Raw genomic sequence first — 144,179 nt, 5'->3', positions numbered from 1 at the left:
ATAGAAGATATCCTGTTGGTTGGAAAGAGAAGCCTTGGTGTCAATGGCCCTGAAGGCAGAATTATAGCACCTCCATCAGAAGGGATGGACTGATAAACCCTGAAAAAATTCAGGAGCCTGCCTGCTAAGTGTTTTGGAACTATGTGGCACATTAACAATGCTCAGTCTTCCTGGAAGTGAAGGAAGAGCTGTTGTCTCTTTAGCATCCCACCACAGAAACACAGGCCTAGCACCTTATTGGTCTCTGTGGAGTCTAATATTAGAGACAGTATATGCCTTACTTGAGCATTACACTTTGTCCTTTATATAGACTGTCCCACAAACCCGTTATTATAAGTGGTTCTGTGCATTATAAGTGGTTCTGTGATTGCTGTGAAGCCATCTGTGGCAACCTCTCTACCTAAAGACCCCCAAATCCTAATGACATTTTTGAACAATAAGTCTCAATGACTGAAGATTTTGCCAGTTGGAGTTTCTTGCAATGGGAGGCTGCCCCCGAGGTTTTGAACTTGTCATCTCCTGTTGTGGGGAACACCTCTTTTGAAAAGCCGCTATTAGTTTGCTACCAGGGAATGACTGACCTATGGAGGCCTTGTGACTCTTTTGCCTGTACCAAATTATTCCTATTTAGAGACTCAATGACCTAGCAAGGTGGGAAGGGTCCAACATGCTCATTTGTCAAGTAGTAACGGTATATTTCAGATGTACTTCCCACCTCCATTCTCACAATGGTCGTTCAGTCATTCCGTGGGGTGAATGGATATCATCCAGTTGGTGGCTTACACAAACAGGATAAATTGGATTCACTACCCAAAGGCAGCTCCTCCAAAATAAGGAGTAGACTTACTTATCTAAACTGATCTGGGACTCTTTCATTGCATAAGCCAGCCAAGAAGCCACATTGGAGGCACTGTCAATCTGTGCCCCTCAACTGATATGTAAGTGCAACTTGGACAATTAACTTGCCTTCTTCCTGAAAACAATGTGACTTGCACTTTAGGGGTGGTAATGAGAGACCTGCAAATGTTTACAGAAACATCACCAGTAGATCATGTATCCCTCAAGTGATTGCAATTATCTCTTCAAAGTGCAAATATTGGATATTCAAGAGAACTTCCTGATGGGATGACTGACTTATTACATATGTGCAGCTGATGCAGGCAGTTATCCCCAATTAGAGTTATTCAATTAGAAAAGGTAATATTTCTTCTTGAATTTAGCTTACACTTTCAATGATATCACCTTGACCCTGGAGATATCCAGGTCAGCTTTAACTCAATGGCCAGGGTTATTATGGGTGATAGAATTGTCCTAGACTTCCACTTTGCAGGCCAGAGCAGTGTGGGCAATTGCTAATACAACTTGCTCTACCCATATTAATGTCTCAAGCCAAGTGAAAAGGTCAGCAGGATCTTAAGAGGAAAATCACCTGGCTTTCAAAGGTAAATCCTAGCAGTTTATGGGATTTGTTTAGCTGGTTGGGTCTAGCTTAGGGGGCATGATTGAGTTTACTGTTACGTTATTGGTGTCATCCTATTGTTTGGAGTCTTCATTATCTTTCTTATCAAAGTGTTACTTTTAAGATATAAGAATCTGATTCAGATTCTTTGTTCCTTTATATGTAACAGATATTTCTGTAAGCTTTTAGAATTACTTATTTACATTTCATGTAATTAAAAATTTTTATTTGATTGAATTCAGTCTTTCTCTAATATGACTAGGAATGGGGTTTTTCTTTTTTATCTTGTGCTTTTAAAAATTTGTGCATTTTCAATCTGAATTCCTTTTATTTTTTGAAATTGGGCCTCCCTCCGTTTCCCAGAGCGAGTGTAGTGGCATGAACATGGCTCACTGCAGTCTCTACTTCCTGGGCTCCAGTGATCGTCCAGCCTCAGCTTCCCAAGTAGCTGGGACTACAGGTGCATGCCACCATGCCCAGCTAATTTTTTCTTTTTTTGGTAGAGAGAGAGTCTCACCAGGTTGCTGAGCCTGCTCTTTAACTCCTGGGCTCAAGCAATCCTCCTACCTCAGCCTCCCAAAGTGCTGGATTACAGGTGTAAGCCACTGCACCTGACCCTGATTTCTCATTTTTAATTTTAGAAAATTCTGTCATTTTTCTTCCAATACTTGAAATTGTTCAAATACATCTAAGTGTCAGTAATCACATAATTGAGAAAGGTTTAATTCATCTCTTACCTTGGGTCTTTAAATATCCAAATATATCTTATAAGTGATACATGTTTAAAACAGCACAAGAAGATTGAAAATTAAAAGATGTCAAAAGATATACCTGGTAAATGTTGAATAAAAAAGTTTTATATTAATGTTAGTAGTACACCAAATAGAGTTCAAATATGAAGCTTAAAAAAATACAGAGAGAGTTCTTACTGATAAAAGGCTTATATAGTAATAGAGCATAACTAGAGAACCACTTTTTTTTTTTTTTTTTTTTGAGATGAAATTTCACTCTGTCCTGCTCAGGCTGGAGTGCAGTGGTGGGATCTCGGCTCACTGCAGCCTCCCCCTCCCAGGTTCAAGTGATTCTCCTGTCTCAGCCTTCTGAGTAGCTGGGACTACAGATGTGCGCCACCACACCCGGCTAATTTTGTATTTTTAGTAGAGACGGGGTTTCACCATGTTGGACAGGCTAGTCTCAAACTCCTGACCTCAGGTGATCCACCGCCTTGGCCTCCCAAAGTGCTGGGATTACAGGTGTGAGCCACCGCACGTGGCCGAGAACCACTTTAGATTTAGTGGCCAGGGAATGTTTCTCAGAGGAGGTGACATTTAAGTTGGGATCTAAGTTACAAGGAAGAATCAGTCTTGTGAGAATCAAGGGAAAGAGCATTTCAAACTGAGAGAAGAGTTAGTACAAAGGCCAGAAGCAAGTACAAGGGAAAGGAAGCAAACTGAGATTGGAGACATAAGAAGAGGCCAATCGGGTAGGGATTTGTAATTCAAATAAAAGAATCAATAGACTTTAGTAAAAAAGGACTATAGTTCAACTTCTATAAATCTGTATGTGGAAATTCTTATCCAACAGCCCAATATAGCTAAAGCTATAATGTAGATATCCATAAACAATAGAGATTGTATTACAGCATTGTTTATAATAGTGAAGCTGAATCAATCAATTGATTGTATGAATTTAAATTACACATACACTATGAAAAGTATAACAATGATTTTAATTTTTTTTTTTTTGAGATGGAGTTTCACTCTTGTTGCCCAGGCTGGAGTGCAATGGCACAATCTCAGCTCACTGCAACCCCCGAGGGCCTCCCAGGTTCAGGTGATTCTCCTGTCTCAGCCTCCCGAGTAGCTGGGATTACAGGTGCATGCCACCATTTCCAGCTAATGTTTGTATTTCTAATAGTGACAGGGTTTCATCATATTGGTCAGGCTGGTCTCGAACTCCTGACCTCAGGTGATCTGCCTGCCTCAGCCTCCCAAAGTGCTGGGATTACAAGCATGAGCCACCACACCTGGCCAGTGATTTTAAATTTTAAAAAAACTTGGGAAGAGAGGAAAATAAAGAGATTTGGAAAGATGCATTGTTCATATTTCTCAGGAAATACTTGAGGGGGAAAGGTGTGATGGGGCACTATCAGATTTGCTCTTTATATCTCTGTATTATTTAGATTTTAAAGTAAATATCACAATCATGGAGCTAGTAATATTTAATCAGAGTCTTAGTGAGAATTACAAAAGATAATGCATTATTAAAATGTTCATTTTTGGCTGGGCATGGTGGTCCACACTTGTAATTCTAACACTTTGGGAAGCCAAGGTGGGATGATCACTTGAGCCCAGGAGTTCAAGACCAGCATGGGCAACATAGTGCATCCTCGTCTCTATAAAAAAAAAAAAAAAAAAAGAAAATTTTATTTTTTTAGTTTCCTTGGGCCTCAGATTCTTTTATCCTGTAATTATAAAAATCTTGTACTTCTTATCATGTAGTTATAAAAATTTTATAATTAGTTATCATATAATTATAAAAATCCTATAGTTCCTTTTATAAGAAATAACAAAAATAGAAGAATAATTTGACAAATTTGTTATCATAGTAAGAGACTTTAATATGCTTCTCTCAGAAATAGACCTGTCAAAGAGACAAAATATAAGCATTTCAATAGCACAGTTTACAAGTTTGATCCTTAAAAACACCACATACATGTGTATGTATTATCTATCGAGAGAGAAGAGGAGGTGGATATTATACCCAATGAAACTGAAGAACATTAATTGATTTCAAATATGGAATATTTACCACAAAAAATGACCCTATAGTAAAACACAAAATAACTTTCAATTTAGAAAGCATACACAACATGCAGTAAAATTAGAAACAGGCAAGAAAAAATAAAAGAATCCATCTATCTAGACATTCTCAAACACCTTTGTAAATAGCTGTCTGCAATATAATAAAGTGGTTAAGTTTATAAGTTCTGAAATCATACACTTTGTGAATTCAAATAAAATTATTTTTTAGTTCTGTGGTCTAGAATAAGACATGTAGAGATTACATGACTTATACTTTCCTCATCTTTAATGTAGGGATAGTAATAGACTCTGCCTCATAAAATTGCTTTGAGGATTAAATTAAATAATGCATGACTAAGGTTTTGGCCTGATTTCTGACTCAATAACTATTAGTTCCTGTTGTTGTTGTTGAAATAAAAATTTAATTAGAAAAAAATTTTAGGCCAGGCACGGTGGCTCATGCCTGTAATCCCAACACTTTGGGAGGCCAAGGTGAGTAGATTGCCTGAGGTCAGGAGTTCAAGACCAGCCTGGCTAACATGGTGAAACCCCGTCTCTACTAAAAATACAACAACTAGCTGGACATGGTGGTGCATGCTTGTAGTCCCAGCTACTTGGGAGGCTGAGGCAGAAGAATCACTGGAACCCGGGAGGCAGAGGCTGTAGCGAGCCAAGATCGAGCCACTGCACTCCAGCCTGCGTGACAGAGCAAGACTCTATCTCAAAAAAAAAAAAAAGAAAAGAAAAAAATTTTAAGTGACTTATACTGAGAGTGCTTCAGATCAAAACCCATGTAAAAAGAGACCCAAAGGAAAATTAATAGCTTTAAATGAATTTCTAAGAAAACAATATAAGTTAGAAAAAAATATAATTTTAACTTGTGAAGTTTTATAAAGATTAAATAAGCACAATGAAGGGATTATTAAAGGTAAAATCAGAAATTATTAAAACAGGAAAAATATCCAGTAGAATTAGTCAATGATAAAGAATAAAAATTGGTTTCTAACAGACCATAAAGTAAGCAAACTTACACCAACCATGATCAAGTGAAGTAGATGGGGGAAGGAGAAGAAATATGTTTGAAATGACAAATAGCACAGAACTGTGTACTATGTAGCTCTTTATAGTACTAAATTTGAAACAAACAGCATAATTTCTAAAAAAAAAAAAAAATACTAATTACCAAAATTACCTCAGAAAGAAGAAGAAATCCTAAAAGACTATAAAAGAAATTGAAAACAGAGTCAGATATTTAGCCTTTAAAAAAAAAGAGACCAGGTCCAGTTGATTTAATGGGTGGTTTTACTGAAATTTCAAAAATTTAATAATTCTAAGAAGCAGATTATTCCCAAATTATATAAATAATCCCAAATCCCAAAACACATAAAAGAATGGAAGACTACTTGGTTTGTTTTGCCTAGCTAAAATAACACTGGTTCTCAAATTTAACTATAATAACAAAAAAGAAAATAACTCAATCTCAGTAGTATACGCACCTGAAACACCCTAAATATAAGATGACAAATTGAATGCAATAGTGTCATAGGCAGAATAATGACCACCCCCTAAAGATGTGCATGTTCTAATCTGCTGAAATTTTGAATATGTTAGGTTACACACCCAAGAGGAATTAAGGTTGCAGACATAATTAAGGTTGCTAATCAGATGACTTTAAGATATGGAGATTTTCATGGACTATTGGGGTAAGCCCAGTGTAATAAAAAGGGTCATTAATAAGTGGAAGAAGGAGGCAGAAGAGATAATCAAAGAGATGTTGGCATGAGAAGGATTTGAGTCAACTTCAAGATAGAGGAGTGGGTCATGAATCAAAGGATGTGTGTGGCCTCTAGAAGCTGGAAAAAGCAAGGAAATAGATTCGCCTATAAAGCCTCCAGGAGAAATGCAACCCTGCCAATACCATAATTTTAGCCCAGTGAGACCTGTGCTAGACTTTTGACCAAGGTAAGATACTAAACTTAAGTTGTTTTAAGCCATTAAATTTGTGGCAATTTGTTATTAGCAGCAATAGAAAACTAATAAAGATTATGGTACCAGTAGTGGAGTGTTTGGCCAGCTACCTGGTGACAGGTTGATTGTAATGGACTACTTTCCATTGTGGAAGGGGAAGTACTGTATTCTTGCTGGAATAAACCCTCTGGATATGGATTTATCTCCCCTATGCACAATGCTTCTACCAAAGCTGCTATGTGTGAACTTACAGAATGCCTTGTCCACTTTCACGATACTCCATACAGCATTGCTTTTAATCAAGGAAGTAAATTCACAGCAAATGAATTGCAACAATGGTCCCAGACTCATGGAATTCATTGGTGTTAGCATATATCTCCATCATGCAGAAGAAGAAAGAGAAAAAGGGGGCAGATAACTTATTTGAAGAAATAAAGGCCAAAACCTACCCACATCTGAAGAGCAGGATAGATATACAAATTCAGGAGCTCAGATAACTCCAACTAAGATAAATCTAAAGAGACGTACACTGAGACATGTCATAATCAAAAGTCACAGACAAAGAGAAAATCTTGAAAGTAGCAACTATTAGTATATCAGCAGATTTCTCAACAGAAACCTTACAGGTTAGAAGGGAGTGGGGTGATATATTTAAAATAGTGGGGGAAAAAAAAGCTGCCATCCAAAAATACCATATCTGGCAAAACTATTCTTCAAAAAATAAAGGAGAAATTAAGATTTTTCCTAGATAAACAAAACCTGAAGTAGTTTATCACCACTTAACCTATCCTATAAGAAATGCTGAAGGGAGTTCTTCAAGGTGAATCAAAAAGATAATAAACAGCAACACAAAACCATATGAAAATATTGAACTCCCTGGTAAAGGTAAATATATAGATAAATATAGAATCCTACAGTATTATAATGTAGGCATGTAAATCACTTTTAAATGTGGTAAAGAATTTAAAAACCCAAAGCATAAAAAGTAATTATAAAATTATGTTCGTGAATATGCAATACAAAAAGGTAATTTGTATCATTAACAACGTTAAGTGGGGAGGGTAGAGATGTAAAAAAGTAGAGTTTTAATACATGGCTGAAGTTAAGCTGTTTTTAGTTTCAAATAGATTGTTAGAACTTTAAGATGTTTTATGTAATTGCAATGGTAACCACGAAGAAAACATTTATAGAATAATACACAAAGGGAAATGAGAAGGGAGTGAAAACATGTCAGTACAAAAAAAAAATTAATGAAACACAAAAGAAAGCAGCAAGGGAAGAAAGGTGGGACAAAAAAAGCTGCAAGACACACAGAAAACAGTTTACAAAATGGCAATAGTAAGTTCTTCCCTATCAGTAATTACTTTAAATGTAAACGGATTAAACACATTAATTAAAAGACATAAATCGGCTGAATGGATATTAAAAAAACAAGATCCAACTATATGCTATCTACAAGAGACTCGTTTTAAATCTATGGGCACATACAGGCTAAAAGTGAAAGGGTAAAAAAAGATACGCCGTGTAAACAGGAACCTAATGAGAACCATACTTAAACCTTAAGAATTCAAATAGACTTTAAGATAAAAACTGTCAAAAGAGACAAAGAAGAACATTATATAATGATAAAAGTGTTAATTCACTAGAAACAATTATAAATGACTAGTTATAATTTTATTATAACTTTATTATATTATTGATTATAAATTATTTATACTTATTATTATAAACATCTGCATCTAAGATTAGAGCTCCCAAATATATGAAGCAAACATTGACAGAAATTAGGGGAGAGGGAGAGGAAGGATCATGGCAGACGGGAGGCAGAACTAGATTGCAGCTCCGGACAGAACAGCACGCGGAGGCTTGCACTGTGAATTTTAGCTCCAGATTGACTGCAAGAATAAACCAGGAACCCCAAGAGGATCCACAGACCCTCTGAAGGAAGCAGACTGCTCCTGCAGGACATGGGAGACACCACAAATGCTGTGAGTGTCCCAACCACGGAAGTGGGGAGACCCTCCTCTCCCAAACACACCCCCCAGCTGGAGAAGCTGTACGTCTGTTTGTGGGAGAAGTTCCCAATTTTACCTGGAGTGGAGTAAAGTTAGAGGGCTGAGCCAAGTGAAATACAGGGTTGGAGGAGGCAGCAGGGAGGCCCTGAGAGCTTGCTGTATCCCCAAGCAGCTCATTCCTGCCTGGCACCGCAAGGATCCATCAGGAGGGAGGCCAGAAGAGCAGGGGGTAAAACTCCATGGGGAGAAGGACTTCCCTAGCTGAACTTTGTAACAATTTGAACTGGGCGAGAAGCCTCCTGGCCAGAACTCAGGGGAGGACCTGAATCCAGCTTGCAGACTTCACCTGGGGTGGGTGGGAGGGGAAAGAATTAAAGCCCTTTTCTTTTGCAGCTGGGAGGCGGAAAGCCTCAGGCAAGTTTTCAAGCCTGACTCACCCTCTATGTGGAAACAGACTTGGAGCTGTTGCTGGGGGCAAGGTGGGAGTGAGATTCGCCCTTCAGTTTGTGTGGGAGCTGGGTGAGGCCTATGATTGCCAGCTTTCCTCCACTTCCCTGACAACCTGCATGACTCTGCAGAGGCAGCCATCATCCTCCTAGTTACACAACTCCAGTGACCTGGGAATCTCATCCTCATCCCCCCACAGCAGCTGCAGCAAGACCCACCCAAGGAGAGCCTGAGCTCAGACATGCCTAGCCCCACCCCCACCTGATGGTCCTTCCCTACCCACCCTGGTAGTGGAAGACAAAGGACATATAATCTTTGGTGTTCTAGGGCCCCACCCACGACTGGTCCCTCTCCACACTACTATGGCTGATGCTTTCTGGAAAGCACCACCTCCTGTCAGGAGGCCAACCAGCACAAAAATAGAGCATTAAACCATAGAGCTAAGGACCCTCATGGAGTCCATTGCATCCTCTGCCACCTCCACTGGAACAGGCGCTGGTATCCATGGCTGAGAGACCCACAGATGGTTCACATCACAGGACTCTGTGCAGACAACCCCCAGTACCAGCCTGGAGCCAGGTAGACTCGCTGGGTGGCTAGACCCAGAGACAGACAACAATCACTGCAGTTTGGCTCACAGGAAGCCACATCCACAGGAAAAGGGGGAGAGTACTACATCAAGGGAACACCCTGGGGGACAAATTAACCTGAACAACAGCCTTCAGCCCTAGACCTTCCCTCTGACAAAGCCTACCCAAATGAGGAGGAACCAGAAGACCAACTCTGCTAATATGACAAAACAAGGCTCAACACCCCCCAAAAATTACACTAGTTTAAGCAGCAATGGATCCAAACCAAGAAGAAATCCCTGATTTACCTGAAAAAGAATTCAGGAGGTTAATTATTAAGCTATTCAGGGAGGGGCCAGAGAATGGCAAAGCCCAATGCAAGGAAATCCAAAAAATGATGCAAGAAGTGAAGGGAGAGGCTGGGTGCAGTGGCTCACACCTGTAATCCCAGCACTTTGGGAGGCCAAGGCGGGCAGGTCATGAGGTGAGGAGACTGAGACCATTTTGGCCAACATGGTGAAACCCCGCCTCTACTAAAATAAAAAAAAATTAGCTGGGCATGGTGGTGTGTGCCAGCTACTCGGGAGGCTGAGGCAGGGGAATCACTTGAACCCGCAAGGTGGAGATTGCAGTGAGCCGAGATCATGCCACTGCACTCCAGCCTGGTGACAGAGCGAGATTCCGTCAAAAAAAAAAAAAAAAAAAAAAAAAAAAGAAGTGAAAGGAAAAATATTTAACAAAATAGATAGGTTAAAGGAAAAACAATAAAAAATTCAGGAAACTTTGGACAGACTTTTAGAAATGCGAAATGCTCTGGAAAGTCTCAGCAATAGAATTGAACAAGTACAAATAGAAGAAAGAAATTCAGAGCTCGAAGACAAGGTCTTTGAATCAACCCAATCCAACAAAGACAAAGAAAGGAGAATAAGAAAATATGAACAAAGCCTCCAACAAGTCTGGGATTATGTTAATCCAAGAAGTCTGGGATAATATTAAGAATAATCGGTGTTACTGAGGAAGAAGACAATTCTAAAAGCTTGGAAAACATCTTTGGGGGAATAATCGAGGAAAACTTCCCTGGCCTTGTTAGAGACCTAGACATACAAATACAAGAAGCACAAAGAATACCTGGGAAATTCATCGCAAAAAGATCTTCACCTAAACACATTGTCATCAGGTTATCCAAAGTTAAGACAAAGGAAAAAAGTCTTAAGAGCTGTGAAACAGAAGCACCAGGTAATCTATAAAGGAAAATCTGTCAGATTAACAGCAGATTTATCACCAGAAACCCTACAAGCTAGAAGGGATTCGGGCCCTATCTTCAGCCTCCTCAAACAAAATAATTATCAGCCAAGAATTTTGTATTTAGCAAAACTAAGCATCATATATGAAGGAAAGATACACTCGTTTACAGACAAATGCTGAGAGAATTCGCCATTACCAAGCCACCACTACAAGAACTGCTAAAAGGAGCTCTAAATCTTGAAACGAATCCTGGAAATACATCAAAACAGAATCTCCTTAAAGCATAAATCACACAGGACCTATAAAACAAAAATACAAGTTAAAAAACAAAAAACAAAACCAAAGTAAACGGCATGATGAATGCAATGGCATTTCATGCAAATGGACACCAAAAACAAGCAGGATTAGCTATTCTTGTATCAGATAAAACAGACTTAAAAGCAACAGCAGGTAAAAGAGACAAAGGACATAATATACTGGGAAAAGGCCTTGTCCAACAGGAAAATATCATAATCCTAAACATATGTGCACTAACACTCCCAAATTTATAAAACAATTACTAATAGACATAAGAAATGAGATAGACAGCAACACCATAATAGTGGGGGCTTCAATACTCCACAGACAACACTAGACAGACAATCAAAACAGAAAGTCAGCGAACAATGGATTTAAACTATACCCTCGAACAAATGGACTTAACAGATATATACAGAACATTTCATCTGACAACCACAGAATATACATTCTATTCAACAGTGCATGGAACTCTCTCCAAGATAGACCATAAGATAGGCCATAAAACGAGCCTCAATAAATTTAAGAAAATTGAAATTATATCAAGCACTAACCACAGTGGAATAAAACTGGAAATCAACTCCAAAAGGAACCTTCAAAACCATGCAAATACATGGAAATTAAATAACCTGCTCTTGAATGAGCATTGGCTCAAAAACAAAATCAAGATGGAAATTTAAAAATTATTTGAACTCAATAACAATAATGACACAACCTATCAAAACCTCTGGGATACAGCTAAGGCAGTGCTAAGAGGAAAGTTTATAGCCCTAAATGCCTGCATCAAAAAGTCTGAAAGAGCACAAACAGACAATCTAAGGTCACACCTCAAGGAACTAGAGAAACAAGAACAAACCAAACCCAAACTCCGCAGAAGAAAGGGAGTAACCAAGATCAGAGCAGAACTAAATGAAATTGAAACAGAGAAACAAAAAAATACAAAAGATAAATGAAACAAAAAGCTGGTTCTTTGAAAAGATACATAAAATTGATAGACCAGCACTTTGGGAGGCCGAGGTGGGTGGATCACGAGGTCAGGAGATTGAGACCATCCTGGGTAACATGGTGAAACCCCATCTCTACTAAAAACACAAAAAAATTGCTGGGCATGGTGGTGGTGGGTGCCTGTAGTCCCAGCTACTCGGGAGACTGAGGCAGGAGAATGGTGTGAACCCAGGAGGCGGAGCTTGCAGTGAGCCAAGATTGTGACACTGCACTCCAGCCTGGGCAACAGAGTGAGACTCTGTCTAAAAAAAAAAAAAAATTGATAGACCATTAGCAGCAAGATTAACCAAGAAAAGAAGAGAGAAAATCCAAATAACCTCACTGAGAAACAAAACAGGAGATATTACAACTGACATCACTGAAATACAAAAGATCATTCAAGGCTACTATGAACACCTTTATGCACATAAACTAGAAAACCTAGAAGTGATGGATAAATTCCTGGAAAAATACAACCCTCCTACATTAAATCAGGAAGAATTAGATACCCTGAACAGACCAATAACAAGCAGTGAGATTGAAATGGTAATTTAAAAATTACCAACAAAAAAAAGTCCAGGACCAGATGGATTCACACCAGATATTCAAAGAATTAGTACCAATCATTTTAACACTATTCCACAAGATAGAGAAAGAAGGAACCCTCCCTAATTCATTCTTTGAAGCCATTATCACCCTAACACCAAAACAAGAAAGAAAAGAAAGAAAGAGAAAGAAAACAGACCAGAAAGAAAGAAAACAGACCAAAAAGAAAGAAAGAAAGAAAACAGACCAGAAAGAAAGAAAGAGAAAGAAAGAAAGAAAACAGACCTCAAATCAGCAACTTCATCTTACACCTTAAGAACTAGAAAAAGAATAAACTAAACCCAATGTTAGCAGAAGGAAAGAAATAATAAAGATTAGAACAGAGATAAACAAAATAGAGAACAGAAAAAAACAAATTAAGAGTTGATTTTTAAAACATCAACAAAATTGACAAACTCTTAGCTAAACTAAGTAAGGAAAAAAGACTCAAATAGTTGAAATTGGTAATGAAAGAGGGATTATTACAACTGATATCACAGAAACAAAAAGGGTTATGAGACTACCATGAAAGAATTATATGCCAGCAGATGAGATATTCTAGAAGAAATGGATAAATTCCTAGAAATAAACAACTGTCTAAGACTAATCATGAAGAAATAAAAATATGAACAGATCTGTAACTAGTAAGGAAATTAAATTAGTAATCAAAAATTTCCCAAGAGAGGAGAGCCAAGGATCACTTGGTTTCACTAGAGAATTCCACCAAGCATTTAAGGAAGAATTATACCACTCTCCTTCAAACTCTTCCAAAGAATTGAAGAGTAAGAAATACTTCCAAAGACAGTCTATGAGACCAACATTACCCTAATACCAAAACCAGACAAAAACAAAGAAAACACACACCAATATCCTTGGTGCAAAAATCCTAAACAAATACTAACAAGCCAAATTCAACAGCACATTAAAAGGATTATACACCATGAAAAAGTGGTATTTATATCTGGAATTCAAGGATGGTTCAACATATGAAAATAAATCAGGGCCGGGCATGGTGGCTCACGCCTGTAATCCCAGCACTTTGGGAGGCTGAGGTGGGTGGATCACAGGTCAGGAGTTCGAGACCAGCCTGGCCAACATGGTAAAACCCCATCTGTTTGGGGTTTTTTTTGGGTAAAACCCATAAAATTAGCCAGGCATGGTGGCATGTGCCTGTAGTCCCAGCTAGTCGGGAGGCTGAGACAGGAGAATTGCTTGAACCCAGGAAGTGGAGGTTGCAAGGAGGTGAGCCAAGATTGTGCCATTGCACTCCAGCTTGGGTGACAAGAGTGAAACTCCGTCTAAAAAAAGAAAAAAAGGCTTCTGTTCCAAGATGGCCAAATAGGAGCATCTCCGGTCTGCAGCTCCCAGCGTGATCGACGCAGAAGACAGGTGATTTCTGCATTTCCAACTGAGGTACCTGTTTCATCTCATTGGAACTGGTCGGAAAGTGGGTGCAGCCCATGGAGGGTGAGCCGAAGCAGGGTAGGGCATCACCTCACCAAGGAAGAGCAAGGGGTCGGGGGATTTCCCTTTCCTAGTTAAGGGAAGCTGTGACAGACTGTACCGGGAAAATCAGGACACTGCCACCTAAACACTGCACTTTTCCAAAGGTCTTAGCAAACGGCACACCAGGAGATTATATTCCACGCCTGGCTCAGCAGGTGCCACACCCACTGAGTCTTGCTCACTGCTAATCCAAGATCAAACTGTGAGGCGGCAACCCTGGCTGGGGGAGGGGCATCTGCCATTGCTGAGGCTTGAGGAGGTAAACAAAGCAGCCGGGAAGTTCGAACTGGGTGGAGCCCACTGCAGCTCAACGAGGCCCACCTGCCTGTGTAGACTCCACCTCTGGGGGCAGGGCATAGCTGAACAAAAGGCAGCAGACAACTTCTGCAGACTTAAACGTCCCTGTCTGACAGCTCTGAAGAGAGCAGTGGTTCTCCCAGCATGGTGTTTGAGCTCTGAGAATGGATAGACTGCCCCCTCAAGTGGGTCCCTGACCCCTGTGTAGCCTAACTTGGAGACACCTCCCAGTAGGGGTCAACTGACACCTCATACAACCAGGTGCCCCTCTGAGACGAAGCTTCCAGAGGAAGGATCAGGCAGCAATATTTGCTGTTCTGCAGCCTCCGCTGGTGATACCCAGGCAAACAGGGTCTGGAGTGGACCTCCAGCAAACTCCAACAGACCTGCAGCTGAGGGACCTGACTGTTGGAAGGAAAACTAACAAACACAAAGGAATAGCATCAACATCAACAAAAAGGACATCCACACCAAAACCCCATCTGTAGGTCACCATCATCAAAGACCAAAGGTAGATAAAACCACAAAGTTGGGGAGAAACCAGAGCAGAAAAGCGGAAAATTCTAAAAACCAGAGTGCCCCTTCTCCTCCAAAGGATTGCAGCTCCATGCTAGCAATGGAACAAAGCAAGATGGAGAATGACTTTGATGAGTTAACAGAAGAAGGCTTCAGAAAGTCAGTAATACCAAACTTCTCTGAGCTAAAGGAGGATGTTCGAACCCATAGCAAGGAAGCTAAAAACATTGAAAAAAAGATTAGACGAATGGCTAACTAGAATAAACAGTGTAGAGAAGACCTTAAATGACCTGATGGAGCTGAAAACCTTGGCACAAGAACTATGTGACGCATGCACAAGCTTCAGTAGCCGATTTGATCAAGTGGAAAAAAGGATATCACTGATTGAAGATCAAATTAATGAAATGAAGTGAGAAGAGAAGTTTAGAGAAAAAGGAGTAAAAAGAAATGAACAAAGCCTCCAAGAAATATGGGACTATGTGAAAAGACCAAATCTACATTTGATTGGTGTACCTGAAAGTGACGGGGAGAATGGAACCAAGCTGGAAAACACTCTGCAGGATATTATCCAGGAGAACTTCCCCAACCTAGCAAGGCAGGCCAACATTCAAATTCAGGAAATACAGAGAACACCACAAACATACTGCTCAAGAAGAGCAGCTCCAAGACACATAATTGTCAGATTCACCAAGGTTGAAATGAAGGAAAAAATGCTAAGGGCAGCCAGAGAGAAAGGTTGGGTTGCCCACAAAGGGAAGCCCATCAGACTAACAGTGGGTCACTCGGCAGAAACCTTACAAGCCAGAAGAGAGAGGGGCCAGTATTCAACATTCTTAAAGAAAAGAATTTTCAAACCAGAATTTCATATCCAGCCAAACTAAGCTTCATAAGTGAAGGAGAAATAAAATCCTTTACAGACAAGCAAATGCTGAGAGATTTTGTCACCACCAGGCCTGCCTTACAAGAGTAACTGAAGGAGGCACTAAACATGGAGAGGAACAACCAGTACCAGCCACTGCAAAAACATGCCAAATTGTAAAGACCATCAAGGCTAGGAAGAAACTGCATCAACTAACAGGCAAAAAAACCAGCTAACATAATAATGACAGGATCAAATTCACACATAACAATATTAACTTTAAATGTAAATGGGCTAAATGCCCCAATTAAAAGACACAGACTGGCAAATTGGATAAAGAGTCAAGACCCTTCAGTGTGCTGTATGCAGGAGACCGATCTCACATGCAGAGACACACATAGGCTCAAAATAAATGGCTGGAGGAAGATCTACCAAGCAAATGGAAGGCAAAAAAAAGCAGGAGTTGCAATCCTAGTCTCTGATAAAATAGACTTTAAACCAACAAAAATCAAAAGAGACAAGACCATTACATAATGGTAAAGCAATCAATTCAACAAGAAGAGCTAACTATCCTAAATATATATGCACCCAATACAGGAGCACCCAGATTCTTAAAGCAAGTCCGAAAGACCTAAAAAGAGACTCAGACTCCTACACAATAATAATGGGAGACTTTAACACCCCACTGTCAACATTAGACAGATCAACAAGACAGAAAGTTAACAAGGATATCCAGGACTTGAACTCAGCTCTGCACCAAGCAGACCTAATAGACATCTACAGAACTCTCCACCCCAAATCAACAGAATATACATTCTTCTCAGCACCGCATTGCATTTATTCCAAAATTGACCACATATTTGGAAGTAAAGCACTCCTCAGCAAATGTAAAAGAACAGAAATCATAACAAACTGTCTCTCAGATCACAGTGCAATCAAACTAGAACTCAGGATTCAGAAACTCACTCAAAACCGCACAACTACATGGAAACTGAACAACCTGCTTCTGAATGAACTGGGTAAATAATGAAATGAAGGCAGAAAAAAAATATATGTTATTTGAAACCAATGAGAACAAAGATACAATGTACCCGTATCTCTGGGACACATTTAAAGCAGTGTGTAGAGTGAAATTTGTAGCACTAAATGCCCACAAGAGAAAGCAGGAAAGATCTAAAATAGACACCCTAACATCACAATTAAAAGAACTAGAGAAGCAAGAGTAAACAAATTCAAAAGCTAGCAGAAGACAAGAAATAAATAAGATAAGAGCAGAACTGAAGGAGATAGAGACACACACACACAAAAAAAACCCTTCAAAAAATCAATGAATCCAGGAGCTGGTTTTTTGAAAAGATCAACAAAATTGGTAGACCACTAACAAGACTAACAAAGAAGAAAAGAGAAGAATCAAATAGATGCAATAAAAAATGATAAAGGGAATATCACCACCGATCCCACAGAAATACAAACTACCATCAGAGAACACTATAAACACCTCTATGTAAATAAACTAGAAAATCTAGAAGAAATGGATAAATTCCTGGACACATACACCCTCCCAAGACTAAACCAGGAAGAAGCTGAATTGCTGAATAGACCAATAACAGGCTCTGAAATTGAGGCAATAATTAATAGCCTACCAACCGAAAAAAGTCCAGGACCAGACGGATTCACAGCCGAATTCTACCAGAGGTACAAAGAGGAGCTGGTACCATTCCTTCTGAAACTATTCCAATCAATAGAAAAAGAGGGAATCCTCCCTAACTCATTTTATGAGGCCAGCATCATCCTGATACCAAAGCCAGGCAGAGACACAACCAAAAAAGAGAATTTTAGACCAATATCCCTGATGAACATCGATGCAAAAATCCTCAATAAAATACTGGCAAACTGAATCCAGCAACACATCAAAAAGCTTATCCACCAAGATCAAGTTGGCTTCATCCCTGGAATGCAAGGCTGGTTCAACATATGCAAATCAATAAACGTAATCCATCACATAAACAGAAACAAAGACAAAAACCACATGATTATCTCAATAGATGGAGGAAAGGCCTTCAACAAAATTCAACAGCCCTTCATGCTAAAAACTCTCAATAAACTAGGTATTGATGGAACATATCTCAAAAGAATAAGAGCTATTTTTGACAAACCCACAGCCAATATCATACTGAATGGGCAAAAACTGGAAGCATTCCCTTTGAAAACTGGCAGAAGACAGGGATGCCCTCTCTCACCACTCCTATTCAACATAGTGTTGGAAGTTCTGGCCAGGGTAATCAGGCAAGAGAAAGAAATAAAGGGTATTCAATTAGGAAAAGAGGAAGTAAAATTGTCCCTATTTGCAGATGACATGACTGTATATTTAGAAAACCCCATCTTCTCAGCCCAAAATCTCCTTAAGCTGATAAGCAACTTCAGCAAAGTCTCAGGATACAAAATCAATGTGCAAAAATCACAAGCATTGTTATACACCAATAACAGACAGAGAGCCAAATCATGAGTGAACTCCCATTCACAATTGCTACAAAGAGAATAACATATCTAGGAATCCAACTTACAAGGGATGTGAAGGACCTCTTCAAGGAGAACGACAAACCACTGCTCAATGAAATAAAAGAGGATACAAACAAATGGAAGAACATTCCATGCTCACAGATAGGAAGAATCCTATGGCCATACTGCCCAAGGTAATTTATAGATTCGATGCCATCCCCATCAAGCTACCAATGACTTTCTCTACAGAATTGGAAAAAACTAATTTGAAGTTCATATGGAACCATATGAGCCCACATTGCCAAGACAATCCTAAGCCAAAAGAAGAAAGCTGGAGGCATCACGCTACCTGACTTCAAGCTATACTACAAGGTGGCGGTAACCAAAACAGCATGGTACTGTTACCAAAACAGAGATATAGACCAATGGAACAGAACAGAGGCCTCAGAAATAACACCACATATCTACAACCATCTGATCTTTGACAAACCTGACAAAAACAAGAAACGGGGAAAGGATTCCCTATTTAATAAATGGTGCTGGGAAAACTGGCTAGCCATATGTAGAAAGCTGAAACTGGATCCCTTCCTTACACCTTATACAAAAAGTAATTCAAGATGGATTAAAGACTTAAATGTTAGACCTAAAACCATAAAAACCCTAGAAGAAAACCTAGGCAATACCATTCAGGACATAGGCATGGGCAAAGACTTCATGACTAAAACACCAAAAGCAATGGCAACAAAGGCCAAAATAGCCAAATGGGATCTAATTAAACTAAAGAGCTTCTGCACAGCAAAATAAACTACCATCAGAGTGAACAGGCAACCTACAGAATGGGAGAAAATTTTTACAATCTACCCATCTGACAAAGGGCTAATATCCAGAATCTACAATGAACTTAAACAAATTTATAAGAAAAAATCAACCCCATCAAAAAGTGGGCAAAGGATATGAACAGACACTTTTCAAAAGAAGACATTTATGCAGCCAACAGACACAGCCAACAACAACAGATGAAAAAACGTTCATCATCACTGGTCATCAGAGAAATGCAAATCAAAACCACAATGAGATACCATCTCACACCAGTTAGAATGGCAATCATTAAAAAGTCAGGAAACAACAGGTGCTGGAGAGAATGTGGAGAAATAGGAACACTTTTACACTGTTGGTGGGAGTGTAAACTAGTTCAACCATTGTGGAAGACAGTGTGGCGATTCCTCAAGGATCTAGAACTAGAAATACCATTTGACCCAGCCATCCCATTACTGGGTATATAACCAAAGGATTATAAATCATGCTACTACAAAGACACATGAACATGTATGTTTATTGCGGCACTATTCACAATACCAAAGACTTGGAACCAACCGAAATCCCCATCAATGATAGACTGGATTAAGAAAATGTGGCACATATATATGATGGAATACTATGCAGCCATAAAAAAGGATGAGTTCATGTCCTTTGTAGTGACATGGATGAAGCTGGAAACCCATCATTCTGAGCAAACTATCACAAGGACAGAAAACCAAACACCTCATATTCTCACTCATAAGTGGGAATTGAACAATGAGAACATTTGGACACAGGGTGGGGGACATCACACACTGGGGCCTGTCGTGGGGTGGGGGCATGGGGGAGGGATAGTATTAGGAGAAATACCTAATGTAAATGACGAGCTAATGGGTGCAGCATACCAACACGGCACACGTATATGTATGTAACAAACCTGCACGTTGTGCACATGTACCCTAGAACTTAAAGTATAATAAAAAAAAAGAAAAAAAGAAAATAATATACCACCTTAATGATATTAAAAACAAAAACCACATGATTATTGTAATCAATGCAGAAAAAGCATTTGACATCCTTTCATGATAAAAACACTTAATAACTAAGAACTGAAGGAAACCACCTCAATATAATAAAAGCCATATATGAAAATCCCATAGCTAACATCATACTCAACTGTAAAAGACTGAAAGCTTTTCCTCTAAGATCAGGAACAAGGCAAGAATAACCACTCTTGCCACTACTATTCAACATATAACTGGAAGTTCTAGCCAAAGCAATCAGACAAAAAAAAAAAAAAAATCCAACTTGGAAAAGAAGTAAAATTCCCTCTGTTAGCAGATGACATAATCTTAGGTGTAAAATATCCTAATGATTACACAGACATCTGTGTGCACGCACACACACACACAAGCTGTTGCCACTACTAAACAGTTTCAGCAAAGTTGCAGTTTACAAAATCAACACATATAAATCAGTTGCATTTTTATCCACTAGCAATGAACAATCTGAAAAGGTAATTAAGAAAACAGTACTATGTATTATAGCATCATAAACAATAAAATACTTAGAAATAAACTTGGCCAATGTGGAGAAAGACTTGTACACTGAAAAGGACAAAACATTGCCTAAAAAAAAAGGAAAAAAAGATACAAATGGAAAGACATCTCTTCTCATGGTTTGGAAGACTTAATATTAAATGTCCACACTGCCCAAGGGATCTACAGCTTCAATACAATCCCTATCAAAATCTCAGTGACATTTATTTGTAGAAATGGAACAAACCATCCTAAATTTTATATGCAATCTTAAGGGAACTTAAATAACCAAAACAGTCTTAAAGAAGAACAAAATTGCAGGACTCACACTTCCTGATTTCAAAAGATAACTACAAAGCAAGAATAAATAAGATGTGGGGTTGCTGAAGATAAAAATAAACCAATAAAGATAGATACATAGACTAATAGAACAGAATAGAGAGCCCAGAAATAAGCCATTCCATATTTGGTCAAATGATTTTTTACAAGAGTGCCAATACTGCACAACAGAAAATGGACATTCTCTTCAACAAATGTGTTGGGAAAACTGAATATCCACATGCAAAATAATGAAGTTGCACCATTTCCTTACACCATCTACAAAAGTTAAAATGAATTAAAGGCTTACACTCTAGTAGTCCTAGAAAAAAACATAGGGGAAAAGCTTCAAGACATTGGATTTGGCAATGATTTCTTGGATATGACACCAAAAGCCCAGGCAACAAGGTCAACAATAGACAAATATGGCTGGGCATAGTGACTCACTATGTAATCCCAGCAGTTTTGGAGGCTGAGGCAGGAGCATCATTTGAGCTCAGGAGTTTGAGACCAGCCTACCAGCCTAGGCAACATGGTAAGACACCCATCTCTTAAAAAAAAAATTACATCAACTTAAAAACTTCTGTGTTCAAAGGGAATAATCAATAAAATGGGCAACTTATGGGACAGGAGAAAATAATTACAAATCATATATCTGATAAGGGGTTAATATACATAATATATAAGGAACTTCTATAACTCAACAACATTATGACAAATAACCAATTAGGCCAGGCGCAGTGCCTCACACCTGTAATCCCAGCACTTTGTGAGGCCAAGGCAGGAGGATTGCTGAAGACCAGCCTGGGCAACATAGAAAGACCCCGTCTCTACAAAAAAAAAAAAAAATGTATAAGTAGCAGGGCATGGTCATGTATGCCTACATTTCCAGCTCCTTCAGAGGCTGAGGTGGGAGGATTGCTTGAGTCCAGGCATTCAAGGCTGCAGTGAGCTATAATACCATGCACTCCAGCCTGGGCGATAGAATGAGACCTTGACTCTTAAAAAAGAAAAAAATCAAATAACCCAATTAAAAATGGGCAAAGAACTTGAATAGATATTTCTCCAAAGAATATATAGAAGTGAAAATAAATACATGAAAATATGCTCAACATCAATCATTGGGGAAATGCAAATGTAAACCATAATGAGGTACTACCCCACACCCATCTGGATGGCCACTATCAAAAGAACAGAAAATAACAAGTGTTGGGGAGGATGCAGAGAAGTTGGGACCCTGGTGTACTGTTGGTAGGAATGTAAAAATTACCATATGATCCAGCAATCCCACTTCTTGATATATATCCAAAGGAATTCAAAGCGGGATCTCTAAGAAATATTTGCACATCAATATTCATCACAGCATTATTCACAATAGCTAAGAGATGGAAGCAACCCAAATGTGTCCATGGACAGATAAATGAATAAATGAAATGTGGTATGTACATACAATGGAATATTAGTCAGCCTTAAAATATAAGGAAATCCTGGAACATGTTACAACATGGATGAACCTTGAAGACATCATGCTAAGTGAAATAAGACAGTCACAAAAGGATAAATACTGTATGATTCCAGTCATTTTAAGTATCTAAAGTAGTCAAAATAATAGAAACATGAAGTTGAAAAGTGTTACCAGGGCCTGGGGGGTGGGGGTGGAAGGGGAATTAGTTTTGAGTGGATTTAGAGTTTCAGTGTTGCAAGATGAAAAAGTTCTAGAGATTTGTGGCACAACAACAACGAGAATGTACTTAGCACTAGTAAATGTACACTTAAAAATGGTTACGGCAATAAATTTAATGTTACGTGTTTTTTTGCCACTATTTTTTTTAAGAAAGAAAGTCAAACCTAAAGGCAGAACCTTATATTTATTACTATTGACTTTCACTTTGTAAGCTGGAGTTTATCATTCCCGTCTATTGATACCTTTCTAAATTCTTATTCTGCAAGTTGAGAAAGTTGCTATTCTAACTTTTTGCAATCCACAAATATGGTATATATGCCTTCTATTTTTCATCTGGGTCACTAGAAAGTGCATTGAATTTTGTCCTTCATTCTATCCCTCGTTCATTCCAAAGGGATAAAGACACTCATAGGCCCTTCATTTTAACAAGAGCCTTACAGTAGATCTGATCTCATTATCTCTATGATGTAGACCCTGTTTGGATGGCAGATTCAAGTGGGATTTAGTTACATTTCAGAGGAAATCATAGGTTGACATTACTCTCAATGCCCTCTCTCCTGACACCCACATACCCATTTCTGCAGAGAAAGTCTACTTCTGTTTCCAGTTACTCCTTCTTCTGTATTCTTTTTCATTTAGTGTCCTTGTGAGCAGACATAGATTACCTAATTGTCTCCTCCCGAACTGTCTTGGATTCCAGATCTACCCTTTAGCTAGTACTGGCTGTGTGAACTTAGGCAAGTTCTTGAATGTTTCGGTGCCTCATTTCCCCATATATGAAATAGGGATAGTAATAGTACCTAGTTGATTGGATACTGGATGATAGTAATCATTCAACAAGTTACAAAAAAAAAGGAAGAAAAATTCCCCTTTCATGATACATTTTTTTTTTTTTTTGAGAGAGAGTCTTGCTCTGTGGCCCAGGCTGGAGTGCAATGGCACAATCTTGGCTCACTGCAACCTCCGCCTCCTGGGTTCAAGTGATTCTCCTGTCTCAACCTCCTAAGTAGCTGGGATTACAGGTGTCCGCCACCACACCCAGCTAATTTCTGTATTTTTAGTAGAGATGAGGTTTCTCCATGTTGGTCAGTCTGGTCTCAAACTGCTGACCTCGTGATCCGCCCACCTCAGCCTCCCAAAGTGCTGGGATTATAGGCGTGAGCCATCGCGCCTGGCCTCATGATACATTTTTACAGCTAGTACCACAGAGGAGAGAATAATAAAATGGAAAAAGCTACAGAAGCTAGAGAGAGAGAGAGAGCACGTAAGACAGAAAGAATGACTGAGTCCAGGTCTTCTCTGAAAGAAAGAGTTGAAATAAGAGAGATGTTCTCCTGTTGACCTTGAAGAAGCAAACAGCCATCTTGTGAACCGCTTGTGGAGAGGGACAGTCTCTAGGAGCTGAGGGCCTTAGCTGTACAACTGCAAGGAAGTGAATTATGCAAACAACCTGAATGAACTTGGAAGAGGACCTCAAACTCCAGATGAGAATGTGGCCCAGCCAATATCTTGACTGCAGCAGGTGGGACCTTGAGCAGTCTAGCCATGCCTAGACTTCTGACCCACAGAAACTGTGAGATTATATGTGTGTGTTGATGCTAAATTTATAGTCATAGTAATAGAAAATGAATACGACTAGCCATGGTTCAGTATCTACTTCCATTCCCCTTGACTCCTCCAAAACTACCCAACAGGGATAGTGCAGAGCCTAACTGAAAGCCTGAAACCCTGAACTTGGCTTTGTGCCTAGAACCACATTTCCAAAATCCCTCCTCCAGACCCCATTTTACTCCCTCAGATTAGACACCCTTGACTAACATAGACTCTGATAGATTTGGTAGCTAGAAGAGCACCTCCTTCCCTTCCATCAGACCTAACATCATCCAGAATGCCATCTGGAAAGGGTGTGTTACAAGGAGGACCATTGCTGTCATGCAGAGTTTTATTCTGAGGATAACAGTGGGTGGCAGAAATGATCCGAGTTATAGAAAGATTGATCTACTCTATGTAAATCAATTGGTGTGGCAGTGGCCGGAGTACAAAGCTTAGAGTTAGTGACATAGTTAGAATACTGTTGTTAACAACCCAGTATAGAAATGATATTGGCTCCAGCTAAGGTACTGGTAATGAGAGTTGAGAGAAGGGGATCTCTTCCTAGGTAAGGCATACCTAGAAAGTGTCAGGCAAATAAAATTCAGATAGAGTTGAAGATGACTTAGGGGTGACTTCCAAGGTTGTGTCTGGAGTCGAGGTGGTGGTGCTAATTGAAATCAAGAATAATGAATTCTGTGTTGCTCTTGCTTAATTTGGAGCATTTAGAAATGCCCACCTGGCACTCAGGAGAAAGGAGTGGGATAGAGAGAAAGATTTGGAGGCCCTCAGTTTATTGTTGTCATGATGATAACTGGATATGAAAAGATAGTCCTCATCATGCCATTTCTGAACTTTGAACTTTCCCATTCCTTGTTATTTAAAATTAACAACTTATTTATTCTCATACTGTCATGTATGTTAGTTTCCTTTCAAGAACTATGGGAAACTCTTGATGGAAGAGTCTTTTATATCCACTCTGGTGACTTAAGTATATAATAGGTAGTCAGCACTGTGAAAAGGACTGTTTGTATTTCTGCAATGGTTTTTTTTTTTTTTTTTAAGATGGAGTCTCACTCTGTCACCCAGGCTGGAGTGCAGTGTGCAGTGGTGCAATCTCAGCTTACTGCAACTTCCGCCTACTTGGTTCAAGCAATTCTCCTGCTTCAGCCTCCTGAGTAGCTGGGACTATAGGCACACACAACCACGCCTGGCTAATTTTTGTATTTTTAGTAGAGATGTGGTTTTGCCATGTTGGGCAGGTTGGTCTTGAACTCCTGACCTCAGGTGATCCGTCCGCTCGGCCTCCCAAAGTGCTGGGATTTCAGGCATGAGCCACCACGCCTAGCTTGCAGTGGAATTTTACATCTCACCTTCCTACCCCATACACACACATAGAGAGAAAAGAGGTCATGGTGTCAGATATATAAGGGAAGTTTGTTTGTGTAGGGTCTCTTAGGCCACTATAAGGGCAACTTTGGCTTTTACTCTGCAAGAGAGAGTATAAAAAGTGATAAAGGCCCTAAAGAGGTGTGCAGGAGGAAGAGCTATGGCATTCATAGGAAGCCTCATGCTGACTTGCAGCATAATCAACTTTGAAAACAGAAGATGTGGTATGTATATATTAAAACACTTGGCTGGGCACAGTGGCTCACGCCTCTAATCCCAGCACTTTGGGAGGCCAAGGCGGGCAGATCGAGGTCAAGAGGGATCATGAGGTCAAGAGATCGAGACCATCCTGGCCAACATGGTGAAACCCCATCTCTACTAAAAATACAAAAATTAGGAGGGCATAGTGGTGTGCGCCTGTAGTCCCAGCTACTTGGCAGGCTGAGACAGGAGAATCACTTGAACCCGGGAGGCAGAGGTTGCAGTGGGCCGAGATCACGCCACTGCACTCCGGCCTGGTGACAGAGCAAGACTCTGTCTCAAAAAATACAAATAAAAAAATTAAATAAAGTACTCAGCACTGGAGTTCAATAGATATTTGTGGATCAATGAATAAATTATGCGTGTGCTGTTCAGATTGTGATATACTGTCAGACAAAACAGCAGCGTTCTATGTTAGCAATATTTCTAGGCATGAACGTACATTCGCTGGAAAACTGACAAAGCAGACTGTCAAGAGTGAATCCTAAATTGGCTGCTTGGCCCCATAGGAGGTTATAGAGGGGCTGCTCTTGGCTTTAGGAAAAAGTAGTTAAGATATCTTCTGACTGGCAAATCCTGGACAGCACTTCTTTAATGGACTGAGGTATTAGCAGCACTGTTTGCCAGAGCATTAGCCAGTTCCTGCTGCCAGCAGTCACGCTTGCCTAATGTTTGCCAAAAATCCCATCTGCTGTCTATCCTCAGTTTCTTCACAAGTCAATGGCATGTTCATTATCTTTAGGAACAAAGGCAAGAACATGTCTACTTTAATTATGCTATTTATGGTTTTTAAATGAACTGGATTTAACTGGTTAAGTTTTTCAAGTATTATTAATATTTATTGATACACCAGGCAACTGTATACATATGCTAGGGTATAGAACAGCAGCTTTTTTACCTAAATATTTGTGAAAACCTTCTTGTTACTGTGCTGAGAAAAGGTATACAGTTGTACATAATCTTTTCATTTTAAAGGAAACCTACCAATAAGCTAAAAGTTTTTATTTATAAAGCATTTATTATAAAATATATTGCTAAAATAAATTTTATATATATAGGTAAAATATATAGAATAAATTGGTAAACGCCAGCTTGTGTTGAAACGTTTAAAAAGAGGGAAGAATTCCACTGGTTTGCTATAATAGGAAAAATCAAATGTTCATTTATTTGTAATTAATAGTCTCTGGGCATCTTTTATTTTGGTCAGCAACAAAAATCTACTAAATTTTCCCATCACCCTGAAAATCTAGAAATAGAAGCGTTCTGTAACAGTAAAATATAATTTAGATATTTAATTCTAAACAGTTTTTAAAAGTCTATATTGTCTAGTTTGTTTTAAATTCTGCTAAATATAAAAGAGGGCACGCATTAGAATATTGATTTTTTAACTCATTGTCATCAGACAAAAATAGGATTCTTAGTGTTACTGAGTCTTAGAAAGTTTTTTGGTGTTTGTGGTGATACTATATATAAAAGCAAAGAACTGATAACAATGTAAATAGGCAATAATACGAGAATAGTTAATTAAAGGAACCCAGTACAGTACTTTGTCTATTGTATACATTGTAAAAGTGATAACTAGGAAGGTAGGAAGGCAACATTAAAAAATGCTTATGATAAACATCAAGTAAATGGAAAAGACAATTTATTAAAATATATATACTCTGACTGCCACCACAGAAAAGTTATGTGAAGACTGGAGTAATAGGTTATGGAAAGTTCTTCCCTCATTATCAAAACTTTTTGTAACTCTTGTCTTTCTAGATTTTAAGGGAAAGAAGTGACCTTGAGTCAGCCATTTTCAAATATAATAGCAAATATTTGGCCACCAGCAACTAGCGGAGAAGTCTGAAAGCGGGAATTGTGTATAATTCAAAACCAAATATGATTTCTGAAGTAGTTATTTTGAAAAGGATTGAAATATTTCAATAAATATGTCTTTGAATGTACTGTGCATGAAAGACAGTTATTTTTTATACTAAATGATTTCCTTTATCCAATATCTTTACATGTTTAGTCTGTAAGTTAATATATCCATTCTGAAATTCAACTTGATCATCCTGAATGCTTGCACCAACACCTTCTGTGACACATAAGGTGACCTTTGGTTTCTTATGGTCTAACTGTAAGCCTGAGTGGGTTTTGCCATAAGTCACTGGAAAGTTTTTCCCTTGACTTCACTAGATTCTAGGTCCTATCTGACCCAATTGTTTATAGGATAAATGTTGCTAAGGCAGTTTCTAAACTAAAAGAAATGTAATTTAGTTTGATTTAATTGTACTTCCCACAGCTTAATACTAAACTGTTTGATTCTAAGAAGACTCAGATTAGGAACCTGTGTGTTTGATGGGAACATGGCCCTACTCTATATCTAACACGGTGATCAGCATGTGTGCACAACCTTCACAAGTGTCTAGGGTATTTGGAGTCTATTTTCATTTTTTAAGTTGTTTATTTGATAATCCAATAATGAGAGAGACAGTGACAACCACTTCCTGAGGTATCATTGCTAAGACATTTTATGAGATTTTCTAACTTTTGTAGATGATTTCTCAAATGTAATAAACTTTCCGTAGCAAAATATTTTTAAACAAATTTAGTGAAGTAATAAATGGGGAGTTCCTTAATATCAGAGAGTTAACTTTGTTTTTTGTTTCTTGCCAATACCAAATGTGGTATCTACTTATGCAAAAGGATTAAGAATATTGTTAATTAATATTGTTAAATTGAATTATGTCTTTGATTGTCTCCTCAAATGTTTACTATCTAGACTAGCACCATCCAATAGGACTTATTGAAATGATGGGTATGTTCTCTGTGCCATGCAGTGCAGTAATAGCTGCATGTGGCTATTGAACATTGAAATATAGCCGATGCAACTGAGGAACTGAATTTTTAATTATATTTCATGTTAATGAGTTTGAATTTAAATAGCCTTACGTGGCAACTATATTGGAAGATAAAGATCTAGACCTGCAAGATTTTATTTGTGTTGAAGAACAGCAGGATTCTCTCAAATGCTGAGCCTGATTAAACAAGTTCCCTGTACTCTTCTCTCTTTTTTGAAACAAATTCTTGGGAGTTAGCTTGTGTTTTTTTTTCTATATTTAAATTGGCCTATACCCAAATCTACAAATATTTATTCATCATTAATTATGTGCTGTGCAGTCTGCTGGATGCTAGGGATACAAAAATAAGCAAACAGGCCCTTTCCCACAAGCAATTTATACCCTAATAGGGAAGAAAGGTGAGTGTGTAAATAAATGCAATGGAGGCCACACGGCCCAGTGTGGCCACAGAGGAAGGAATCATTGGTGATTTCTGGGAGATCTCAGAGGGTGCCATGAACCATGAAAAATGAACAGGCATTTCCCTTTTTTTTTTCCTTTCCTAACTACTAGACAACCAGGGAGATCAGGAATCACTAGGTGAACAAATGAAGGAAGACATTTGTTGTGGGTTGAAGTATGCCCCCACCCACATTCACATTTGAAGTACTAACCTCTAGTAACTCAAGATGGCTACCATATTTGGAAATAGGGTCATTGTAGGTATACTTAGTTAAGATGAGGTCATACTGGAGTTAGGTTGGTCCCATATCCAATATGACTGGTGTCCTTATGAAAAGGGAAACTTTGGATACAAACACAGCCACACACACACACACACACAGACACACACAGAGAGAGAGAGAGAGAGAGAGAGAGACAACACTATCTGAAGATTTGAAGATCTTGTGGATCCTGTCACAAGCCAAGGAACTACCAGAAGCTAGGAGTGAGGCCTGGAACAGATCCTTTCTTCGTGCCTTCAGAGGGAGTACTGCCCTGCTAATACCTTGCTCTCAGGCTTCTAGCCTCCAGAACTGTGAGATCATAAGTTTCTATTGTTTAAGCTGCTTAGTTTGTGGTACTTTATTACAGCAGCCATAGCAAACTAATATAGCATCCAGATTAAGGAAACAGTATTGTAAAAACAAGGCAAAAACAGCTATGGAAGTTATTTATTAAAGTTCTGTTTTGTGATTACCTAACCCAGGAATTTTAGAAGGAAAAAATAAAGCAAGCATTAGCCTGAATGTGAAAATTTCTTTTTTTTTCTTTTTTTTTTTTTTTTTGAGACAGAGTCTTGCTCTGTCGCCCCAGGCTGGAGTGCAATGGCGTGATCTCAGCTCACTGCAACCTCTGCCTCCAGGATTCAAGTGATTCTCCTGCCTCAGCCTCCTGAGTAGCTGGGATTACAGGCACGTGCCACCATGCCCAGCTAATTTTTGAATTTTTAGTAGGGACGGAGTTTCGCCATGTTGTCGTCAGGCTGGTATCGAAACTCCTGACCTCAGCTGATCCACCTGCCTCAGCCTCCCAAAGTGCTGGGATTACAGGCATGAGCCACTACACCCGGTGAAAATCTCTTTATAAATATTTTTCTACTCTTAAAAGTTAAGGCTATAATAATGTTTGGGGGTAAAATTACATTTCTGCCAAATATGTATCATGAATCAAAATATAAATGTTTCCTGGTAATCATAAGCCAGTTAGAAGAAAGTTTTTGCTTACTAAGCTTGTCTCCCTACATAAAGTAGTTAAATCAATGAGTAATAAGACCCCTCATTTCCCTACATGTTATATGAGGAAATATATGTATGAGAGGTACTACTCTATTTCTTATACATCACCTTTGGGGGAGAGGGGTCATGAGCAGAAACTGGGGTAGGAGTCACATACTGGGTGGTTGCAGCTAGAACTATGTTCATCTTGGTAGGCTGGTGCCCTAAGGTCCAACCTCATTCCTCCAGTTATTGCTGAGATGGGAAAGATTAGGCCGAGGGGCCAAGTTAGAGTCCAGAAGACACCAATAACATTGTAACTCCTGAAAGCCACATCCCTTGCAAAAGAATTGTCAGACCCCACACAGCCTTCTAGCCAGGATTCAGGAGTGAAAGAATAGGGGCCATCAATCTTTTCCTTTTGTGTGTAGCAGTAAGTGCCAACTGTTGATTGACTCATAGGAATGAGTCAGGGACAATGAACTGTGGATGACATTTATTCATTTATGTAGTTTAAAAAATCATTCTGCAACAAATGTAATAATGGTATGGCACCTCGGAGGAACTAAATGCAGCCTAACAAGGCTAGAGCATAGCAAGCATGGCAAGTGAGGGTTTGAGGGATGCATATAACTGAAGAGGCTGGCAAGGGCAAAAGAGCAGGAGGTTTGATATAGGGATCATAAATAATTAAGGATCACCTTTGGACATTTTGAGTTTGAACATCTTATGAGACATTCAAGGGGAGATGACCAGGAGGCAGTTAGACATACTTAGGGCAGGGGTCTGGATTGAAGATACTGATTGGAAGATCTCAGTATAAATGTCAAAATTAAAGACAGATAAGGGTAGGTAAAATGAAAAGAGTGTCAACATTACGTAGGTAAGAGAGGGAGATAGCCCCCCCAACACCCCCCCAAAAAAAAGGAAGAAAAAGAAAAGTGAGATACAAGAATTATGTAAGAGTGGTTTCTCTGACTTCATGAGAGGAGAAAATTTCAAAAAAAAAGAATAATTACCTTGTTAAATCCTGCAGTATGGCCATGTCTGATAACATTTGAAAAAGAGCTATCAGAGTGGGAAATTGGGAGCTCATTTTTTGTATTGTGAGAGCTGAAGTTCAACGGTAATGAGCGGTAAGTGAATGGGGTCCAATTCTAGAAAGATTGCAAACTAAGTCAAAGTTGAAAACCTCCTGTTACAAGCACTTAGAAATTCTATATAAAAAAAACTTTAAGCCAGGCGCGGTGGCTCACGCCTGTAATCCCAGCACTTTGGGAGGCCGAGGCAGGTGGATCACGAGGTCAGGAGTTAAAGATCAGCCTGGCCAAGATGGTGAAACCCCATCTCTACTAGAAATACAAAAATTAACCGGGCGTGGTGGCGGGCGCCTGTAAATCTCAGCTACTTGGGAGGCTGAGGTGGAGAATTGCTTGAATCCTGGAGGCAGAGGTGACAGCGAGCCGAGATTGTACCACTGCACTCCAGCCTGGGTGACCGAGTAAGACTCTGCCTTTTTAAAAAACAAACAAACAAACAACAACAACAAAAACTTTAAAATGATAAGTACATAGTCGACCTCAAAAAAGGCAGTAGTAATCAACAGGTATCAGAAACAAAAGAACGAACAGAAAACCAGTAAGAAAATAATGCATGTACACTATTTGAGTAGATAATGGCTGGGAGTTTTCAAAACAAAAGTAAGACTCCAATATCCAGATTCAGGAAACCAACAAATTCCAGGGAGGATAGGTAAAAAGAAATCCACAGCTGAACACATTATAGTGAAGCCGCAGAAAACTGAAAATGGAGATAAAAAAAATCTCAAAATCAGCTAGGAAAAAGTTACCTTCATAGGATCTATAGTTCAATATACAGCCAATGTGTCAACCAAAACAATGAAAGCTATGATGGTTGAACAATAGTTTCAGTGAGCTGTAAGAAAATTGTTGTCAATACAGGATCATATAGTCGGTAGAAATAGCTTGAAGAAAGATTTTCAAACAAACAAAAATTTAAAAAGACTCAGTATTAGGAGACCAAAAATAAAATTCTAAAAATGATTTTTTCAAACAGAAAGAAAATGATCCCAAATGAATAGTCAAAGATGAAGAAAGGAATGAGGAACACAAATCTTACAGAAATGAAGACAGAAAGAGGAATCTGGTATGGGTAGCCAGACACCATGGCTTTCCATGGTGGTGAGTAATTGTAGGATCCTGAGAATGACAAGTGGGGGATTCCAACAGCCTCACGAGGCGTGAGATGTGGCCCTAGCCATGGGATTCGAGGGAACTAGAACCATACCCTGGTAGAAAGCCTGGTGCTTCAAAATGCTTGTCTTCCTGGACTAGAAAAACTTGGCCCACAGGACCAGAGAAACTAAGAAGAAATATTTCTGTCTTGAGTATTAAGTGGAATAAAAAAATCACACAAGGCTAGGTGTGGTGGCTCACACCTGTAATCCCAGCACTTTGAGAGGCCTGAGGTCAGGAGTTTGAGACAGCCTGACCAACATGGTGAAACCCCCGTCTCTACCAAAAATACAAAAAGTAGCTGGCCTGGTGGCGCACGCCTGTATTATCAGCTACTTGGGAGGCTGAGGCAGGAGAATCACTTGAACCCAGGAGGCAGAGGTTGCAGTCAGCCGAGGCAGAGGTTGCAGTGAAGAGGTTGTACTCCAGCCTGGGTGACAGAGCAAGACTCCGTCTCAAAAAAAAATCACATGAATGATTACTTAGATGGAGTAAGCTGTTTACAGACTATCTGTATCGCAGATTACAACTAAAAACTGAACAAAACACAAAAAGCATCTAAGGTCGGAGTCTGGGTTGAAGATACTGATTGGAAGATCTCAGTATAAATATCAAAATTAAAGACAGATAAGGACAGGTAAAATGAAGAGTGCTGACATTAGGTAGGTAAGAGAGGGAGATAACTAACAGCCCCCCTCAAAAAAAAAAAAAAAAAAAAAGAAGAAGAAGAAAAGTGAGAGAAATACACGAAGAAGCTCTGTGGAAAGTTAGCAACAGCAGGCAGTACAAGAGGGCAGCCAAAATTTGAAGAATGGCCTGTACAGAAGTGAGTCCCACATTTCCTGCCTCCCCGACTCTTCATCTTCCAGCTTTAACCTGAGGGCAGATATGATGTGAAACAAGCATAAGCAGCAAGAACTCTGAGGGAAACCCTGTTATTCTGTCCAGAGGAAGGAAAATAGGGCCCCTGCAAGCTGGAGAGAATGTGGCAATTGCTGTTTTTTTTCCTATTCTCTCAGTTTTGTGCCAAGGGTGGCCCCAGTCACAGAGCTGCACTGAGGTGGTGAAGGTGCAGGGGCTTAAAACTCCAAGAGAAAACCCATCTTTATGACCAGAGAAACTGGTAAACCTGAGAAAGGGGATCCTGAGTCCAAAAAGTGTGAAGGGAATCATTTTTTCTCTCTCTCTACTCTGAGGATGGCTCTAGTCATGTAGATCTGCGTGGCAGTGTAGACAGCTACAACTCCAGTAGAAACCCATCTTTCTAGCCAGAGGACCAGAAAAGTGGGGCTCTGGGGACTAGAGAGTGTGGGGTAAAACATGAAGAGGAGACAGCTGGAGAAGGGGACCCTTTAATTCTGTGACTGTGAAATCACAAGTCTCAGGCCCCACTCCTGAGTTATGCATAAGCAAGACGGATGCAAAGTGGGATAGCAAAGGCTTTAAAACCTGAACTGTGATTTAAAAACAATAGCAGCAGCAACAACAAAAGAACACCTGAGTCCCAGCCTAACCCCTGAGAGGGACAAGCATGGGACAAATCCAATGCAGCAGAGCAAATGCTCTGAAAACTGAACTCATTGGAGCCACAACTCACAGAAAGTGAGACATAACTTGCAGTCCAAACTTCACACACACACCCCAGAGATTTTTTAACACTTTCATAAATCACAACATAATGTTCAAAATACCCAGGATGTAATCTAAAATTATTTGACATACAAAGAACCAGATAAACGTTCCCAATTCTTAAGGAAAAAATTCAGCAATATATAAAAAGGATTATACAAGATGGTCAAGTGAAAGTTATGTCAGAAATGCAAGACTATTTCAGCATTTGAAAATCAATCAGTGTAAGCTGGGTGCAGTGGCTCACATCTGTAATCCTAGCATTTTGGGAGGCCAAAGCAGCAGGATTGCTTGAGGCTAGGAGTTCAAGACCAGCCTGGGCAATAGTGAGATCCCTCTACAGAAAAAATAAAAATTATCTGGGCATAGTGGCACTTGTCTGTAGTCCTAGCTACTTGGGAGGCTGAGATGGGAGGGTCACTGGAGGCCAGGAGGTTGAGGCTGCAGTGAGCCATGATTGCACCATTGTACTCCAACCTGGGTGACAGAGCAAGAGCCCATCATTAAAAAATTAAAATTAAAAAAGAAAATCAATGTAAGAGAACTGAAAACTTACATTCACACAAAACCCTGTATGCAAACATTTATAGTGGCTTTACTCATAGCAGTATAGGAAACAACTCAAATAGTCTTGAACTGTTGGATAAACAAAGACTAGTACATTCATACAAAGGAATACTCAGAAATTAAAAACTTAAAAATTTTTTTTTTTTTTACTTTTTTGAGACAGAGTCTCACTCCATCACCCAGGCTGGAGTGCGGTGGCGTGCTCTCAGCTCACTGCAACCTCTGCCTCCCGGGTTCAAGCAATTCTTGTGCTTCAGCCTCCCAAGTAGCTGGAATTACATGAGCGTGCCATCACACCCGGCTAATTTTTATATTTTTAGTAAAGATGGGGTTTCACCATGTTGACCAGGCTGGTCTGGAACTCCTGACCTCAAGTGATCGCCTGCCTTGGGCTCTCAAAGTGCTGGGATTACAGGCGTGAGCCACCCCGCCCAGCCACAAAAGAAACTCTTGTTACACACAATAATATAGGTGAATCTTGAAAGCATTATACCAGATTTAAAAAGCCAGTCTCAAATGCTACCTACTGGATAATTTCATTTATATGATATTCTGGAGAAGGTGAAACTATAGAGATGGAAAACAGATTAATGCATGCCAAGAACTGGGGAGTGGGGAGGTCTTGATTACAAAGGGGCAGTATGAGAGGATTTTTTGGGTCACGGAACTGGTTTGGTTTGTGTGTTGGTTGGGGTAGGGTTACATGACTCCGTTTTCTTCATTTGTCAAAACTCATAGATCTGTACACAAAAAGTGATTTTCATCTTATGTAAAATAAAAATAAATTACAATTTTAGAAAAGTCACAAGTTGAGTGCTGGATAGGAAAATGAATGGAGAGATAGCTGAAACAAGAATAGCAATATGTAGATAATAGTTGAAGCTGGGTAATGAGTACATGGAGGATAATTATACTATTCTGTTTACTTTGTATAGGTGTGAAATTTTCCACTATAAAATTTTTTTAAAAGAACATCTATAAAAGACCTACACCTAACATCATACTTAATCATGAGAAATTTGATGCCTTTCTGCTAAGATCAAGAGCAAGGTAAAAGGCCAGGAGCAGTGGCTCAAGCCTGTAATCCCAGCACATTGGGAGGCCGAAGCGGGCGGATCACTTGAGGTCAGGAGTTCCAGACCAGCCTGGCCAACATGGTGAAACCTTTTCTCTACTAAAAATACAAAAACTAGCAGGGCGTGGTGGTACACACCTGTAATCCCAGCTACTCGGGTGGCTGAGATAGGAGAATCGCTTGAACCCAGGAGGCGGAGATTGCAGTGAGCCGAGATTGCACCACAGCACTCCTGCCTGGGTGACAGAGTGAGACATTGTCTCAAAAAAAAAAAAAAAAAACAAGGCAAAGATGTTCCTCCCTCTCACCATTGTTATTCAGTGTCATTCTAGAAGTCATACGAATGCAATAATACAAGAAAAAGAACAGGTACACAGATTGGAAAGGAAGAAAGCAAGAATCTATGTCTTTGTTCATAGATTACATGATTGTCTATATGGAAAATCCCAAAGAATCAACAGAAAAGCTCCTGATACTAATAAGTGATTACATAATGCAAGGTTGCAGATACAAAGTTAACACAAAAAAGTCACTAGAAAATCTTGACTTATGACAAATGAAGATTGAATCAGTAATCAAAAAATGTGCAAGAAAAATAGCCTAGGACCAGATAGCTTCACTGATGAATCCTATCAAATGATTAAAGAAGAGTTAACACTAATCCTTCTCAAACTCTTTCAAAAATAGAGAACAGAACAGTTAGATAAGAAAACTATAGACCCATATCATTATAAATGTAGATGCAAAAATCCTAAACAAAATATTAGCAAATTGAGTCCAGCAGCATAATAAAAAGATTTGACACCATGAACCCAGTGACATTTACCCCAGGAACACAAGGGTGAATCTCAAAAGCATTATATCAGATTTAAAATGCCAGTCTCAAAATGCTACATACTGGATGATTTCATTTATACAATATTCCAGAGAAGGCGAAGCTATAGAGATGGAAAACAGATTAATGCATGCCAACATACACAAATTAATCAATGGAATACACTGAATTAATAGAATAAAGGGAAAGATCCACATGATTACCTTGATTGATTCAGAAAAAAAGCATTTGACAAAATCCAATGCTCTTTCATGATACAAACAAAGGAAGCTGCTGTCTTCCCTCCTCCCTGAGCTTGCCTTAGGACACCGCCATTACTGTTTTATAGTTGTACTGCCCCAGTCAAACTTCCCATCTGGCACTGTCTATGTAACTGGTCATGTCCAGCTGCTGCAGCCAGGCACTTAGTATCAGGAATGAGAGTCCTTCAGGACTCAACTCCCTGCCTCATCTGGTCAGTGAAAATACTATTGTTTCACCTAGGCGGGATTTTGACCTGGAGGCGCTCAGTTATAATCTCACAGATGGCAGCTTCACTCCATTGGTTCCTTAGCCATGCACACACACCAAACGTTTGAGCCTGGAGTACTGAGCAGGATTACCATGGCAACAACACATTATCGGACCATCTCATCATGGTCCAAATTAACTGAATGTCTCTACTTGAATAATTGATCTCACCCCCCTTCCCTTCTTGGGCCGCAAGTGCCAGTAGCCCCGTATTTATTCTAGGCATAAAGGTTTTTTTCATTCTGGCATTCAGCCTGATGGTTGGCTCACGGCTTTTTCACAGTAGTGAAACTTACAGGGTGACACTTTCTGTAGGTAAACAACTCCAAGTCGACTTTCTAAGCTAGGCAAAGAGTCATGAAGAAACAGGCCTACTTACATAGCACACGAGGAAAATCACAATAGTCATTAGTCTTTCATTCATATATACACATTGACAACAAAGAATTACAAGATATATGCTAGCACCCTGAAAGAAAAGATAAAAAAGAGAACAATAAAAGGAAAATAAATTAACAATTCTAAGTTATATCTGAAAGATTTTGAAGATGTGCATCTATAAAAGAATGATATGTGGCCGGGCGTGGTGGCTCACACCCGTCATCCCAGAACTTTGGGAGGCGGAGGCGGGTGGATCACGAGATCAAGAGATTGAGACCATCCTGGCCAACATGATGAAACCCCATCTGTACTAAAAATACAAAAATTAGCTGAGTGTGTTGGCACGTGCCTGTAGTCCCAGCTACTCAGGAGGCTGAGGCAGGAGAATGGCGTGAACCCGGGAGGCGGAGCTTGCAGTGAGCCGAGATCGCGCCACTGCACTCCAGCCTGGGCGACAGAGCGAGACTCCGTCTCAAAAAAAAAAAAAAAAATTAAAAAAAAAATTTAAATGCATCTATGAATTGGCAAAGAAGGACTTAACTCCCAGGCCGAAACCAAAGTAAGGATGGGTACTCAGGGAAGTAAACTCTATGGACACAAATCTACAGATTCAGAAACCAAATGACATGCAAGCAGGAAAAATAATAATAAAATTTTAGAACACAAAAATAAAAGGGAAGATATTAAAAGCAGCCAGAAAAAACTCACAACATGTTATCATTAAGCAAGTAATAAGCAGACTGACAGCTGACTTTCAGCAGCAAAAAATGGAAGCCAAAAAGTAACAGAATGAACAGAATTCTATACTTCAGGGAAGTATCTTAAAGAACGAGGTCTGCTGGCTACAATTTCTTCAGCTTTCATTTCTATAAAAATGTCTGATTTTACCTTCATTTTATAATCATTTTTATAGGATATGAGATTCTAGGTTGTCATTTATTCTTCTTTCAATACTATAATATCCCCCATTCTCTCTGATTTGCATTAATTTTGATGAGAAATCAGCCATTATTCTTATTAGTGTTCCTCTGTGTGTAAGATGTCTTCTGTCTCTGACTGCTTTTACTTTTTTATCATTCTTTTTCAGTAATTTGACTACAATGTGAGTAGCTATCATTTCATTTTACTTGGTTTTTTTTTAAGTTATTGGATTTGGTGAGATTGATTATGGAAAAAAGAGAGAAGGCAAAATATTAGAAATGAAAGATGGAACATCATTACAGATCTTAGAAATACCTAAGGCATTATAAAGAGATAAACAACTTTGGGCCAGGTGCGGTGGTTCATGCCTGTAATCCCAGCACTGTGAGAGGCTGCCTGTAATCCCAGCACTTTGAGAGGCCGAGGCAGGTGGATCACCTGAGGTCAGGAGTTTGAGACCAGCGTGGTCAACATGGTGAAACCCCCCGTCTCTACTAAAAATAACAAAAATTAGCTGGACGTAATGACAGGCGCCTATAATCCCAGCGGCTCGGGAGGCTGAGGCAGGAGAATTGCTTGAACCCAGGAGGCAGAGGTTGCAGTGAGCTGAGATCGCACCATTGCACTCCAGCCTGGGCAACAAAAGCAAAACTCCATCTCAAAATAAAATAATAATAATAAAGATATAAACAACTTCATGCCAACAAACTTAGAACTGTATGTGAACAAAACAATTCACTAAACAAGCCTACTAACAAATGTAGCTACCTACAACAAATCTACGTAACTCCAAGGGCAGGTCAGTAGTTCTTGGAAAATACTTCTTGACACAAACCTCTGAATATTACAGGAAAGCTCTCAGTGCTTTTGTTTGTTTTTTTTGTAAAATCATTTAGAAACTCAAATTTTGCATGCCAAATAAAGCACAACTTAAAATTTGTGGTAAACACACCTGAGGTTGGGAGTTCGAGACCAGCCTGACCAACATGGAAAAACCCCATCTCTACTAAAAATACAAAATTAGCCAGGTGTGGTGGCACATGCCTGTAATCCCAGCTACTTGGGAGGCTGAGGCAGGAGAATTGCTTGAACCCGGGAGGTAGAGGTTGCAGTGAGCTGAGATCGCGCCATTGCACTCCAGCCTGAGCAACAAGAGCAAAACTCCATCTCAAAAAAAAAATTATAGTAAACAGAATTTAATATATTTTAACATTAATTGTTTATTTTCTATTCAAAGATTGAGGGCAAACCCAGTGCTTCAGATTTTCAAAGTATTTGGGCCAACAACTTCTCCACTAAAAGAATCTCATTGGGTGCCAATTAAACTTGTGGCTTGTAATTTCCATTTTAATTGTGAACAAGTCTGATTTTATATATTTGAGGTATATAATTCTATTTCATTGTTATTGCTTCTTGGTCTGCATTCAGCCTTAACCAATACAAAGATCATGACCTCTGCTTTTCTTTAGCCAACCGTTATTATTTTTAGACATTTTACGTCACTTTATTTATGTTCAGTATATAGTTAATATATCTATCATATACTAGAAACTGTTGTAGTTATTTCAACAGAAAGGAATTCAGTACAGGGACCTTGGCACTTATAAATCTCTGTAAGGGCTGGAGGATCAGGCTCTAAGGTGCACCTCCCTGGAATGACTCTCAAAACAATCTAACAAAACTAGCCTACTTGGGGAAGTGCTGTCTCTAACACAACTGGTAATGAGCTATTGCATCTGAAAGCTGCCCCTGCCGCTCTTGGCTCTAGAAATTCACCACCTTATCTGTATTCCAGGCATTGGAACTGCCACAAAACCCATCACATCCAGGAACAAACTATAATACCATAACTACAATCCAGCGACCAGGAATCTGCTGCCAGAACCTTTATGGAGCCATGCTACACCTGCTCCATCTACACTGATAAATATGAATACCCTGTGTCCCTCTTCTCAACACCTTTGGAGCATGGTCCTTGGGGTCTTTTATGCAGCTATAAAAACAAACAATGGGCAGGGAGCAGTGGCTCACACTTGTAATCCCAGCACTTTGGGAGGCTGAGGCAGGAGGACTGCTTGAGGCAAGGGGTTCAAGAGTGGTCTGGGCAACATAGCATGACCCCCGTCTCTATTAAAGAAAAAGAAAAAAGAAAAAAAGAAAAGAAAAGAAAGAAAGAAAGAAAGAAAAGGAAAACAACAAACAACCCCGTGCCTCCATAACCATGCTTATTAATAGAAGCAGCAGAGAGATTCAGAAACATGGCCACATTCACATGTCCACCTTCCAAATTTGACTCTTATAAAATTAAAGAATTAACCATGTGATCCAGAAATTCTACTCCTAGGCATTTACCCAAGAAAAATAAAAACTTTTCCATCTAGGACTTTCTTTTTTGCCCGTGAATGTTCTCAAATACTGCTTGTTGGATATGACATGGTACAACCAATTGGAAAATTCTTTGATAGTTTCTTCCAAAGTTAAGTGTATATCTGTCCTATAACACAACAAAATGCATTGATCTCAAAAACACAATATTAAGCGTAAAAGAGCATGACTTCCTTTATATGAATAGCTAGAACAGGCCAAACTAATCTATGGTGATAGAGGTAAAAATAATGGTTACCTTTGGGGAATTATTAAGTAGAAGAGACATGAGGTAGCTTTTTGGGATGCTGAACATATTTTATATCTTGTTCTGAGAGGTTGTTCTAAGAATTCATGGCTGGGTGCAGTGGCTCATGCCTGTAATCCCAGAACTTTGGGAGGCCGAGGTGGGTGGATCACCTGAGGTCAGAAGTTCGAGACCAGCCTGACCAACATGGTGAAACCCCATCTCCACTAAAAATACAGAAATTAGCTGGGCGTGGTGGTGAGCACCTGTAATACCAGCTACTTGGGAGGCTGAGGCAGGAGAATCACTTGAACCTGGGAGGTGGAGGTTGCAGTGAGCTGAGATTGTGCCACTGCACTCTAGCCTGGGTGACAAGAGTGAAACTCCGTCTAAACAAACAAAAAAGAATTCACAAAATCAAGGTTGGGTGTGGTGGGTCACGCCTGTAATCCCAGCACTTTGGGAGGCCAGCTGAGACAATTAGATCACCTGAGGTCAGGAGTTCGAGACCAGCCTGGCCAACATGGTGAAACCCCATTTCTACTAAAATATATATGTACATATATACATATATATGTGTATGTGTATACACGTGTATGTGTGTGTATACACGTATATGTGTATGTGTATATACATATATGTGTATGTGTATATACATATGTGTATGTGTACATATATGTGTATGTATATACATATATGTGTATGTGTATATACATATGTGTATGTGTATGTGTGTGTATATACATATATATGTGTATGTGTGTATATATGTATATATACACATATATACACATATATACACATATATATACATATATACACACACATATGTATATATACACACCTGAGGCCAAGAGAGACTTGACAAGCTCTCCACACTACACATCTCTGGCTGACTGTAGACTGCATGCATGTACAGGGAGACCTGAGAGGGCCTAGTAAGAAGTAAGACCTGGGACAGACTTCAAAACTACCTGAGTTGGAATGTACTCATAAACTCACATATAAACCCATTGACAGGGGTTGGAAATCCTATTGGCTTTAGGAATTTTGGTACAGCCTCAGACTGATCAGTGGCTGACCGCCAGGCTATGCAGGGGACAACACCTAGGAAGCAAGTTAAAACATAAGAAGAAATATATTTTTTTTTAATGTAGCAGGGACATTAATGCCCACACCACAGGGGAGGCAGGTTCAGTTATCGGTCTACTGCCTCTTGGCTCCAAATTCACCCTGTGAAAATGAATCTGAGTACTTTAAATATTTTTCCTTTGCCAGATGGCACAATGTCAAAATTTGTCAGTAGAAGGTGCTGGAGAATCATTACAACAGGAAAGGATTTTCCTTCCTGGTTGTGGTGTCTTTCACTGGGCAGCTCCGGTAGAATGCATGGTTTCACCAGAATACAGCCCCTATAGTGTACACGCTTGCCTAACACCATGCTTCTGTAGCATGGGCAGCTTCTCTAGTGCTAGGATACTGCACAGCATGTCATACAAAGATATAAAAGTCTTGAGCAACATTGTCAACCTGAGGGACATTTAAAAACACTCCACCCAACAGCATAATACACATTCTTTTCTAGTGCACACAGAACAGTCTTCAGAATAGAGCATGTGCTAGGCTGTAAAACAAGTCTCAATGAATTTAAAAGAACTGAAATTATACATAGTATGTTTTCTAACCAACACAAATTATAAATCAATAACAAAAAGAAATTTGGACCTATATCATAGGTGAGACATCTACTTCTAAGCAGCCTTGCCCAACACTATGAGAAATAAATGAAGTGTTTCTCACAGTGGTTAGAGGAAAATATGTACATTAAGTGACAATATCAGAAAACAAAAAGTCTCAGCAATGTAAATTCTACCTTAAACTAGAAGAAAAGAGCAAATTAAATCCAAAGCAAGCAGAACAAAAGAAATAATAAAATCAGGCCAGGATCAGTGGCTCACGCCTGTAATCCCACCACTTTGGGAGGACAAGGCAGGCAGATCACCTGAGGTGAGGAGTTTGAGACCAGCCTGGCCAACATGGCGAAATAATATATTTACTAAAAATACAAAAATTAGCTGGGCATGGTGGCAGGCGCCTGTAATCTCAGCTACTCGGGAGGCTGAGGTAGGAGAATCGCTTGAACATGGGAGGCAGAGGTTGCAGTGAGCCGAGATCATGCCACTGCACTCCAGCCTGGGCGACAGAGCAAGACTCCATCTCAAAAAATAAATAAATAAAACCAGAGTTAAAATCAATAAAATAGAAACAAAAAATAGAGAAAAATAAATGACATTTAAAGTTACTTATTTGAAAAGATCAACACATTTGATAAATCTTTATCTAGATCAACCAAAGAAAAAAGGAGGCACAAATTACCAATATTGAGATTGAAAGAAGCTTTGGGAGGCCACGGTGGGAAGATCATTTGAAGCCAAGAGTTCAAGACCAGCCTGGGCAGCATAGTGAGACCCTGTTTCTACAAACAATTTAAAAAATTCATTGGGCATGGTGGAATATCCCTGTAGTCCCAGCTACTCAGGAGGCTGAGGTGGGAAGATATCTTGAGCTCAGGAGTTCAAGGCTGCAGTGAGCTATGATCATGCCACTGTTCTCCAGCCTAGGTGACAGCAAGACCCTGTCTCAAAAAAATTAAAAAAAAAAATTGAAAGAGGGAACATCACTACTGACATTACAGAAATTGAAAGGACAATAAGGCATTTTAACACTTTTTTGCCAACAAATTATAAATTACATATTTACATATGAATTATATACTTGCAACATATAAAGATTACACACCATAATCATGTGGACTTTATCCTAGAAATATCACATAATCACATCATTTCAAAGCATTTGGAAAATCCAGCATTAATTTATGATGAAAACTCTCAATAATCTAAGAATATAAGGGCATTTCCTTACCTATTAAAGGGTGTCTTAAAAACTACAATATCAGCAAAATGCAGAGCTAGACTCATACTTAATGGTGAATCACTGATTGTTTTCCCCAAGGATCGGAAACAAGACAAGGATGTCTGTTCTTATCACTTCTATTCAACATTGTACTGAAGGTTCTAGTCAATGCAATGAGAAAAGAAAAAATAAAGGCATACAGATTAGAAGGAAAGAAAGAAAACTGCTCCTGTCGATAGACCATGTGATCCTATATGTAGAAAATCCAAAAGAATCAACATACAAGCTACCAGAACTAGTTTAGCAAGGTCTCAGAACAAAAGGATGGGGTACCGCTATAAAGATGCCCAAAAATGTGGAAGCAACTTTGGAACTGGGTAACAGGCAGAGGTTGGAACAGTTTGGGGTGCTCAGAAGACAGGAAAGATGTGGGAAAGTTTAGAATTTCCTAGAGACTTGTTGAATGGTTTTGACCAAAATGCTGCCAGTCTCTTTGCTAAATCTTTCCAATAACTTCCTCATCTTCATCTGAGATCACCTCAGCCTGGACTTCATTGTTCACATCACTATCCGCATTTTGGTCAAAACCATTCAACAAGTCTCTAGGACGTTCCAAACTTTCCCACACCTTCCTATCTTCTTCTGAGGCCTCCAAACTGTTCCAACCTCTGCCTATTACCCAGTTCCAAAGTTGCTTCCACAGTTTTGGACATCTCTATAGCAGTACCACCCTCTCAGTGGCACCAATTTACTGTATTAGTCCGTTCTCACACTGCTATAAAGAACTGCCCAAGACTAGGTAATTTATTTAAAAAAAAAAAAAAGAGGTTTAATTGACTCACAGTTCTGCATGACTGGGGAGGCCTCAAGAAATTTACAATCATGGCAGAAGGGGAAGCAGGCACTTTCTTCACAAGGTGACAGGATAGAGTGTGCGCAAGAACGAGGATGTGCCGCACTTTAAAACCATCAGCTCTCGTGAGAACTCACTATCAAGACACTAGCATGTGGGAAACCACCTCCATGATCCAGTTATCTCTCACCTGGTCCCTCCCCTGACATGTGGGGATTATAATTTGAGATGAGATTTGGGTGGGGACACAAAGCCAAACCATATCAAAGATCAGTATACAAAAATAATTGTAGGTTTCTACATACAAATAAGCAGTCCAAAAATAAAATTAAAAAACAATTCCTTTCCCAATAGCATCAAAAAGAATACTTTTGGAATAAATTTAACAAAGAAGTGCAAAACCAGTAGAACACAATACTGAAAGAAGACCTAACTAAATAGACATTCCATATTCACAGACAGGAAGCCTCAGTATTGTCAAAAGACAATTCTTCCTAAATTGACCTATGAATTCAATGCAATCCCTATCACAATCCTGGTGGAGTTTCTTAAGAAATGGATAAGCAGATCCAGAAAGTGAAAAGAACCCAATAGTTAAAACAATTGGAAAAGTAGAATAAATCTGCATGGCTTATACTACCCAATTTTAAAACTAACAAAACTACAGTAAGTAAGACAGTGTATCAAAGAGAGTCCAGAAATAAATCTTTCAACATATGGTCATTTGAATTTTGACAAAGGTGCTAAACAATTTAATGGGGGAATGTATAGTCTTTTCAATGAGTGGTGCTAGAACAATTTGATACCATATGAAGGAAAAAAATATATAGACCCATACATAAAATACACAACGTATAATTAAGGAGGGATCAAATACCTAAATATAAGATCTAAAACTATGAAATTTCTGGAAGAAAACACAGGATAAAATCTTTGTGATCTTGGATTAAACAAAGATTGCTTAGTTGTGACACTAAAAACATAATACACAAAATAAAACATTGATAATTCGAACTTCATCAAAATAAAAACCTTTTACTCTTTAAAAGATATCATTAAAAAATGAAAATAAAAGTTACAGATTGGGCAGAAATATTTGCAAGTCATATGTCCAGATTTGCAACTAGAATTACAAAGATTAGAATTACAACTAGAATTGCAAAAATTACAGATTTGCAACTAGAATTACAGAGTTCTTACAACTGTATAACAAAAGATAAAAGTCTTAATTTGAAATGACAAAAGATTTGAATATTTGAATAGACATTTCATCAGAGAAGAAATATGAATGGCCAATAAGCATATTAAAAGTTGCTGAACATTATTAGCCATTAGGGAAATGCAAATGAAAACCACAATGAGATACCATTACATACCCACTGGGATGGCTATAATCAAAAAGGATAATACTGAGTGTTGGTAAGGATATGGAGCAAATATAATGCTCTCACATCACTGGTGGGAATGTAAAATGGTACAGCCTCATTGGAAAACAGTTTGGCAGTTTCCTAAAAAGTTAAACCTAGGCCAGGGGTGGTGGCATGTGTCTGTGGTCCCAGCTACTAGGGAGGCTGAGGTGGGAGGACCAGTTAAGCCTGGGAGGTTAAGGCTGCAGTGAGCCATGATCGAGCCACTGCACTCTATCTAGCCTGGGTGACAGAGGGAGACCCTGTCTCAAAAAAAAAAAAAAAAAAAAAAGAAGTTAAACTTACCATATGACTCAGAAATTCCCCTCATAAATATCTACCCAAGAGAAACAAGGCTTGTATGTGAATGTTTGCAAGGGTATTATTCATATAGCTCAAACTGGAAACAATCCAAATGTCCATCAACTGATGAATAAAAACCAAAATGTTGAATATTCAACAATGGATTGCTATTCAGCAACAAAAATTAATAAACTACTGATACATGCTCCAACATGAATGAACCTCAGAAACATGCTCAATGATAGAAGCCAGACACTAAAGACTATATGTTGTATAATTCCATTTATATATACTTTCCAGCAGAGGTAAATGTATAGACAGAGACAAAAAGCATATCAGTGCTTGTAGGAGCTGGGTGTTACTGGAGTTGATTTACCTTATCAACAGCACACTTGAGGTGGTCTATGAATGTCTGCTGCTAAAGTTCTTAGAGGTTCCCTGGTCACCTCCTTTCCTAACATTTGTGCAATTCTTCCTGCAAATCTGTTAGGTACCTTAGTCTTGTAATATATTTTGTTTTCTTTTGTGTAGTCAAAGACTGTTAAGGTTTCTAAACATGCCTTAGTCACATCCCAAATCAAGATTTGGTTGTACAATTATTTCTTCCACTCCATGAAATACCCTGGCCATCATTGTGTACACTTTTTTTCAGTTTAAGTTAGAGTCATTTCTTTAGTAGTAAAAAGTAATGCCAATGATAAGGTTCCAGAGCTAGCCCACTAGAGACATCATGAATTGAGAGTTCTGGATCCTGAAAGGCAAAGTTCACGTGGTTTAGCACAGGAGAAGACTAAGAGTTTCTGCTTCAGTTTTGGAAGAGTACTACTCCAAAACACATTACACATGTGCATGCACACACACACACGCACACTTATGTATGCACAGTTCTCACTCTTTTTCTGATTATTTCTAGGACAACCTATTTAGCTTTCTTCTTAAGAATATAATCAGCACTCCTCTTTCAAACATAAGACTGCTTACAGATCTTTCCTTACCTGAAATTACTCCTAAATTATTCCCTACTGTCAAAATTTCCTTTCAGATTCCATAGAGTAGATTCATAGCAGATCCCACTCATTCAAAACCAAAACAAGAAGACTAACAGTCATCAAAGCCTCTTCTTGTAAGTACATCCCACACTTATTTTATATACTTTCCCAGCTCTAGCATTCTCTTCCTGTCCCTGTACACCCCAGAACTGCTCTCTCCAAAGTCACCTCCTGGTTCTCAGTCTAGTAAGTACCTAAAATCTATCATGTACATCTTTCTCTTGGTTTTTTCTGTTGCTTTATTTACTGGGGTTTAGTTTTTTGAATTTTTGGTTTCTGGTTGGCTCTTATGGGCCTGAGCCTCCTTGTGAGGAGCTCTTTTTATTTTTTTCACTGAAACTTTGCCATTACTATTCCTATGATGTTGTATTTGAAGGTGTTGTGTTAGCATGCAGATGAAATCAAGAGGCCTGGAGATAAAGAAATAGCTGAAAATTGGAGCCATGAGAATGATTACAGAGTTTGGAAGCAGAACATGGCATGGAGGTTGGAATTTTAAAATGTATCTCAGACGTCCATGGTAGAACAGTCACATTGGCCAGAGTGGCAGGGCTGGAATAGGCCCAGGTTTGGTAAGTTTCCCTGAGAGATTTATAGAGGGATACTGTTACCTCTTCTCCACACGAAAGAGTTTGAAACCAGCCTGGGCAGCATAGTGAGACCTCATCCTCTATAACAACAACAACAAAAACAACAATACCCCCCAGAGCCAAAAGCTTTTTCTTCCTTTAAATTTTGTGACTATCCTCCCTCCCAGTTTTCCTTGGGGCTTGATTTTTTTTTTTTTTTTTTGGCTATTTGTTGTATTTGTCTGTTTAATGTTGTCCACAGCACTTTTCCTGCTACAAACATTCCTGGTGTATCTATATCTCCTCCCAATCTTAAGTCAAGTGCTATATCTTAGTTCTAGACATTTTTCCTAAATTTCATTTCAGAATGTTGTCCATAAGGGATCTCAATATCTTCTGCTCTTTCCTCCCAAAGCTGCTCTTCCTTCATATTTTTGGACCTAAATTATGACACTGTTTACTTAATTCTCCAAGACATAAATCTAAACTCCTCCTTCTGCTTTACTATTAAGAGTAGATTAAGTCCATTAAGAATACTGCTTTTACAACCTTCTAAACCAGTGGTTCTCAACATGGGGTTTGCAGACCACAAGAAGGAGCTCACCTGGGAACTTGTTAGAAATTAAAATTTCAGGCCCCACTCCAGACTTATTGAACTAGAAACTCTGGGGATGGGACCAGCAATTTGTTGTAACATGCCCACGGGCTGATTCTGATGCACACTAAAGTCTGAGAATTGTTCAAAACTAGTTGTTAATCCGAGAGATCTATGGTTGGACTTCAGGAGGACCAGAAAGCATCAGTAATTGTAGCTAAAAGTGAGTTTATGTCCATATATATTTTTCTGAGTGGACAGCTTTTATTCCTTTTATCTTCAAATGAGTTCAGTGATTCTCAAATTTGGGGCTGTTCCTTGCTTTCCATTACTACCACCTCTTACCTTTGTTCATGACCTCATTATAGCTTATTCAGATTATTGCAATAACCTACCCAGTTTCTTTGCCTCTAGTCTGAACCCTTTCCAATGTATCTCCAGGTTGCAGTGACAGTTATCACTTTCTTTCTTTCCTTCCTTCCTTCCTTTCTTTTTTGAGACAGGGTCTTACTCTGTCACTCAGGCTGGAGTGCAGTGGCACAATCACAACTCATTTTCACTGTAGCCTCAAACCCCCAGGCTCAAGCAGTCCTCCCGTCTCAGCCTCCCCAGTAGCTGGGACTACAAGCATGCACCACCAGGCCTGGCTACTTTTTTGTTGTTATTGTTTGGTAGAAACGGGGTCTCTCCATGTTGCCCAGGCTGGTCTCAAACTTCTGGGCTCAAGCAATCCTCCTGCCCTACTCTCCCCAAATCCTGGGATTACAGGCATATGCCACTGCACATAGCCAGTCATTTTAGAACATGAATCTGATCAGGGTCACTCTTCAGCTCCGAGGTCTTCAGTGGCTCCCAGCTTATGATAAAGTAACCTCTACCGTGACAAATAATACCCTTCATAAAGGCTTATTCCTTTGCATGCATCTCTAGTCATTTTCAGCCCAGCAATAATAGACTTTGAATCTTCTGTACCTCACTCGAGCTCTCTTTTACCTTAACCCTGCCTTTGCACATTCTACATGCTCAGTCTGGAATGCCCTTCACTGCTCCTCCTTCCCTCCTTGCCTGGGTAATTCCTATTTGTTCAATATTCAGCTTAAGCAATATTTCTTCTGGGAAGTATGCCATTAGAACTAAGTTTAAGAGGCCCTCCTGTGTGCTCTGAATTCCCCCATGCTTATCCCTATGGTAATAATAATTCTCAAACATTTTGGTCTTGAGTCCCTTTACATTCTTAAAGATTATTAAGGACTGTAAAATGCTTTTATTACTATCCACATTATAAATTAAACCTGAGAAATTTGGTATTTTGAGATTCATTTAAAAATAATTATAAGCCCATTATGTTAATATAAATGACGCATTTTTTTCTTAGAAACCGAGATTGAAGGCAAAATGATGCATTTTTATGATAAAATATTTTTCCAAAAAATTGGTGAGAAGAGTGGCATTGTCTTACATTTTTCAAACCTTTTTAATGTCTGCTTTAATAGAAGACAGCTGAATTCTCCTATCTATGTATTCTTTATTTTTTTCCAACTTTTATTGTAGGTCCAGGGGTACATGTGAAGGTTTGTTACATAGATAAATTCATGTCATGGGGGTTTGTTGTACAGATTATTTCATCATCCAGGTATTAAGCCCAGTGCTCAATAATTTTTTCTGCTCCTCTCCCTCCTTCCACCCTCCACCCTCAAGTAGACCACAGTGACTGACGTTTCCTTCTTTGTGATCATGAGTTTTCTGTGTATTCGATCTGTTGTGATATGTTTTGGTTGAAATATATGAGGGAAATCTGATCTCATAAAGATAAGGTGTTGGAAAAGGGAAAACTACTTTATAGCCTTTCCAGATAGTTCTAGATATTATTCTTTGATACTGTACCAAACTTACGTGTGGTAGTTTCTTAGCCTTCATTGCAGTGTGGACTGAATCTGAAACCACATCAATTAAGCACTGAAATCCATCAATCTATCTTGCACATACCAGAGGCTTTTTGCCTTTGTAATGGCACCCACTGGCCATTTGGAAAATAGGTGTCCACTAAGTTGTAAAGATCACAAAAATGTTGACATATTTCATTATATAGTCAAAAATAAATTGTTAATATAATGCTTCTTTTACTAGAAAAGTCTTTAAGTACTGGCAAGCTGTCAAGCTCAAGTTGGTGGATACAAGTGTAATAAAATTTGTATTTTTAGGTGAAAATTCAAAGAATTACACTAGTGCTTTTTCCGGAGACAACCATTTCACTTGGGCATGTAGCGGCAGTAGTTCCCATTTTTTCACACATATTCTTTAAAAGACGTGTAAGCAAGGATGGATTTGAAAAAAAAATACAATTTTTAGTTACTTGTGAAGAACATTTTTAAAGTGAAACTAGCATATTTTAAGACCTTAAATGTTGTATGATGTGAAGAATACAAAATGCCACTACCAGTACAAGACTGGCGCCACTGCCTTGATTGCTGCTAAGGTGTCAGCAGTTTAATCTTTTACGTTACCAGTGCAAATGGCAACAAAGTGAAAAAGGTCAAGAAACTCTTAATATTATTATGAAAATCGTTTTGACCTTGCCAACTTTACTGAAAAGGTCTCGGTACCCTTAGGGATCTGCGGAGGGCATTTTGGGAGCAGCTGCCATGGACTCAACTACTGTTGTCTCTCATTAGGTTGCAAGTTCTATGTGAACTGTCTTTAACTGTCTGTTACGTGCCCTTGCCTAATAGTGCCTGGGACATAGCACTCAATAAACATCAACACCTGTGGAACGAGGGAATAAAAACAGGTTATAAACAACCCCTGCACAGCCTTCATCTTACTGGCTCTTTCCTTAATTCAACCTGAACCTACGCATTTTGTAAAATTTTGTTTTTTTCACAATTAGGACGCCTGCCAACTTTTAAAAATAGTTGGAGTTGGGGTGCTGCCTGTATGTGATAAGGCTGCACTATAGTTGGGTCAAGTGTTCTTCCGTGTTGTCCAAGAGTCATTCCTCCTTTACAGTCCCGCACCAGTAGGCCAGGCCGCTTGGTTTCCCAATCCGAGACCGGAAGGAACCGGGTAGACAGGAGCACAAGACTCTCATCGACTTTTGGGGAAAACAAAAACACCGAAAAAAATCCAGGCGGTGATACGAGCAGCAACAGCCCCAGTGACCCGGGAGCTGGAGGCCGCAGCCGCGCGAGAACCACCGGGTTGCCGGGGCGACGCTTCCGGCTGGCGCGCGCAGCCCCGGGAGCAGGGGAGTTGTGAAATGGGCGGCTAGATCTGCCCGGCGCTGTGAATTCGCCAGCGGGAGCGCGCTCGCGGACGCGCGTTCTCCGCTTTCCCGGCTCCGTCGCTGACGCGTCGTAGACGTTGGGGAGCGGGAAGGCAACGGCAGCGGGATCGGGATGAACAGCGGCGGCGGCTTCGGTTTGGGCTTAGGCTTCGGCCTCACCCCCACGTCGGTGATTCAGGTGACGAATCTGTCGTCGGCGGTGACCAGCGAGCAGATGCGGACGCTTTTTTCCTTCCTAGGAGAAATCGAGGAGCTGCGGCTCTACCCCCCGGAGTAAGTGCTGGAGCTCGGCTGGGGGAGGGGCGCGGGCGCCATAGAGACCTCGGGAGCCGAGGCGTGGAGGAGAGCGCGGACGCGGGCGCGCGGTGCATGTCACGTGATCTCCCGGGCTTACCTTGGTGCCCATATTTGATTAGGGCACCCGGGTTCCGCCGTCCTGCTCTCCTTAGTCGGATTTGGGGGTTTAACTACTGCACGGAGCCCTTACCAAGGATTTAGAATGGTTGCCCTTTCCGTGCCTCCGGGACTTGTGTTCGCTGCTGGGTCTTCGAATTCCGTGCACCCACCCTCTTATTTCCCCCCGAACTTAAGATGGCCGCAGGTGGGCCCGGAACAGCCCTCATGGCAAACGTCTCAGAGCGTTTTTCCACTCTGAAAATCGCGGAGACCGCGCCTGAGCCACAGTCCAGTTTTTTAAGGCCTTGGTGTCAGGCCGTTTTGCTGACGAGAAAGCCTGCTGCTGGTGACAAGATGGAACTGGGGCTGTGTTTGTTTCCCAGGACGGTCGCACAAACTTAGCATCTTGGTTTATCTAACCGAGCGCATCCATGTTCCCAAAGATCATGTCTGTTAGCCCTTTTGACAGCAGATTAAATTTTCCTCCTGAAAGGTCACACTGTCCCAAAGCTTTCAGAAAAAGTGTAAGTCGGTGCAGGGTTATCCCTCCCGTATACATTTAAAGTCCAGATCTTGGCTGGCATTCACAGCTCGCGGCCACTTCCCAGATAGTGTATTTTGGAATGGTAAAATTTCCCTCGTACGATATTATTTAGAAAACTCGCAAGGGGTTTGTAGGTTGTTCACATTCTTGCACACAAACTTTTTTTTTTTTTAATGGTAGATCTTACAATATTAAGATCCTCCGTTTTTTGTTCATTATATCAAAATCCTTTGAGGGAAGGGGTAATTGTTACCCAAGATTTATTTCTTTAAAAAAATTTTGATTTATTTCGTAGTGATGCATTTAGACCTATTTTTCTTTAGTTTTCTATCTTAGGTTATAACAGTGCTGTTGCATAACTATATAAAAGTTGTGTGGATATTTAAAATTTACTTTTTAAGTTTTTCTTCTCTGCTTTTTGTTTTGGAATATTTCATGCATACAGAAAAGTTGAAAGAGTAATACATTGAACATCCATGTTCCTTTTACGAGCATTTTGTCTATTTTTGGCTACAGTTGATTATTAAAGTTTCCCCAGTTATTTTAATAATGCTTTTTTGTCTGCTTTTGATCTAGTATGTAATTAGATACACTGTCTCCCTTGAATATGCCAAGTAATCCATGTATTAATAGTTATCTCCTTTAATCTAGGACAGTCCCGTCCCCTTTTAAAGATTCTAAAGTCGTGACATTGATATTTTGTTTTGTAGTTCATTTTGTCTTGTAAAATGACTCATAATCTGAGTTTATATAGATGAGATATATAGATGAGGTATATAGAGATATGTGTATATATATATCTTTATATTCGTGACGAGATTCAGGTAATACATTTTTGACAAGAATACTGCATAAGTGCACGCACGTACATTTTGATTGATTAACCGTGGCATTATTGCTTTAATTATCTTAACTTTTGGAAATGCTTTCAGCCATCTCAATTTAAGTTCTCAGAACATTTCTTAATAGTTGAGAATAATTGAGAATTGTTTGGGGGAGTGCCGTATCCTGCAGGCATTGGAATCAATCAGTAAAATACTTTGTACATGAACCTTTGTAAATCTTGCTTTCAAGGCTGTGGTAATAAGGTATCTCATAGGTAGAAGAAATATATTGGAGAATGTTCTTCATTACCAACATAATATTTATTTGGTTGAAACCTGGGTTTGGGTGACAACACATTGCCATAACTGACAGTAATGGGCCACTTTTTTGAAATCAGATGTTATTGGAGTTTAAAAGTCAAAGAGAATTAAAAGTTCTTCACTTAAACATATGGAAGATTACGGTAGTGTATTTCACAAACTGTAACACATTAAGCAAAATTGTTGCATACGTGTAATATATATAGGCCAGGCAAAATCCTTAACTAGTTTTTCCCTAAGTGCAATACTAGATCCCTCATTCATGTTTTGCAGCAATACTGACATGCTTTATTCACAGGTTTTCTGCTTCGTAATGAAGTTGTCATTGCCTGGTCCTTATATTAGAAGATGTGTTTGCAAATTTGGACTGAAATGGATACAAAATGCAATAGTAGTAGTTGTATTGAAAATATATTGTTTTGCAGTGTCACATAAATTATTTTATGACATCTTTAGAGCTGAGTAGAAACTTAAATTGTTTTAAAATTGGAAATATATTTATTTTCAAATACATATTTCCAGGTATATTGGAAATACATTAATAGAATGTGAAAATAGTTTCTCATTAAAATTTTATGATTGAGCCAGGTGTGGTGGTGTGCACCTATAGTCCTAGCTACTCAGGAGGCTGAGGTGGGAGAACAGCTTGAGCCCAGGAGTTTGATTCCAACCTGAGTAACATATTGAGACCCCTATCTCTTAAAAAAAAAAAAATGACTTAAATGACTTAAGTTGCTAATATGAAAATTCAGATTTTAAATTTAATTCTTTTGGCATGATGCAGTGGTTGAATTTCATCTTTATTTTTTAAACGTTAAGAATTTTTTAAGGCTAGGGAATTCTTGTGAACATTCACTGTAAGCATTAAGAATTCTTATTTGTAGTTTGTCATCCTTTTTTTGTGCTGCCAGTTGGTAAATATGTAGAATTACTATTAACCTTTTGCACAATAAATCAATCTCACAGCTTGTGAAACTTTCTTACACAAGTAAGAAATCCTTGTTGTTTTTTCAGTAAATTTTTCATTGAGGTTTAATGTACCTACAGAGAAGTGCACAGGTCGTAAGCGCAGGTTGGTGAATCTTTACAAAGTAAACATACCTATATAACCAGCACACAGTCAGGATTATCTGCACCCTGTAAGTTCCCCGTGACCCCCTTCAAGTAACTAAACCCTGAAGGGTAAGCCTACCCTGATTTGTAACGCTAGACGTTTTTCCTGTGTTGATTTTTTTTGCTTGTTGATTTCCTTCACTTCTCTGGTCTTCTAAAGTTCTAAGAAAGAATGGAAAAATCTGTCAACTACTTAAGTTTATTTAGTTAAAAAAAATATAACCACTAAAGCCACTTTATAGAAAATAGAGAAAAGGAAACAGCACTTGTGATCCCACCACTCTATCAAAGCTTCTCTCCATTTCCCTGCAGTCCTTTTCACATGCGTTAATAAATATTGGACATATTACCTCATTGGTTTTAAAAATAATTGTATAGTGCTATCATTATGTAATATATGTAATATAGCGTAATCAAAGGAATCACACTGTTATTTTACTTTTTTCACTTTGTCATAAGCATTTTCCATATTGCTGTCTTATTTATAGTAATATTTAGAGATTAGTAATTTCTGAGTGTATTGTGTGTTTTTGAAATTCTATTGTTGGATATTTTGATTGCTTTTTTTGGTATTACAAATTAGTGGATTTTAGCTAGAAATTGGGAGGTGTGTCTTTTTGATTGTCAACAATGATTAGAGGGCCTGTTGGCATTTAGTGGGTAAATGTTAGCAATTTATAAGTAGTCTTAAACAGGATGAATTGTGCTAATCCATAGGGCCACTGAAGCCCAGTGGAGAAACCCTTTTATAAATAATGCACCAACTAATATTTTTGTACATGATACTGTATGCTTCGCTCATGTTTTGGCATATCTTTTTTGGTAGGTCCTCTGTCCGCTAAAGGATGTGTATTAATATACTGATAAAATATTGGACATATTATTACCTCATTGGTTTTAAAAATATTGTATAGTGCTATCATTATGTTTAATAAAAGACAAAATAACCAGTTAGGGCCAAGAAATTTAATTGATGCCCAAAAAGTTGGTTCTTTGGTTTCTGCGTTTACTACCCACTGAAAAGTTTTAATTTTTTTTGAAAAATTGATAAGATTTTGTATTTTAAAACACCAAAACTTAAGTCAACGAATGAGGTCAAACTAAAATCTGCTAAATTTGGGTACTGCTATTTTCTTCTTAAAATTTATTTCTAAAATTTTATTTATTTATTTAGTTAAGTAGAGACAGGATTTCACCATGTTGCGCAGGCTGGACTCAAACTCCTGGGCTTAAGCAGTCCGCCTGCTTTGGCATCCTAAAGTGCTGGGGTGACAGATATGAGCCACTGTGCCTGGCCTGCTGGTTTCTATAGATGCATACATTTAGACCAAATGGAATATGTCATCCCTTTTTATGTGTTTTTTTTTTCCCCCAAAGTCTTCCTCTGTTGCCCAGGCTGGTCTTGAACGCTTGGGCACAAGCAAGTACACATTTGTTTGATGAGCTATCTGTTTGTTGGCTTGCCACTCTAATAATTTTAGTTTATGATGGTCAAAATAAAATAGTGTTACCTTGCCTGAAAATTTCAAATATTTGCATTTTTATAAAGTAAATGTAAGTTGGTCTTTATTTTAAGGAAGGTAATTGGTAATGAAGATTAAGAAAATTGGCCGGGTGCAGTGGCCCACGCCTGTAATCCCAGCGCTTTGGGAAGCCGAGGCAGGCGGATCACGAGGTCAGGAGTTCGAGACCTGTCTGGCCAACATAGTGAAATCTTGTTTCTACTAAAAATACAAAAAATTAGCTGGGTGTGGTGGTGTGCACCTGTAATCCCAGCTACTCGGGAGGCGGCAGGAGAATCGCATGAACCCGGGAGGCGGAGGTTGCAGTGAGCCGGGATCCCACCATTGCACTCCAGCTCGGGTGACAGTGTGAAACTCTGTCTCAAAAAAAAAAAAAAGGAAAAGAAAAGAAAAGAAAATTGCTTAAATCAGTGGAGTAGCCATACCTAGTATCCATACTTCCATGATAATGCTGTTCAGAACAGACCAACATTTTTTTAACCAGTTCCCAGGCTTCTGAAATGTTGGTGGCATGTCTTCACATGTAGTTGCGTTACAAACCAGACTCAGAATTCCTATTCCTGTGGATGTTTTAAGTTTGAAATGAAGTAGATTTCAACTAGGGGTATTTGGAAATGTGGTTTTAGTTTTCAGTAGTGCTTACTTAACGTTTACATTCCTTCACAAAAGGATCCGTCAGTTTAGGAAATGTTGCTTCAGAGATGACTGTCAGGCTCTTGAAGATTTCAGAGGCAAAAGAGTTATTCCTGTTGGAATTGCTAGGGCTTTAGTAGGTTATTATAATCACAGATTGTTTTTGGTTAAAAAGGACAGAAACAGTGTTACCCAAGGTACATCGAGAAGAGACATTATTATTAAAAAGAAAGATTTCACTGCGTTGAAAAATAAAGATTGTAGTACAGCCAGGCCTCATGGAAACTAGGACTGGGAACCAGAAGCGTATCAGCAATCAAGATGACTATCTGCTTCTTTCTCTGCAGTGGTTATTATCAGTTCAGTTTGTTTCTATCTACTCCATTTCTTTGCATACCTATTATGTACTCATCATCTGGCTTACAGCTTACTGTAAGTCACCTTCCAGCCCAATAGAGAGAACCTGATTGATTGATCTAGCTCATTTGGTTGAGCCTGACTTCCAAAATTAGAGGTTGCTGGTCAGCCAGGGAAATGGGCCCTTGAGACTGGTGACTAATCATTTATGGCTAGAGAAGCTTATAGGATCTTTTGAGGGTTTCACATAAGGAAACCGTGCTAAGGCCTGTGCCAAAGCAATATAGAATGTCTTGGTAGCACATGTAGGAGGCTGTACCTAATGATTGCGGTATCTTAAGATGATTTACCAGAAGACTTGGAAATTTGAGCCTTGAAGAAGAGTGGAATTAGCATTCAAAATGGGAGTTAGCGAGGACATCGTAACCAAATGGAACAGCATATATGAAGACCCATATGTTTGTGATGTGTTGCTGGAACCACAGGTATAATTTTTGGGTGCATTTCCATGACGAGGCAAGAACAGAATAGTACCTTTAAGGAAATTTGATATGTGGAGTGACACAATGAAATTTAGTGTTTAGAAAGATCACTGTGGGAGCTTTGGTGGAAGACCATTAATAAGGATTTGAGGTTGGGTGCTGTGTGATTTCTTAAAAGCTGTTAAGTAATCCACATGAGAAATGATGAGGGTCTGAATTAAGGCATTGGTAATGAGAATGATGAAAAAATTAATGTGACAGATATTTACAAGGTACTCGAAGCAGGATATATTGACCAATATGAGGACAGAAAGGTCAAGGATAATTTATCAGTTAGAATAAGTAGAGTTTTGGAAATAACTTCAGATCTTTGTAGTTTGACAATTTTTTTTTTCTTTTTTGAGACACAGTCTCACTCTCTTGCCCAAGCTGGAGTGCAGTGGTGTGATCTCGGCTCACTGCAAACTCTGCCTCCCGGGTTCAAGCAATTCTTGTGCCTCAGCCTCCCAAGTAGCTGGGATTACAGGTGTGTGGCACCACACCCAGCTAATTTTTGTATTTTTAGTAGAGATGGGGTTTCATCATGTTGGCTAGACTGGTCTCAAACTCCTGACATCAGGTGATCTGCCCGCCTCTGCCTCCCATAGTGCTAGGATTACAGGCATGACCCACCCTGCCTGGCTGACAAAATATTTTTTAGACTAAATTCGTGGGGTTGGGAACTTTACTCGTTGTGGTTATTCACTCTGGGATGAAGTTGATGAGTCCCAGCCATCTTTTGAATGTTGCCAGTCGTTGTGGCAGAGGAAAAGAGTCAAACAGTGGTTCTCAGAGCTTCTTCAGAATAGTGACACGTCAGTTCTGCTCATATTTAACTGACCAAAGCAGGTTACATGGCCACACCTAACTTAAAGGAACAGAAAAATGGAATTTTATTGTGTACCTAGAAAGAGCTTTGGAAGTAGTTGGTGGGCAGTGCTTAGGATGGTCACACTAGTGACTCCTAGGTTTCAGACTTGGGTAGTATGATATCTTTTACTGAAATATGGAATGCAGGGGACAGAGGGCAGCACTGGTAAGGAACGAGGTTGATGAGTGTATTTTCAACTTACTTAGTGACCATCAAGGTGTAATATTCCAGCAGGCACTTGTACCTGGGAGTCTAGAGCTCACAAGAGGCCTGAATTGGTGATTTGGTCATGTTAAGGTGGTGAGTTAAGTCTGGATGTGCATATAGTTACCTCAGTGTCAGTACACAAGTTGCTTTGACTTAGGTGTTGGGTTGGGTAAGGAGGGATTTTTGTTGAGGGCTGATGTGAATCCTGAATTGGATGCCCTTAGGCAGAAGTGAGTTGGATGCTAAGAGGTACATCCTTTTTTTTTTTTTTTTTTGAGAAGGAGTCTCGCTCTGTCGCCCAGGCTGGAGTGCAGTGGCACGATCTCGGCTCACTGCAAGCTCCGCCTCCCGGGTTCACGCCACTCTCCTGCCTCAGCCTCCTGAGTAGCTGGGACTACAGGCGCCCGCCACCATGCCCGGGTAATTTTTTGTATTTTTAGTAGAGACGGGGTTTCACCGTGTTAGCCAGGATGGTCTCGATCTCCTGACCTCATGATCCGCCCGCCTTCCGCCTTGGCCTCCCAGAGTGCTGGGATTACAGGCGTGAGCCACTGCGCCCGGCGGTACATCTTTTATTTTCAACTTTAATTAGCCTTACTAATTGTGTTAATGTAAATAGTTTTAAGTTCTAAATGCAGATACATTTTATTATCACATTGTTTGGTTAATAGCATAAATATATATAAATTTAACCCTTATTAATGTGGTTATTCTACATTGTTTAAAGATGGTTTTGTTCCTGGACGTGAAGAATTACAAAGAAATCTGGATTTTTGGATTTTAAAAACGGCTAATGTTTGTGGAATTGCTAATTTAATAGTATGTCAGAATGGTTTAAAGATTCTTGATTAGTTGAATGATTACAGTTGCATGAAGTTTGGAATTAGATGATTAGACATTAGATGTTAACTTTGCGATTTACTAGTTCTGGAATTGTAGTCAGTTTTCTTTCCTGTTTTGTAAACAAAAGTAAATGACTATTAAGTCATATATTTTTCAAGTGATCTCTCTTTTTTTAGTGTGAAAAATCTTAAATGTTTCAAATAGATTTTAATATAAAATCTATGTTACAGATTACGTATATACTTAGTTTCGGTCTTTTTTTTCCTGCTAAAGACAATTACAGATTTTAATGAAAAGTAATTATGGATAGGCTGACAAAATGATTATCCATGAGGATAGTATATTTTCGAATCTAACAGGATGTATTCATTTTAGGAAAAGTTCCTTTCATTTGTGCTTTGTCTGGTTCATTTTTAGTATCGGCCTGCCTGGATTAAACTGAATCAAGTAGGACCAGTTAGAGTCTTTGTTGCCTATAAAATATGTAAGATTTTGTTTGTAAAATCTTTTGTCTGGAAAATCATCACTGTCCAGCTCTGGTGTATGCAAAAGACCTCAATTTAAATTCCATACTACCTGACTCTTTCTAAGACTGTTGTGAAGTTTTTTAGTGATGTAAATGCTTGGGAAACACATTTAGGAAGAGTTGGAATGATGATAAAATTTGAAATCTTGAGGATTGGAGCTTTTATAAAGGGATTTTTGCTTACATATGATACACTTTTTGAGTTAATTTTTGGGTTAAATTAGCTTTTTTTACATTCACTTGGATTAAGGATTAATTTGAGTTCCAAGTTTTACAAGTAAGGCAGTAGGCCTGCCTGGATTGCCTTCTGTCGTGGTAGACAAATCACCATTAAATGACTAAGTTTCACTGTTTTATGTGTTAATGATCCTTAATAACAAAAAGTTTTAAAGTCTTAATTTCGTAAGATTATGTAAAGGTTAGGAAAGAAATTTTAAGTGAAAATGATAAAACCAAGCAAATGTTTATTAGTTCAATTGTTTTTCTTTTTATCTTGCAGCAACGCACCTCTTGCTTTTTCCTCCAAAGTATGTTATGTTAAGTTTCGTGATCCATCAAGTGTTGGCGTGGCCCAGCATCTAACTAACACGGTTTTTATTGACAGAGCTCTGATAGTTGTTCCTTGTGCAGAAGGTTGGTATCTCGCTTTTTTTCCTCTTATTTGAATTTCTGTCCTGTCTGTTATTGCCTTTAGCTTTCCTAGAGATTGGCAAGTAGACAGTACTCTTGATGTGTGTGTGAAAGTAAGAATGAAATTTGGAGGAGGTAAACCTTTTTACCTAATAGTAATATTAAAATGGTTAATTTATGACATGTACATTTGAGGTTTTACAATTTAACATTCATTGGCTTCTGGTTTGCTTTGGCTTTCTGTAGTCAATTTGCAGATTGCAAAGAAAGCTTTCTGAAATTAAAAAAATAATTGATATGGGAAATTATTTTAAATGCATAAACAAGCATTTACCTTGTGTGTTCAGTATTAATACTATTACAAATGAAAACAGTGTACACATTTTGGCAAATTGGGGTTAAGTGATATTTATAAGAAAATATTTGTAATTTATACTTTCAAGTACACTCTTAAGGTAATTTACCTTAATTGTTACTATGAGATCATTATTTTATATTCAATGTAATTGTTTGCTTTGCAACTGGAATTTAATTTTTTCTTTTATTGGCCCCAAAAAGGGGCAGGAGGAGTGTTGGAAAAAAAGGAAAGCAATTTTCCAAAGCCTCCATGAAGGAAGTAGTTGTTGAAGATAGGAACAAAGGCCTTAAAGTATCCATTAAATTTTATGACCTAAACTGCTTTAAGAACTAATTATTACTAATATTTTTTAGTAACTTCTATTTACAGAGCCACTCACGTATAATAGACTGTGCTGAATTTTGACACTTCTGGTGTGTAATTAACTTTTATTCAGAGCACTGACTAGCATGTGTACAGGATTTTAGAATTGGGTTATTATAAATTAAAATGTCTTAAAGTAGATTTTCTCTGGTGGATGATTGTAACTGAAACTGTTTTAAACATAAAGGTTTGTGGAAAACAGTTTGATGGGCTTTCATATGTAATTTTTAAAACCTCTTTTAGTGGCCAGGCTGACATTAAAATAATATGTAATAAGCAGTTTGCTGCACTTTCAAGGTTTTATGCTTATTTCAGAATGCCTGTTCTGGGATGTCAAAAACATTACAGTCTAATACAGTGAGTACCAGGCTCGTATCTTTTAAGTCCCAGAATAGGACATTCTCAGTATTTTTCAGATAAATTTGGAAGTGTCTTTCCCATGCTTGGGGGTTAGAGTGGGTAGGGAAGATAAAAATGGATTAAAGTTAATTATTGGCCAAATGTATCTTTATCTGCTGATCGGTAAGGCTACAGTAAGCCCCAAATTGGTGAGGTGGGAAAGGAGCTGGTGAATGGTTTCGTTCTACAAACTTTGTAGTGAAATTTCATACTGAGAAACTGCATGGGAAAAAAGAAATCAGGTAAAAGGTTTATTAAACTGGAATATTAATTATATCAGAAAATTAATACCACCAGTAACACTGGATCTTTTATTGTGTTAGCTTATTACTGAATTGGAAGGAAGAATTTTATCAGTGTTGCTTGGTTGGAACCTGCTTTATTCCCATAGAATCTTTCATATATCTGAGAAGCCCTACTGTATCTTGTTATAAATGTTCAAGATGATGGGCATGTAGATGTCCCTTTTATTGTTTATTTTACTTGATAGAGATGAATAAATGCACAGTCAGATGTACCTTTTTAGTGTTTTTAATATTACAACTTGGACAGTTTTACTGTTTTTGAACAGAAAAATTTAAGCATACTTTTATTGCAATTTAGTTATAAGTAAGTAAATATTTTGAAACACTAACCTACAGTTGGTATTGGTGAAACATTCAGATATACGTTTTTCATTAGTTGTATTAAATACGGCAGAGATGAATTTATGGAACCTCGAGAATTTCACAGTGAGCTGTTAAAATACTGATTATGCACTACAAGCAAAGAAATAGTGCATTATTGTACTAAAAAAGATAGCAGAGTGAGTGTGAAATAACCAAAGAAAAGTATTCCAGTGGAGTAAGTTCTGTAAGAGGAGATGTGCTGTGGTGCTGTAAGCAAGCAGTGTTCTGTTGACCTCACTGAATGCATCCTTTCCTTGATGTTGAACAAACAGCATCATGACATAAGTGAGAAAAACCATAGAAAAAAATTTAAGAAGTTTTTTCAGTTTCTTTGAATTGCTGTTTTTTAGTGTAGACAGTAATGTGAGAAGATCCTAAGTTGTAAAAGTAACATTTGATGTGTAAGTTTCATGCATATTAAGCCTTAGCCTTTGTTAATAAAACATGCCATTTCAAAATAAAATATGCTTTCATTATACTTGTCCAAATATGACCTCTTTTTGTTGTTGCGTGCATTTCAGATTTCTTTTATAAATGTTAACACGTAGAAAAAGATACGGTCAAACATAACAAGGGTGTCAGCCTAATCATCAGTCATAACTTTATGTCCACATTTTCTGGTAGATGGATTTTGACTATTAATTTGGTTTTGTATGTTTTCTCTATGTGATATTTGTGCATTATTAGATGACTAGACTGGCCAAGGCAGACCTGTTACACTTGCCTGAGTTAGGCATTGTTTGCCATGCCACTAAACCTGCCGTCAAGTGAAACCTTCATTGGGGAAATGAGATCGGAGTCTGAACCGCAGAAGATGGACGCCCTGTCTCTGTTTTTTATTGTTTTACTTTAATTTCATTTCTTTTTCTTTATTTTGTCCCTTTTTTTGTTTTTGTTTTTGTTTTTGTTTTGTTAAATCTCTTTCACTTTAACTTGTGAGCTGGTTTTCCCAGTTCTTTGTAAATGGTATTTCATTAAGGGTTCATAACGTGTTGCAAATTATATTGGGAGATGATTAGTAGAGCTCAACCTTAAGATAAAGCAAATTTTCATGTGGTAAATTAGGATACAGTGTTGTGAAGCTCATTGTGAGTCTTAATTTGTGTGTATGGACTCATAAGGTACATTTTATTCTTGAAACATTAAAACACTGATAAGTATCTCAGGAACACTTTCTGATCTCAGCACAACATTTTTCTAGTTTTTTTCCCCCCTAGTCTACATCTCTCATAAAAACTGATAGCTTCTAATTTTTGTCCTTCCCCCTGGAATTTTAGGCATACAAAATCATCAAGGAAAATAAGTAAATATAACAATCTGGGAGTAAAGAAGAGCCTTTCATTTTTATGATGGTTATTTATCATATAACTTATTTCCTTGACTTACGAAGACTTTTTGTTGCCTATGTGGGGAATGGATATTTGAGAAACTTAAGTATTTGTATGTAGGTTTTTGTTAGCTTGAATTTTTTGTTGAATATTTTTCAGAGGTTACTAGCTTCTAAATGGATTCTGAGATTAGGACTATTACTTTAATACTGTGAGAGATGTTTTCCTCAGTTGACTTTGAGGAGTATAGTTTGGGAAAAATGCAAAGTGCCTATTTGTTTTATACTTTTATAAGCTCTGTTATTTGGAGGGTAAATTTGGTAGAATTCTATCTTGGAAATTAAGCAATGGAGCTTTTTCTTAAAGTACTTTTGCCATTACCTTTAGGTAATTAGAATAAGTATATAGAGTAATTAGAATGGTAATTGGAAGTTAATTTATTAAAAAATGTGCTTATAGTGGATTTATACATTTATAGTAGTATACTATATTTATAGTAGTATACTCTTTTGAAAGGCAGTGAGAGAGTTTGACAACCTACTGATATTTAAGCTGAAAGTGAAAGACTTCATAATACTAAGTAGTCAACTTTTGGCCAGTGTTGAATACCCTTTTTGTTTGTATAGTCTTTCTACAATGTCTTCAATAGGTAGTTTTGCTTATTAAAGGACAAGTAATATTAAATTTGGGACATTACTAGATTAGAACTCTTAGTTTCCTTAGGTGCATACATTAAGGTAGTGACGATGGAGTTTCTGCCTCAAAACCTCAATTTATCAAGAATGTTCGGGTTTTACAAACCTTTTAAGATAATACCAATTTATAACAGATAAAACAGGTGAAATCAATATAAATAGTATAGTGTATATGTGGGTATATATAAATACATGTGTTAATACCAATAACTAATACATATAAAGCAGATTATTGTTATTTGATGTTTTCAATAAGGCCTACCTGCCTTTTGTTGATGCATGTTAAGAAATCTGTTCTCCAGAATTTTTACTGAAATAATAAAGATAACTTTGTTTTTGAAAGTAATAAAGTAATATAAACTTAGATGCTGCAAAGGTAGAAAATAGTAGGTTTTATTTGCTTCCTATAAATAAGGCATAGCCATTATTTAAATCAAGTTTTAAATTCCGACTTGAGTTCCATCCATGTTTAAAGATATATTCAGATAATATTGTTTAGGGATTTATCTCTGCACATGTGGTTGTTTTAAATATTTTTACAACTGAAACCAGGCATGGTGCTTGTGGAAATTTACTGCATATGCTATATTTCAGTTTAGCATGATTTTGTGCATTGTCTTTTAAAACACTTTTGGAGAATTAATAATAGAAATTCTTTACCAGCTACCACATGAGTGTTCTTCTAAATATATCCACATGTAGTCAACTATTTAAGAATTTTTTTTTTTTTTTTTTTTTTTGCCTAAGGGGATAAGGAAAAATAACGTGAAAGTTGCAGTCCTTATCAGAAGTAATTGATTAGAATTCAGCAATGAATATGACAAATCGTACTTATTTCAGAGTAAGTTTTTCATTGTTTTAGGTTGTAGGGAGTTTTTTTCCTACTGAGTGTTATTAGATTATTTTAATGTTACTATTGTTATTAGGCAATTAAAATGTTTTTAAGCAAGCTTTAAGGCATTAACCTCCCCCTTCAGATAAGTATACATAAATTGGTTCTAAAAGTTAATAAGAAGTTTTCTGAAACCAGGGAACTTTTTTTTTCCTGAAACATTTTTAGTAGTTTCCCAAGGCATATTTTTTGGAACTGAATTCTTTTAGGCATCTCTGATGTTGGTGAGATGCTTTATTAACTGAATGGATGTAGGCTTCCTTTTACGTTGAAGTTCATTACATGGAGTAAGTTTTTGTTTTCTATTTGAAATTAAATGGAATCTGTTGGAGGGTTATCAAAATTGTTTGCATCACAAATAGGTAGTTTCAGTAACAGGATAGGGGCACTCATTAAGAAATTTCAATTCGCACATATTTGTTTTTTCTTTTTCTTTTTTTTGACTAATTTGGTTATTTGCCATTTCTGGGGATTAAACTTTAAAAAATGTTCTTCTTTTCTGTATCTGATGTTCTGTGTGCTATTAGTGATGCAGCCAACACGAACGGTTGTCATGTGTAACACAACTTTCGATCACCGCGAAAACACCGTCCTGGGAAAGCGTCCATGCTTGATATCGTTTGGTTCATGAACATTAAGTTTCCAGTACAGGTGACCCATAGCTCAAAGTGTTAAATAATTGTCTACATTATTCAATTTTTAAAATAATATTCCATTAATGAGATTGTTAATATTTGAAGTTTTGCTCACTTTTATTTTTCCTAGTAGAGCAGGATAAAAGGAAAGACTTAAGTTCTTATTTATTTCTTTATACAGATCTGATAGATAGATTCATTTATTATTATTATTTTTTAACTGCAAGGGTAATTGTAAAATCATAGTGTAAAGTTTGTGTGGTGTTTCTGCTTTTTGTAATGTTTGGAACTTGCCTCTGCAGGTAAAATCCCAGAGGAATCCAAAGCCCTCTCTTTATTGGCTCCTGCTCCAACCATGACAAGTCTGATGCCTGGTGCAGGATTGCTTCCAATACCGACCCCAAATCCTTTGACTACTGTAAGTACTATAAGCTGGCTTACGAAAGAGGTGAATGTTCAACTGTGTGACCAGTTGAATAGAGAGCTTCAGATTATTTGCATTTGGATCTTCTTCTTCTTCTTTTTTTTAATAGAGAGGATTCAAAATCACTGCTTAAACTTTTTTTTTCACTTTATCAGTGACTTACGCTGCGTTTTGGATTTACTCCTGAAGTAACAGGGGATTCATTTAAATTTGAGAACCCCAATAGATTATTCACTAGAAAATCAGTTATTAAAACTCAATATTTTAGATAGCATAGAGGATCTAGGTAACTGTATTTCTCAGTTAATGAGGATTAAATCCATTTAAAATACGTGAAATGATCCACAACTTTGGTAATGGGAAAAAACAGGTCTTTGTCTGATATTGAGAAAATGTAATAAGGTGAAAACATGGCAAAATATTTTTCCATTAACTATGCAGAATTAAATCATAATTTAGTAATGCTTCCTTTGTGATTTCCAAGTGGGATTAAAAAAGGATATTACGGCCGGGTGCGGTGGCTCATGCCTGTAATCCCAGCACTTTGGGAGGCCGAGGTGGGTGGATCATGAGGTCGGGAGATCGAGACCATCCTGGCTAACACGGTGAAACCCCGTCTCCACTAAAAATACAAAAAATTCTCCGGGCGTGGTGGTGGGTGCCTGTAGTCCCAGCTACTCGGGAGGCCGAGGCGGGAGAATGGCGTGAGCCTGGGAGGCGGAGCTTGCAGTGAGCGAAGATTGCGCCACTGCACTCCAGCCTGGGCGACAGAGGGAGAGTCTCAAAAAAAAAAAAAAAAAAAAAGGGGATATTACTATTACTGGCTCTTGGTTTTTGCTTAAAAAACTCTGGCCATATTTATTTTAAAAGAAGTGGCATTTTTCTTCAAAAGACAACGTAGAACAAAATACAAAGCTTGCCTTAATTGGAAGTTGAATCTAGCTTTGTGGTGTTGGATAGGAATTGAACTAAGAAATGAACTATGTGATTGTAGTTAATTTATCTAGATTGTAAGAGTGGTTTCTGAAATTTTGAAGTGCAAAATTTTAGATTTGTAGTTTTTACATAACATTGCTATGCTAAAGACCTGCATTCTGATTCTTGGGGGGAAATGTTTTTTAATTGAACTTATGTGTTCAAGGAACAGAATGGTGGTCAGTATGGTTGAAGCATAGTGAGTGAGGGTCATGAGTGTTTGAGATTGGAGGGGATAGATAGGACACAGATTATGGTAGGGCTTTTTAGACCATGGAAAGAGGGGTTCGAGTTTTATTCTTAAGGTAATTAGAAACCATTGATGGGTTTTAAGCAGGGATATGACATGATTTGACATGTTTTAAAAAGATCAGACTGGCTGCTGTGATAAGTGACATTGATTTCATAAACTTCTGTTTTCACCATTAGCAAGTGCCATTACTTAACAGTTGTTAAAATCTTAGTTCTGTATCATATTTGTATATATAGTCATTAATGGTCAAAATGTTCTCTAATAGTATAAGTGGAAATGAAGAGTTGTCTTTTTTTCCTTGAAAGCTCTTTTCGTTCTGAAAAATTTTTTCTGTTTTCAAATTCTGAGATCTTATATTTCTTCTAGTTTACATTCATATTAAAAATAATACATTCCTTAATGCTGAAAGTAAAAACTGAATTTAGTGATGCTATAGAAAGATCATTCAAAGTTTTTTTGAAGGTTTTTGTCCTTTTCGTACCATGGCATAAGTAAGGGCTCAATATTTTAGATATATTTTCTTAGGTAAACTTTCAGCATGATAATAATAACCCATTTCTTAGGGTTGATATGAGGATTAAGTTACTACCTCAGTTGAATTCGATGCTATGATAATTGTTGACTGTTAGGAACTCATACTCATACTCATCTGTGTTTTTCAATGACCAAGGTACAGTTGATTCTCATTCTTTGTGAATTCTGTATTTTTGAATTCACTTAGTAAGTAAAATTTTTTTGAAATCCCCACATCAACAGTTGGAGCACTTTTGTGGTCGTTCGTGGACATACACAGAGTGGTGAAAAATTGGGGTTTGTCTATTTGCACGGAGGTCGAAATCTTCTTGTTTTGGCACTCAGGTGGTAAACAAGCACGCAGTCTGTTTAGTGCTATGTTCTTTGAATTGTGCTTTTTGTTGGTGATTTCACTGTTAAGATGGGCCCACAAGTGTAGTGCCAAACTGCTGTGTAGTGTTCCTAAGTACAGGGAGATTGTGAAGTGCCTCATGGAGAAAATATTAAATACATGTATTAGATAAGCTTCATTCAGGCCTGAATTGTAGCGCTGCTGGCTGTAAGTTCAGTGTTAATGAATCGACAATATATAACAGCTAAGGTGTCTTTAAACAGAAGCACATATAAAATAAGATTAAATATTTTATTAGTTAATGTAAATGTGACCAGAGGCTTGTAGGAACTTCACCCTGTATTTTCCCTAGGAATAATGGTTCAATATTCAATAATTCATTGTTCACGGAAACTATAGAACGTAGCTATGTCAGGTAATGAGAAACAGCCTGTCTTTTAGGGTCAAGTTTAAAAGTGGCTAAAATATCCAGACAGTAAAATATATTTCAAATTACATTTAAAACTAATGTGACCTTACTTTAATAACTCAGACATATATATGACTGAAAGTTTGGAGTCCCTAGTCTCCTTTCATTCTTGTTGAGTTAGTTCATTCTTTTCAAGATTAGAGAATGGTAGCTTTGGATACTAATAGAAAATATGTGTTCTGTGTGTTTTTTTTCTTCTTTCGATAGCTTGGTGTTTCACTTAGCAGTTTGGGAGCTATACCAGCAGCAGCACTAGACCCCAACATTGCAACACTTGGAGAGATACCACAGCCACCACTTATGGGAAACGTGGATCCTTCCAAAATAGATGAAATTAGGAGAACGGTTTATGTTGGAAATCTGAATTCCCAGGTAACCAATTAAAGAAGAAACAAAGCAGCAGTAGCCCTTATTCTTTTTCTCTTCTTAAAAATCATATCAGTGGATACAGTAATATTTACCTGATTTTTTAAATGGATATATTTTATCAAAGTGTCACTTTGTTCCCTTAGACAACGACAGCTGATCAACTACTTGAATTTTTTAAACAAGTTGGAGAAGTGAAGTTTGTGCGGATGGCAGGTGATGAGACTCAGCCAACTCGGTTTGCTTTTGTGGAATTTGCAGACCAAAATTCTGTACCAAGGGCCCTTGCTTTTAATGGAGTTATGTTTGGAGACAGGCCACTGAAGTAAGAAATCCTAAACAAAGAAATTTTAATGATTTTGAAACATTTAAAGTATTTTTGATGTAATTAAGGCTTTTTTTTTCTTTTTAATAGTAATTGGCAATTTGTGGAAAGGAAGACTTTGTGTTAAGTATAAATGAAATACATGAGATACTTACCATTTTAGTCTTTAAATTCCTTTATTTAGAGACATTTATTTTCTCATTTTCTATTTTCTAGGGTCTAATTCAGTGTTAACATTATTTATATACCCTGCATAACGGTTGTAGATCTTTTTCCATAAACTTTAATAGTCAGGTTGGTTTTACATTATGACACTAGACTAATTGAGCAACTTAACAGGTGGGTTGAACTACAGTACTTCCAGTAACAACTGTGGTAAATTCAAAATCTACAGAAGGAAATTATAAGTGCCCAGAAATGTTTTAAACCAGAAATTTTGACTTTTAAGGTTTGCTTACATCCTTGTTTGTAAAACGTTGATAATGGCCTTCGAGATACTCCAGACCAGAAATTCTATTTCATGCAGATTGTTGAGGCAAATACAGTTTTGCTTGAATTTCATAGATTGCTTTAGTTATACAATTTGATCAGGATTTTTCTGTTAAGGATAAGTTTTTAGTGGGTACTTGTCTTCTCAGTGTGGAAGGGGTAAAGCAAGACACATAATATCCATTCATGTGCATCAGAGAAGTCACTCTTACCTAGTAGAGGAAGAGTTTTATCAGATGCCTTGCACATGCAAAGCTATGTCTAACTCAGCCATGGTTCAGCGTTGGTTAAAATGGTGTACATAATATGATGATATACAGGTAGCTTACCCTTCTTCTAGAGTGTACAGGATATCAGTAAGATCTTTTGATTTGAAAATAGAAATGATTCATTTTCATATTGGTATCAACATTTTAATTTATTTTAATTCTAAGCTATGGAAAAGCACTTAATCTAGTCTGTTTGAATTAAGTTAGCTAGGGTTCAATTTTTCTTTTCTCCCTGCTTTTGGTTGTATTAGCAAGGAATGATAGGAAGTGGGGATGAGAGATTAATCATGGTTTTGAGGTTGCTTTTGGTTATTCTGTATATCATTCTTACGTGCTTCTGAGATGTCCTCACGTTTATAAATATGTGTATCATATAAATGTGTGTTTCATGTTTTATAAAATGTGGTGTGTATTTGTGATATGCTAATATTTTTAATTTAGAATAAATCACTCCAACAATGCAATAGTAAAACCCCCTGAGATGACACCTCAGGCTGCAGCTAAGGAGTTAGAAGAAGTAATGAAGCGAGTACGAGAAGCTCAGTCATTTATCTCAGCAGCTATTGAACCAGGTAAGTACATAACGTTGTTACATAGGTCATAGTTTAAAGATCATAGAATCTTAGAACTGGAAGGAATTTTAGAAATCATCTTGTTCAGTCACTTCATTTTACAAACAAGAAGACTGAAACTCAAGAAATAGTAAGTAGCATACTCATGTCAAAGAACAACTTAGCCCATATTTTATCTTTTTCTGTGATACTGAATTGAGGCACTTTAGTCTGAGCTAATCAGCTCTGTATTTTCATAGCAAAATCAGTGCTCAAAAGTGATTTGCTGAAAGTAAAAATGTTATTGCAAGGCTAAAAAGAGTACATATATTTAAAACGTTACGACTCAGCAGGTTTACTTTTCCTCAACATTTTAATTTTAGAAGTAGAGAAGAGAACCCGTGATTTAGAAAAAAATACAGATACTGTATTTTAGTAAGGTAAAGGAACATCTATTCAAACTTTTGTGTTGCTAATGAAAATAATTAAAAAACCCATTCTAAAAACATCTAGGTGGTTTACATATGAGCAGATTTTCTAAATCAACACTTAGAATTTAAGCTTCAATTCTAGCAGAATAAGTGGAGAAAGGACTTAAAATCACTGTCACAGGAATTACAGACATGTTGTAATCGTACGTTACGGCAGCAACAAAATATTACGAACAGCTGTTTATAATCATCTGGTTTATATGTACTGCTGCAGGGTGGCTGCACTCAACGAGTTTATGCAATGACTTTCTTGGATGTTTCTGAAGGAGGAGGATGTACAGAGAGTAGGCCCCTTGCACTATATGTGGTACATTCCACTTGTGCCTGATTATTAACTGGGATCTTTAATTGTTCTGAGCTTACACTGCAAAGTGATTTTTTCCTCCCAGAGTCTGGAAAGAGCAATGAAAGAAAAGGCGGTCGATCTCGTTCCCATACTCGCTCAAAATCCAGGTCTAGCTCAAAATCCCATTCTAGAAGGAAAAGATCACAATCAAAACACAGGTGAGAATTTCTGCTGTCATATTTAAATTTTATTTTAGTTTTGTATTTAAAATATTAAGATTTTATGAGTTTTCGTCAAAATATCAGAAGTTAGAAATTTTAGTAGTGTACACCTGAAGTGTGGTTACCATTAAATATTGTTCTAATTGTAATACTGTAGTTGAGAATGAAATTTTGTCTAATGATACTTAATTTTTAAATATTTGAACTTATCTTTATTTTTTGAAGTTAGTTTTGTGTCTAAAGATACTCTATTCCAGATTTTTCTAAGAGTAAACTAGTCTTTATATAGAAGTGACAAAAGCTGTTTTCATTCTTCATATTGAGAAAAGGGAACATCCTTAGTGACCATGCTGAAAATAATTGCTCAAGTTGCAGCTTTTTTGTTTTGTTTTCCCAGTCTATTCCAAGTTTGGGGAGCACCACCCCAGATCTTTCACGCAATTCCCTATTTTCAGTACCACGTATCCAAAGGAACACTTTGAGTCCTTGGTATTGCTGGTGATAAGAGCCTCCTCTGCCCACTTTTGGACCTGAAACACAGGAGTAACTTGCAGTTTCAGCTTCTGTTTTAGTACTTTGCTTAAGCTCTGTTTATCTTATTTTTGATCATAGCTTTGTCCTTTTGATTTTCTTTATCTGTCATTTCTTTGTCTTTGGTATAAAGGGGACCTTAAAATGCAAACTTGGCAATACCATCCTAATTGGAAGTACCCTAAAGATCATTACTAAAGTTACAAATTTTGTTGTCTATTTTAAGGTACGGAGGGGGCTGTTGTTGAAATGTGAAAGTATGTATAGTGGATCCTAATTGCATGTTATGTGTACATACGTACTCCTATGTATGTCTTGAGAGAGCAGGGAGGGAAGAGTGTATCTGTGTATGTTGGGATTTTAAAGAAGAGGAAAGGATTTGGGGGAGGGAAAAGGAACCAGTTTGTTGTACATTGTTTTACCAGCAGGCTCAGTTTACTTTGTTTTTGTGTGTATGTGTGTGTTGATCAAGGAGATTCAAAGAATGAGGAAAAATAGGATGTTTCTTTCTTAGATTCTAGTAAACAAGTATACACCAGATATACTAGTGTATACTTGTCTATTCTTAGTTTGCAAAATCTCCTTTGGAATATGGTTTTACTGCGTTTATCCAAGGACTTACAGTAAGACACTTTCAGAACCAAGTGAAGGAGGTTGTTTCACATACAAGAATAAGGCAGTGCAGCAGAGGCCAGAGTCAGGAAAGGATAGTGGAACAGAAGCTGCAGTGATACTAGACTGTGGATATTTCCATATGTTGACAGGATGTGGTGAGGGTAAAGGAGATCAAGGAAATAATAGAATTGGGCTGAAGAGTAATATTACAACTTCTTTTCTGAGGAAGACTGATGACCTGGATCTCATATTGTGTTGATTGTAAGAGAGAGCTAATGTCCAAGACTGGAACAAGCCAAAACTTGATGATGAATAAAATTGTTGTTTCTTTGATGATCTAAGTGAAGTTTTATGTGCTTTATGTAGATATGTCTATACAGATGTACACACAATGTCTGTGTAGCATTAGAAATAATGTATATATATTCCTTTTTTTTTTTTTCCCCCAAGATGCAGTTTCAGTCCGTTGCCGAGGCTGGAGCGCAGTAGCTTGATCTCGGCTCACTGCAACCTCCACCTCCCAGGCACAAGTGATCCTCCCACCTCAGCTTCTTGAGTAGCTAAGCCACAGACACGCACCACCACGCCTGGCTAATTTTGTATTTTTTGTAGAAACGGGGTTTTATCATACTGCCCAGGTTGGTCTTGAACTCCTGAGCTCAAGCGATCCTCCCGCCTTGGCCTCCAAAAGTGCTGGGATTATAGGCGTGGTATACATGTTCTTAACTGACATATATACATACATACATACTTTTGTCAGCATATTCTGTTTTTGTGCATGCATGTGGAAACATGTAGCCTTAAGTTCAAGAACAAATACAAAAGAGAGAATGAGTTATCTTTAAATGAGAAAAAAAAAATTCCTTACCTAAAAACATTTAACTTACAGATTCTGACCTGGAAGGATCCCACTATCCCCCAGAAATCAGGAAGGGAATGATAGGCCTTTCTTGACATTTCCTCCTCTGCTAGTGGGAGTTGTTGTCCTTGAATCTCACCCTGACCTATTAGACTTAGCATGAGCGTGGGTTGCAGGAACCCTTTAACTTAAAGGCCCACCTTCTACTTTTTCACCATTTTCAAATGCTTCTAGAGCCATGCTTCCTACCTCCCAACCCTCCCCCACAGCCTTTCCCTGTTCCTTCCGCTTCTTATGGTTAGAGAGAGGAAGGGGTTTCTTGTCACTGTGACCTTGGCTAGGACTAGGGAGGTATGTTTCCATTTTATCCAAGTTTTGATGCCTGTTTTATTTATTGAGACATAGAAAAGATGGATAGTACTATAATTGTTATAATTTTAAGTAACCTTTATAGATTAGCACAGGAACTGTAAGACATTTTATAATATTTTAATGGAAAACAACTGATTTACAAATGAACTTTGATGCAGCATAATGGTAAGTTGCTGGTTTTTTACAGTTTAATTTAAAAATAAGATTTTGCATTATTCAGAATAATACAATTTCTCGTTAAAAATGAGAGTTAATGATAAATCTTTAGTTAGATTAGATCTGCTCTTGACTACTTTTAGCATTCTTAATCAGAAAACTACTAGCGGGTAAGATTGACGTGAAAATATTTAACGTCACAGTTAAAATGTAATAATTACTCTTAGTCACTGTCTTTTGACATCTCAGTTGCAGGGTAAGGTTGGAAGCCAAGTGATCAGTGCTTTTTATTATTAACTTATTTATGAGAGTTATACTTAATTTTTAAAAATAAGTTTTGCTTAAGGTTGGAAAGCATTGCTTTGAGGAAAACAAAAGAATTATATTTTTAGCAAGGACAACTTAAAACAGAAATCTTATAAGTAAGACTTTTTATTAAGTATGTAGAAGCAAAGGCACTTTAAAAGATTACCCTATGTGGATATCTGTAAATGGACTAATAATGTTCTCAGTTTTGCAGTTTTGCCTTAACATCTACTCCTTAACTTTCATGGCTCTTAAGTACTAGTGATAAAGATTTCAGCAAGCTATGAATTATCTTCTTGTATTAAAAACATGGTATGTGATTTCTTATCTAGGGTCTTTGGAAAAAAATAAAATAAAAAATAATGTGGTATGTTGAACCAAGTGAGGCTAAAAAAAAAATATGGAATGAAGACAATTGTATATTATTTTTAAAGCCAAATAGTAGATGAGTAGTTTAAATGGAAATTAGCTATTGAAATTTTGATTTGTAATGTTGATGAGTATTTTAATCAGCATTTTGACTAACTGAAAAATGTGTTTAAAAACAAAAGATTTTGTTATTAATGAGGATTATTTGGAGGTTTTTCTGGTTTCAAAGCATACCACAAAACATGGTCTTTTTCTTTTTTCTTTTATTTTTTTGAGATGGAATCTTGCTGTGTTGCCCAGGCTGGAGTGCAGTGGAGCGATCTCAGCTCATTGCAACCTCTGCCCCCCGGGTTCAATTGATTCTCCCACCTCAGCTTCCTCAGTAACTGGGAATACAGGTGCATGCCACCATACCCAGCTAATTTTTGTATTTTTAGTAGAGATGGGTTTCACTATGTTTGGCAAGGCTGATCTTGAAATCCTGACCTTAAGGTAGGTGGACCTCAAGTACCACCTGCCTCGGCCTCCCAGAGTGCTGGGATTACAGGTGTGAGCCACTGTGCCCAGCCCAACTATATTTCTTTTACTGATAATTGTTCTAAATTTATTAAAACATGACTATCAAGATGAGTTTTAGCTGTATAAAGGATACTTATAGAAGTTCATTCAGCTTCCTTGGAATACGTACATAAGGATATAAAGTTTACATTTATGTTAACTTTTAATGATGATGACATTGAGAATTAAGATTTTTAAACATTTACTTTGTGCTAGAGAATACTATGCAGTTTTACATACATCATCAGTTGTAATCCTCATGACAGCCCTAAGAGATGCAGGTATGATTCCTACTCCACTTTATAGAGGAAGAAACTCAGGCTTGGAGAGGTTAAGTGACTAGCCAGAGTTCTCACAGGTAGTGTGTGGCAGAGCTGACTTTCAGAGCCAGATTGTCAGACTCCAAAGCTGTTGAGTCTAATCACTTTGCTATTTAAGTTGTGTACATCTGTTTTGTTACAATTTAATAAGTAGTTAGGATACCTCGTTATGCAAAAAATCACATTCTCAAAAAACTTTTTCAGTGAGAAAGGGGGCCTAGTCCAAATTGGAATAACAGTTACTTTTCCTGCAATTAAACGTTTCCTGCAGTTAAAGGTTTCTTTTCATACAGGTTGAGACTCACAAATTTGAAAATCTGAAATTCAAAAGGCTTCAAAACTTTTTGAGCGCTTTCATGATGCTCAAAGGAAATGCTCACTGGAGCATTTTGGATTTTTCAGTTGTGTGTTTGGGATGCTCAACCAGTTTTATACGTGTGTATATATAGAATGCAAATATTCCAAAATCTCCAAAAATGTGAAATTCAAAACACTTTTGGTTCCAAGCATTTCACATAAGGGATACTCAACTGGTAGCTATGATTATAGTTACAGCTATAAAATCAAGGCATTGCAAATCCAATATTTGATTATATCTAGTTTTAACTTATGAGTAATGATTTTTATTTTCCTGTCACAGTGGTGCTGTCATTAGGACTGTGCTTCCTTTTATATATTCTTTTTGTTTGTTATGACAGACAGCACACATTCACAGGAACTACTCAACCACGTAACCACTACTCCCTGTCATGATGTGTTATGACCAGATTACATGCAAGTCAACAGGGAAAAATCTTCTATACTGATTTGAGGCATAAAATGACTAGCAAAAGCCACATCTGAAAATATACGAAATAACTGTTAAATTCTTTGTTTCTGTCTCTGTTCTAGACAATGAAATATCCGGTAAAGTTTCCAGTAAATGTATTTCAGATTATGTAACTAAAGTATTATTTAAGAGAAAATTTTAAAATATTGTTAAATACTGTTAGGATAGATTTTAAATTTTCTTGTTTGAAAGATCGTAAATTAAGTTTTGATATTCTAACAATTTTTTTTCTTTAGGAGTAGATCCCATAATAGATCACGTTCAAGACAGAAAGACAGACGTAGATCTAAGAGCCCACATAAAAAACGCTCTAAATCAAGGGAGAGACGGAAGTCAAGGAGTCGTTCGCGTTCACGGTGAGTTTTAGAGAAATTAACAATAATTTTTTTTTTCCTCAGAGTTCTGTTAGTGCTAAGGGATAATATTTTAATTGGCTTCATTTGTTAAAAATCTGTTGTGGTTTAGGTTTTTAATGAGAGAAATTAAACCTTTTTTATTGTTTTAGTAATCTAGGATTAATATTGATTGCCAGTGATCTGAATCTGATGTCAGTGTGACTCATGAGGTTTCCAAACTACTCAGTTCAGCTTGTGTAGTATGAATAGCTTTGTTTAGCAGCTCCTTGTACACCTGAGCTATATAAAAATGTATATGTAAATGCCTGTAGGTACTATAAATTGTCTTCTGTTGGTAATTGTTGAAGAGAGAGAGGTCTTTTTGGAGGAGGTAGAACTATTTTAGTTATGAATTTATTTATTTTTGTTTTTAAAGGGACAAGAGAAAAGACACTCGAGAAAAGATCAAGGAAAAGGAAAGAGTGAAAGAGAAAGACAGGGAAAAGGAGAGAGAGAGGGAAAAGGAACGTGAAAAAGAAAAGGAACGGGGTAAAAACAAAGATAAAGACCGGGACAAGGAACGGGAAAAGGACCGGGAAAAAGACAAGGAAAAGGACAGAGAGAGAGAACGGGAAAAAGAGCATGAAAAGGATCGAGACAAAGAGAAGGAAAAGGAACAGGACAAAGAAAAGGAACGAGAAAAAGACAGATCCAAAGAGATAGATGAAAAAAGAAAGAAGGATAAAAAATCCAGAACACCACCCAGGAGTTACAATGCATCGCGAAGATCTCGTAGTTCCAGCAGGTTTGATAATGCTTAAAATTTTTACAAAGGGATTTGCTGATGACAATTGGAAACAAAATTTTTTACGGAGGGAGAAAAGGTTACTGTACGCAAGTGGAACCTGTAAAGTAATATAAGAACATTTTCTCCTAATTTCAGAGTAAACATTTCTCTAGCAGAGTGGGGAAAGAGATGATACTGGGCAACATTATTTGAAGAGTTTTAGCGATTCTTTGTAACTACTATTTTAATAGAATAATAATAATTGTTATTTTCTTAGAGGGTGGGATGGCAGGGAAAGGTACTTTTTTAAAAAAGCACATTAAGAATTTGCGTCTTAGGCTTTTTCCTGAACTTTTTTTGAATGGTGTGATTAATTTTAATATGTAAAATGATTGCTGAAGTTGCGGTGTTAGCCCTCTTTGTCACCTAAGTTAATTTTTATCCTTATTTTGTTAAGTGCATAACATTTAAATTTTTGTTGTGTTTTATTTTGTCAGTTTTAAGGGTTAGAGTTTTTCCTTAGGACTGTGATTTGAGTTTATTAATAGGTTTACTACCACCAGGTGGCAGCAAGTTGCCATAGTAACAGCTGTACAATGAGAACAACTTTTGAGATTTAAGATTATCTAAACCCACATCCTTTACTTCAGATGATACCATGACTGTAAATGGAAGTTCCTAACTTGTACTACACTGTCTTAAAAATACTAAATATATATATTAGCAAATTTTTGAAGATTTTTAAAGATGGTTTTTTAATAGAAAATAATTTGAGATAAAGGAATATATGTTTCCCATTTTTAAAACTTGTGCTTTAGTAGTTTATTTTTAATACCAGCCTTTGACTAGATAATAAAAGATAATCATAGACATTTATTGTGCACTTTACTGTATGCCAGACATGATGTCAGTAGACTTTTTCATGTCTCACCTTATTTAATCCTCACAACAGGCCTGGGAGAAGATTATTATCATCACTGTTTTAAAACATGAGGAAGCTGACGCTCTGTATGAGAAGTATAGTAGCCCTTTTCCTTTATTTTAGAGATTAAGTTTGAGAATTCTCTAGTACTTGTACTTACTTTTAAAAACTACCTCAGAAGCATAAAGTTGAAAGCAGTAGTATATGTTAAAACAAGGCTCAAAATAAACAGATCACTGCTGGATTTCAGCACATTGAACCACAAATTGAAGAATTAATGTAACCTCCTTTGCTGTGGGTACTGGTTTGAGCCTTGTAACCACACCTTTACTGCAAAGTGATTTTATTGATTCTGTGTCACACATGCCTTTGTGTTTCTGTGATTGTTTAGACATTACCTTTCACAGCACCAAATACTATTTTCATTCCTTTTTAATAACAAATTTACTTTTTTTGATGACATGGGAATGTTTAACTTTTTCTCGGGCCATTTTAAGTTGTTTGGTGTAGAGGAAAGTTCAAGTGTTCACATTCATTCCTAAATATATATGTATATAATTTTTGAAACAGAGTCTTGCTCATCGCCCAGGCTGGAGTGCAGTGTCATGATCTTGACTCACTGCAACCTCCCCCTCCTCGGTTCACGTGATTCTTGTACCTCAGCCTCCCAAGTAGCTGGGATTACAGGTGTGCACCACCATGCCTGGCTAATTTTTGTATTTTTAGTAGAGATGGAGTTTCACCATATTGGCCAGGTTGATCTTGAACTCCTGGCCTCAAGTAATCTGCCCTCCTTGGCCTCCCAAAGTGCTGGGATTACAGGCATGAGTCACTGCACCTGGCTCAAATACATTCTTCAGTAACAACTGGGGCCTTGAGAATAAAAGATGACTGACATTAGTTTATAAAGGCAGCAATTTGGAATGTTTCATGCTTTCAGAAGAGCTTGGTAAAGAGTTACAATTTCTTTGAATTTTTTTTTTTTTTTTTTTTTTTAGACTGTCACTTTGTCACCCAGGCTAGAATGCAGTGGCACAGTATCTGCTCACTGCATCCTCTGCCTCCTGGGTTCAGCGATTCTCCTGCCTTAGCTTCCTGAGTAGCTGGAATTACAGGCGTGTGCCACCACACTCAACTAATTTTTGTATTTTATTTAATAGAGATGGGGTTTCACCATGTTGGCCAGGCTGGTCTCAAACTCCTGACCTCAGGTGATCCACCCGCCTCAGCCTCCCAAAGTGCTGGAATTACAGACGTGAGCCACCGCCCCCAGCCAAGAGTTAAAATTTCTTGTCTTTTAGCATTTTTCTGCTTTTCAAATGTTCTGATTTGTTTACTAAATGGAGAATATTTTAACTGTTCAAAAAATAGTTAATATTTTTATTTCTAACATTGTCTCCTAATTTATACTTTTAAAGAAAATGATATTAAATAATTTTTTAATGCTTAAATTTACTGTCATTAAAGGTGATACCAAGAAAGGGAAGGAAAAAACAATATTTATTGAGCACCTACTCTGTGTCACACTCTGTGCTTTGCACATTACAGCTTTTATCCTAAATCCTCAACAACCTCATAAGACTTGAATTATTGTCTTTATTTTTCAGTTGAAAAAACAGATTAGGTTAAGTAATATGATCCTGGTTGTATAGCTGGGTAAAGTGTATAACTCAAATTTAAGTCTAAGTCTCACCAACTTTAGTTAATACAATTTCTTTCTCAAGTAATTGTCTAGATTGCTGTCTATGGAGACTTTCCTCTCATTATCGTCAGCTAGTAGGTATTAGACATCCACTTGTACATAGTGCTTTCTGAACAAATAAGTAAAAGAATTACACTGATCAAGGCAGAGCGATTTTGTGTAATCTTAAAGTCTGGAATACGCTGACATTCACATGCTTTGAAAAAAGTATTTTTGGTTCTTAGGCTGAGCTGTTAAGAGAATGTCATTGATGTAATCAAATAATGTATCTAATTTCCACATTAGAAGTGTAATTGTGGAGTGTCTTGGGAATAAAAGTGGGTAATGGAGGAGAGAGTCTTAGGTAGAGGTAGAATTGAGTTGTGTTCTCAGAGTTCTTGAGCTTTGTATTTTAATACATATTATATATACCGTGTGAGCATTTTTTATTTTAGAAATGAAAAACTTAAAATATTTTATTAGTCTCTTAGAATCAGTTTCCTGAGATGGTAAGGATAACATGAATTCCAGAGGATTTGGTTTTTTAGCTATGTGGTCACTGATTATCAGAACTTGTGAGATAGATCATTGGGTATGTCCTCGTACCATATCCCTTAAATTATAGACCTAGTGAAGTTCATTGTTTCTGAGTTGAAGTAGTTTAGAATATGTATCATTTGCTAATCTGATAAGCAAAATGGTTTTTAATAATAATAACGTAATCTATTTTATAATTATTCCTGTCATATTTACATTTCAGATTGTAACTGTTTTGCTTAAATCTAAGCAACTTGTACACTAAATTTTAAATTAATAGAACAACAGTAATGAAATGATAGGAGGTTGGAGGGAAAGGCAGTTTCTCTCTAAAATGATAGTAATGTAAATGCTTTTTAAGTAGACGTTGTTAATAATTGGGTATAGAAAGTTCACATTTTACAAGCCAATTTATGTTTCAGTTCTTGAAAAGGGCCTGTTACTTTGTTATAATCCACAGTGGGGCAGCAAGGAGCTAGATACATGACAAAGGATTTGATAAGCAAAACATGTTTTAGCTGCTGAGAAAATATACTTGAGAGAAGCAGAAACGCCATTAATATTTTTTCTACTGAAGAAATTGTTCAAATAAACGAGGTGAAAAGGAGGAGGTCTTCTACTCTTCCTAATATGAAGTCTTAGATGATGTTTTCATCAGTCTGTAAAATTTATGGTTCATAATTTGACCCACTCTAAAGTTAGGTAATTGAACATGCTCATAAAGGACATAAGTTTAAACTGGCCTCTAAAGAATACTGTTCATATGAGAATATCGAGGACCCTTTTGCTTTTGTATATTTGAATTGCCGTTTATTTCAATTGCTGTTTTTAAAAATGATGTGTTTTTGATTTTCAGGGAAAGGCGTAGGAGGAGGAGCAGGAGTTCTTCCAGATCGCCAAGAACATCAAAAACCATAAAAAGGAAATCTTCTAGATCTCCGTCCCCCAGGAGGTAGGTTGGAAGCTTGTGCTAAAACTAAACAGGAGAAAGCAATAAATATTTTTTGAAATTTTAAATTTCTCTCTTTATTTTTTAAACTTTATATTTTGAATGAATAATACATATGCATTATTCAGAAATTAAAGATAAAAGTTATGTATCAGGAAGTCTTAATTTCCACTCTTGCCCATCTACACTGTTCCCAGAAGTAATGACTTCATGAGGTTTTTTTGTATATGCTTCCAGTTTCATATACAGATAACAAGATGAGAATGTATCATTTTTTTCTAATACAAAAAGCAACACAAAATACACACTGTTGTGCACTTGGTTTTGTCATTTAACTACCAGGAAGTCTTTTTGTCACTTAACTTACCAGGTCAGAGAGAGCTTCTTCAATTCCTTTTTATAATTGCATAGGCTTCCATTGTATGGCCATACCTTAGTTTTTTAACTAGGCTACAGTAGAAGGGGTTTTTTGAATTTTTTTACCATAAATTATGTAATGCTGTAATGAATAGCTTTGGACTTAAGTTGTTTTTAGTGTGCATGTGTGTAGGAAAAATCTCAAGAAATGGCATTGTTAAGTTAGATAATAAGCATGTTTGTAATTTTTGAGAAATATTTCCTAATTATCCTCTATAAGAGTTGGCAGCAGTTTGCACTCTTAATTATGAGAGAAGTGACCACTTCATAGATTTGAAAGCCATTTGTATTTCTTTTTCTGCGAATTGCCTGTATACTCTGCCCATTTTCCTGTTGGCCTTTTTGTTTCCTTTTCTATTTCCAAGAACTCTTTTATATTAGGGAGCTTATTGTTTAGTGATGTGATTATAAATATCATTCTCAGTTTGCTGTTTCTTTTAAAAAATTGTTTGTGAGACTTGATTACAAAGGTTTTTCATTTTTAAAATAACTTTCTCTTTTTCTTTTATGACTTCTTTTGTGAGTCAAAAACTGATAAAAGGCTTTTCCTATTCCAAGATTATGATAGAACTTTCCCATTGTTCCTTCTTGTACTTTTGTGGTTTTATATTTTGCAGTTAAATCTCTGGTTAGAGTCTTAATTCTTGTGTACAATATGGCAGATGGGTTCAGTTTTATTTTACAAATGCTTCCGTGTTGTTGCAGTACCATTTGTTAAAAACTCAATTTTTCTAACATTAATTTGATATGTTGCCTTTGTCATGTGCTGTGTTTTTCTGTGTGTTTGGGTCTATTTCTGGGTCTTCTGTGCCCTTGGATTGGTTTGACTGGCCGTTCATGTGCCAGTGTCCCACCCTTGTAATTATTGAGATTATACAGTATTTTTTAAGTATTTGGCAAGGCCTGTTCTCTATACCCCTCATTGCTTTTTTGAGTATAGTTAGCTTTCCTTTCAGTGGTTATTTTTCCGCTTGAACATGAGTCAGTTGTCTGCATTCCAGAAATAAAACCTATTGATGATTTGTGTTACAGTTGCATTCGATTTATAAATTAACTTAGGGAAAATTGATAAACAGGTTTATTAATAAAGATTCATGATGACAAGTCATCTGTCCAGGAATATGGTGTATCTAATGAGATCGGGCACACTCAGGGTGATATGGCTGTAGACAAGGAATGTGGTATATCTTATTAGGCCATCGTTAGTGTTTTCAGAAATATTTCATCGTTTGTTTCATACAGGCTTTATGCATTTCTTAATTCCTAGAAATTTTTGTTGTTGTTGCTGTTGGAAATGAGGTATTTTCTTTCATTATGTTTAATTGGGGGTTAGATTTGTACATAAGAAAGTTATTGATTTCTGTATATTTATTTTTTTAATCCCACTGCCTTACTAATTGGTTATGGTTTTTTAGGTGATTTTCTGTGATTTTCCAGCAGAGGGGTCTTTTGTTTATTTGCTTATAGGTTTTTGGCTTTTGTGAGAATAACGGAAGGCTTAGGATACTATAGATGCAGGCCATGTTTGTATTTTTGAAACAAATACTTTACCCAGGAAAGTCAAAACTTTTCTCTTATGAACTGAAATTAGACAAAAAGATACATTCAGAAAATGTCACTCCTGTCTCCATTCCATCTGCCTTGTTCCCATTCACCCTGTGTAATTGACCAGTCATTTGATTGTCTTTCCTTTGTTTCTCTTTGCGAAATGAGGCAGATACATATTCATTTGGTTTTATTTTCTCCTTATTGCAGTAATAAACAAATATTGAATATTCGAAAACTATTAAATAGGCTATGCCAAATAGTGTTTTATGAGAACATATGGTGGCCTCTGCCAAAATGACTTGTGTATCCTTAAGAAACTAACTGGGGTAAGGGTGGGGTAGGTCAGGTTGTAGGGCTCATTTATGTTACTTTGCAAACCAGCTTACTGTTGATGCTTATTAACAATGCATTATTTTAGATATCCAGTGTTAGAAAAGGATATTTTGTCAAGAATATAATAGATCTTACAATTTCTTAGAATTTAACTGACATATCAATATTCTTATAGCAGAAATAAGAAGGATAAAAAGAGAGAAAAAGAAAGGGACCACATCAGTGAAAGAAGAGAGAGAGAACGTTCAACGTCTATGAGAAAGAGTTCTAATGATAGAGATGGGAAGGAGAAGTTGGAGAAGAACAGTACTTCACTTAAAGTAAGCAGCAGTCATTCGGTGTCTGGCACTTGAAATGGTTCTTTATTGCATACAAATGGTTTTAGACTGAAAGCTCTTTGGGGAACAGTGTCTTGTACATTGTTGGCATTTTATGGCATTTTAAAATATTTAAAATATTGGTAATTAAAAAAAACTAAATGTTGAAGAGATAAGAGCCAATTAAAACTAAAAAAACTAAGTTAAATCCTAACATGGCATGCAATAAGAAAAATTTAAGAAATCAACAGTAACAAATGTATTTGATTTTATATAGATAGGATTTCTGCCTGATGCCATTTTCCTCAATTTATGTTTCAGCAAGTTTGAAAAGACTTTGTGTAGTTAACATTAGGTTTGTTGGGTTAGAATACCTAATGGAAAACCACATTCCACCAAGTGAGCTTTTTTGTCACTTGGATAAATACTTCAAGTAGTTGTGAATTAAGTTACTTACACTGGTAAAGTATATTTGTATTTGGAAATTATGAATTTTGGAACATCTATCTTATAGTTTTATGTACTGTAATACTGATAGACGATTATCATCATCATCAATAACATTGATAAAATTTATTAAGCATTTACGATGTGCCGGGCACTGTTTGTTCTCATTTAACTCTTTTAAATTGAGGGTAGAAATTGGAGTGCTCTTGAACAGCCTTTTCCAGGAGGCATAGTGACTTCCTTTTCCACATTTCCTTATTTTTGCTGTATTGGTTTGCAGATTAAAAATCTATCCTGGCATCCTTGGAAATTATTTCACTCTTTCAATAGATCTGTCTCCGTTTTTCAAGTCTGTCAGCAACATTTATTGAGCACTTGCTTAAAATTTCTGTTCACCAATTCTAATTTAATTTCCATGGATTGTCCATCTTTTATGAGAATACAAAGGGGAAATTGATAGTGTTTGCATATTCATTTTGTGTGAAAACGTAATGAGAGAAAAATCATACCCAGTTTTTTAAATTTGCAAAAGATAAAGTTTCACATTTTTGTCGTCATAGCAGGCAGTTCTTGAGGAAAATATTAAATGCATACCTTAATTACTCATTGTAGGAGAAAGAGCACAATAAAGAACCAGATTCAAGTGTGAGCAAAGAAGTAGATGACAAGGATGCACCAAGGACTGAGGAAAACAAAATACAGCACAATGGGAATTGTCAGCTGAATGAAGAAAACCTCTCTACCAAAACAGAAGCAGTATAGGACTGACAAGTGTACCTCTGCACTCAATGCTGGAATCAAATCCAAAGCTTTTAATTCTCTCAACAAGATGTAAACAGGAAAGAAATCTAGTTGAGCATGAAGATAGAGGATCTAACAGCTTTTCCAGTTGTTAGATGACTTTGTGGCCATCTTGTTATTGAGTAAGAAAATAAAGCATGGACATCATGAAAATAACAGATGTTACCCAAACTCATCTTCTAAAATCTGTGCATTTCCATGGTGGCTGACACACTTGTCATGTGGTCTGTTAGTGTTTGCCAAGAACCATTGCAAATAAATTGAACATCAAAGATCCAAGTTTGTACTATCCCTAAAGACTGGAGATAAGCATTGGAGGCTCTTTTAAAAAATGCTAGTTACTGAATTTTGTATTGTTTTACTTTTTTTTAATTTCAATATATACAGTTTGATGATGTGCTTGAAATTGGTGCAAATATATACACACCCTTGTAAGTGCAAAGTATGTAAGAAGTTTTAACATTTACTTCACAGGACTTGTGATTGTGTTAAATTCTCACTATTGTGTTTTCTTTTGCTCACTGTGTAGGACAATTTTTCTTTAAAATAGTTTTGCAGATTAAAATTGCTTAAATAAGTGGATTAAAAAACTGACAATGCATGCTACTGTTCTCTTTCAAAAGGAAGAGCAACCGTGTTGAATACTAATAATGATGAATTAGTATTCAGTGTTTAGAATCATTGGGTCTACCCACAAAGTGAGCATTTCTTTTTAAATTTTCTTGACATTTCCAAGCTTATTATGAATAATATTGCAGTGTGTCTTGTCAGCTGTAGGTGGCAAAGGTGCCCTTATAAAAAAGGAAACTGGCTTTTCAAAATGGGCTATGGGAGCACAAGCTGAAGCTTTAGTGCCTTCTACAATGTGGTATACTGTTTTCTAGAATTTTATATGTGCTAGTCATTCTCAATTCATATGGAATCTAGATGGATATTTCATGCATACCCATAGAGAAGTGTGTAAGTGGTATGTCAGAAGAGCTTCTTACTGATTTCACCTAAAATGAGAAGGAAGTCCTGTTTTCAAGAATGACATTAGAGTCATGCAGCTTTGGGACCATCAGTTTTATACTGTGATAATTGAAAATGAAACATGTTCTTATTTTCCTTAAATTGAAGAAAACCCTTTAGTTGTCTACATTGGATGGCCTTATTACCTCTCAATCATCTTTTCATAAATGATGTGCAGAAATTGTACTTAAGGACTTAGGAGTATATGGGAGGTTATTGGTTTTATGTTTAAGGATACGTTTACTTGAGTTTAAGATACAGGTCATCCATCATTCTTAGGCTCACTTTTTACAGAAAGTGTGCAAATAGTAAAGTGACAGTACTGCTAATGTTTTTCCCCAGTACTATAACTTGTGGTTTCTGAACTCATTATTGTTGTATTTCCAAAAAAGTAATACCTTTTAATTAGTGTATTAAAAGTTAAGTATAATTATTTTAATGCAGTCTAATACAATCAGATTACTCAGTTGCCTTACCTCATGGGAAGAGTTACTTTTTTAGATCTAAAAAGCTGAATAGCATGTTAGTTACTTGGTTTCAACTTGAGTTTTCTTTTAATGTTAATAAGATTGAAACTTTAGTATTTAGTGGGGAATGGAAAGAGTTGCCCTTGTTGCAAGTAATGAAGCCTGATTTGATTATGAAGCTGCTTAATCACTCTTCATGTGTTCAGAATTACTATTTTTTTTGTTTGTTTGTTTTTCCTTTTTGTCACTGTGTACATTAAAATTTTGGAAGATGCTTTACTATGTAAAGTATAGATGGTCATTTTAATCATTCAGCCACATACGGTTGGCTGGTAAACAGCTTATTCTGATACAAGAATGCTTGGGTGCATATGGAAAGATTGTGAAAGAGTGTGTCTTGCATCAACAGCTGTCTTATTTATGATATATAAGTAGAAATAGAGCAAATGTTGGAATCTGTTATTTTTAGTACCGTGTCTTTAATAAAGCTAAGTATTTTAGAGGAAAATATTTGTTTATGCATTTCAAAAAAGCATTTTAGTTTTATCCTGCTCGTTTTAGTTGGCATAGAGATTGTTGTGACGTGGAGAGTGCATGTTTGTGTGGTGTCTATAAAACAAGTCATTTAAAGTATGAGTGTTTTCTTGTACTCTGGACCTATTACATGTTTCTTTATGTTGGTAATTAACATTTAATTTGGTTCTTGCTGCTAATTATTTTCTTTGCTGATATTTATTAAGCTTTAAAATAATCGTACTATAATCTCGAAACACTGATTTGTAAAAACTAAGAATGAGTAGGAATACAAGAGATCTGGAGGAACAAATCAGATTGTTATTAGGGTTTGACTTTTTTTTTACATGGGCTTATGGAAGCAAGGCATTCTAGGGTCTAGAGGGGTGTGTGTGTGTGTGTGTGTGTGTGTGTGTGTGTGTGTGTGTGTGTGTCCATGTGTGCGCATGCGCACATGTGTATCTGTTTGAGACATACTTTCTCTGTAAACTTAAAAGAGCTCATGTTTTCATTTGTTTATTCTTTTCTTTCAGGGTATTTTGTTTTTTTCTTTAAGACTTCTTTTTTTTAAATCCCAGGTAGATGTTGTCAGATAAACTTGAGGTAAGGCCAAGAAGACAGACATTTTATGCTTCATACTTTCTGTAATTCTCTTTTGTAGCTTGATTACATAGAGTACCCTCTGTTCCTTAAGTTGTAGTTGCTATTTATCATTGTAGACAAATTCTGTTGCCTTTCAGCAACGTATGCTGAACTAGTATCATAAGATGGTGCATCAGTTCATAAGCTAGTGCATAAGTTTTGTGTCAAAACTTTTAAATCCTGAAGTTCTGCAGTTATCGTCTTAGTTATTTTCTATCTAATTAGCTTATAATTGCAAACACTAGTCAGCTTGTGATCTCTGTGTTTCAAGTTCTTTTCTTCACGAGGTTCAGTACCTGCTATGTTGATCTTTGGCAGTGCCAGAGGCTTAAATTTTGACATGCTCAATTAAAAATAAACACTGGCGTTTATAATGAAAAGGTTTTTTTGTCGGGGGTGGGGGGGTCAAGAGAATTTATTTTGTGATAGTAATAATTTTCAAGACCTTCAGTCATTCCTATGTCTATGTTGCTATCTTTATTTTAAAACTTAGAACCCTGATCTAACTCCCCTCTCAAGTGAAGATACTGTGTAGATTCAAGAATTATAATGTAGAGTAATAGGCCTTTAAGTTTTTTTTTCAATCTGTTAGAAATAAAGAGCATGATTTAATTATTGTTGAATTAACAATTAAAATGAATCCCTTTGGAGGGATGGCATTGAATAACTTATAATTTCAGTGAATCATTTATGTTTTCATTGGAAGACAGTATCTGATTTCAACTGGTGCGTTACAAAGTAGAGCCATTCCCACAAAGTAAATGTGCAGTGCCCATGTTTCTTGTGTTTAAATATTTTTTATTTTCACTACATATATATTATTTTCTCATGTTTATTTACTAATGTAATTTTCACTTAAAATTAGATGTTTATTTTCAAAGTTTAAAAGCTAGTGCTCTTAAAAGAGCTAAATTATATTTCTGGAAGCAGGAGTTTAGTATAAATGTAATAAAATTTTAAAATAAAATTGACTTCCCTACTTAATCTTGGGTTTGTGGGTGAGTTTGTTTTTAGTACACTCTTATTGGTGGTTTTGCCTGAAGAGTAATACATTATTATTATTACTTTTCTTTTTGAGACAGGGTCTCACTCTGTCACTCAGGCTGGAGTGCAGTGAGACACGATCATGGCTCACTGCAATCTTGACCTTTCTCGGCATGGATGATCCTCTCACCTCAGCCTCTTGAATAGCTGGGACCACAGACATGTGCCACCATGCCCAGTTAATTTTAGAATTTTTTTGTAGAGACAGGATCTTGCCATGTTGCCTAGACTGGTCTCAAACTCCTGGGCTCAAACAATCTGTCTGCCTCAGCCTTCTAAAGTGCTGAGATTACAGGTGTGAGGGACTGCACCTGGCAATACGTTATTTTAAAAGTAAACGCTAAGCCATTTATGACTTTGGTTATATTCAGTCAGTTGGATTTAGTAACTAATAACTAGCTTTCTTCCATTCTAAGGTACTTTTATAGTTTCTAGCAATTAGTTTGTTACAATTAGCTTATATCAGATATAACAGTTCTTAATATAATGTTTATAAAAGGTTTTAAGTCTGTTGCCTGATTTTTAAATTTATATCTAGTTAACATTTTAATTTTAAAATTGCCAACTTTTGGGAGATTTCACATATTTTACCTCTATATTTTATTTTTCCAGGATTGGTATGGAGGAGTAGTACCTTCTATTCTTGGTTTATTTTTATTTGCTAGACATAATTTCTTAACTACATATGTAAGTATAAATTCATAAAAATCACACTGAAAGAATAGGTTGATTTCAACCATTTTGAGGGTACTGGTAGGTAACACACTGTTGGGGAATAAACTAAAGAATTTCTGATTTCTACAATAGATTTAAGTATGAAATTTGAGTATACTGTGTAGCTGTGTAGATCAACTTAATGCTTAAAAAATTACCTCCTTAATGATTAGATTAATAGAACAGTGTTAGATTATCAAGGGAAGAGTTTGGAATGTAAACATAAACATGCTGCATAGGTGGTGGTTATTTGTGAGTAGGACTACTTTTAAATGGTACTAGTAAAGATTTATCAAACAATGCTGCTATTATGTTGCTATATTTTTAATAAAATGAAAATCTTAAAATCTTGCCACTGTTGAGTAGTAATTTCACCTATTTCTGGAACAGTTATTTGCATATTTACATCTTATTTCTATAACTGAAAGGTGATAATAGGCTTTTCCAGGGTTCAAGATTACTACCAAAAATGGAAGGTTTTGCATACGGGGCAATCTTCGTGTTTTGTGGCAGTTAACTCCAGTCAAGGCTTTTCATATTAAACATTTTGCAGTATCCAAGTAAGTGATAGCTGCTCTCTGAATCTCCCTTCTCCCCAGCCGCCACAAATTCAGCTTCTTGCTAGGATATTTGTACAATGAAAACTATCACTTTGTCTTTTAACAACAGGTGGAATGCCTTCTCCCACTTATAAGAGGTGTAACTCTCCATCTGGTGAATGAGCTGTGTGCTCAGGGTGGTCACTTAGGTAAGACAGCCTATTAGCTTATTAGTCAAAAAAAAAAATTACCTGTTAGATAAATTTAGAATCCTGCGTGACCTGATTGGCATAGCTGGCCTAGAGATGTTGAGGCTATGTATATTGATTTATCTACATAGGCCATCTATCTTAGCTGCCTTCTGTGGCTAAAGGACATGAGCCATTTTGGTTTTCTTTTCTCTTTTTTTTGTTTTCTTGGTTTTTTTTTTGAAACAGAATCTCGCTCTGTCGCCCAGGCTGGAATGCAGTGGTGCTATCTTGGCTCACTGCAACCTCCACCTTCCAGGCTCAAGCGATTCTCGTTCCTCAGCCTCCTGAATAGCTGGAACTACAGGTGCCCGACACCACGCCCAGCTAATTTTTGTATTTTTAGTGGAGATGGGGTTTTACCATGTTGGCCAGTCTGGTCTCAAACTTCTGGCCTCAAGCGAGCCCTCCACCTTGGCCTCCCAAAGTGCTGGGATTACAGATGTGAGCCACCGTGCCCAGCTGCCATTTTGGTTTTCGGATGTGTTAAACTGCATGTGTAGGGGTGGGAGAGCAGAGGCCTTTAAAATGCACCCCTTGCCAGTAGTGGGTTTGTGTGTGTGGCGTTCTCCACAGGACTTCTTGAAAGCAATGCCAGGTTAGAGTAGGAGCTGCTTTGAACAGCAGACTTCTACCAAATCGTAATTACTTAAGGAGTATCATTATAGTAATTTAGTTTTTATAATTATCATTTTCTTACCTTGGGAAGAACATCCTAAGATTTGCAGAAAAGTATCTCTTTTAAAAAGTATACTACCGTATTTAATGTAGGAATAACCACAGTTGATGAGAGGTGGTAAATGGAATCAATTATATAGGCATGACCTTCAGTACCATGTTTCCCTCTCTCCTGAGCTTCAGTCACCTTTTCAACTACCTGACACTAAGAACTCACTGAATATCAGCTATTACAATACTGCGTATCTTACTAGCACCCTAAACTTATCTCATTCCAAATAAAACATTGAGTTTTCAATCCCAAGTGTATCCCTTTACTGTTTATTGTCTTTCACCAGCACTACCATTTTTCTAATTGCACATTGCCATCATTACAGGCATACATCTTTTTTTTTTTTTTTTTGAGATGGAGTCTCACTCTGTTGACCAGGCTGGAGTGCAGTGGTGCAATCTTGGCTCACTGCAACCTCTGCCTCTTAGGCTCAAGCAATTCTCCTGCCTCAGCCTCCCGACTGGCTGGGATTACAAGCACGCACCACCATGCCGGGCTAATTTTTGTATTTTTAGTAGAGATGGGGTTTCGCCATGTTGACCAGGCTGGTCTCGAACTCCTGACCTCTGGTGATACACCCATGTTGGCCTCATACTGGGATTAAAAGCATGAGCCACCGGGCCTGGCCGCATGCTTCATCTTCTGGCACTTTGCAGATACTGCATTTTTACAAATTAAAAGTTTGTGACAACCCTGCATCTGGCAAGTCTGTGGACACCGTTTTTCCAATAGCGTGTGCTGACTTGGTGGCTCTGTCACGTTTTGGTAATTCTTGCAGTATTTCAAACTTTTTCTTATAGTGATCTGTGGTCATTGATCTTTGATCTTACCATTGTAATTGATTTGGGACTCCACAAACCGTGCCCATATAAGATAGCAAAGTAATTGAGAAACGTTTGTGTTCTGACTGCTCCACTAACTGGCAGTTCTCCTGTCTCCCCCTCTTCAGGTCTCCTGTTCCCTGAAACAGCAATATTGAAATTAAGCCAATTGATAACCCTATCATGGCCTCTAAGTTTTCAAGGGAAGTACAAAATTTCATGTCTCTCACTTGAAAAGCTAAAAATGATAAAGCTTACTGAGGAAAGAATGTTGAAAGCCCAGATAGGCTGAAAGCTAAGCCTCTTGTACAATGCAGTTAGCCAGGCATGAAAGCCAAGTTATGAATTTAAAGAAGTTGAAGGAAATTAAAAGTACTACTTTGGTGAACACATGAATGATAAGAAAGCAAAACAGCCTTATTGCTGTTTTCGGTGGTCTGGACAGAAGACCAAACCAGCCACAATATTTGTTTAAGCCAAAGCCTAATCTAGAGCAAAGCCTCAACTCTTTTCAATTCTGTGAGGGCTGAGAGGTGAGGAAGCAGCAGAAGAAAAGTTGGAAGCTAGCAGAAGTTAATTCATGAGGTTAAAGGAAAGAAGCTATCTCTAACAAAAGTGTAAGGTGAAGCAGCAAGTGCTGATGTAAGAAGCCGCAGCAAGTTATCTAGAAGTAGATTTTCTAGAAGCCAAGGTCATTGTCGAAGGTGGCTACATGAAACAACAGATTTTCAACGTAGATGAAACAGCCTTATATTGGAAGAAGATGCCACCTGGGACTTCCGTAGCTAGAGAGAAGTTAATGCCTGGCTTCAGAGCTTCAAAGCATAGGCTGACTCCTATTAGGAGGTAGTGCAGCTGGTGACTTTAGGTTGAAGCCAATGCTAATTTATCATTCTGAAAATCCTGGAGTCCTTAAGAATTGTGCTGAATGTATTCTGCCTGTGCTTTATAAACGGAACAAGGTCTAGATAACAACACATCTGTTCACAGCATGATTTACTATTTTAAATCCAGTTTTGAGACCTATTGCTCAAAAAAAAAAAAAATTCCTTTCAGAATATTACTGTTCCTTGACAATCTCCTGGTTGCCCAAGAGCTCTGATGGAGATGTACAAGGAGATTAATGCTTTCATGCCTGTACAAACAATATTCATTCTGTAGCCCGTGGATCAAGGGGTAATTTTGACTTTCTAGTCTTATTATTTAAGAAATACATTTCATAAGGCTATAGCTGTCATAGATTGTGATTCCTCCAATGGATCTGGGCAAAGTACATTGGAAACCTAGAAAAGAGTTACCATTCCAGATGCCATTAACATTTGTTATTCATGGGAAGAGAACAAAATATCAACATGAGGCCAGGCGGGGTGGCTCACGCCTGTAATCCTAGCATGTTGGGAGGCTGAGGAGGGTGTATCAGTTGAGGTCAGGAGTTTGAGACCAGCCTGGCCAACATGGCAAAAGCCCATCTCTACTAAAATACAAAAATTAGCCAGACATGATGGGTGCATGTCTGTAATCCCAGCTACACAGGAGGCTGAGGCACAAGAATTGCTTGAGCTTGGGAGGTGGAGGTTGCAGTGAGCTGTGATTGCGCCATTACACTCCAGCCTGGGCAACAGAGGGAAACTGTCTTAAAAATAAATAAATAAATAAAAATAAAAAGCAACATCAAGAGGAGCTTGGAAGTAGTTGCTTCCAACCCTCATGGATGGCTTTGAGGGGCTTAAGACTTCAGTGAAGGACTTCACTGCAGATGTAGAAATAGAGAACTAGAATTAAAAGTGGAACCTGAAGATGTGACTGAATTGCTGCAATCTCATGATAGAACTTGAGATGAAGAGTTGCTTCTTATGGATGAGCAAAGAAAGTGGCTCCTTGAGATGTAATCTACTCCTGGTGAAGATGCTATGAATGCTGTTGAAATGACCACAAAGGATTTAGAATATTACTTAAACTTAATTGATAAAGCAGTGGCAGGGTTTGAAAGGATTGACTCCAATTTTAAAAGTACTACATGGGTAAAATGCTGTCAGACAGCATCCCATGCTACAGAGAAATCTGTGAAAGGAAGAGTCAATCGATGTGGCAAACTTTATTATTTTAAGAAATTGCTACAGCTACCTCAGCCTTCACCAGTCACAACCCTGATTAGCAGTTACCAACATCAAGGCAAGACCCTCTACCAGCAAAAAGATTATGACCCACTGAAGGCTTAGACAACCGCTAGCATTTTTAAAGCAGTATTTTAAATTAAGGTATGTACACTTTTTTAGATATAATGGTATTGCACACTCAATAGGCCATAGTTATAAAACATAACTTTTAAATGCACTGGGAAACCAAAGAATTTATGTGACTTGCTTTATTGTGATACTTGCTTTATTGTGATACTTGCTTTATTGTGATACTCACTTTATTATGGTGGCCTGGAACTGAACCCCTAATATCCCTGAGAATGCCTGCAACTTCCGTCTTGTTCCCACCCTCAGTCACATCTGCTAAGTCCTCCCAATTGTGCATTTCCTCTGAAATATCTTAAGTATGCCCTTGTATGATTTTAGTTACATGGAATAGAATCACTGTAGCAGAAAAGTAACTGTAGTATTAGAATTGTCATTTTCCTTTTAGTCTGCTTCTGTAGCCTACTAATTGGTCTTGCAACCCCAGACCTTTTTCAAATTCATTTCAACGTATGTTGCCACTTGATTAAATGTATTTAAATTGGTCTGAGTTTTTTTGTAATTTCATTCTGGTTTTGGTATAAGGGTCATGCTTGCCTAATAGAATGAGTTGGAAAGTAATTCCCTCCTCTTCACTTTTCTGAAGGAATTTGTGTCAAATTGTTAAGGTAGAATACCTAAAAAAAGCCAACCTGAGCCTGGAATGGTCTTTCACACTACAAATTCAGTGTTAAAACTAGATTTAGAGTTATTCAAGCTATTTATTCTTAGGGTTTATTTGTTTTCTTTTGTTTTGTTTTAGAGTTGGGGTCTCACTATGTGGCCCAGGCTGGTCTCAAACTCCTGAGCTCAAGAGATCCTCCTCCTTCAGCCTCCTGAGTAGTTGGGACTACATGCACACATCCCCATGCTTGGCCCTTGTTTATTTATTCTTAAATGAGCATTGATGTTGTGTAACTTTAATGAAATTTGTCTATTTTATCTAAGTTGTCAACTTTATTGCCATGAAGTTATTCATACTTCCTTACGACCTTTTAATACATATAAGATCTATACCGACGTCCTCTCTCACTCGTAATATTGTTAACTTGTGTCTTCCTCTCTTTTTATTCTGATCAATCTAGCTAGAGGTTTATCAATTTATTTTGTTAAATCAGATTTCACTGTCATCAATTTTTCTTTTTTAGTTCACTGATTTCTGCTCTTTATTATTTATTTTCTTTTTCTTCTTTTGGATTTAGTTTGCCCTCTTTTTCTAGTTTAAGGTGTGAACAGGAGTCACTGACTTCAGACCTTTCTTTTCTAATATATGTATTTAGTGCTGTACATTTCCTTCAAAGCACTACTTTAGCTGTATTCTAACAAATTTTGCTATGTTGTATTTTCATTTTCATTGAGTTCAAAATACTTCATAATTTTCCCTTAGATTTTGTCTTTGATCCATGGGTTATTGAAATGTGTGTTAATTAGTGTCCAAATATTTGGGAATTTTCAAAGATCTTTCTGTAACTGATTTCTAACTTAATTTCATCATGGTTAGGACACATCATTTGTATGATTTAATTCCTTTGAAATTGTCTGAGACATGTTTTATGGTCCACAAGTAATCCACTTTGGTGTTTTTCATGCACTTGAAAAGAATGTGCCTTGCTTTTGTTGAGTGAAGTAATCTGTAGTGCCAATTAGGTCATGTTCGTTGATAGTGGTGTTCAAGTCTTCTATGTACTTAATAATTTTCAGTCTGCTTTTTCTATCAATTCAAAGTCTTGACATTTCCAACTGGATTGTGGATTGTTTTATTTCTTTTAGCTCTGTTTCTTTTTAATTTTTAATATTTGTGGGGTTCATAGTAGGTGTATATATTTGTGGGTTATATGAGATGTTTTGTTATAGGCATATAATGTGTAATAATCACATCAGAGTAAATGGGGTATCCATCACCTCAAGCATTTATCCTTTGTGTTACAAACAATCCAGATATACTCTTTTACTTATTTAAAAATGTACAATTAAATTATTATTGACTATAGTAACTGTTGTGCTATCAAATGCTGGATCTTATTCATTCTTTCTATTTTTTTTGTACCCATTAACCATCCCCACAGTTCCCCTCTACCCACCTGATTACCCTTCCCAGCCTCTGGTAACCATCCTTCTACTTTCTGTCTCCATGAGTTCAATTGCTTTTATTTTTAGCTCCCACAAATAAGTGAGAACATATGAAGCTTGTCTTTCTTTTTTCTGAGACTGAGTCTCACTCTGTTGCCCAGGTTGGAGTGCAGTGGTGCAATCTCGGCTCACTGCAACCTCTGCCTCCCAGGTTGAAGCGATTCTCCTGCCTCAGCCTCCCGAGTAGCTGGGATTACAGGCATTGCCACCATGCCCAGCTAATTTTTGTGTTTTTAGTAGAGATGGGGTTTCACCATGTTGGCCAGACTGGCCTTGAACTCCTGAACTCAGGTGATCCACCTGCCTCAGCCTCCCAAAGTGCTGGGATTACAGGTGTGAGCCACCACACCCGACCAGAAGCTTGTCTTTCTATGCCTGATTTATTTCCCTTAATATAATGACCTCCAGTTCCTTCTGTGTTGTTACAAGTGGCAGGATCTCATTCTTTTTTATGGCTGAATAGTACTCCATTGTGTATATGTACCACATTTTCTTTATCCATTAGTCTCTTGATGAACATTTAGGTTGTTTCCAAATCTTGGCTATTGTGACTAATGCTGCAATAAACATGGGAATGCAGATATCTCTTCGATGTACTGATTTCTTTTCTTTTGGGTACATACCTAGCAGTGGGATTGCTGGATCGTATCGTAGCTCTATTTTTAGGTTTTTTTTTTTGTTTTTTTGTTTTTTTTTGATGGAGTCTTGCTCTGTCCCCCAGGCTCGAGTGCAGTGGTGTGATCTCGGCTCACTGCAACCTCCTCCTCCCAGGTTCAATTGATTCTCTTCCCTCAGCCTGTCAAGTAGCTGGGACTACAGGCAAGTGCTACCACGCCTGGCTAGTTTTTGTATTTTTGCTAGAGACAGAGTTTTGCCATGTTGGCCAGGCTAGTCTGGAGCTCCTGACCTCAGGTGATCCGCCTGCCTTGGCCTCCCAAAGTGCTGGGATTATAGGCGTGAGCCACTATTTTTAGTTTTTTGAGGAACCTCCACACTGTTCTCCGTAGTGATTGTACTAATTTAAACTTCCACCAGCAGTGTATGAGGGTTCCCGTTTCTCCACATCCTTGCCATTTGTAACTGCCTGTCTTTTGGATAAAAGCCATTTTAACTGGGGCGAGATGAAATCTCATTGTAGGTTTGATTTGCATTTCTCTGATGATCAATGATGTTGAGTACTTTCCTTTCTCTCTTTTTTTCTTTTTTATTACATCACAGTTTTGTAGCTCAGAGTTAAAGAAGGCTTGCCTGGGTTCTCTGCTTAAGGTCCCACAAGGCTGAAGTCAAGATGTCAGACAAGGTAGGCTCTTATCTGGAGGCTCTGGGGATGAATCCAGTTCCATGCCCATTCAGGTTTGGGACAGATTTTGATTCCCACATCCTTCCTAGTTGACAGCTGAGAACTGTTTTCAGCTTCTAAAGGTTACTCATATTCTTCTCAAATTCCCGTCTTCCATTTTTGAGCCAACAACTTACATCAGATTCTTCTCTTGCTTAGAATCTGTCTGACTTCCTTTTCTGCCACTGGCCAGAGCAAATTCTCTTTTAATGGGGGCATGTGATTCAATTGGTCCCAACTGGATAATCTCTTCTTTGATTAACCCAAAGTCAACTGATTTAGTAATATTAATTACATCTAAAAAAATTCCCTTTTTGTCATGTAACATAACATAATCATGGGAATGGAACTAATCATATTCATAATTCGAAGAGAGGAGAATATACAAAGGCAAGGGTCACTGGGGGGTCATTCTTAGAATTCTGCCTACCCCAAGTGAGGAAGTGGGAGGACTCAAGTGACTCTTGAGATTTATGGTTAAGGTATTTGGGTGGATGGTGGGGCCACTCAGTGAGGTAGGGAAATCCAGGGCAAGAAGTAGAGTCGGTCATTCATTCATTCATTGACAGGATCTTTCTCTGTCACCCAGGCAGAAGGGCAGTGGCATGATCCTAGCTCATGGCACCTTCAAACTCTGGGGCTCAAGTGATCCTTTTGCTTCAGCCTCCCAAGTAGCTGGGACTACAAGCGTGTCCCACCACACCTGGCTATGGGGTTTAGATGTATTGAACTTCGGGTATCTTGCTACATCTAAGTGGAGACTCCAGAAGGTAGTGGTAGATACAGACCTGGAGCTCAGAAGAGAGGTCTGGGCTAGAGATACAGATTTGGGAGTAATCTTCAAACAATGATAGTTAAAATCAGGCAAGTAGATGAGCTCACCAAGGGTGCATGTGAGAAACTGTCCAAGGAAAAGACCCTGTAGACATTTGCATTAAATGGATGGGTAGGAATAGGAGCCTGGGAATTGTTAGAGAGAACCATGGAGAACTAGATGACGATGCGTCAAGAGAACGCTAAAAGGCAGTTGTGGGCAGCTGCGTCAAATGAAGCATACAGGGTCTGTTTCAAATAAAGATTTAGGATAGTAAATCAACCAAATCCAGATGATTCGAATAGTCCTTTTTGCTGGGAACAGAAAGCAAAATGTTGAGCACCTTTTCATACACCTGTTTGTCATTTGTATGTCTTCTTTTGAGAAATGTCTGTTCAGATCTTCTGCCCATTTTTAAATTGGATTATTAGATTTCTTTTTCCTATAGAGTTGTTTGAGCTCCTTGTATATTCTGGTTATAAATCCCTTGTCAGATGGATAGTTTGCAAATATCTTCTCCCATTCTGTGGGTAGTCTCTTCACTTTGTTGATTGTTTCGTTTGCAGGCAGATGCTTTTTAACTTGATAATTACATTTGTCCATCTTTGCTTTGGTTGCCTGTGCTTGTGAGGTATTACTCAATAAATCTTTGCCCACTCCAGTGTCCTGGAGAGGTTCTCCAGTGTTTTCTTTTAGTAGTTTCATAGTTTGAGATTTCAGATTTCAGTTTTTGTTTTGATTTTTGTATGTGGTGAGAGGTAGGGGTCTAGTTTTATTCTTACCCAGTTTTCCTAGCACCATTTAATAAGGGCCTATCCTTTCCTGAGTGTATGTTTTAGGCACCTTTGTCAAAAATGAATTCACTGTAGATGTATAGATTTGCTTGTGGGTTCTCTGTTCTGTTCCATTGGTCTGTGAGTCTGTCTTTATGCCAGTACCATACTGTTTTGGTTACTGTAGGTCTGTAGTGTTAATTTGAAGTCAGGTAATATGATTCCTCCAGCTTTGTTCTTTTTGCTCAGGATAGCTTTGGCTATTCTGTGTCTTTTGTGATTCCATATAAACTTTAGGATTTTTTTTATTTCTGTGAAGACTGTCATTGGTATTTTGATAGGGATTGCATTAAATCTGTAGATTGCTTTGGGCAGTATGGACATTTTAACAATATTGATTCTTCCAATCCATGAATATGAGGTATCTTTTCATCTTTTTGTGTGTCTTCAATTTCTTTGATCAGTGTTATATAGCTTTCATTGTAGAGATCTTTCATTTCTTTGGTTAATTCCTATGTATTTTATTTTATTTATAGCTATTATAATGGGATTACATTCTTGATTTTTTTCAGATTGTTCACTATTGGCATATAGAAATGCTACTGATTTTTTAATGTTGATTTTGTATTCTGCAACTTTACTGAATTTGTCTATCAGCTTTAATAGTTTTTCAGTGGAGTCTAAGTTTTTTCAAACATAAGGTCATATCATTTACAAAGAAGGATAATTGGACTTCCTCTTTTTGAATTTAGATGCCCTTTCTTTCTTTCCTTTGTCTGATCGTTCTAGCTAGAACTTGCAGTACTATGTTGAATACCAGTGGTGAAAGTGGGCATCCTTGTCATGTTCCAGATTGTAAAGGAAAGGCTTTCAGTTTTCCCCCATTCAGTATGATACTAGCTGTGGGTCTGTTGTACATGGCTTTTATTATGTTGAGGTATGTTCTTTCTATATGTAGCTTTTTGAGTTTTTTTTGTTTTATCATAAAAGGATGTTGAATTTGTTATCAAATACATCTTCAGCATCAATTGAAATGATCATATAGTTTTTGTCTTTATTCTGTTGATATAATGTATTACATTGATTTGCATATGTCAAACCATTCTTGCATCCCTAGAATAAATCCCACTTGGTCATGACGAATGATCTTTTTAATGTGTTGCTGAATTTGGTTTGCTAGTATTTTATTGAGGATTTTTGTATCAATGTTTGTCAGGGACATTGGCCTGTGGTTTCTTTTTTTATGTGTCTTTGTCTAGTTTTGGTATCAAGGTGATACTGGTCTCATAGAATTAATTTGGAAGTATTCCTTCCTCCTTTATTTTTTGAAATAGTTTGAGTAGGATTGGTGTTAGTTCTTTAAATGTTTGGCAAAATTCAGCAGCAAAACCACTGGGTCCCAGGCTATTCTTTGCTGGGAGACTTTTTATTATGGCTTCAATCACATTATTTGTTATTGGTCTGTTTGGGGTTTGGATTTCTTCATGGTTCAATCTTGGTAGATTATATGTGTCTAGGAATTTATCAATTTCTTCTAGGTTTTTCAATTTATTGGCATATTGTTGCTTATAGTAGCCTCTAATGATCCTTTGAATTTCTGTGGTATCAGTTATAATGTCTCCTTTTTCATCTTTGATTTTATTTATTTGGGTATTCTCTCTTTTTTTCTTAGCCTGGCTAAAGATTTGTTCATTTTATTTATCTTTTCAAAAAACCAACTTTTTGTTTCATTGATATTTTGTATTATTTTGTTTCAATCTCATTTATATCTGCTCTGATCTTTATTATTTCTATTCTTCTACCAACTTTGGGTTTGATTTGTTCTTGGTTTTCTAGTACTTTAAGATTGCTAGATCATTTATTTGAAGTTTTTCCACTTTCTTGATATAGGCACTTATAGGTATAAACTTCCTTCTTAGTACTGCTTTTGCTGTATCCCATATGTTTTGGTATGTTGTGTTTCATTTGTTTCAATAAATTTTTCAATTTCCTTCTTAATATCTTCATTGACTCACTGGTCATTCAGGAGCATATTGTTTAATTTCCATGTATTTGTATAGTTTCCAGAATTATTCTTGTTATTGATTTCTAGTTTTGTTCCACTGTGGTCAGAGAAGGTACTTGATATTATTTCAATTTTTTGAATGTTTTAAGATTTGTTTTGTGGCCTAACATATGTTCTATCCTTGAGAATGATCCATGTGCTAAGGAGAAGAATGTGTATTCTGCAGCTATTGGATGAAATGTTAAGTAAATAACTATTAGGTTCATTTGGTCTATAGAGCAGATAAAGTCCAATGTTTCTTTATTGATTTTCTGACTGAATGATGTGTCCAATGCTGAAAGTGGGGTATTGAAGTATCCAGCTATTATTGTTTTGGGTCTCTCTCTTTAGCTCTAATAATATTTGCTAAACTGGGTGCTCCCAAATTGGGTGCATATATATTTACAATCGTTGTATCCCCTTCCTGAATTGACCCCTTTATCACTATATAATGACCTTCTCTGTCTCTTATTATAGCTTTTGTCTTGAAATCTATTTTGTCTGATATAGGTATAGCTATTCCTGTTCTTTTTTGATTTCTATTTGTGTGGAATATCTTTTTCCATCCCTTTTTATTCAGTATATGTCTTTATTGGTGAAGTGTGTTTCTTGTAGGCAACAGATTATTAAGGTCATGTTTTTTATCCATTCAGCCACTTTATAACTTTTGATTTTGCTTTCTGTTTGTTTTGTGGTCTTCTCCTTCCTGTCTTCATTTTAGTGAAGGTGATTTTCTCTGGTGCTTTTTATTTGTGTATTCATTGTATGTTTTTAGATTTGATGTTACCATGAAACTTGCAAATACTATCTTATAACTCATTGTTTTAAACTGATGGCAACTTGATGCTGGTTGCATAAACAAACAAGCAAAAAGAAAACTAATAAAAACTACACTTTAACTTCATCTCCCCCTTTTTAAACTTTTTGTTGTTTCTATTTATATCTTACACTGCCTATGTCTTGAAAAGTTGTTGTAGTTATTGTTTTTGATTGGCTCATCTTTTCATTTTTCTCCTTAAAATATGAACTGTTTACACACCACAATTATAATATTATAATATTCTATGTTTTTCTGTGTACTTACTGAGTTTTGTACCTTCAGATGATTTCTTTTTTTTATTTATTTTTATTTTTTTTATTATACTTTAAGTTTTAGGGTACATGTGCACATTGTGCAGGTTAGTTACATATCTTTTCTTTCAGATTGAACTCCCTTTAGCATTTCTTATAAGGCAGGTCTGATGTTGATTAAATCCCTCAGCTTTTGTTTGTCTTGGAAAGTCTTTGTTTCTCCTTCACGTTTGAAGGGTATTTCCACTGAATATACTATTCTAGAATAACAATTTTTTTTTCCTTCAGCACTTTAAATATGTTATGTTACTCTCTCCTGGCCTGTAAGTTTTCCACTGAAAAGTCTGGGGCAGATGTATTGGAGCTCCATTGTATGTTACTTTTTTTCTTTTCTCTGGATGATTTTAGGATCCTTTCTTTATCCTTGACTTTTGGAAGTTTGATTATTAAATACCTTGAGGTAGGTCTTCTTTTTTTTTTTTTTTTCCCCGAGACGGAGTCTTGCTCTGTCACCCAGGCTGGAGTGCAGTGGCGCAATCTCAGCTCACTGCAAGCTCCACCTCCTGGGTTCACGCCATTCTCCTGCCTCAGCTTCCCAAGTAACTGGGGCTACAGGCACCTGCCACAACGCCTGGGTAATTTTTTGTATTTTTAGTAGAGATGGGGTTTCACCGTGTTAGCCAGGATGGTCTCGATCGCCTGACCTCGTGATGTGCCTGCCTCGGCCTCTCAAAATGCTGGGATTACAGGTGTGAGCCAGTGCACCTGGCCGAGGTAGGTCTTCTTTAGGTTAAATCTGCTTGGTGTTCTAAAACCTTCTTGTACTTGAATGTTGATATCCTTCTTTAGGTTTGGGAAGTTCTCTTTTATTATCCCTTTGGATAAACTTTCTACTCCTATCTCACTCTGCCTCCACTTTATGGCCAATAACTCTTAGATTTGCCCTTTCAAGGCTATTTCCTAGATCTCATAGGTGTGCTTCATTCTTTTTTATTCTTTTTTTCTTTTGTCTCCTCTGTGTATTTTCAAACAGCATGTCTTCAAGCTAACTGTTTGTTCTGCTTAATTCTGCCATTAACAATTCTGATGCATTCTTCGGTATGTTACTTGCATTTTTCTTTCTTTTTTTTTTTTGAGACGGAGTCTCCCTCTGTCGCCCAGGCTGGAGTGCAGTGGTGCAATCTCGGCTCACTGCAAGCTCCGCCTCCCTGGTTCACGCCATTCTCCTGCCTCAGCCTCCTGAGTAGCTGGGACTACAGGCGCCTGCCACCGCACGCAGCTAATTTTTTATATTTTTAGTAGAGATGGAGTTTCACTGTGTTAGCCATGAAGGTCTCGATATCCTGACCTTGTGATCTGCCCACTTCGGCCTCCCAGTGTGCTGGGATTACAGGCGTGAGCCCCCATGCCCTGCCTGTTACTCGCATTTTTCAACTCCAGAATTTCTGCTTGATTCTTTTTTAATTGTTTCAATCTCTTTGTTAAATGTATCTGATAGGATTCTAAATTCCTTCTCTGTGTTATCTCAGATTGCTTTGAGTTTCCTCAGAACAGCTATTTTGAATTCTCTGTCTGAATAAACACATATCTCTGTTTCCCCAGGATTGGTTCCTTGTGCTTTATTTAGTTCATTTGGCAAGGTCATGTTTTCCCAGATGGTCCTGATACTTATGAATGTTCATCAGTGTTTGGCCATTGAAGTGTTAGGTGTTTATTGTATCTTTGCAGTCTGAGCTTGTTTGCACCTGTTCTTCTTGAGAAGGCCTTCCAGGTATTTGAAGGGACTTTGGTGTCGGTATCTAAGCCATATCTGTGGTAGGGCACACCTCAAGCCCAGTAATGCTGTGGTTCTTGGAGACTTGTAGGGGTTCTGCTTTGGTGGTTTTGGATAAGATATGGAAGAATTCTCTGGATTACCAAGCAGTGACTCTTGTTCTCTTCCCTTACTTTCTTCCAAAGAAATGGCATCTTTTTCTCTCTGTGCTGAGCTGCCTGGAGCTAGGGGAGGGGTGACACAAGCACCCCTGTGGCCACCACTACTGGGACTGTGCTGAGTCAGACCTGAAGCCAGCACAGCATGGGGTCGTGCTCAAGTCCTGCTGTAACTACTACCTGGCTACTGTTTGCATTTGCTCAAGGCCCTAGGGTTCTTACCACCTACGATCAGTAGGTGGTAAAGCCAGCCAGGTTTGTGCCCTTGCCTTTAGGGCAGCAACTTCCCTCAGGCCCTGGGTGGGTCCACAGATAGTGTCAGGGAGCCAGGACCAGGAGTCAGAAACCTTAGAAATCTATGTGGTGCTCTATTCTACTGTGGCTGAGCTGGCACTGAAACCACACGACAAAGTCCTTCCCACTCTTCCCTCTCCTTTCCCCAGGCAGAGGAGTCTTTCCCCATGTCAACCATCATCACAGGCCCACAAGGAGCAGTGCCAGGCTACTGCCAACATCCACCTAAGGATCAAGGACACTTTTAGGCAGTTTGTGGTGAAGGCTACGAGTCCTGAATCTCTCCCTTCAGGGCAGTGGCTCCCCTCTGGCCCAGGGTAGGTCTAGAAATGCTGTCTAAGAGCCAAGGCTTGGAATCAGGGATCCCAAGAGGCTGTTTGGTGCTCTACTGTGGCCAAACTGGTATCTAAGCTACAAGACAAAGTCCCCTTTACTCTTGTCTCTGATTTTCTCAAGCAGAAGGAGCCTCTCCTTGTAGCCACCACAGCTGTGAATGTGCTGGGTCACACCTGAAGCCAGCACATCTCAGAGTCTCACCCAAAGCTTACAACACTGCTGAGTATTCAGGGCCCAAGAGCTCTTTAGTTAGCAGGTGATGAATCCTGCCAGGACTGTGTCTTTCCCTTCAAGGCAGTGGGTTCCCCTCTGGCCTAGGGTGTATCCGGAAATGTCATTTAGGAGATAGGGCCTGGGATGGGGCCTTCACAACTCTGCCTGGTGCCTATCCTACTGTGGCTGAGCTGGTATCCAAGTTGCAAGACATAGTCCTCTTTACTTTCCCCTATTCCCAAGCAGAGGGAAGGGGCATCTTTTAGAGCTGTGAGCTGCCCTGCCTGGGGTTGGGGGAGGGGTGGTGGAAGCACTCCATTAGCTGCCTCAGCTAGTGTCTCTCTAGGTCACATGCCCCTCAAGTCTACTAGCTCTGAGCCCAACACAGCACTAGGACATACAGTCCTTGTGGCCTAGACTGCCTTTCAAGTTTATTTAGAGCACTTTAGCCCATGGTGGTCAGGTTTGCTGACACTCAGGTTTTGACCACTGGGATGGGTGATTCCCCTCTGGCTAGGGCTTGTCTAAATGCTCCCTCTGTGGGTGTCCACTGAGTTCTGTCTGGCGTTGGCAGCACTGAGTTCCAATGCAAAGTCCGACAATTGCTGTACTCTCCCTCCTCCAAGCATACAGATTTCCTCTGCACAGTACATGTCTGCTGCTGGGGGATGGGAGAGGGGTAGCATGGCAATTCAGGACTGTCTTTTCTACCCTCTTCAGTGTCTCTTTCAGTGATATTAAGTTAAAACTAGGTACTGTGATCACTCACTTGATTTTTGTTTCTTATGAAGATGTTTTTTGTGTAAATAATTGTTAAATTTGGTGTTCCTGTGTGGAGGATTTTATTCAGCCATATTGCTCTGCTTCCCTCCCTTTTTGTTTTTTGTTTTTGATATGGGGTCCTGCTCTGTCACCTGGGCCGTAGTGCAGTGGTGTGATCATAGTTTACTGCAGCCTTAAACTCCTAGCCTCAAGTGATCTTCTTGCCTCATCATCCTGAGTAGGTAGGACCACAGGTGCATGCCACCATGCCCAGCTAGTAAAAAAAAAAATTGTAATAGATAAGATCTTACTATGTTGCCCAGGCTGGTCTTGAACTCCTGGCCTCAAGCAATTCTCTGACATCAGCCTCCTGCATAGGTGGGATTATAGGCATGAGCTACCATCCCCAACTTAGTTCTGTTTTTGTTTTATGTATTTTGAATCTCTGTTATTAGGTTCATAAATGTTTCAGATTCTTATGTCTTCATATTAAACTGACCCTTTAATCATTATTAAATTACCCTTTTTATTTCTGATATTTTTGTTTTAAAATCTTCCTGAAATTAATACTAGCATTGCAATTACAATTTGTTTCTTGTTTTTTTTTGTATTAGCATTGTATAATCTTTTCCTATCCTTTTACTTCAAACTTCTTTGTGTTTTCATATTTACAGTGCACTTCTTGTGCGCAGTGTATAGTTCGATGTTGGCTTTTTATCCAGTCTGACAACCTCTGCCTTTTAGTTGGAGTGTTTAAGCCAGTTGTGTTGAATGTGATTATTGAGATCACTGGATTTAAATGTGCCACCTTGCTATTGTCCTCTATTTATCTCTTCTATTTTTGTTTCCTTTTTCCTCTTTGTCTTCTTTTGAACTAATTGAATATTTTTAAAACTCCATTTTATCTTCTCTGTTGGCTTACTAGCTAACATTTTTCGTTTTAATTTTTAAATAGTTTTAGGGTTTTGTGTGTGTGTCTGTGAAGTGAGTGTATTTTTAAAGTTATCACAGTCTACTTTTATGTAATATTATACCATTTCATATATAGTATAAGAACCTTACAATAATATTTATTGATTTTTAAACTCCCAAATTTGTGCTAATTTTGTCCTGCATTTTACTTAATGTATGTGTTGAAATCCCCACAATATGGTGTTATTTTTGCTTTAAACAGTCAGTTTTGTTAAAAAAATAAAAAATTCCTCATATTTACCCATAGATTTACAATTCATGGTACTTTTCACTTCTTTGTGTCAATTCAGATTTCTACTTCACGCTATTTCTCTCCTGCCTGAAGACATCCTTTAGCATTTCTTACAGTGCAGGTCTGCTGAGGATGGATTCTTTCACCTTGTTAAAAGAAAAAACCTTAGACAAATTACATTTAATAGAGTTTAATTGAGCAAAGAATGATTCAAGAATTGGGCAGCACCTGAAACAGAATAGGTTCAGAGAGACTCTAGTACAGCCATATGGTAGGAGAAAATTTATGGACAGAAGAGGGAAAGTGATGTGCAGAAAACAGAAGTGAGGTATAAAAACAGCCAGATTGGTTACAGCCCTGCATTTGGCTTATTTGAACACAGTTTGAACAGTTGGTTGCCTTTGATTGGCTGGGACTCAGTGATTGGCTCATGAGTAGGTTATACATCCCATTAGGTTAGAGTTCACTGTGTACAGAGAAACTGTTAGGCCAAACTTAACATGTGTAAAGAGGCAGCTTTTGGCTAATGTTAACAACCTTTTGCATGCTGAACAAGTTTTTGTGTCAACTTATTTTTTAAAGATATTTTTGCTGGCTATAGAATTATACATTAATGTTTTTTCTTCTCTTAGTTCTTTAAAGATGTGCTGCCACTGAACTCTGGTTTACTTTGTTTCCAACAAGGTGTCTGCCATCATTCTTGTTCCTCTACATAGAATGTGGCTTTTTTTCTGTAGCCACTTTTAAGATCTCTTTTCTCATTGGTTTAAATCAATTTGACTCTGATGTGTTTGGTGTAGGTTTATTCATGTTTATTGTGCTTGTTATTCCTCGAGCTTCTTTAGTCTGTGTTTAGAGTTTTTGTTAAATTTGGAAATTTTCTAATCATTATTTCTTCAAATATGTTTTCTTTCTCCTCCCTCCCCACTTCATGGTCTCCAATTATATGTATTTTAGTCACTTGAGGTTGTCCCACAACTTGCTGATGCTTTGTTCAATTTTTTCATTGTTTCATTTTGGATAATCCTGTTTCTGTATTTCTGAGTTTACTTGTATTATGTAGTTTCTAATCTGCTGTTAATCTCATCTAGTGTATCTTAAAAAAACCCTCAGATATTGTATTTTGTAATTCTCTGGGTTCAATTTAAGTCGTTTTAACATCTTCCATGTTTCTGTTTTCCAAGCTTAAATGTAAAGTAATTTCAGCATGTAAAAATAATTTAGAATTTTACCTTGTTGGGTGCTGATTATTTTGGTATTCTGTAGATATTCTTGATCTTTGTTCTTAGATGCACTTCAGTTACTTGGGAACAATTTCTTTCAAAGCTTGATTTTTAAGCTTTGTTGGAGATCAGCCTTTTCTCCAGAGATAATTTTGAGCATTCCTGAAGCAATATCCTTCTGAGTACTTGATGCCCTGGGAATGTTACTCCCTCCACTGCTTTCCACCAGGCTCTTAGAAACACAAACGATTTTCTCCTTGTTTGAGCTCTAGGGATTTTTTTTTTTTAATCATTCAGATGTTTTTTCCTGGCCCTTGGTTGGTTTCTCCCTATACATATGTTGATCATTACTTAGCTGAAGACACAAATAGACCTACCTACAGATCTTCAAAGCTTTTTCTCTGTGCAACTCTTTTCTCCACACTCTGTCCTGCCATCTTGGCCTCAGTGGACTCCCAGCTTCATCAACTCAACTCAGACCACTGGGTTTGGCCTCCCTCTACTTGAGCCTGTACACTTTTTCAAGGCAGTAAGCTGGGGCACTCATAGGGCTTACATTCCTTTGTTAATAAGGGATCACTAACCTGCACTGCCTGATGTCCAATGTCTGAACTCCCCCCGCCCACCACCCCCCACACACGTGCACATACACATATACATATCTAGTTTTTTGTTGTTTCAGGTGGGATGGTAAACACAGTTCCTGTTATTAAATTTTGGCCCAAAGTAGAAGTCCAGTGTCATAATTTTTTGCCTGTCTTTTTTGGCTGTATAGTTTTTGCTGATAATATATTTTAGTTACTACAAAAAAATTGACCATGTAAACACATTACTAAGGTCCCTCCCAGAATTTTGGAAGGGGTTGGTACAAATGAGGGGTTTCTGAAACTTAAACATTATTAGCTTCATAGTAAATCCCTATTTGGGTCTTGTTTAGGAAAAAAGGAAGGACAGGAACTAGCCTCAATCCAGCCCAATTAGCCTTCCCCCAAGTGCAACGAGGCCAATGACAACCAATGATGGAGGCAGTGTTTACAAGGACCAATCTCTTGACGGATCATTTAAAAACTCTTTAAAGATTCAGGGAAACCACCCAGCCAGAATGTTGATATCAAGACATGATGGATCTACTGTGTCTCCAAGGTAAGGCAGCTTGGAATCCAGGTGGCTCAGGAGGGGATAGAGGTATGGGCCATCCATCCAAGAGATTGCTCACCTGCATGGAAGAGGTCTCACTTTACTCCTTGAGCTGAGTCTGTGTTGCATGCCTATATATTTTTCGTCCTAGCTTCAAGTTTCTGTGAATTGCATGGTGTGAGAGCAAGCTGATATCAGAAACTTGACAGGGTGACTATATTCAATAATAACTTAATTGTACATTTTGAAATAACTAAAGGAGTGTAATGAGATTGTTGGTAACACAAAGGATAAATGCCTTGAGAAGCTGGATACCCCATTTTCCATGATGTGCTTATTTCACATTGCATGCCTGTATCAAAACATTTCATGCTCCCCACAAATATATACATGTCCTAGGTACCCACAAAAGTTAAAAGTAAAAAAATTAAAAAAAAAAAGAAACTTGGATAGAGGTTAAACTAAGATATACTGTAATCAGGATAATATGATTATAGAACAAATCATGAAACTAACAATTTAAGCTAAACAATTTAAACTACAGCTAACGACTTAGATTGTTGTCGTGTATAGCTGATGGTGTAAGGACAACTTCTGAATTTTGAAATTATATAGCTAGTGTGTTTCTTTTGAGAGTTCTCTAGGTTCATGAGCATGTAAGCTTTTCGTCATTGTCAAGAATAATAATAAACAGTAATAAATTAATAGCAACGATAAAAAATATGTTCTTTAGCCGTCTTCTCTGAAGCAAGAAAGGAATCTGGCAGCCTCTCAAAGAAACTGTGAAACCCAGGGAGGTGGGAGCAAGACTGCTGCTAACCTCTTTGGTGCCTTTGTGCAATTAGGAAAAAGTGCTGCCACTGGGCGATGCAACCTCATGGGTGCATGGCTTGGCAAGGGGAGCTCAGTTTGGAGTTCAGGCTCCTTTGTCTCCTGGACTGGGCAAGGTTGTGCAATAAATAGACTACAAAATTGTTGGTGAAGTACCAGTTGCAGGATGCTGCTTCAAGTCTCCTTCCTTCAGTCCTAGCCTCTGGCTGGCCTGTTTGGCAGGCAGAGGAATGACAGGTCAGTGAGAGATTTGTTGATTTAACAAAAGGATGAAAACCTGACTATGAAATCCTGAGCCCATATAAATATGCTGCAGAGGAATAAGAACAAACTGTCCACAAGCAACAGGATTTTAGAGCTTGAAAGGATCTTGTAAATAATGCAGTTCTTTCCTTTGTACCTTTACTTTACAGCTTTGGAATCCCAAAGCCCAAAGAGGAAGTGAGGAGCCCCAGGTCCCACCATTAGGTAAGCAGCAGAGTCTGGGAAGGACCTGGATGTTGTGATTCTAGCCCATGTTCTTTTCATGACCCAGCACTCAACCATCAGCAATTTCTTTTCCAATATTTACCACTTTTATAAATTAATATGTGAATATATTTTCTTCTAATGTGCTTCTTACACTACAATTTATCTTGAAAATACAGATAAAAATGTAAGTTCTCTGATTCAAGGATTACAGGACTTCCAAACATCATTTATAGTATTTGAAAAACTGCAATTTTAATTTCCATGGAAATTGTGGCTTCTAGCAGTAATAATTCCATTACCCTTGATGAACCAACCGAGTTAATACAATTTGTGTTCAAAGATGTCCTAAAAGGCTGATGTAACTTTATAATCAGAACATGACTTTTAAAACTATTATAGCTATTAAAATAAACAATGAGAACATCTTCTAACATCACTCTAATATGATTTCCTGTTCTTCCAGGTCAGGTGGCAAAAGTTTAATGAGGAATTTAATTGCTTAATGAATCAAATATGTCGTGTTTTTGCTCCAAGGGTTGAGGTAACATTGGTTCAGATGAAATATTAGAGTTTGGGTTAGAGAGTTTTACCTTTGAGGAATAAGACGTGCTTTAGAAATCATTTCCAGGTCCTCCAAATACTTTATTGTGCTTACCTTCATACCCTTACTAATTACTCTGCATAAAATCCACCAACCTTAGAGCTAGATTTCATTTTAGAAATATTTTGTTATCTAATTTTACCCAAATGGCATACAGTAGGGCAGCCATAACAAAGTACCACAAACACGGGGTCTTAAAAAACAGAAATTTATTCTCTCAAAGTTCTGACTAGAAGTCTGAAGTCAAGGTGTCAGTAGGTCCACGCTGTCTCTGAAGGCTCAAGGGGGGAGTCCGTTCCATGCCTTTCTCTTAGCTTTTGGTGTTGCCAGCAATCCTTGATGTTACTTGGCTTATAGACACAGCTCTCCAATCTCTGCTTCCATTGTCACATGACATTCTCCTGGTGTGTGCCCTTGTGTATCTCTTCCTCTTCTTATAATGACACCAGTCATATTGGATTAAGGGCCCATCCTACTCTAGTATGACCTGATCTTAACTAATTATATCTACAAAGACCCTATTTCCAAATAAGGTCACATTCGTAGATACCAGGGGTTAGGGCTTGAGCATCTCTTTTTGGGGAACACAATTCTACCCACTGCAGCATGTACCCCTACTGCTTCTATGAATACAGAACTCTACAGGCTGTCATTAATTGCCAAAGCTTTCTGTGAGGCTCTTTTTGTTAGGTAAAAGTAGGATGCAGATGCAGGATACAGTCATATACACACACCATTACTGACCTCAGAAGGCTTACAGTCTCATAAAAAAACTGATCGTAAATCAACCTGTAGCTATTCATTAGAAAAAGTCCTTTAGGGCTTAGTCCATTTGGACTGTTATAACAAAATACCTTAGATAGGTAACTTATAAACAACAGAAATTCATTGTTCACAGTTCTGGAGTCTGGGAAGCCCAAGATCAAGGCAGCAGCATTGATGTTTGGTGAGGGCCTGCTTCCTCATAGATGGCACTTTCTATGAGTCTTCACATGGCAGAAGGGGCTAACAAGCTTCTTCAGGGCTCTTTTATTATATAAAAGCACTAATCCCATTCATGAGGGCTTTACCCTCAAGACCTAATTATTTCCTAAAGGTCCCGCCTCTTAATCCTATTGCATTGGGGATTAGGTTTCAATATATGAATTTTGGGGAGATGCAAACTTTCAGACCATAGCGTGTAGTGATGGGAAATGCTGGGAAAACATGGTTTACATAATATGGATGGGGGGCCTCTCTGAGGATATGACATTAAACTGAGACTTGAAGGATGGCAATGAATCAGCCATGGGAAAGATAAGGAGAATGTTCCAGGTAGAGTTAACAGCAAATACTAAGGCCCCAAGGCAGGAAAGAGCTTACCACTTTCCAGGGACTAAAGGAGCAAAGAGGGGGAGATGACAGAAGATGAGATTAAAGATGTAGGCAGGGGCCACATCTTTACTCTTTAATTGCCTAATGGGCAATGAATAGCTTCCATACTTTTTTGCTGCAACCCTACAGCTAAGAAATACCTTTGACACACTACCTGGTCCATAGACGCATATATACACAACTGGACAGTAGATGGGAAGATAGTGAGTCGTCGTTAGATTTTTTTGTTGCGTTTTGGAGGTAGCATCTCCAGATCTCAAGGATTGTGCATGGGAAGGTGAAAGGATTCCAGATGATGCTCAGCAACTGGGCTTGAGTAGTTGTGTTGAAGGTGGTGCCAATAAATGACATGACAGCCTGGAGGAGGAAAAGGATTTTGTTGGGGAGGGTGTGGCTGAAAATAAACAGTTCCGTATTTGACATACTATGTTTTAAGATACCTGGATAGTAGTAGGAAAGCAAACTAACTGGCTGTTTTCTTCTACTATACTCTCAACACTCAACACAGCAAACTTCACATTAGGTCACAAAAATGTGTCAGGGGATTTCCGCAACAACCAATTCTCCAGCAGACACCAACTGGGTGTCCTGAATTCAGTTCAATTCTGATATTCTAACCTAGAGTCAGATCCCACAGGTTAGGGCTCAGTCCCACAAAACAACCTCCTATTTCCGATGCCAGTTGAAAATCCCAGGTTGTGACTCGTGCTTCTAATGACCGGATACAAATTGGGGGTTCCCATGACCCCCTCCTCAGGTTCAATCATTTGTTAGAGCAGCTCACAGAACTCAGGAAAGTGTTTCATTTATGTTTCCTGGCTTATTATAGAATACATCACAAAAGATACAGATGAATGGCTGGGTGGAAGAGATGGCGTGGTGGCACACGTCTGTAACCCCAGCACTTTGGGAGGCTGAGGCAGGAGGATCATTTGAGGCCAGAATTTTAAGACCAGTCTGGGCAACATAGCAAGACCCTGTTTCTATTTAAAAAATAATAAAAAGTTTAAAAATGTGTAAAATATATATAAAGGAAGAGATGCATAAGACAAGATATGAGTAAGGTGTCTTGGAGATTCCATGCCCTCTCTGGGTGTACTAGCAACCTGGAAGCTCTCTGAATTCTATTCTTATGGTTGCTATGAAGGCTTCATTATGTAGGCATGAGTGATTAAATCACTGGCCATTGGTGATCAACTCAACCTACAGTCTCTCTCCCCTTCCCGAAGGAGGGTGGTGTGGGGGTGCTGAAAGTTCTAACCCTCTAATCACATGGTTGTTTCTCCTGGCATCTTGAGGCTCTCCATTAGTCCCCAGCCGGGGATCATCTCACTAGCATACAAAAGGATACTTATAACTTGGGAAATTCCAAAGGTTTTAGGAGTTCTGTGCCCTGAAACTGAAAGAAGACCAAAATATGTTATTTCTTCTTATAAGTCACAATATCACAGTTACTGAAGTCAAAACCACAGAGATTATCACTTAAATAAAAGGAAGCAAGCTTCTTTTGCTTCTATCTTGCTGCATAGCTCTGAAACCCAGTCCTGCCTTTTGTAAGAGTGAGTGAGCGTGTGTGTGCACGTGTGCTGTGCTGAAGGGCTTTTCTGAGGTAAAGCGAAGTTCATGAGCCGAGACTGAGCTGAGCTGTCCAAATTGGTTTCAGCTGACGGCCTTTGTTAGTGGAGTTTGAATTCCTGCTATCTGTCTTGTTATTTTTTTCATTTTCTTTCCAAAATCATTTCTGGAGCTTGGGGCCTCAAAAATAACAAGTTGTTAAAATGACTGAGTATGCTGTCTGGCTCCGCCGAGCCCAACTTCCCCCGCTATGTGTCCTAAGCAGGACTGTGAGTCCCCATTTTCCAGATCAAGCTCAATGGAGCAGTGGCGGGGAATCAGGTCTGTTGATCCTCGCTCAGCTGGGGGAGGAGGGTGAGGCAGGTGGGGAGAAGGGACATCAAGGTTGGGAGGGCAAGAATGTGGAGGTAAAATGGTGAGTCAGAGGCAGGTGGAGATGCTGGCAAATCCTGGCTTATGTTCCAGAGCGTTCTTTAGCAATCTTAAGATGGAACTGAAATCTGGAATTAAAGAGCGAAAGTCTTTCGTAACAGAGGCCTCTTTGTTCTGGCTCAGATCCTCCCGGACCACAGTCACTCGACGAAGCCTACCCCACACTTACAAAGACAAGACCTCGCCACACAGCATCTGTCCTCTTCAAGATCTGCCCCCACCAAGATGTGTCTCCAGACCAAAACCACAGTCAGATTGAAGCACAGGCCAGTGCAGAGGAAATACTGAACACAGAGGAAAAAATGGCAAGGCCCTAAATAGTAGGTTCAGCAGGCCCCGGGGGGCCGAGTGTGGAAGTGGATCTTGAGGGCTTGGAACTGGTGTTGGGGAGAATAGAAGGGTGGGAAGGTGAGAATTTACTCACATGGAAGCCCTCCCAGCAAAGACACCTGGGCCCATCCTCACTGGCGCCCGGTTGCTTTCATAGCCGCGGACACAACTTGGGCCCACAGTTAACGAGGAGGAAGGCAGAGCGTGCTGAGCAGAGCACCAAGGAAGAGAGCTCGGCTAGCCGGGAAGGTCCGAATGGATTTATTTGGTGAGGCCAAGGAACCCACTGCCTCCACGGTGTTCCTCCAGGAGGCTCCTCCCTTCACTAAGGCAGCAAGGAGTGCACTGGTGAGGGGAAGGTAGATATTTTCCAGAGGCTCGGGGGTGGCTGAAGGCTGGGGCTGACCCTGGGCCATGTTGCCTCCGAACTGGCCTCCCTAGTGTCAGTGGGTGTGACACCAGTGGATGCAGTTAATCCAATAGGCAGGGGAAACACAACACTGGTTTCTAGTGATAAGGACGGTAGTGCTTTCTCACTAGACTTGACCTGAAGAAAGTGCTCCTTCTCCCACAGTCCATCTCTCAGTGAACAATTTTGCCATCAGGCAGCAGCTCAGGCCAGAAAACTGCAGCCAGTAGCCCCAAGTCATGCCCCCCACTGCCACCAAGTCCTGCTGTTTGTGAATGTTACTCACACGTGAGACGTCCTCGCCACTCTCTCTCCTCCTGCTGCAGTTCAGGTCTTCATCAGTTCTCATTCCGATTCTTCCTGGAGCCTCCTTTCTCCCTCCCTATGTCTAACCATTGTACACAATGGTCTTTCAAAACTGCAGCTTCTCATGCCACTCCCCTGAAGAAAATTTTTCAGTGGCTTCCCAGTGCCCTCAGGGCAAAATCCCAGCTGGGGTGTGACATGCCAGGGGCGATGACTGCGGCCTTCCAGCCACCCCAGACCTACTGGGCTACCTGGAGGAAGTTGGCCTGCAGCTGGGGAGAGTGAGGCCGACACCTGTTGGTGAGCACAGCTGAGGAAAGGAGAGAGAGAGAAATTGAGGACATTTTTTGCACTAGGATCCAAAATGCCCGAGGCCTGCAGCATCCCTAGATGGCCCGGTTATAAGAGACAATGAATTCCCTTTTTATTTTGGAATTCACCTAATTTGAATTGGGCATCAGTTACTTACGTTGAAAGAGTCCTAATTCAGGCCCTGTCAGTTGCTTCAACCCGCGTTCCTGTCTCTTCTGTTGATGGCAGACTCTGTGCTCCACATTCTGCTCCTACCACGCGGCTTCCTTTCCTGACCTTGCCTTCTCAGCTTGGAATGTTCTCTGTGCCCCACTGCCTCCAATCCCATTCATACAAGTGCAAATTCCACCTTTCCTTCAAGGCCCACGAAGAGTTCCCTCAGATATGATCAAATGGTTAGCCGTGGTTTCCTTCCCTGCACACTGCAGCTTTAGCCTAAAACATTCAGACATAGCAAGTGCTTCATGGTGCACAGAGAGCTGTGGTCTCTCAGGAATGAACACACTGTGCTCAGATTGCACTGCCAACAGTGCCCCAAGACAAGACAGGATCCACGCCATTTATCATAGAAATTGATTTTTCTCCAACATGTATTACTAAGGCAGATCCATCTTACTTTGAACTTGGAATGTGCTGCAGCACAAAAATCACAATAAGTATTCAGCAGCGAGGTCAGTCGAAGGTACTGATGCCCAGAAACATAAATTGTTTCATTCTGATCTCAGTGAGACTCAAGAGTGGCTCTGCAGTTTTTGCACAGAAGTCCTTCCAACATTTGAGCCTTTTCTTGCATGTTATTTGGCATCTAAGAGGAGGCTTAAGAGCCATAGACAAGACCTGCCAGTTCACAAAAATTTTACTAGCCTGTATTTTTTTTTTTTTTTTTTGAGACAGAGTCTTGCTCTGTCACCCCGGCTGGAGTACAATGGTGTGATCTCGGCTCACTGCAGCCTCCACCTCCCAGGTTCAAGTGATTTTCCTGCCTCAGCCTCCTAAGGAGCTGGGATTACAGGCATGTGCCACCATGCCTGGCTAATTTTTTTGTACTTATATTAGAGACAGGTTTTTGCCATGTTGGCCAGGCTGGTCTCAAACTTCTGGCCTCAAGTGATCTGCCAGTCTCAGCCTCCCAAAGTGCTGGGATTACAGGCATGAGCCACTGTGCCCGGCCAAGCCTGTACTTCTTTTGAGCTTATGGATTGAACTCAATTTTGAGATAATCCAACCCAACCCAATATTGTCCCTTGTAGAATTCAAGGATTAAAGTGGGAGCACATTGCTAAGGTTATTCCAGCTTGGATTCTGTGAACCAAGAAGATGCTTCAGGGTACGTAGAAGTTTGCAGAACTTAGTAAGTCTAATTATTGTCAATAAGACCAATGTAAAAACCACTGTCACACACTGAGTCTGTTTCCTCTTTTGTCAAGGAAGGAATAATATTGTCTACCTTGCAGGGTTTTTGTAAGAAATTAGAAATAATACTTGTAAAGCACAGTATCTGGTAGAAAAAAGATAGTATATGATTGCTGCTATTATTATTAATATTACCAGTTACTGTTTATTTTAAGAACCTTCAGAGAGTTATAAACCAAATACTAAGGGGGTGCCATGGAAGAAGGAGAGAAAGGCTTCATGAAGGATTTGTGGATTTGGAAGAAAGGAAGGATGGATAAAGTTGGGCTTCTAGGGCTGGGTGCGGTGGCTAATCCCAGCACTTTGGGAGGCTGAGGTGGGCAGATCACGAGGTCAAGAGATTGACACCATCCTGGCCAACAAGGTGAAACCCCGTCTATACTAAAAATACAAAAATTAGCTGGGTGTGGTGGTGCGTGCCTATAGTCCCAGCTACTCAGGAGGCTGAGGGAGGAGAATCATTTGAACCTGGGAGGTGGAGGTTGCAGTGAGCCGAGATCTTGCCATTGCACTCCAGCTTAGCGACAGAGCGAGACTCCATTTCAAAAAGAAAAAAAAAAGTTGGAATTCTGTAGGTGAAGGTGAGAATAGGCCTTTTGGTCACAGGACTGGCTCTTGTCTGGAGAACATTCTCCCTGCTCCCAATTCTTATCTACAGCATGAATATCTTTCCCATTCATAAAGTTATATTCTAACTTCGCCAACACGCAGGCCCCTTCACCCTCCTCTGTTCATGTGATGGTTATATATTATGTCTGCATACAACAAAAACCCCGGCAAACAATGTTAGCATTTTTATCTTCAATTGTCGTGCATGTTTTGAAGAACCCAAGAGGAGACTAATAGTCTTTCATATTTGCCAGATATTTGCCATTTCTGTTTCTCTTCCTTTGCTCCTGACAATCCAGATTTCCTTCTGGTATCATTTCCCTCTGGTCTGAAGAACTTCCTTGAGTCATTTTTTAAGAGCGAATCTGTTAGCAATGAATTCTCCTAGTTTTCCTCCATCTAAGCATGTCTTTATTTACCTTTGGTCCTGAGGGATATTATCCAGGATATAGAATTCTAATAGTTCTTTTCTTTCAGCACTTAACAAATATCCCTCCTCTTCCTTCTGGCCTCCAGATTTCTGAGGAGAAATCTGCATTTATTCAAATTGTTCCCTATAAGTAGTGTATCATTTTTCTCTCAGAGCTTTCAAGATGTTTTCTTTGTCTTTAGTTTTCAATAGTTTGATTATGATCTGTCTGGGTGAGATTTCTCTGGTTTTTTCCTGATAGGGTTGCTGAACTTTTTGTATCAGTAGGTTTCTGTCTTTCACCAAATTCAGGACATTTTCAGCAATTATTTCTTCAAATATTTGTTTTACACCACACTCTTCCCTCTCCTTATAAAAGTCTGATGACATGAATGTTAGACCTTTTGATATTGTTCCACAGGTCTGTGAATCAACCCAGGGACTAATTATTTTTTACCTTTTTTCTCTTTTTTGCTCAAATTGTATAATTTCTATTGATGTAGCTTTACATTCACTGACTCTCCTCTATCATCTCCACTCTGCTTTTAAACCCGTTTAGTGAAGGGGCTTAAATTTAAAATTTCAGTTACTGTACTTTTTGTTTGAAATTTTCCATTGGCTCTTCTTTCTATCTTCTGTTCCTTTGCTGACACTTCCGTCTTTCTGTTCATTTCAAGAATGTTCACCCTTACTTGGTGGAGGACTTTGATAATAGCTGCTTTATAGTCTCTATCAGATAATTCCAACCTCTGTGTTATCTCTGTGTTAGCATCTGTTGCTTGTCATTTTTAATGGAAATTGAGATATTCCTGGTTCTTCATATTCCAAGTATTTTTGAATTTAATATTGAACTTTCGTCTTTTTTGAGCAGAGTCTTGCTCTGTTGTCCAGGCTAGAGTGTAGTGGCGTGATCATAGTTCACTGCAGACTCAAACTCCTGGGCTCAAGCTGCCCTCCTGCCTCAGCCTGCCAAGTAGCTAAGACCAGAGGTGTGAGCTACTACACCTGGCTAATTACAATTTCTTTTTTTTTTGTTGAGACAGAGTCTTCCTGTCTCCCTGTGATGCCCAGGCTGGTCTCAAACTTTAGGTCCCAAGCAATCCTCCTACCTTGGCCTCTCAAAGTGTTGAGAATTAGAGGCATGAGCCACTGTGCCTGGCCTAATATTGAACATTTTGACTATTGTGAAAATTTAAGTATTGTTAAAACTCTGAGGCGTATGCGGATATATTTTCTTCGGGATTTGCATATCCCTGCACTGATGCCAAATTAGGTATCATCAATTAAGATGTATATTAAAAGTCAATTGAAATAGTTCACCAAGTAAGGGTGAACATCCTTGAAATGAATGGAAAGATAGGAAATGTCAGCAAAGGAACAGAAGATAGAAGAGCCAATGGAAAATTTCAAACAAAAAATGCAGTAACTGAAATTTTAAATTTAAGCCCCTTCATTAAAGGGGCTTAAAAGCAGAGTGGAGATGACAGGGGAGAGTCAGTGAATGTAAAGCTAGATCAATAGAAATTATACAATTTGAGCAACAAAGAGAAAAAGGATCAAGAAGAAAGTTCTTCACCAGTCTTTTGTGGATTGTGGTTTTGGTGGCAGGTGCTTTTCCAAAACTTTGCAGTGCTATTCAGATCTGTCCTGCGTGTGTGCCACCTAGTGTCCTGTCTGACACCTGGGTGGTGACTTACCCCTTTGGTTCAGCTCTCAAAGTCATTTCTTGGCTAGTTAGGAGCAGATCCATTGCATGCACGGCTTGACAATGAGCCCAAGAGTTCATCAGCAATTTTATGGGATTGATTTTCCACACTCCTTTCTCTGTGTGATTTCTTCAGTACTTTCCAGTTTCCTTTTTTGTATTCCCCCAAGAAAGCTGGGTTTTATTGACCCTGCTCTGTTGTTCACTCCCACAACTGCGTCCGCATTCAGGGCCAAGTGCTTGGAGGACAGAGAGAAAAGGACAGTGGGGATTTGCCCCACCTTTTGGTACTATTGCTCCTCTGATTAGAGAAGAACATTCCCCTCCCTAACAGTTTTAGGTGTCTGGGGCCCCCTTTGCCACCATGGTCTACCAGGACACCTGTTTACAGTTCCTGAAACTTGGAACACTGCACTGATGCCCACTTCTCCTCTCTCCACCCCTTCACCCTTTCCACCCCACCAAGGCCAGGCAGGGCTATTCTGGAGTTTAAACAAAATGGTAAGCTCTCCACTGGTTTGGTGGTGCTTCCAGAGCTGATCCTCCTCCGCAGTCCTTTTCTGTTTTTCAGAGTTCCTAAGTTGCATTCTGTTCAGGTTTTATAACTATACTCAGTGGGGGAGAGCCAGAGGGGTCTTGCTTATGTCATTTTCCCTAGAACTGGAACCCCACTACCCAGAAATCAACACTGCCAATATTTTGGAGTCTTTTTGTCCAGTGTATATTCTGGACACACACACTCACTGTTGAAATCACACCCTATGTACAGTTTAGTCATTTACTTCTTTCAATATCATTGTGAGAAGTTTCCAAAATATTATTAAAATATGAATAAAATATTTTAAATCTGATTTCAATGAGTAATATATTTGTCATTGAAATGTTAGAAAAGGAGAAAATCATAAACAATAAAACAAATATGTAGTCCACCACTCGGAAATAACTCTTAACATTTTGATGTATACCCTTCCAGGCTTCTAAACACTTTACATGTTTAAATAACTGTGCATACTACTCTGAAAGTTGCTGTTTTTTTTGAGCTTGATAAATTTATTAGGTTGGTGCAAAAGTAATTGCAGTTTTTGCACCAACCTAATATTTTCCATACTTTTGAATAATCTACAAGGCTGCACTGTATTCTATTATATACATGTGTTAGAATACATTTGACTCTTGAACAACACAGGTTCGAAATACATGGATCCACTTTTATGTGGATTTTCTTCTGCCTCTGCCACCCCTGGGACCAACCTCATCATTTCTTCCTGCTCAGCTTACTCAATGTGAAGACAATGAGGATAAAGACCTTTGTAGTGATCAACTTTCACTTAATGAATAGCAAATATATTTTCTCTTCCTATGACTTTCTTAATCACATTTTCTTTTCTCTAGCCTATTTTGTTGTAAGAATACAGAATATAATACATACGACATGCAAAATATGTGTTAATTTACTATGTTATTGGTGAGGCTTCTGGCCAACAGGAGGCTATTAGTGGTTATGTTTGGGGGGGAGTCAAAATTATACGTAGATTTTTGACTGTGCGGAGGGTTGGTGCCCCTTACCCCCATGTTGTTCAAGGGTCAACTGTATATTTAAATAACCAGAAATTGTACATTTAAGTTGCTTATAGGTTTTCCTTTTAGAAGGAAGAATTTAATTTTAGCATTTATAGAAGTGACTCTTTTTGTGCATCCCTACTTTTATTCTTAGGATAAATCCTAACATATAATTGCTGGGACAAAGACATCGTATACTTATTGCCAAATCATCCTTGAAAAAGATTTCACCTATTTAGAATATTAACATATCCCTGCACTTATGCCAATTATTATTCTGGAGTCTTTTGTCCAGTATACATTCTTTTAAAATATATTCTAATCTAAGAGATTAATATAGGCCATTTTAAAATTCCACTTAGTTACTATTTTGTGTATATAGTAGTCCCCACTTATCTGCAGGAAATATGGTCCAAGATCCCCAGTGGATGCCTGAAATCTTGGACAGTACTGAATTTCCATTTTAGCTAAGCACTTACCACACATGGTGGCTATAACTTTTACAGTTTGAAGTTCAACAGTGAAACTTACACAAATTTCTTTTTCCTTCTTCACAATCTCACTAATAGACTTTTTTTTTTTTTACTGTAGATCTTAGCAATCTCAGCATGCAGTTTTTATTTTTCCTTATTAAGTCAAGAAACTTCACCCCTTTACTTAAAGGAAACACTTTATGCCTCTCTTTAGCATATCCAAACTTCCACCATCACTACGATTGGAGTTTGGGCCATTACGAGGTAAAATAAGGGTTTCTTGAACAAGCACTGTGATACGTCAGCAGTCGATCTGATAACCTAGCCAGCTACTAAAAGACTCATGGATGGGTAGTGTAGACAGTCTGGAGATGCTGAACTAAGGGATGATTCATGTCCCAGGCAGGACAAAGTGGGACACTGAGAGATTCCATCATGCTGTTCAGAATGATATGCAACTTAAAAGTTACTAGTTGTGTATTTCTGGAATTTTCCGTGTAATATTTTTTGGACTGAGGTTGACCATGGGTAACCAAAACTGCAGAAAGTGAAACTCCTGGTAAGGGGGGACTACTATGGAAAATTATTTTTTGATTGAATAATATTTCACAATGTGGATGGAGCATTTTGTTATTATTGGAATTTTTTGTGCCATTTTACATAATTCTGTCATGAATGTATGACTTTATCACTATCAATCAGTCATCAATCATCTATCTGGCATACCTTTTTCCACAATCTAATTTTTTAAATACTTAATGAGACAGTTTATATAAAGCAAAAAAACCCAGGCAGAACTAAACTATGCCATTGGTAATCAGAATAGTAGTTACTCTGAGGGGTTAATGACTAGAAGGAAGAGAAGGAGGGGTTAATGACTAGAAGTGAGCAGGCAGCTTGCTTGCAGGGGCTGGTAGCATTCTATTATTTATTTATTTATTCCTTTTTTACAATTATACTTTAAGTTCTGGGATACATGCACAGAACGTGCAGATTTGTTACATAGGTATACACGTGCCATGACAGTTTGCTGCACACATCAACCCATCATCTACATTAGGTATAAACTCCTAATGCTATGCCTCCCCTAGCCATACACCTCCTGACAGGCCCTGGTGTGTGATGTTCTCTTCCCTGTGTCCATGTGTTCTCATTGTTCAACTCCCACTTATAAGTGAGAACATGCGGTGTTTGGTTTTCTGTTCTTGTGTTAGTTTGCTGAGAACAATGGTTTCCAGCTTCATCCATGTCCCTGCAAATGACATGAACTCATCTTTTTTTATGGCTGCATAGTATTCCATGGTGTATATGTGCCACATTTCCTTTATCCAGTCTATCATTGATGGGGATTTGGGTTGGTTCCAAGTCTTTGCTATGGTGAAGAGTGCTGCAATAAACATATATGTGCATGTGTCTTTATAGTAGCATGATTTATAATCCTTTGGGTATATACCCAGTAATGGGATTGCTGGGTCAAATGATATTTCTAGTTCTAGATCCTTGAGGGATTGCCACGCTGTCTTCCACAATGGTTGAACTAATTCACAGTCCCACCAACAGTGTAAAAGCATTCCTATTTCTCCACATCCTCTCCAGCATCTGCTGTTTCCTGACTTTTTAATGATTGCCATTCTTCCACAATGGTTGAACTAATTCACAGTCCTGCCAACAGTGTAAAAGCATTCCTATTTCTCCACATCCTCTCCAGCATCTGTTGTTTCCTGACTTTTTAATGATTGCCATTCTAACTGGTGTGAGATGGTATCTCACTGTGGTTTTGATTTGCGTTTCTCTGACCAGTGATGACCAGTGATGATGAGCATTTTTTCATGTGTCTGTTGGCTGCGTAGATGTCTTCTTTTGAGAAGTGTCTGTTCATATCCTTTGCCCACTTTTTGATGGGGTTGTTTGTTTTTTTCTTGTAGATTTGTTTAAGTTCCTTGTAGATTCTGGATATTAGCCGTTTGTGAGATGGATAGATTGCAAATATTTTCTCCCATTCTGTAGGTTGCCTGTTCACTCAGATGATAGTTTCTTTTGCTGTGTAGAAGCTCTTTAGTTTAATTAGATCCCATTTGTCTGTTTTGGCTTTTGTTGCCATGATGTTTTAGTCATGAAGTCTTTTCCCATGCCTATGTCCTGAATGGTATTGCCTAGGTTTTCTTCTAGGGTTTTTATGGTTTTAGGTCTTATGTTTAAGTCTTTAATCCATCTTGAGTTAATTTTTGTATAAGGTATAAGGAAGGGGTCAAGTTTCAGTTTTCTGCATATGGCTAGCCAGTTTTCCCAACACCATTTATTAAACAGGGAATCCATTCCCCATTGCTTGTTTTTGTCCAGTTTGTCAAAGATCAGGTAGTTGTAGGTGTGTGGTGTTATTTCTGAGGCCTCTGTTCTGTTCCATTGGTCTATATATCTGTTTTGGTACCAGTACCAGGCTGTTTTGGTTACTGTAGCCTTGTAGTATAGTTTGAAGTCAGGTAGCATGATGCCTCCAGCTTTGTTCTTTTTGCTTAGGATTGTCTTGGCTATACAGGCTCTTTTTTGGTTCCATATGAAATTTAAGCAGTTTTTCTAATTCTGTGAAGAAAGTCAGTGGTTGCTTGATGGGGATAGCATTGAATCTATAAATTACCTTGGGCAGTATGGACATTTTCTGGATATTGATTCTTCCTATCCATGAGCATGGAATGTTTTTCCATTTGTTTGTGTCCTCTCTTATTTCCTTGAGCAGTGGTTTGTAGTTCTCCTTGAAGAGGTCTTTCACATCCCTTGTGAGTTGTATTCCTAGGTATTTTATTCTCTTTGTAGCAATTGTGAATGGGAGTTCACTCATGATTTGGCTCTCTATTATTGGTGTATAGGAATTCTTGTCATTTTCGCACATTGATTTTGTATTCTGAGACTTTGCTCAAATTGCTTATCAGCTTAAGGAGATTTTGGGCTGAAACAATGGGGTTTTCTAAATATACGATCATGTCATCTGTAAACAGAGACAATTTGACTTCCTCTCTTCCTATTTGAATACGCTTTATTTCTTTCTCTTGCCTGATTGCCCTGGCCAGAACTTCCAACACTATGTTGAATAGGAGTGGTGAGAGAGGGCATCCTTGTCTTATGCCAGTTTTCAAAGGGAATGCTTCCGGTTTTTGCCTATTCAGTATGATATTGGCTGTGGGTTTGTCATAAATAGCTCTTATTATTTTGAGATATGTTCCATCAATACCTAGTTTATTGAGAGTTTTTACCATGAAGGGGTGTTGAATTGTATTGAAGGCCTTTTCTGCATCTATCAAGATAATCATGTGGTTGTCATTGGTTCTTTTATATGATGCTTATATGATGGATTATGTTTATTGTTTTGCATATGTTGAGCCAGCCTTGCATCCCAGGGATGAAGCTGACTTGATCGTGGTGGATGATAAGCTTTTTGATGTGCTGCTGGATTCAGTTTGCCACTATTGAGGATTTTCCCATCGATGTTTATCAGGGATATTGGCCTGAAATTTTCTTTTTTTTGTTGTGTCTCTGCCAGGTTTTGGTATCAGGATGATGTTGGCCTCATAAAATGAGTTAGGGAGGAGTCCCTCTTTTCTATTGTTTGGAATGGTTTCAGAAGGAATGGTAACAGCTTCTCTTTGTACCTCTGGTAGAATTTGGCTGTGAATCTGTCTGGTCCTGGGCTTTTTTTGGTTGATAGGCTATTAATTACTGCCTCAATTTCAGAACTTGTTATTGGTCTATTCAGGAATTTGACTTCTTCCTGGTTTAGTCTTGGGAGGGTGTATGTCACTAGGAATTTATCTATTTCTTCTAGATTTTCTAGTTTATTTGTGTAGAGGTATTTATAGTATTCTCTGATGGTAGTTTGTATTTCTGTGGGATCAGTGGTGATATCCCCTTTATCATTTTTTGTTGTGTCTATTTGATTCTTCTCTAATTTTTTCTTAATAGTCTGGCTAGTGGTCTATCTATTTTGTTAATCTTTTCAAAAAACCGTCCCCTGGATTCATTGATTTTTTGAAGTGTTTTTCATGTCTGTGTCTCCTTCAGTTCTGCTCTGAGCTTAGTTATTTCTTGTCTTCTGCTAGCATTTGAATTTGTTTGCTCTTGCTTCTCTAGTTCTTTTAATTGTGATGTTATGGTGTTGATTTTAGATCTTTCCCACTTTCTCCTGTGGTCATTTAGTGCTATAAGTTTCCCTCTAAACACTGCTTTAGTTGTGTACCAGAGATTCTGGTACATTGTGTCTTTGTTCTCATTGGTTTCAAATAACTTATTTATTTCTGCCTTCATTTTGTTATGTACCCAGTAGTCATTCAGGAGCAGTTTGTTCAATTTCCATGTAGTTGTGCGGTTTTGAGTGAGTTTCTTAATCCTGAGTTTTAATTTGATTGCACTGTGGTCTGAGAGACTGTTTGTTATGATTTCCATTCTTTTGCATTTGCTGAGGAGTGTTTTACTTCCAATTATGTGGTCAATTTTAGAATAAGTGCGATGTGGTGCTGAGAAGAATGCATATTCTGTTGATTTGGGGTGAAGAGTTCTATAGCTCTCTATTAGGTCCTCTAGTTCCAGAGCTGACTTCAAGTCCTGAATATCCTTGTTAATTTTCTCTCTCGTTGATCTGTCTAATATTGACAATGGGGTGTTAAAGTCTCCCACTATTATTGTGTGGGAGTCTAAGTCTCTTTGTAGGTCTCTAAGAACTTGCTTTATGAATCTGGGTGCTCCTGTATTGGGTGCATATATATTTAAGATAGTTAGCTCTTCTTGTTGCATTGATCCCTTTACCATTATGTGATGGCGTTCTTTGTCTCTTTTGATCTTTGTTGGTTTAAAGTCTGTTTTATCAGAGACAAGGATTGCAACCCCTGCTTTTTTTTGCTTTCCATTTTCTTGGTAAATATTCCTCCATCCCTTTATTTTGAGCCTATGTGTGTCTTTGCACTTGAGATGGGTCTCCTGAATACAGCACACTGATGGGTCTTGACTCCTTATCCAATTTGCCAGTCTGTGTCTTTTAATTGGGGCATTTAGCCTGTTTACATTTAAGGTTAATATTGTTATGTGTGAATTTGATCCTGTCATCATGATGCTAGTTGGTTATTTTGCCCGTTAGTTGATGCAGTTTCTTATAGTGTTGATGGTCTTTACAATTTGGTATGTTTTTGCAGTGGCTGGTACTGGTTTTTCTTTTCCATATTTAGTGCTTCCTTCAGGAGCTCTTGTAAGACAGGCCTGGTGGTGACAAAATCTCTCAGCATTTGTTTGTCTGTAAATAATTTTATTTCTCCTTTGCTTATGAAGCTCAGTTTGGCTGGATATGAAATTCTGGGTTGAAAATTCTTTTCTTTAAAAATGTTGAGTATTGGCCTCCATGCTTTTCTGGCTTTTAGGGTTTCTGCTAAGAGATCTGCTCTTAGTCTGATGGGCTTCACTTTGTGGGTAACGTGACCTTTCTCTCTGGCTGCCCTTAACATTTTTTTCTTCATTTCAACCTTGGTGAATCTGATGATTATGTGTCTTGGTCTTCTTGAGGAGTGTCTTTGTGGTGTTCTCTGTATTTCCTGAATTTGAATGTTGGCTTGTCTTGCTAGATTGGGGAAGTTCTCCTGGACAATATCCTGAAGAGTATTTTCCAACTTGGTTCCATTCTCCCCATCATTTTCAGATACACCAATCAAATGTAGGTTTGGTCTTTTCACATAGTCCCATATTTCTTGGAGGTTTTGTTCTTTCCTTTTTATTATTGTTTCTCTAATCATGACTTCATGCATTATTTCATTAAGTTGATCTTCAATCTCTGATATCCTTTCTTCCGTTTGATTGATTTGGCTATTGATACTTGTGCATGCTTCACGAAGTTCTCGTGCTGTGTTTTTCAGCTCCATCAGGTCATTTATGTTCTTCTCTAAACTAGTTATTCTAGTTAGCAATTCATCTCATCTTTTTTCAAGGTTCTTAGCTTCCTTGCATTGGGTTAGAACATGCTCCTTTAGCTCGGAGGAGTTTGTTATTATCCACCTTCTGAAGCCTACCTCTGTCAACTTGTCAAACTCATTCTCCGTCCAGTTTTGTTCCCTTGCTGGCGAGGACTTGTGGTCCTTTGGAGGGGAAGAGGCATACTGATTTTGGAATTTCCAGCCTTTTTGCACTGGTTTTTCTTCATCTTCGTGGATTTATTGACCTTTGGTCTGATGTTGGTGACCTTTGGATGGGGTTTTTGTGTGGACATCCTTTTGGTTAATGTTGATACTATTCCTTTTTGTTTGTTAGTTTTCCTTCTAACATTCAGGCCCCTTCAGGCCCCTCTGCTGTAGGTCTGTTTGAGTTTGCTGGAGGTCCACTCCAGACCCTGTTTGCCTGAGTATCACCAGCGGAGGCTGCAGAACAGAAAAGATTGCTGCCTTTTCTTTCTTCTGGAAGCTTCATCCCAGAGGGGCACTCACCAGATGCCAGCCGGAGCTCTCCTGTATGAGATGTCTGTCGATCTCTGCTGGGAGGTGTCTCCCCATGAGGAGGCACATGGGTCAGGTACCTACTTGAGGAGGCAGTCTGTCCCTTAGCATAGCTCGAATGCTGTACTGGGAGATCTGCTGCTGTCTTCAGAGCCAGCAGGCAGGAACGTTTAAGTCTGCTAAAGCTGTGCCCACAGTCCCTGACTGGGGCTGCTGTGTTTCTTTCAGAAATGCCCTGCCCAGAGAGGAAGAATCTAGAGATGCAGTCTGGCTACAGCAGCCTTGCCGAGCTGCAGTGGGCTCCGCCCAGTCTGAACTTCTCAGTGGCTTTGCTTACACTGTGAGGGGAAAACCGACTACTGAAGCCTCAGTAATGCCCTTCCTCCCACCAAGCTCAAGTGTCCCAGGTTGACTTCAGACTGCTGTGCTGGCAGTGAGAATTTCAAGCCAGTAGATCATAGCTTGCTGGGCTGCATGGGGGTGGGATCCTCTGAGCAAGATCACTTGGCTCCCTGGCTTCAGCACCCCCTTTCCAGGGGAGAGAACGGCTCTGTCTCACTGGTGTTCCAGGTGCTACTGGGGTATGAAAAGAAACTCTGGCAGCTAGCTGGGTGTCTGCCCAAATGGCCACCCAGTTTTGTGCTTGAAACCCAGGGCCCTGGTGGTATAGGCACCCAAGAGAATCTCCTGGTCAGCGGGTTGTGAAGACCATGGGAAAAGCATAGTATCTGGGCCGGAATGCACAGTCCAAGCATAGTATCTGGGCTGGAATGCACAGTCCCTCATGGCACAGTCCCTCAGGGCTTCCCTTGGCTAGGGGAGGGAGTTCCCTGACTCCTTGTGCTTCCTGGGTGAGGCGATGCCCCACCCTGCTTTGGCTCGCTGTCCGTGGGCTGCACCCACTGTCTAACCAGTCCCAATGAGGTGAACTGGGTACCTCAATTGGAAATGCAGAAATCACCTCCCTGCTGCACTGATCTTGCTGGGAGCTGTGGACCGAAGCTATTCCTATTTGGCCATTTTGCCAGCCACCCCCCACAATCTAATTATTTATTTATTATAAATGTAAAGAATGAATTTACTGGATCAAAGATTATTAACTTTTTTCTTTTTGCAGACATATATATGTGTATATATATGTATATATAAATGTATGATTTTTTCCTCATTATTAAAGCAGTGCTTGTTCATTACAGAACATTTAGAAAATAAAGATACATATAAAGGAGAAGAATATCCCCCTGTGGCAGAGAAGGCTCACTTTACTGTTCACCAAACGTCTTGTTCCTTTTTCCATAATTAGTCTGGGGATAGATTTTGCAGTCCCTACCTCTCACCCACTGCATCTACATGTGACCAATGATGTGTAAACAGGTCACTTTCAAGCCAAGACTTTGAAGTTACTAGTGTACTTTCCTCAAGATGTTTTTCTGTCTGCTGGAAGGAAGCAGTTGATAATTAGGCTCTAGGGGATGTGAGGAACCAGGAGATGGAAGGAGTCTGGATCCCTTAATCACTGCATGGACAAGTGCCCCCTGCTGACTAGGACCGCTGGGTTTCACTGTCACATAAAACTGTTGGGTTGTCACTGGAATTTGGTGATTTATTCTTTAGAAAGAATCATTGTTAACATTTTGGCATATTTTTTCTCAGTTTTTTCCTATGCACTTTTTTCTCTTTAGATCGTGGAATAAAATTTTTTAAGGCTATTAATATGTATTACCAAAATGCTTTTCAAAAATGCTGCTTTAATTTATACTCAAGCAATACTATATGCGAGAATGGCTTGGTCAGCATTGCTTGTTTATAGTTGCTGCATTCTTACAAATATTCTTATAACAGCCTACTTACAAAACCCCTCTAAAATATGTGACAATCTTCTAGATACCTTATTTCTCTTATCAAACTGTAAAGTTTTTGAGATTCGATATTTGAATGTCCTTCACTATCATAATAGCTTAATCCATATTTGTTAAATGACTTTTAAGCCCAATGTTCAGAATGTTTACTGAAATCTATTTGAACATTGACATAATATAGTCCAGCAAATCATTGTGGGCTAATTAGTGTATTTTCAGAACCAATATTTTTTTTTGTCATCCTTTCGAGTTGACATTTAAAGGCTTGCCATGGGTTACATCATTTTAGAGTCAGAGCATTACGCAGTGCTCTGAGCTCATCTGGCTTCCCAGCCTCCAGGGTCACCTCTGCTCTATCCTGTTCCCATTCATTGTTCACTTAATTATTCAACAAATATTTTTTCAGCACCTGCTATGTGTCATCACCTAGGTTATGGCTGTGAACAAAACAAAGATTCCTTTCTCCATGCAGCTTACATTTTAGAGGGGGAGATGGATATTAAATAATAAACACAATAAGTAAATTTAGATATTGTATTAGTCTGTTCTTGCTATAAAAGAATACCTAAGTTTGTGATAATTTATAAAAAACAGTGGTTTATTTTCGCTTACGGTTCTGCAGGCTCTACCGAAAGCATGGTGCTGGCATCTGCTCTTGATGAGGGCCTCAGGAAGCTTCCAATCATGGTGGAAGGTGAAGGGGAAGCAGGCACCACATGGCGAGAGTGGGAGCAAGAGTTGGGGGAGGTGTCACACTCTTTTAAACAACCAGATGTTGCATGAACTCAGAGGGAGAACTCAGCACCAAGCCATTAATGAAGGATCCGCCCCCATGACCCAAACCCCTCCCACCAAGCCGCACTCCAACACTGGCGATTACTTTTCAGCTTGAGATTTGGAGGGGACAAACACCCAAACTATATCAGACATGTTAGAAGATATGGAAGAAAAGAGGAAAAGCAGGGTAAGAGGGAGGTTGCAGTTTAAAATACAATTGTGTTAGGGTAAGCCTCATCAAGACAGTGACATTTAGGCAAAGACTTGAAGGAGGTAAGGGATATCAAAGAGACAAATCATTCCAAACAAAGCAAACGGTGTGTGAAAAGCCTGAGGCAGGACTGGGTTGGTGTGTTCAGGGAGTGGCAGAGAGGAGGCACTGTGTCTGCCTCAGGGTGAGGGAGAGAGGTCAGGCCCAGGGTGTGAGGCAGTGGAGCACGGGAAGGGGCATTCTAGGGCTTTGGCTCTTGCTCTGAGTGAAATGGGAAGGAGAGGAGTGACATGACCTGATTTAAGTGACATGCTGAGTGCTGTGTTGAGATTAGGCTACAGACAGGCAAGAAGAAAAGCAGAGGCCCAAATGGAAGCCTATTTCAAAATCCAGAAGAGACAACCATGGCTTGGATCAGAATGGTAACAGTGTCTACAGGGAAAGAAGCAGGAGTTTGGATGTATTTGGAATATAGAGTCCATAGGATTTCCCAATAGACTAGATATGGGGGTGGGGGTGGTAAAGGTCTCTACAGTATGGGTAGAGAGACCTTTCTGAAATGTAAGTCTAAATTGTAAATGGCTGAATACCTTGCAATAGCTCCCTTTCATTCACCATGAATAAATGTCAAACAAAACAAATAATTGACAATGTATAATGTAGCCCCATAATGTAGCCCACGACTGGTCTTCTCTCTCACTTTCTTGCATTTTAAACTGATAGGAACATATACTATACTTGGTCTTAGCTAAAAGGCTGAGAAGTGGTGCCTTCTTGCATTTTCTACACCAGCCACAACCAACCACTGACTTCTCACTTTCCATCTCCACACCTTCTACAACGCAGCTCAGGCATTTTTGTTTCCCCCCTGGAAAGTCTTTCCCAACTTTTGGTGTATTAGTTTCCTGTGGCCACTATTACAAATGACCACAAACTTGATGGCTTAAAACACAGGAATGAATTTGGTCACAGGACTGAAGGCCAGAGTCCAAAGTCAGAATGTAGTTCAGGCTGCACACCCTCAGAAGGTTCTGGAGAAGAATCCCTTTCTTGACTGTTTCAGCTTCTGATGGCTGCCGGCATTCCTTGGTTTGTGGCTGCATCACTCTGATCTCTGCCTCTGTCTTCTCATGGCCGTTTCTACTGTGTGTCTGTATCAAATCTCCCTCTTTCTCTCTCATATAAGGACACTTATGATTGGATTTAGGGCCCATCAGGATAATCTCCTCATGCCAATATCCTTAGCTTAATCACATCTGCAAAGACCCTTTTCCTTATAAGGTAACATTTACAGGTTCCAGGGATTAGGACCTGATCTGTGGGTGGCCTGAGTCAGCTTGCTATACTTGTTAGAGGACTTATATCCCCAGCCATAGCACTTGCACACTCAGTTGTAATGACCTATTTCTGAGCATGTGTACACACACAGATATTCCTACTTCTCAAGGTTTCTTAAGGCCAAGGATTACATCTTATGAATAATCACTGCTTTCCCCACCCCAGCAGTTTCTAGGTCACAGCTAATGGTCAGGACACATTGATTGGGTGAATGAATGAAGATTCATGAAGCAGAGTTTGTAACTGCTATGTACTGTTGGGACTTCATAATTTTATGAAAATGAGATCAGGATTGGATTCCTCAGATATCTGCACAGTGGCTTTTCTTTGTTTCTTTCCTTTTCTTTTCATGTCCAGCTGTTGCATTAGAACACCCTTATTAAATGAACCTGTTCCATCTAGGATTTGGGCCCAGTTATAGCCCTTGATAAACATAGCAATAGTTGGATAAAAGAAGAATACATATTTTCCTTTCACTGGTATATAAAACCTAGAATGCAGAACATTTGTGTTGGCTCTGGGTGCTAAGAAAGTTGATCATGCTGCCTATTGGAAACATAAGATCTCTAAGGGTTATAGGTGGGGAGCAGGGTATCCTGATAATAGTCCTTCCTTTGTTACATGGGTGGTCATGATACTGTGTCAGGAGGTGGGTGGGACTGCCAGGGAGGTACTTGGGAAGTGACTATGACTTTGGCTTATTTGTATACTCTGCCTATTTGGGTTAGGATTTAGCTGGGGCACTGTTTGGCTTAACATGGTGGGACACCATGAGGGACACACAGGTCAATATAATCTCCCAAGATTCTACTTACCAAATGGTTTCTGATTTTATTGCCATTGCCCTAGGGCTTAGTCATACGTGGCTACAAGAAGAGTAGGTCTGGTGGCTGAAAAGCAAATCAGTGTTGTGCTTTTGCAGTGGATTCTGTCTGTCCAGAAAAGGCACACTATTTAATTTCTCATCTTGGAAATTTTCTTCCTATGTTCCCATCATTTTCTTCCTATGTTCCTTTGATTATTGTGAGCCATGTTTGCAGATAGCAGTGACCTACTTTGCTACATTTTTGTAAATCACATTTATTATCAACCTTGATAGCGGGCCAGACGTACTCAAACATTACACTGGTTAAAATCACATGTGCTTTCAGATGCCTATGGGGCAAACTGTGGCACATTTAAAAATTCTTGAGCAAAGTCTGGATAAATGAAATGATAAATCCCCCCTGCTGTTATAGAAATGCAATGATTTATATTAATAGTCTGCCTTAATGCAGAGTCCTCTTGAATGAGTTCTATCTTTTTATTTATATCCTCCTTCCTTGTACTCTAGCAGCTTGTCCCAAATATCCATTAGGTGACCTCAAGGCTAGGGAACATGGATCTCTTTTTTATCGATGAAAAAATTCAAAATGTGTTGACAATGAGGGATTAGATGGAGAAAATGGAGTTAAAAAGGAGAGGGAAAATGACAGAGAGCTATAAGAAAGAGCCCTTTCAGCTGGACACCTTCTAGGTCCCTTTAAACTTGCTGTCACGTCTCATGACATTTCTGTAACCACTCTCACTAGAAACTAGCATTGTGGTCTCTTCTTTGCTGTGTGTAGGTAATTTAAAAGGGCCAGGAAGATCATGAAAGCCTAGCCTCATTCCCATTAGCCTAGCGTCATTCCCATTAGAGGACAGGAGGAGAGTAGCAAGGAGCTGGAGTAGAAACAGAGCTGTCTAGATCCAAGAACACTGAGCCTGGTTTTGCCATCAGTGAGGACCCGCCCTTTGCATACATATTCTCTGGGGCCCTCTCCTGTGACTGCCAACTGGCAGTGCTTATTGTCTTCCCTCGAGTGTCTTTAGAGCCTGTCCCCTTTCATCCCAACAGAAGATGGTCTCTGAGTCCTGGCCAGCCCTGCAGGCTCTTATCAGGCTCCCAACTCGTGCTCAACCGGTCCCCACTCAGGAGAGCTCTGTGATGGGTTAAAATGAGGACTCTCCCTCAGAGGTGTTTGCATTTTAATAGGAGACACTTAAAAAAAAAGTCTAATTCTTACTATTATATTACAAACATTATTATTGTAAATATTACTAAGTATAACATATACACAGCTCAGAGCCCAAATTTTAAGTGTACAGCTTGAATTTTTGCAAAGTAAAACCACAATCCAGATCAAGATTAGTATGTTAGCAGCACCCTAGATGCCTTCCTTGTGCCATGTCTGGATCGCCTGGCCTGTTGCCAAAGGTGACTACTATTTTGATTCCTATAATCATAGATTAGTTTTACCAGCGTGTGAACTTTATAGCACTGGAATCACAAATATATACAATTGACCCTTGAATAGCTCAGGGGTTAGGGACAGTGACCTTCCACACAGTTGAAAATCCATTTATAACTTTTGACTTTCCGAAAACTTTACCAATAGCCTACTATTCGTCCGAAGTCTTACTGATAACACAAGCAGCCAATAAACATATTTTTGTATATATATATTATATACTGTATTCTTACAATAAAGTAATCTAGAGAAAAGAAATTGTGATTAAGAAATCAAAGAAGAGAAAATATAGTTACTATTTTCATTAGGAGGAAGAGTATCATCATAAAGGTCTTCATCCTTGTCATCTTCACATTGAACAGGTTGAGAAGGAGGAGGAGGAGGGGTTGGTCTTGCTGTCTGATGGGTGGCAGAGGCTGAAGAGAGTCTGAGTCTAAGTGGACCTGTGCAGTTCAAGCCTGTGTTGTTCAAGGCTCAACTGTGCTTTTTTGGATTTTTTTTTTTTTTTTCGCTCAAACTGATGTCTGTTAGAGAGTTATCAAGGTTGTTGCTAGCAGCTGTATTTGCTCTTTTTATTGCTGTATAATATTCCATTTTGTGGGAAAACTTCATAATTTACAGACAGTCCCCGACCTCAGATGGTTTGGCTTAATGGTTTTTCCACTTTATGACAGCATGAAAGCAATGTGCGTTCAGTAGAAACCATACTTTGGGTACCCATACAACTATTCTGTTTTTTGCTTTCAGTACAGTATTCAATAAATTACATAAGTTATTCAACGTTATTATAAAATAGGTTTTGTGTTAGGTAGGGGCTAGGCTAAGCTACAGTGTTCAGTAAGGTTAAGTGTATTAAATGCATTTTTGACTACGATATTTTCAACTTACGACGGTTTAATTGGGACATAGCATTGAAAGTCGAGGAACATCTATATTTATCCATTCTATTGTTGATGAACATTTAAATTGATTTGGGCCACAATGACTCACACCTGTCATCCCGGCACTTTGGGAGGATGAGGTGGGCAGATCACTTGAGGCCAGGAGTTCAAGACCAGACTGGCCAACACGGCAAAACCCCGTCTCTACTAAAAATACAAAAATTAGGTGGACGTGGAGGCGGATCCCTGTAATCCCTGCTACTTAGGAGGCTGAGGCAGGAGAATCACTTGAACCTGGGAGGCAGAGGTTGCAGTGAGCCAAGATCATGCCACTCTACTCCAGCCTGGGTGACAGAGTGAGACTCTGTCTCAAAAAAAAAAATACTCCTGTGAATATTCTTAAACGTGTTCTCTGATGCATGTAGGAGCAGGATTGCTAGGTCATAGAGTGAACGTATATTCAAATGGGTAAATATGGACAAGTTCCAGAGTGGTTCTACCAAGTTACATTCCTACCAGCAGTGTATGAGTCCTAATAACTACATACCTCATCGCCAATATGTGGCATTGTCTTTTTTTTTTTTTTTAGTTTTAGCCATTCCAGTGGGAAGGTAGTAGTGTTTCATTTGGTTTTAACTCACATTTTCATGGCAACTAGTGCTATTGAGCATCTTTTCATAGACTTATTGGCCTTTTGTTTATTCTCTTTTGTGTAGTGCTTGTTTAATTTGGAATAGATTTCAACAGATGGCCTACTTATCTGTATATCCATGTACATCACATACGTATGTGTGTATATAGCTATATCTAGATGATATATAGTCAGATATACATAAATTTCTGGTAAAAATGTAATTGAGATAATTAGTATATACTTGTAATTGATTGAAAATTGGCCCTAATTCTCCACCTTTCCCTGTAACCACAACTTTTGCAATATAATTTGAAACTCCTCCCATCAAGAGGCAGTGTTAGTTCCCTCCAATCTTTGCTGATCTTTGACTTGTTTTGGCTAATAAGATGCATTGGAAGTGACAGTGTGCCAGTTCTAAGGCCGGGCCTCAAGAGGCCTTGTGTACTTCCTGCTGCTGCTGCCATGGTGACAGGCTGAGGCTAGCCTGATGGAGACTGAGGAGTGCTGGGGCACCCAGCCGATAGCCAGCACATTCTTACTAAAGAAGAAACATTAATATTTGGTAAATGAGCATGGTATCATATTTTAATCTGTATTCCTTTGATTACTAGTAAGATAGAACATTTAAAAATCTATTTAGTGTCCTTTGCTTCTTCATGTCCTTTATACATTTTCCTCTTGGAGAATTCATCTATTTGTAGAGCTTTTTAGGTAAAAAGAATATTAACTCTTTGTATTGTATACAGAAAAAATGTTCTCTAGCTTTTTATTTCCTTTTACATTTTATTTATCAAATTTTTATATGCAAAATTTTTAATTTTTTTTTCACGTCAGTTGGGTAATGTGCCTACATGGTAACAAGCCTTGAAGGAGGCACATTTCACACATGAATGTGAAAATCCAGTTATCATGCTTACCAACCACAAAAGGATATTTCAACTTTTTATGTTGTTAAATGTATTAACATTTTTCTTTATAAGTCTTTTTTTTTGGTGCAATGATAAGAAAAATAGTTCCCTCTCCAAAGTTATATAGTTATTTACCCATCATCACCTATTAGGAAACACAAGTATTCAAAGGAATAAATCTCTACTTGCACAACATGGAAATTGATGGGCAATTCAAGAAGATAATGTGGGCATGAAGCCAGTATTAATTAGGATGCTTTCATATGCCAGTGACAGAAACTCTGCCTCAAATTAGTTAAAAATAATGACATTCTTTATTTTACATAAGAAATTCAGAAGTGTGACAGCTTCCAAAATTGGTTAAGTCAGCAGCTCAACAGTTTTTTCCACAAACATGTTTGTTTTGTTTTTTTCTTTCTATCACAATGCCATCCTTGTGCTGTTGCCTTTGTCTTTAGGTGGTTCTTTTCACCGTCACACTGTGGCTGCCAGTGGTCAAAGGGCAACAGGCTTCCTTGTCCTATCCAGGAAAAAGTGAAGTGTTTCTCCCAGTCATGGAATGTATGCTCCTCCCTTAAGTATAACCGGGTCATCTAAGGTCATGGACTCACCCTTAGACCAATAATTAGAGAATACTAATTAAGAATCATCTTAGATCAATCAGGATTCCCTTTGGGAATGAAAATTAGATGACTAAATATCTAACAGAATTGAGGTTTGGACAGGAAGGAGAAAAGGGAGAACAGATGTTGGACAGGTCACTGAGAGTGTTTGCTCCAGGTCCTTCTGTACATCCTTCAAATTGGGTGCCATTTCCCAATTTGTAGTCTTAAAAAATGTAGCCATTTCCCACATAGTCTAAAACAATTATGGGTTTTGGATTCAGCTGCCCCCTGGTATGAATTCAGGCTCTGCCATTTATCATCTGTGGCACGTGATGTAAGTTATTCAATCTCTTTACATTTGTTTCCCCACCTGTAAAATGGAAATAATATCTATTTTGTCTGGCACATAGTAGATCATCAATAAATTATTATTTTTTATTGTTATGGCCATTCATAAATCAGCTCATAGTTCCAGTTTCCATAGCTGTTTTTTGTCTTATGACATTTAAGTCAATTCGTGGTTATGATGCTATATTCTATCTGCTTTGAGGCCAGTTTTAAACACCGAGCTGGCTTTTCTTCGCAACCGTATTTTCACTTGCCCTCCCACTGTCCTTCTATTTCTCTTGAACTTCTATGGGCTTGGGCGTTTCCTGCATTTTATACATGAATGGCATTGATTTTTTTTTTCCAGTGAATCATCTCTGACTTACAGTTCTGAGGGTTAACATATACAAAAAATGATTCTATGGTGAAGTTACCGACTCTCTAACATATTTAAATCATCTTTTGGTGTAATAATAAAAACCAGCTCCCTTTTCCCATTTGAAATTGCATACGTAAGCTGAGTTCTTTAATTTATATCACCTCATGCTTTTCATGTGAAGCTGAGTTTCTTTGAAGCATTACCTGTTTGTGCGTGTGTGTGTGTGTGTGTGCGCGCGTGCGTGCTTTCGCCTAGTGTGACACAAGGCAATCTGTCATTCTGGCAGTGAAGAATGAGTCTCATAGATAGCAGGATGGAGAAGCAGAAAGTCTCCTTGTGCTGGCATTGTGGGCTGATGACCTGGGGCCCTTTCACACGTCATAGCAGTCAGCACTAACACTCGGGTCATGACCAAATCAAGTGTCTGCAGCTGGCAGCCGTGATGAGCTGGTCTGGAGCTGAGGCATACCTTTGTTTTTCCTTCCAATGATGGGAGTGACTGCTTCCCGCTTTAACAAAACAATACGTGAGCCATCTGGGCCTCCTTCACATATCCTGAAACACACCACACCCACTGGTCTATGTGGCGATTTTTACCTTTGCAGAAAAGCAACATGCCCCTCACCAATATTTTCAGAGGCAATTGGATCTTTCTCCCCTCGCTGTGTTTTCTGTTTCTTCCTCAAGGGAGGTATCCCATTAGGCCATAAGATTGGAAGGCAGTATAGACTAATGATTAAGCCTACAGGCTTAAACCGGCCTGCCCATGTTACTAGCTATATGGCCTTGTGCAAGTTAGTTAACATGTCTGAGCTTCAGTTTTCCCATCTGCATAAAAAAGAGAACAGTACCCACCACAGAGTGGTGCTGAGAAAATGGCTTAGGGGATCCTGTACATTGTTTAGCATGGCTCCTGGCATGTAAATACCAGGTAAATACTCCACAGATGGGAGTGTGGATAAGAGTTGGGTTTTTTTTTTTTCCCTGCCATCGAGGAAATTTATGGAAGATTTACACCTGCTTACTCACTTGGGAATTCTTTTACTGCATTTTGCTCTATTTTTAAGTTGATTTTTGTTCAAACATCCAATTCTGAGCACTGTGTTTTGGAGACCAGTCAACATTACTCCATTACTCTGCGGGACGGCATTGATCCTTTCAAAGGAGTTATGAAGAAGCACATCTTCATTGCTTAATAGAGAAAAACAGCTTACCTGTTTAGCGAAAAGCCTTATTGTTTATAACTTCCATTTTCCACACTTGCTTTGTCTTTTAGAGGAAAAGCTAACCTTTTGATTTTGTATCCTGCAGAGTTTTACGAGATCCTATGTGCTAGGTCATCTCTGTAGCAGAAAAAGGGCTTAGAGACAAGTCTGGGCAGTGAGTGGGAGGGAAATAGTTGTTCTTCTTTGAGTCTCACTGGACCATGGAAGCCAAGTGTGTATTGGAGGAGGCTGGTTGGTATAATCAAATGGTGTTGACAATCCAGACATAGCCCCCTTGGCCACCACCATTCAATGTAACTAGGTTTGCCATGTGGCCTGCATAATGGATCTCATCATGTGGGCACTGAGATAAAATTAACTGGTGGAAATCATGCTTGTTTTGTCTCTAAAATGTCCAGAAGGCCTTCAGTTTGGCTGCCTTTTATTTTGCTTGAGCAATAGCTTTGCAGACAGCACATTTCTGAGAGGGCCTGACAAAAGGGGAGAACCTAAGCCAGGGGGAACTCTCCAGCCTGGTGCTGTGGGGTCTGCATCCAGAATGGGGTCCAGCTCTCTGCCTCTCTGTGTGCGCGGGAGTATGTGGCTCAGCAGTGCTGTTGAGCCCCTTCACAGGCTGCGGGAATGCATCTAAGAAGAGAAAGTGTTTCCTGCTGCATGTCACCCACAGTCTGTGGCCGTGGAGGTCTCTCTGTCACGGTCAGGATCTCCTTCCTCCTCCCTCCTAACCCCAAGGCCTGACCACCAAGACGCCACTGTCATGTCTCAGCACCACAGGCCCAGGACTTGAGCGGGAGCTCATGGAAGGCTTTGTGCTTGGGGGAAGCATCTCGAAGTGCTGGACTAAAGGCTCTGGACATCTAGATCAGTGTTCTCTGACTGTTGCGTGCATGGGAGCCACCGGGGTGCTTGTTGGTGCAGGTTCTGCTTCAGGAGGTCTGGGTTAAAGTCCAAGATGCTGCATTTCTAACATGCCCCAGGCCATGCTGATGCTGCTGGTTCTGGGACTACAGGTTGAGAAAGGAGGGTCTAGGGCAGGTCTCAGAGCGAGGACCACCCATCAGCAGCAGCCGCACCCCCTGGGAGCTTGTAAGAAATGCAGATTTTGGGGCCTGACCCCAGATGTGCTGAAACTGCAACTCAAGGGTGAGGGTCTGCAGTCTGTGTTTCAGCAAGCTCTCCAGGCGATTCTGGTATTTGCTCAAGTTTGAGAACCCCTGGTCTGGGTACAGGACTACTCAACCATTCTGGCATAACCAATGTGCTTTTTCTCAGAAATGACAGAGGGAAACTTAGAATATTAATGTCTTTATGTTTGAAGGTAAAGTTCCTGGACCAGATCACAGTGTAACAAATCTTGACATCAGCTGTCCACATCTGGCTATTTTCATTTGGCTAACAATTCTGAAGAAAGGCAAACAACAACAACAACAACAAATCACAAAGGAAGTCCACGCTCTCCTTTTAAAATTCACATAGTACTGAATGTTATAATTGAAGAAGTGAAGACTCTCCCTCCCATGTCTCTACCCATTTCCTGTGGAAAGTAACCACTGTTCACATCTTGACGTGTAAAGCAGATCTTTTTCTTCGAACAGTTAAAAGTTTATTTACAAACACACTATCTAAAGCCCCCTCCCCTTTTTTATTGAGACGATGTCTCGCTCTGTCACCCAGGCTGGAGTGCAGTGGTGCGATCATAGCTCACTGCAGCCCTGACCTCCTGGGCTCAAGTGATCCTGAGATCGCTCAGCCTCCTGAGAATAGCTGGGACTACAAGCGTGCACCATCATGCCCAGCTAATTTTTTGATTTTTTTGTAGAGACAAGGTCTCACTGTGTTGTTCAGGGTGGTCTTGAACTCCTAAGCTCAAACAATCCTCCTCCTGCCTTGGCCTCCCAAAGTGCTGGGATTACAGGCATGAGCCACCACACCCAGCCAAAAGCCCATTTTTAAATACAAAAATTACATTGCTGGCCTGGTGTGGTGGCTCATGGCTATAATACCAGCACTTTGGGAAGCCGAGGCGGGTGGATCATCTGAGGCCAGGAGTTCAAGACCAGCCTGGCCAAGCAGTAGCTGTCCCTACTAAAAATACAAAAATTAGCCCGGCGTGGTGGCAGGCACCTGTAATCCCAGCTACCTGGGAGGCTGAGGCAGGAGAAGCACTTGAATCGGGGAGGCGGAGGTTGCAGTGAGCCGAGATTGCACCACTGCATTCCAGCCTGGGCAACAAGAGCAAAACTCTGTCTCAAAAAAAAAAAAAAAAAAAAAATTATATTGCCTTAACATTTGTGAAATACTCCAGACACAGAACTAATATAAAGCCCTTATAATCTCCTCAGTGATAGGGATGCAAGGAGCATTTGTTTTCTAATATTCGACCCCAGTTCCTGACACAGAGCTCCTAATCCCAGGAAATGTCCTGGGTGATTGGAGTTTCTTTTGTTCTAATGAAATAACCTTTAGTGGGTTCCTGGATGGTTATGGTCACCAGGAAGACCCAGCCCTGATTAGAAACCTGAACTTTCAGCCCTCCCCTCCATCCTCTGGGAGGGGAGAAGAGTTGGAGATTGAGTTAATACTGTATCATGCCCACATGATAAAGCTTCTATCAAAATCTCTAAAGTATAAGGTTCAGAAAGTTTCCAGTTTGGTGAACACATCCATATGCTGGGGAGGTGGCACACCCCAAGTCCACAGGGACAGAAGCTCCTA

General features: G+C 38.6%; 1 protein-coding gene and 1 non-coding gene across 5 annotated transcripts; one reads left to right on the top strand and one right to left on the bottom strand.

The window, feature by feature from the left end:
- Positions 1–50,162: 50,162 nt before the first annotated feature.
- On the top strand, positions 50,163–88,538 carry SREK1 (splicing regulatory glutamic acid and lysine rich protein 1). Of its 4 annotated transcripts, none has more exons than XM_008957581.6 (12): positions 50,163–52,205; positions 61,111–61,244; positions 66,882–66,997; positions 69,773–69,937; positions 70,078–70,256; positions 71,456–71,586; positions 72,446–72,560; positions 77,715–77,834; positions 78,250–78,618; positions 82,597–82,692; positions 85,166–85,307; positions 86,364–88,538. In XM_008957581.6, the coding sequence occupies exons 1-12, from the start codon at positions 52,045–52,047 to the stop codon at positions 86,511–86,513; spliced, it is 1,878 nt and encodes a 625-aa protein (XP_008955829.1). In that variant the 5' UTR covers positions 50,163–52,044; the 3' UTR covers positions 86,514–88,538. The 4 variants fall into 4 exon arrangements, with proteins under 4 accessions (XP_008955829.1, XP_003806845.1, XP_054968317.1 ...); XM_003806797.6 differs by having other exon boundaries at positions 85,163–85,307; XM_055112342.2 differs by lacking the exons at positions 50,163–52,205; positions 61,111–61,244 and adding an exon at positions 66,022–66,595 and having other exon boundaries at positions 85,163–85,307.
- Positions 88,539–138,847: 50,309 nt separating this feature from the next.
- LOC112439991 (small nucleolar RNA U13) lies at positions 138,848–138,951 on the bottom strand. The gene has a single exon (XR_003028205.3). It is a non-coding gene; the product is annotated as a small nucleolar RNA U13 (small nucleolar RNA).
- Between the last annotated feature and the right edge of the window lie 5,228 nt (positions 138,952–144,179).

Source organism: Pan paniscus, chromosome 4 (genome assembly GCF_029289425.2).
Source record: "Pan paniscus chromosome 4, NHGRI_mPanPan1-v2.0_pri, whole genome shotgun sequence".
NCBI lineage: Eukaryota > Metazoa > Chordata > Mammalia > Primates > Hominidae > Pan > Pan paniscus.
Note: the sequence above shows the minus strand (reverse complement) of the source record. Positions and strands in the feature narration are given on the sequence as shown.

What these genes read in the sequence shown, in the direction of transcription:
- SREK1 (XM_003806797.6), top strand. Translation starts at nt 52,045, where the DNA reads ATGAACAGCGGCGGCGGCTTCGGTTTGGGCTTAGGCTTCGGCCTCACC. An exon ending in TTTGGAGACAGGCCACTGAA is followed by an intron (nt 70,257 to 71,455) that starts GTAAGAAATCCT and finishes TTTTTAATTTAG; the next exon opens with AATAAATCACTCCAACAATG. An exon ending in AGGAGTCGTTCGCGTTCACG is followed by an intron (nt 77,835 to 78,249) that starts GTGAGTTTTAGA and finishes TTGTTTTTAAAG; the next exon opens with GGACAAGAGAAAAGACACTC.